At 50.2% G+C, this 122,600-nt stretch overlaps 3 protein-coding genes across 6 annotated transcripts; 2 read left to right on the top strand and 1 right to left on the bottom strand.

The window, feature by feature from the left end:
* The first annotated feature begins 1,204 nt into the window (after positions 1–1,204).
* On the top strand, positions 1,205–9,531 carry CD79A (CD79a molecule). Its single transcript, XM_060186054.1, has 5 exons — positions 1,205–1,409; positions 3,010–3,312; positions 6,267–6,385; positions 8,920–8,988; positions 9,111–9,531. Exons 1-5 carry the CDS (start codon positions 1,337–1,339, stop codon positions 9,222–9,224), a joined length of 678 nt encoding a protein of 225 aa, XP_060042037.1. The 5' UTR covers positions 1,205–1,336; the 3' UTR covers positions 9,225–9,531.
* Positions 9,532–10,691: 1,160 nt separating this feature from the next.
* ARHGEF1 (Rho guanine nucleotide exchange factor 1) lies at positions 10,692–41,400 on the top strand. Of its 4 annotated transcripts, none has more exons than XM_060186051.1 (30): positions 10,692–10,874; positions 15,470–15,512; positions 15,596–15,679; positions 16,019–16,132; positions 19,246–19,344; positions 19,488–19,530; positions 19,775–20,021; positions 21,438–21,467; positions 21,728–21,827; positions 21,979–22,078; positions 22,155–22,190; positions 22,401–22,535; positions 23,325–23,430; positions 24,782–24,880; positions 25,164–25,306; positions 31,420–31,566; positions 31,970–32,052; positions 32,283–32,408; positions 32,519–32,633; positions 32,726–32,826; positions 33,443–33,520; positions 33,670–33,745; positions 34,368–34,535; positions 36,083–36,170; positions 36,272–36,358; positions 36,632–36,705; positions 36,842–36,928; positions 38,347–38,504; positions 38,593–38,693; positions 41,002–41,400. In XM_060186051.1, the coding sequence occupies exons 2-29, from the start codon at positions 15,483–15,485 to the stop codon at positions 38,674–38,676; spliced, it is 2,838 nt and encodes a 945-aa protein (XP_060042034.1). In that variant the 5' UTR covers positions 10,692–10,874; positions 15,470–15,482; the 3' UTR covers positions 38,677–38,693; positions 41,002–41,400. The 4 variants fall into 4 exon arrangements, with proteins under 4 accessions (XP_060042034.1, XP_060042032.1, XP_060042033.1 ...); XM_060186049.1 differs by having other exon boundaries at positions 24,713–24,880; XM_060186050.1 differs by having other exon boundaries at positions 24,713–24,880; positions 40,972–41,109.
* A 331-nt stretch (positions 41,401–41,731) lies between these two features.
* ERFL (ETS repressor factor like) lies at positions 41,732–48,779 on the bottom strand. The gene is made up of 5 exons (XM_060186418.1): positions 48,713–48,779; positions 43,498–43,732; positions 42,971–43,166; positions 42,744–42,861; positions 41,732–42,522 (listed from the first exon to the last, which is right to left on the bottom strand). Exons 1-5 carry the CDS (start codon positions 48,777–48,779, stop codon positions 42,080–42,082), a joined length of 1,059 nt encoding a protein of 352 aa, XP_060042401.1. The 3' UTR covers positions 41,732–42,079.
* Between the last annotated feature and the right edge of the window lie 73,821 nt (positions 48,780–122,600).

The following is a 122,600-nucleotide window of genomic DNA, read 5'->3' as shown; positions in this document are numbered from 1 at the left end:
ATTATTGGAAAGAGACAGAGAAATTGAGAGGGGAGGAGGAGTTAGAAAGGGAAAGAGAGGGAGTTGGGTGGTAGCGCAATGGGTTAAGTGCAGGTGGCACAAAGCGCAAGGACCGGCATAACGATCCCAGTTCCAGCCCCTGGCTCCCCACCTGCAGGGGAGTCACTTCACAAGCGGTGAAACAGATCTGCAGGTGTCTCTCTTTCTCTCCCCCTCTCTGTCTTTTCCTCTCTCTCCATTTCTCTCTGTCCTATCCAACAACAATGACAACAATAACAACAATAATAACTACAACAGTAAAACATCAAGGAAATATATAAATAAATAAATAATTTTTAAAAAAGAATAAAGAAAAATTTTTTTAATTCTGGGCCAGGAAGATAGCATAGTATTTTACTCAACAGTCTTTCATGCCTGAAAAGATTCTAGGTTCAATCCCCATCACCACCATAAACTACACCTGAACAGTGCTCTGGTAAATATATAAATTAATTAATTAATTAATTAATTAATGGCCAGGCAGTGGCACACCCAGTGTGAATGACCTGGGTTCAAGTCCATAGTTCCCATTTTCAGGAGGGAAGCTTCACAAGTAGTGAAGGAGTGCTACAGGTCTCTGTCTCTTCCTTCCCTTCCCTCTCAATATCTGTCTATCCTAAATATACATATATATATATATTATATAATAAGTTAAAATGAGACTCAGAAAGGGAAGCCAGTACCCAATCAATTGGGCACCCAATTAACTTGCCTCACCAATTCCTCTTGAGGATTTAAGTCCCTAGCGTTTCCTGCACACCTGTAAGAGTGGGGCCCTGCTTCCGGGGCTGGGAAAGCATACCCTCTCTTTAAGCCCTAATTTCCAAACCTACCCCACACCCCAGAGGTGAGGAATCTAGGGCTCAGAAACTGGCCAGTCTCTCCAAGGTCAGTGAGGGCCAGCTATGGCTTCCTGCCTGCCCTGGCTCCCCGCCTTCCTGCCCAGGCCTGAGCCAGACCTGAGTGGCTATGACTGGCTTGGCCTCCCCCAACAGCCAGCCTCCCCTGGGGGAACTGTGGCCTTACAGGTGCAGAAGCTGTTTCTCTCATTGCAGAGCCTCAAGTGGCCGGCAGGGGCAAGGGCTGCCCCCTACACACACACAGCAGCACCCCAGCAACCCCTGCGCGCACAAGCACGCACAGATACACACGCAACCAAAGCCCAGCAGTGGGGCCAGTGGAGCCCATCTCCGGCAGGGCTGGGCAGGAAGCGGGGCGGGGTTAGGAGGGCCAAGCTGAAGTAGGTTCTGGTACCATAGGACAGCTGCAGCCCAGACCAGCCAGCCCACAGGGAAAGATGCCTGGGGGTCAGGGAGTCTTCCGAGCCCTTCCTGCCGCCATCTTCCTCCTCTTCTTGGTCTCAGGAATGGGTATGTGTATGGGTTCTTTTTCTTTCTTTCTTTCTTTTTTTTTTGGGGGGGGAGGCTGGGGAGGCTGGAGAGAGAACAGAGTAAAGAGCGCTGGGGTGGGGGGGATGGAGGAGTGAAGGGGAAAAGGCACCAGCAGGAGGGAAAGGCCCTGTAGAAATATCTGTCTTCTTGGCTTTCCCAAGTGTGGTGAGGGGATGCTGGAGGGAGCTTAGAGGAGTTGAAGGGGAGCCCACAGCCCCATGGAGGGAGACAGGAACAAAATGTCCCCGCCCTTTCATCCCTTCGTCCCTTGAGGGTCCAAATATGGAACTGAGGTCACCCTTGACTGAGTCCAGAGCTGGGACAGGAAAAGGACTTAGGGGTAGCACTCAGCTTGGTGGGTGGGGGCTATTTTCCTTCTCTGCTTTGAATATCAGTCACCCCAACCCACCCACCCCTTCTCCCCTGAGGAACAAACCCCTTCTCAGTGTGGAGGAGGGAGACTCATGGTACTCTGCCACCACTACCACCAAACCAGCTGGTTGGACTGTCACCCGCGTATTTGAGCTGGGACTCAGGAGAGGGTACTGGCCCAGAGTGACAGCCAAGGGACTCAGAACTTCTAGAGGGTAGGGGACTGAGTGCTGATGCTTTTCACTCACCAGCCACCCTCCTAAGACTGTTCCTGGGCTCCCAGCCAAGCCCTTAGTTCCCTGAGAACGAGGAGACAGGGTCATGAGGCGACGAAGAGGTTCAGCACAGGCTGCCACTCATGCTACGCTGGGCATGCTGGGGTTGGGGGCAGGCTTACTGGGCAAGGGGTCCAGGAAGGCCTTCAGGAGCAGAGGATACCCAGACACATCTGGAAGGGCACCAGGGAACCGAATAGCCAAATGGCAGGAGAGCTGGGTAGGCGGGGCCAGAGCAGAGTGGGTGTGGGAAGGGTGGCGAGAAACAGTGCTGGAGAGGTGAAAAGGGAGCCCCCAGCAGCATCAGGCCATGGTGGTGGAGGGGTCTACTCTCCTCCAGCATATCCTCACCCCCCTCCTCCAGGGTAGGTCCTCTCTCTTTCCTTCTAGAGCTCACTCTCTCTGTTACCTCACAGGAATATTTTCATATTCCCCATTCCTTTTTTGTTTTTTGTTAATTATCTATTATTTATTTGATACAGTCAGAAAGAGAAATGGGGAGAGAGAGGACAGAGAGACAGAGAGACACCTGCAGCCCTGCTTCACCACTCACAGAGCTTTCCCCCCTGCAGGTGGGGACCGGGGGCTTAACCTGGATCCTTACGCACTGTAACATGTGCACTCAACCAGGTGTGCCACCACCCAGCCCCCACGTTCCCCATTTTTCAAAGGTTCAGGAACCCCCTCCAGTACCCCCAATCTGGACCACCAGTGTATCTCCCCTCCTCCCCAGGGCCATCCTCCCCACCCTGCCCCTCCCCACCCTAAATGTGTATACACACATACACACACACACACACACACACATACACACTCTCTCTCTCTCTCTCTCTCAAAGGTGCTACAGCTCGGGACTGGGTTGGGACTGTGTCTTGAGTCTCAGTCCACAGTCCCTGACTCACCACCTCTACTCGTCACCCCACTCCCCAAAGGCCCTAGGTGCCAGGCCCTGCGGGTGGAGCCAGGTCTGCCCTCGGTGACGGTGAAAGTGGGGGACGAGGCCCGCCTCCAGTGTCTATACAAAGACAGCAAGCCCGGCAGTCAACCCAAGGTCACCTGGTGGCTCGCTCTCCAAAGCAATCAAACGTGGCCCCCCAAACGCCTGGACTATGACAACCCCAAGGGTGAGCTGGTCATCTCACAAGCAAACAAGAGCCATGGGGGCATGTACTTCTGCCGTGTGGAGGAGGATAACAAGACGCAGGAGTCCTGTGGCACCTACCTCCGAGTGCGAGGTGAGTGTGGGGGCCTGGATGTGCCACCCCACGGCTGTGACTTGGGAACAGTAGAGACTGCAGTGGCACCTGCTCCATGGGGTCAGATACATACTCAAGCACTGACACACTGAGTCTAGTTTTTTTACTTAATCAGATGACTAGTAATTGTGTTATATATAATGTAAATATATATAATAGTTACATATTTAGTCAATTTTGGATAGAGACAGATGAGAAGGAAGGTGGAGATAGAGAGGAAGAATGAAAGGGGCTGGGTGGTGGCACACCTGGTTGAGTGCACACGTTACAATATGTGAGGACCCGGGTTCAAGTCCCCGCTCCCCACATGCAGGGGGAAAGCTTCTCAAGTGGCGAAGCCAGTGCTGCAGTGTCTCTCTGTCTCTCTTCCTCTCTCCCTCCCCTTCCTCTCAATTTCTGGCTATCTCTATCCAATAAATAAATAATTTTTAAAAATTAAAAAAATAGTGGTCTGGGAGGTGGCGAAGTGGTAAAGCTTTGGACTCTCAAGATGAGGTCCCAAGTTCGATCCCCAGCAGCACATGTGCCAAAGTGATGTCTGCTTCTTTCTCTCTCCTCCTATCTTTCTCATAAATAAATATATCTTTAAAAAATATAAGAAGAAGAATTAAAAGAGGAAGGATGAGAGAAACATCCTCAGCACCGCTTCAGTGAAGCTGCAGCTGGGGACCCAGGGCTTGAACAATCCTCGTGTATTTTAACAAGTGTGCTCCACCAGGTGTGCTACTAACTGGCTGCAAGATTTTATTCATTAATATTTATTAATATGAGAAAGAGAGTAAAAATCAGAACATCACTCTAGCATATGTAATGCCAGCATTGAATTTGGGACACCCCATGCTTCAAACTTCAACACATTATCCATTGCTCCACCTCCAGGTCTCTTATTTTATTATTATTTTTTAAATATTTATTTATTTATTTATTCCCTTTTGTTGACCTTGTTGGTTTATTGTTGTTGTTATTGCTGTTGTCATTGTTGGATAGGACAGAGAGAAATGGAAAAAAGAGGGGAAGACAGAGATGGGGAGAGAAAGATAGACACCTGCAGACCTGCTTCACTGTGCTTTGTGCCCAACTCCCCCACTTATTTTTAATATTGGTTTATGGAGAGTCGGGCAGTAGTGCAGTGGGTTAAGTGCAAGTGGCACAAAGCTCAAGGACCGGCATAATGATCCTGGTTCCAGCCCCCAGCTCCCCACTGCAGGGGAGTCCTTCACAGGCAGTGAAGCAGGTCTGCAGGTGTCTATCTTTCTCCCCGCCACTCTGTCTTCCCCTCCTCTCTCCATTTCTCTCTGTCTTATCCAACAACAATGACATCAATAACAATAATAATAACTACAATAATAAAAACAAGAGCAAGAAAAGGGAATAAATAAATTAATTTAAAAAACTGGTTTATTTATGAGACACAAAGGAAGGGAAAGAGAATGAGAGCATCCCTCTGACACATCTTGATGCCTAGGATCAAACTCAGAATTTCATGCACATTAAGTGTTCACCACTTTGTCTGCCACATCAACTCGAGGGCTGTTGTCTTTAAATTGAATTTATTTTTTTATTTTTTGCCTCCAGGCTCATTGCTGGGGCTCAGTGCCTGTACCATGAATCCACTGCTCCTGGAAGCCTTCCCCCCACCCCCATTTTGTTGCTCTTGTTGTTGTAGCCTTGGTGTGGTTTTTATTGTTGTTGTTGATGTCTTTGTTGTTGGATAGGACAGAGAGAAATTGAGAGAGGAGGGGAAGATGGGGAGGGAAGACGGACACCTGCAGACCTGCTTCACCACCTGTGAAGCGACTCCCTTGCAGGTGAGTAGCCGGGGGCTCGAACTGGGATCCTTAAGCCAGTCCTTGCTCTTTGTGCCACGTGTGCTCAACCTGCTGCGCTACCGCCCGATCCCCTAAATTGAATTTATTTTTTAGTTTTATTTATTTATTTATTTTTGGTAAAGACAGGAGTAAATTGAGAGAAGAGATAGAGAGGGAGAGAGAGAGATACCTGCATCCCTGCTACACCTCTGGTAAAGTTTCCCCGCTGCAGGTGGGAACTAGTGACTTGAACCTGGGTCCTTGCACACTGTTAATACATGTGCTCAACAAGGTGTGCCACCACTCATTCCTTTCTCTTTTTATTTTTAAGTTTTATTTATTGGGTCAACAAAATAACTCACTTGGATAATGAACTGCTTTGTCATGAACACCTCCCAAGTTCAAGCCCAACCCCCACTGCATTAGAGGAAGTTTCAGTGCTGTGGTCTCTCTCTCCTTTTCTCTGCATCTCTATTCTTATGTGAAAAACTCATCTCAGAGTGACTGAGGGAGAGAGAGAGAAAGAAAGAGATCAGAGCACTTCTCAGCTCTGGCATAAGCATAAGGTGGCGTTGGTAATTGAAGCTGTAGACTCTGGGACCTCAGACCTATGAGTGGGTGCTCTAAAGGGTTGAGCCAGTATCCTGGCCCTTCTTCTTCTAGCGTTTGCCCTTCTTCTGTAGCCAGTCAACAGCGTCAGGTTGAGCCTGATGTAAAGTTTCGAGACCTCCTTTGAATCTGGAGAGGTGGCAGTCGTTGACTATGTGGGTCATAGTCTGTCTGGAGCCGCAGGGGCAGTTCGGGTCTTCTCTGGCTCCCCAGCGATGGAACATAGCAGCGCACAGGCCATGGCCTGTTCGATAGCGATTGAGGAGGGCCCAATCATAACGTGCTAGGTCAAAGCCGGGTTGACACTTGCAGGGGTCTGTGATGAGGTGTTTGTTCTTTACCTCAGCTGACTGCCAACTCTGTTTCCTGGCCCTGACTCACTGATTCTTTCACCTGCAGAGGGAGGGGTGGGGGAGCTTCAATGGAGGTCTCCTCCTCAGTAAGATGAGTAAGATGAGGGAGGAAGCAGGGAGGTCTAGAAGGGCCAGGGTTCTGAACAGACCCCCCTCCTCACAGAGCCACTCCCCAGACCCTTCCTGGACATGGGGGAGAGCACCAAGAACAACATCATCACAGCTGAGGGGATCATCCTGCTGTTCTGCGCCGTGGTGCCTGGGACACTGCTGCTGTTCAGGGTAAGTCACCCTGGGGACCACCGAGGCTGGGGCTCCCCACCTGTAATGGGGAGGTTGATGACACACACCTCATGGGAGCTGTGGGAACTAAAGGAATTAATCCAAAGAAAGGATTTTGTTTTATTATATATTTTTTTATGTTATTACCACCACACCAGGATTATTGCTGGGGCTTGGTGCCTGCATGACGAATCTATCCCTCCTGGTGGCCATTTCTCTCTCTCTCTTCAATTTGACAGGACAGAGAGACAAATTGAGAGGGAAGGGGAGCTAGAAAGGGAGAGGAATAGATACTTGCAGACCTGCTTCATTGCTCATGAAGCTTTTCCCCTTCAGGTGGAGAAACCTGGATCATTGCACATGGTAATTTGTGTGCTTAACCAAGTGTGTCCAGCCTCCTAGAATTTTTTATAATTCTGTTATTCTCTTTAAAATGTCTAAAGATGGTGGCCGGGCGGTAGTGCAGTGGATTAAGTACACATGGTGAGAAGCTCAAGGACCGGTGTAAAGATCCTGGTTTGAGCCCCCGGCTCCCCACCTGCAAGGGGGTCACTTCACAGGCGGTGAAGCAGGTCTGCAGATGTCTATATTTCTCTCTGTCCTATACAACAACAACAGCAATAACAAAAACAATAATAACAACAACGATGAACAACAAGGGCAACACAAGGGAAAAAATAGCCTCCAGGAGCAGTGGATTCATAGTGCAGGAACAGAGCCCCAGCAATAACCCTAGAGGCAAAAAAAAATGTCTAAAGATTAATTTTTTAAAATTTCTTTATTGGGGGATTAATGTTTTATATATGACAGTAAATATAATAGTTTAAACATGCATAATATTTCTCAGTTTTCCACATAACAATACAACCCCCACTGTGTCCTCTGTTATCCTTTTCCAGGACCTGTACTCTCCCCCTCACCCACACCAGAGTCTTTTACTTTGGTGCAATACACCATAAAGATTAATTTTAATATTTATTTATTCATTTATTTTACCAGAGCATGACTCAAATCTGGCTTATGGCAGTACTGGGGGTTGAACATGGGACCTGACAGCCTCAGACATGAGAGTCTTTTCAAATAACCACTGTACTATCTTCTCCACCTGATATATATTTTTATATGAGAAAGATAAGAGATATGGAACCAGAGAATCACCAGGGATCAAACTCTGGACCTCATGTTTCAGAGTTCAATGCTGTAGCCACTGTGCCATTTTCTGGGCAGCACCCTTTGCTATTACTATTATCCACAGAGAACAGGACAATGTAGGGCAAGGGCTAAGGCTCACTAAGACCTACCCTGTGGCTTTGGGTACTTCCCTCACTCTCCCTGATGAAACACTTCCTGGTGGTGGTGGTGGTGGTGGTGGTGGTGGTGGTGGTGGTGGTGGTGGTGGTGGTGGTGGTGGTGTGTGTGTGTGTGTGTGTGTGTGTGTGTGTCTGTCTGTCTGTCTGTCTTGAAAACACCTTCTCGTGGTCCAGGAGGTGGCACAGTGGTTAAGGAACTAGACTCAAGCATGAGGTCCTGAGTTCAATCCCCGGCAGCACATGTACCAGAGTGATGTCTGGCTCTTTCTCTTTCTCCTTCTATCTTTCTCATTAATACATAAAAAAAATCTTTAAAAAAAAAAAAAGAGGTTAATCGCAGTCACACATAGCACCAAGCTCAAGGACCAGCGTAAAGATCCCAGTTCAAGCCCCCGGCTCCCCACTTGCAGGGGTTCACTTCACAGGCGGTGAAGCAGGTCTGCAGGTGTCTATCTTTCTCTCCCCTCTCTGTCTTCCCTCCTCTCTCCATTTCTCTCTGTCCTATACAACAACAACAATATCAAGAACAACAGCAATAACTACAGTGAAACAACAAGGGCAAGAAAAGGGAATAAATAAATAAATATTTTAAAGAAAAAATACCTTCTCAGCAGCGGCTTAAGCGCATGTGGAGCAAAGTGCAAGGACCGGCATAAGGATCCCGGTTCGAGCCCCCAGCTCCCCACCTGCAAGGGAGTTGCTTCACAGGCGGTGAAGTAGATCTGCAGGTGTCTTTCTCTCCCCCTCTCTGTCCTTTCCTCCTCTCTCCATTTCTCTCTGTCCTATCCAACAACAACAACATCAATAACAACAGTAATAACTTACAACAATAAAACAACAAGGGCAACAAAAGGGAAAATAAATATATATTAAAAAATAAAAATGGAGTCGGGCAGTAGCACAGTGGGTTAAGTGCAGGTGGCGCAAAGTGGAAGGACCAGCATAAGGATCTGGGTTCGAGCCCCCGGCTCCCCACCTGTAGGGGAGTCACTTCACAAGTGGTGAAGCAGGTCTGCAGGTGTCTGTCTTTCTCTCCCCCTCTCTGTCTTCCCCTCCTCTCTCCATTTCTCTCTGTCCTATTCAACAACAACAACATCAATAACAACAATAACTATAACAATAAGAAACAAGGGCAACAAAAAGGAATAAATAAATATTTTAAAAAAAAAGAAAACGCCTTCCCTCACACCCCACGCCAATACCCCCTACACACCCACCCCACAGAAACGCTGGCAGAACATGAAGTTCGGGGCAGATGCCCAGGATGACTATGAAGATGAAAATCTTTATGAGGTGAGTGCAGAGTGTGTGTGTACATGGGGGGTGGGAGGTAGGGGCAGATATATTTGGGAGGGTGAGGTTTCCTGGGTTCCTCCCTGGGGTGGGTTGGACTCACAGTCATGTTTCCATTCCAGGGCCTGAACTTGGATGACTGCTCCATGTACGAGGACATCTCCAGGGGCCTCCAGGGCACCTACCAGGATGTGGGTAGCCTCCACGTTGGAGATGTCCAGCTGGAGAAGCCGTGACCAACAGGAGCCTGCTATGCTCCATCTGCAGTGGCACCCTGTGATCCTGGAACCTGCTCTTTCCTACAAGTGTCCTGAGTCACTTCCCTTTGGGTCCACTCTTCCCTTCAAACTGTCTTCTAACCCTGTACCAGCACCCTGACTCAATCCTTTCCTTCAACCCTCCCCCTCCTTCTTTCCCTGGCCCCCAGCTCTGCGCATAATGAGCCCTTAATTGCTGCCTCCAGGGGCACTGATGGCAGCAGCCTCGTTAGTGTCACCTCCCCTCTGCTCTGTCATGGCCACTTAGTGATAATAAATCCTTCCTCACTGCAGACCTCGGGAGTCATGGATCTCATGGGTACTGCCCTCCATACTTCCCTGGAACTCAGGGGTTCAGGTCCCCAGCCTCCATCTCCTTCAGTTCTCTGGGCCTCCAGCTCCAGCCTCATCCCCCCACTTAAGACTAGGTAGCCAGATTTGGCTGCCCCCTGAAAGAAATACGAAGTATCTTTAACAGTTTTTGTTATTTGAATATGTACTTATTTGTTTATGAGAGAAAGATAGGAAGAGAGAGAGAGAGAGAGAACCTGAGCATCACTCGAACACATATGATGCAGGGAGTGGATGGAACTCAGAACCCCATGCTTGAAAATCTCATACTTTATTCACTGTGCTACCTCTGGGGCTTGCAAGAAACAGGAAGTATCTTGGGGAAGGCCCCACACCAAGTCATGTCCCTGATGGCCAAGGCACAAGTAACAGGACCGTCTTGAGTTTTGTGTACTGAAATCCCTCACAGGCAGGGGAACATCTGAGGGAGGTGGTTGGTACTCAGTTCAGCCTCTGGCCAGGCCACACCTCCTCCCTGAGAATGGACTGTCTGGGGCAGCATTGAGGAGGGTGGTGGTGGTGGTGGTGGTGGTGGTGGTGGTGGTGGTGGTGGTGGTGGTACAGGAGACATCAGGAGGAAGTTCAGCCAGAGGCACAGAGAGATGGGGAGGAGAGAGAGACTGGCACACGGAGGGACAGTGAGATAGATGCAGTAAGTAAGGATAAGGACCACGAAGAGTAGGAGAGTCAAAGGCAAGGGAAGAAAGCCCCTCTCTCTCCAGGGCAGAGGAAGCAGGGCCACCACCCCACCACCACCCCCAGTAAAATGGACCTGGAGAAGCTGACGAACCCCCCCCTCCGCCCCATCCCTACCCCCGTCCTGAGGGACTGCAAGCAACAGTTGCGGGGGGGGGGGGGTAGGGAAGACAGATGGACATGCGATGACGGAGAAAGGGCTCCAAGGGAGAAAGGGCCAGACACACAGACGAGAAAAATGGAGCTGGACCCGGGCCCGCCGGGGCGCACGGGGGCGTCTGCAGCCCCGCGGGGAGGACAGCGCGCGCGGGGCTGACAGACAGACAGACACAGCCGGCGGGTGCAGCAGGGGCAGGAGGGGCGGGGCGGCGAGAAGGGGAAGGAAGCTGAGGTGCCGGGAGGACTCGGGGCGCGGGCAGGAAGCGGGGAGGGGCGGCGGGGCGGGGGCCTCCGGAAAAAAAAAAAAAAAAAAAAAAACAAGCCCCGACTTCCTGCCCCGCCAGAGCCAGGAAGCGGGAGCCGGGACGCAGGGCCCCGGATCGCCGAGTCCGACCTCGGGCCACCTCCCAGCGCGGACTGCAGGTACCGGGGCGCCCCCGCCCGGGACTCCCGCTCGGCCGCCGCCCGGGTCGGGGAGGAGAAAGGGGCTGCAGGGGCCTCGGCCCGCCCCGCTGAGCCGCCGCCGCCCCTCCCCCGACTCCGCTGGTCCAGCTGTCAAAGGGCAAACTGCGAGGAGACACCACCCGAACCCGTGGGTGAGGGGAACCAGGGTGCCAGGCCGGGCGATTGCCCCTCCCCCATTGTGCAGGTGGGAAGACTGAGACCCGGGGAGTCCAATCACTGACTGATCCCGGGATCACACCCCGGGAACCTGGGAGGTGAGCGGCCCAGGGGAGCTGGGATTTGAACTCGCAGCCACCTCCCCACTTAGTGCAGTCCTCCTGCCCCCGCAGGCTGCAAGGCCGCCTAAGAAAGAAAAATGACAATAGCAACAATAGCCGCCTCCGAGCAGCAAACTGTAGAGCACCTTTATTAGTAATATTATATATTTTATTTATTTACTTTTAATGAGAGGAGAAGCACCAGAGCACTGCTCAGCTCTGGCTTATGGTGGTGCAGCGGATTGAACTTGGGACCTCAGAGACTCAAGCCTGAAAATCATTTGGCAGAACAATTATACTGTCTTCCTATTATTATTATTATTATTATTATTTTAACCAGAACACTGCTCAGTTCTGGTTTATGGTTGTGCTGGGGATTGAACCTGGGACCTCAGAGCCTCAAGCTTGAAAGGCTTTTGCATAACCTTTATGCTGTCTCCCCAGCCCTATTATTATTTTAAAACATTAATCAACTCTGGTTTATGCAGGGGATTAAGCCTGTGTCCTTGGAACTTCAGGCAGGGAAGTAATTTTGCATAACCGTTATGCTATCTGCCAGGCCCCTCCGAACACTTTTTGAACGTGTTTATGGGAAACTTTTTGTTCTAGGCTTTTCATTCTAACATCCTGAGAGATGGATGATAGGGGATAAGGCTGGAGGGCTCTCCTCCCACCCATTCCCACCCCCCTAGCTGTACGGATTGGTAATCTGAAGCCTAGAAAGAAGTGATGTCTTGGTCTGGGTTACACTGCAGGTCAGGGGAGAGGTCTGCTCAAACCCAGGGTGTCTGCTCCTCTGCCCCAGATTCAAATGTGACCGGCGGGGTGGAAAGATTAATGGATGAGCAACTAGGCGATCGTTAGGGATTCAACTGGTCCCCGAATTAGGGAGGTCGGATAGGGCGAGAGCCCTGTCCCGGGGTGTCGAGGACCCCACGACTTGGAAACCTGAGATAGAGCCCCGACCTCTGGGGGCTGGAACCAGGTCTACCTTAGGCTGAGGGACAGGGGCGGGGACAGAGGGCGGAGCGGACGAGTGACGGAGGCAGTCAAGATACGGAAACACCAGCCCTCCAAGACAGGCCAGAGCGGCCCTTTCTGGCCAGCGTGGCGCAGTAGAGCGCTAGAGCGTCTGGCGGGAGCAGTAGAGTCGCCCGGGCTGGAGGTGGGCAGGCGTCGGGCTAGAGCGTCAGGAGAAGAGGGAGCAGTGGAGCTGTGCGCAAAGGTGCCCCCCCCCCAGGCGGCTAGAGCGTCTTGGGGGTTGGGGTGGGGGTGCTGGAGTGGAGAGCTCGGATCCGGCACTCGAAGGTTTCGGTCCTGGCTGCTGCAGTGGCTTCTCCAACTCGGAGCAGGTGAGGGACACGACCCCCATCCCCCGTGGGCATCAGACCCCGTCTCTGCATGCCCATCACAGCATCCCTGGCCGTGCACACAGCCACATCCCCCTTGGGATTTGGAACCTGGAGACCCGCCACGTCCAGGGTAGGAATTGGGGCTCAGGTGGACCCGCTGCGTTCTACAGAGATTACAACCCCCGCCCCCCAATTTCCTGCTAGTCCCTGATGGAGACCTGGCTCCTTATAGATATGGGATCACCGCAGATCAATAGTCCCAGCTCACACGCCCGTGTAGAAGCCTAGTTCCCTTTCAGTTCTCCAGGAGTCCCCTAGACAGGCCACGTTCCCTGTGGAATCATGACCCTTGCAATCCTTGCGATCCTTGCAGAGCCACCTTGCCTCAGATAGAATCTGGGGCCTAACACCCCCATAGAACCCTGAAGGATATTTGTATTTTACCCTGGAACTCCTCTCTATTTTAGGGCCCAGGGGTTCTTGGAGACTAGGGATATCATCCACTTGTAGACCTTGGCACCCTTGTCGTCTCACACATGTGCACACTTTGTTCTGGGGACAGCTACCCCTTAGGCCCTTCTAAGCTCGCCCAGACGACTCACAGCCCAGTGCACACAGCACCCCCTCTGCTGAACCCCAGACCTTGTCAGCTGCCTGGGAAACCATCTGACAGCTTCAACTCTTGTCTCCTATGCAGCCGTCCCTCCCCCTGCTTTAACCCCCCTGAGCTAAAGACCTTGGTGTTAGTAGCCAAATCTAACAGCATCCACAGAACCCTCTACTTTCCCAAGTACTAGAAGAAGACCCCATGCAACCCAGCTTTGGTTCGGATTTGGGTTTCTGAAGGTTGGGGTGGCAGTATTCCAGGCTCTGAAGCAGCACATTCTGGCAACTGAATGCATAAAACTCTGGATCTGGACAGTCTGGGTCTGAATCCTGGCTCTGTCCTTTATAAGCCTCAGTTCCCTCTTCTGTAAAATGGGGATCATAGTAATGCTGAGCTGATGACATCATGGGAAAGTGTGTTGGTACAGAACAGTGGTACTGTGCCTGGTACATATTTAACAGCACTCAGAACACATTAAGTGCTGGCTCTTATTTCCACATTATTGGGTTGAGGAATGAAGGCATAAGCAGTGTCACGTGCCTGGTCCAGGGCCTGCTTGACTCAAGCGTTTGCTCCAAGAATATATGCCCTCCCCATGCATACATTCATTATTCCCTTTCGGAACAATCTTCCTTTCAAATCTGCCTTCTGGGTGCATTTCCACTCCTGAGTGGGGTGGGCACAGTTCTTCTGTGACCATGATCATGCTTTCTAGCCCAGAAATTGAAGCTGCTAGCCTGATGAAGGTTTCCCATTTCTGATGGGGCCAGTCATTATGTGGGGTTGTGGCTGTGTGGGTTAAGTGGTTTTTAGGTGAGAAGCACTTGGAACAGCACCTAGCACACTATGAATGCTATGTAAGCTTAGCTATTATAATAAATACTCTTTTTTAAAATTTTTTTCCTACTTTGGCTTGAAAATTTATTTTTGTGAACATGTAACAGTCCTCAACTCTTAAACTACCCAAATGCATTTAATGGGGGGGGGATAAAAAAAAGTGCCTGTTCAGGTAAATCTATAGGATGACATCTGCACACTCCAGAAAGTTTCATTGTTTTATAATGATCCAATTCATGGTTCCATATAGCAAGTGCTAGGGAGGAGGCCTATGGAAGAGGGAGAAGGGTGGGTCTCAGACCACAGGGTTATAAATAGCTTTAGGCTGGGTGCCTTTTTAGCCCCCCCCTTCTGGTCCACTCCACCCATTTCCACTGCTTCTTCCCCCTGACACAGGCGCGTGTGGCATTAGTCAGACTACTGGAGGGCACAGAAGATGTTGGGAAGATGCAGGGAGAAGTGAGAGACTCCTAAGAAAGTCTGGGAGAGACAGCAAGAGGTGGGAGAGATGAGAGGCAGTACCTCCAAGAGGTAGAAGGATGGTGGCTGCAAACTAGAGGTAGGAAGACAGACAAGGAAAGATGGGAAAGTTGGAACAACAGATGCAGGGATGTGGTGCAGCCAATTATGGGGGAGAAGAGAGGGAGGGGAGGCAGAGCTTTGGGAGGAGGGGCAATGAAGCAGATTGACAGGAAGGAAAAAAGAAAAATGAGAAAAAGAGACAAAGTCATGAGCAGAATCAAGGGACAGATAGTCAGGGAAAGATGGCTGGAGGAGAAGAACATTGAAACAGAAGGATGGAGGAAGGTGAAGGACATAGACACACCTTGGGGATGAACTGCCCAACTTTCCTCCCTTGTTTTCTGGAACTGGAAGCCTTGGAGATACCAGGTCTCTGAGTGAGACAACCTCTGGGTGATGTGGCTCTTGGTCCTGGTCACAATAGGGTTGAGTTTTGTTTCTTGTGTGGAGAGAGTTGGGGGTTGGGGGACTTGCCATGGTGACTTCCTGTCACAGGAAGTGGAGCTGGTGGGTTCAGAGGCAACATCCTGCCCCAAGCCTGTCACAGATCAGAGGAGAGCCCCCCAACACCCCAATTGTCTCCTGCCTACTCCCGACTTACCTTCCCAACTCAGCCTGTAAGTCCTGCTTACCATGAGTTCTTCCTCAGGCTTAGAAATCCTGGCCCTCAGCTCCTCTGCTCTCATGAGGCTTCTGGGCTTCCAGCTCCACCCCTCACATCCCCCCCCCCCAAAAAAAAAAGGGCTCCCAGTCCTTGGGCTCCCGCCCTGACTGGCATCTGAAGGGCTCTTTGTGGCCACACAGAGGCCCCATTGAGTTGTGGAAGCTGGGGGGGTGGGGGTGAGGGGGTAAGAGGGAGGCTGTTTACTCACCTTCACACCTGGGCCAGGAATCTGTGAGTAACCATCCAACTCCTCCCACCCGCTAACCACTGCTCCTCCTCCCACCCTCTAACCAATAACCACTGCTCCTCCCCAGCCCTGCAGAGTCTATGGAGACAGAAGATGTCACCAGAGGGCTGGTAAGTGGAAGGGCTGAGGGGCCTGGGGGGAGCTGCAAGGGTGAGGGGCACCATGGTCTGAGGTCATCCCTCCCCTTCCACAGGCCCCAGGGCCCCCCCGGCCTGGCATGGTGCCCGTCAGCATCATTGGGGCTGAGGACGAGGATTTTGAGAATGAGCTGGAGACGGTGAGCCCCTATCCCAGGCTCCCTAAGGCCCTGGCCTCAAATTCCACCCCTTCCCCACGAATGTTGTCTCCTCTACCCCATCTTTCTACTTCTCTCTGTCTTCCAGATACTGCTTCTGCCCTCTTCTCACTACCCCAGCCTGGATGTACCCCAGTTATAGCTCAGATCTCCTATTCCATCTTTTCCCTCGCCAACCACCACTGTAGCATTTAATCTCATCCATTCCCCTACGTCACCCTTCCACCTACAGGCTCAGATCCATTTGGACATGACGGGAGAGGGAAAGCCAGACTGAGACTCCACCTCTGCTCCCCACTCTCACCCTATCTCTACCCCCAGAACACAGAGGAACAGAACAGCCAATTCCAGAGCCTGGAGCAGGTGAAGCGACGCCCAGCCCACCTCCTGGCCCTTCTGCAACATGTGGCCCTGCAGTTCGAGCCAGGACCCCTGGTAAGGGTGGGGCCAGCATAGGGGGTGGGGCTAGGTGGGCCTTCAGATTATTTATGTCCATGAAGGGTATGGAAAAACAGTTCAAGATCTAGAAGATAGCTCACTCAGCAAGAGTAATGCTCCTGCTTTGACACTGGCACACCCAGGTTCTAGCCTAGGCCCCACCTTACTGAAGGAAGCTTTGATGCTGTGGTGTCTTACTCTCTGGCTCTTTCTTTTTTAAAAATATTTATTTATTCCCTTTTGTTGCCCTTGTTGTTTTATTGTTGTAGTTATTATTGTTGTTGTTGTTGTTGTTGGATAGGACAGAGAGAAATGGAAAGAGGAGGGGAAGACAGAGGGGGAGAGAAAGACAGACACCTGCAGACCTGCTTCACCGCTTGTGAAGCGACTCCCCTGGAGGTGGGGAGCCGGGGGCTTGAACCTGAATCCTTATGCTGGTCCTTGCGCTTTATGCCATGTGCTCTTAACCCACTGCGCTACCGCCTGACTTCCTCTCTGGCTCTTTCTTTCTGAAAGAGAAAAGTGTGGACTGGTGAGACTCTGGTGACTGCCAAAAAGAAAAGTCTACAAGTAGTCCTGCAGATGAGCCAGAGAGCCCACCGCATGATCCAGACCTGATTTCAGGTGCCCCTGTGAATATGAGCAGTGAGGCCTGGGGGAGAGCTCGCAGGTGCGCATGTGCCTACACACACAAACAGGATTGTGTGGAAGGCAGCAGAGGATCCAGCCACCTGGTAGAAATCTGCCACTGTCCCCTCTCATGCCTGCAGCAGCAACACCCACTAAAAGGCACCCTTTCCCACTACCCGACTACTAGGTGAACTTCTTGACAGATGCCACCAGTCACTCAGGGTGGAGCCTGGGAGAAAGGTGTTAGATGTGCTGTGTTTAGGTGACATAACAGACCCTCATCCAGAAATAGAAAGCACCACAAGCAGCCCACAAGACAGAGAATGTAACTGGTGATCCAGAAACCTCTTATATCACACAGCAAATATCTGGGAGGTGGAACTGTTGTGCCATGCCTTCTGGAAATATCTGCAGAGGCGAGAGAGCCCAGAGGGGGATTCAAATGGGAGAAGGCACAGTGCTGGGTAGAAGGGGCTCTGTGAATAGGGTTGATTAGGAGGAAGGCCTAGCACAGTCCAGCTCAGGCAGGACACTGCACACTGTACCGGAAATCAAAGCAGATCCCTCCAGAAAACCAGGGGTCTGACAGAAGCACTAGGAAGGACATAGAAGGCTGCACAAGGAAGGACATGTGAATTGCCCTCACAGTTTCAAAAACTGGAGGAAATCAGATAATTGCCTTCTCTCCAGAAAAGTGGCTGTTCCTCCCTTGGCACGTGGAGGTTGTGGCCCTCTTGAGCAAGAGGGCCCCCCTTCTAAGCCTGGAGGCTTCTAGAACTCAGCCAGATACAGTACAGTGTCCTTTTACAAATGCAGAAACCAAGGCCTGCCTGACAGGGCAGGGTTTGGCTGAGGTCACCCAGATGACCTCTGGCGTTTTAAGACATACTCTCAGGCCATTCTCTCATTTCATTGGCTGTGGGAGCAGCAAGAGATGGCTGTGGTCCCCTGGGCTGCTTCTTGTTGACCTCTGATAGGTTTATCCAAAGCTGTTTCTTTTTCTTTCTTTCTTTCTTTTTTTTTTTTTTACTTATTCCTTTTGTTGCCCTTGTCTTTTTATTATTGTAGTTTTTATTATTATTGTTATTGATGTTGTTGTTGTTGGATAGGACAGAGAGAAATGGAGAGGGGAGGGGAAGACAGAAAAGGGGAGAGAAAGACAGACACCTGCAGACCTGCTTCACCACTTGTGAAGCGACTCCCCTGCTGGTGGGGAGCCAGGGGTTTGAACCGGTATCCTTTGGCCGGTCCTTGTGCTTTTCGACACCTGCGCTTAACCTGCTGCGCTACCACCCGACTCCCCATTTTTTCTTTTCCTTTATATTTTTTATTGAACAGAGATAGAAATCAACAGGGGTGGGGGAGGTAGAGAGAGAGAGAGAGAGAGACCTGCAGCACTGCTTTATTGCTTGCGAAGCTTTCCCCTTGCAGGTGGAAAGAGGAGACTTGAACCTTGGTCCTTGTACATTGTAACATGTGCACTCAATCAGATGCACCACTGCCTAGCCCCTCTCCAAAGCTGTTTATGAAGAAAAAAACAGTCTTACCTCACAGGCAATTGTCCTCAGTCTCAAATGTTCCTAGGCTTTAGACAGACTATGACGCACATAGTCAACGACTGCCACCTCTCCAGATTCAAAGGAGGTCTCGAAACTTTACATCAGGCTCAACCTGACGCTGTTGACTGGCTACGGAAGAAGGGCAAACGCTAAAAGAAGAAGTAGACTGAAATGGAAAGGCTGCCTAGATTCTGGTTCCATCTGTGTACTTATTAGCCATGTGACCTTGAACAAATTTGTTGAGTTCAGTTTTCTCATCTGTAAAACGGGACAGAGATGGTCTCTGTGATTTAGCAGATGTGAAAGTTTTGGTCCAGCATCTAGTGTGCATCTGCCTAGTCCTCGTAGTGCAGGTGCCAGTGGTGGGAGGGAAGAGACAGAAGTGTAGAAAGCTATTTCCCAAGATAGAAACTTTGCAACAAATACTCGTAGCCCCTGGGGTGGTGGGAAGAAGGTGAATGCCTGGGTATGGGGATGGTAGCAATTTTTTTATGTGGATATTAGAAATATATCTAGCAATTCTTTCTCACTTGCTTATTTACAAATTAATGGCTGGGCCCGGGGGGTGGGGGTGGGGACACCAGAGTATCACTTTAGTACATATAATACCAGGATCAAACTCAGGACCTCATGCTTAAGAGCCCAAAACTTCATCGCCTACACTACCTTCCAGGCTGTAAGACAAAGGCTTCCTAGAGGGGTTATGGGGCTGGCAAAATAGCTCACTTGGATCGTGCACTGCTTTGCTATGTGCAAGACCCAGGTTTGAGCCTGGCCCCCACCACATTGAGGGAAGCTTTGATGCAGTGGTCTCTTTCTCTCTCTGCTTCTCTGTCTCTGTCTAGTCATAATATTAATAATAATAAAGGGAATGTGGTTTGTGGGGGTAGGAGAGAGGACAGACAAGTCTGTGTCCCCTAGCTCTGCTGCCTGCACGCGGACATGCTGGGCTCCTTGGGTTCCAAAGAGGCCAAGAAGGCCTTCCTCGACTTCTACCACAGCTTTCTGGATAAGACTGCGGTAAGAGACACCTTCAGGTGACCCAGTGCCTGGCCCTCTGATTCTTGGAGAGCCAATCTGCTCTGGGTAGGGCACCAGGCTAACCCTCCCTCCCTGGGACCACCATGCCCACCTCCTCTCACTCCACTCTCTCTCCTGAGCAGGTTCTTCGGGTGACAGTCCCTTCCACTGTAGCCTTTGAACTTGGTAAGGAGAGGAGGAGGAGACTGAGGGATGTGGTGGGGGTATCCTTTGCAGGGAGGGGAGGGGCCAGCCTCCCAGGATGCCCAGAGAACAAGGCCACACTTCCAGACCCGGGTAGACTGTGGACTCTCATTCACCCTTTCCTGACTATCACAGCCCAAGGAAGTGTGACTGCTGGGAGTCTAAGGGCGGGTGTGGAGCAAGTCCCCCAGGGAACTGCCCACCAGCCCCTGCTATGTCCCTGCAGACCGCACGCGGCCCGACCTCATCTCCGAGGACATGCAGCGGCAATTTGTGCAAGAGGTGGTGCAGAGTCAGCAGGCGGCCGTGAGCCGGCAGCTGGAGGACTTCCGCTCCAAGCGACTGATGGGCATGACACCCTGGGAGCAGGAGCTGACCCAGCTGGAGGCCTGGGTGGTGCGGGACCGTGCCACTTTTGAGGCCCGGGAACGGCACGTGGCTGAGCGGCTGCTGGGCTCTCTGGAGGATATGCAGTGAGTGGGGTGACCCCAGGCTCCCAGTTCTGCCTCTAAGTTCCCTCTGCAGTTTCAGGGTTCATTTCACAGAATTTTGGGCTCTTCTCCTGACTTCTGGGTTGTCCCACCCTGCAGCTGAAGTCCATCTGGTTTTGTACTTCCCTTCCCAGCTCTGGGGTCCCCAGTCCTACTACCGAGGTTCTAGCTCTTCCTTGCAATAACTTTCACCCCAGTTGGCAGACTCCTCCTCCCTTCTGGCATGATTTTGCTTAACTGCTTTGACAGGTCCCTTCTCTGCCTTGCCTCTCTCCCTGTCACAATTTTTAAGAAATATTTTATTTATTTGATAGTGACAGAGAAATCGAGAGGGAAAGGGGAGAGAGAGAAAGAGGGAGAGAGACACCTGCAGACCTGCTTTACCACTTGTGTGAAGCTTTCCCCTGCAGGTGGGGAATGAGGCCTTGAACCTGGAACCTTAAGTATTGTAACTTGTGTGCTCTACCAGGTGTGCCACTGCCTGCCCCTTCCAACTTGTTTGTTTGTTTGTTCACATTTACTTTAAATTTAAAATTTTAATGTAATGTAATTACCACCAGGGTTATTTCTGGGGCTTAGGTCTTGCATGATTAATACACTCCCTTTTTTTATGCTTTAAATTAAACATTTGATGAGACAGAGAAATTGGGGGGGGGAAGGAAGGTAGAGTGGGACAAAGACAGATACCAGCGGCACTGCTTCACTGCTAGTGAAGCTTGGCCACTTGAGCCCAGCTCCTTGTACATGGTAATGTGTGTTCAACCAGGTGTACTGCCCGGGCCCTAATCTAACATTCTGGGCAGCATTTTTATGTTTTCCATTTCATTTTATTTTCCCCCTTATGTTGATAGAGACAGAGGAGTAGTTGGGGGTGGGGGGATAGAAAGAGAGAGAGAGAGATACCTGCAGCACTGCTTCACCACTTGTGAAACTTCCCTCCTACAGTTGGGGGGCAGGGACTTGAACCTGGGTCCTTGTGTATGGTAATGTTTATGTTATAGATCCCTGTTATTTCCTTCTTTGAAATTATTTTACTTACCAGTACAAGATAGGGAAAAGAACGAGAGCATCACTCTGGAATGTAGGGTGCTGGGGACCCATCTAAAGACCTCATGTTTCCAAGTTCAGCACCCTCCTCACTGGACCATCTCCCAGGCCCCTGTGTACTTATTTTGACAAGAGGAAGAAGCTCTGCTCAGCTTTGCTAATCGCAGTGCTAGGAATTGAAACTGAGACCTCCGGGGCCTTAGACATGCAAGTCTGGTGCTCTGCCACTTGGTGCTGTCTCCACGGTCGTATTTCAGCTTCTAAGAGGACAAAAACCCAGGCATTTGAGCTCGGTAAACAGGGACCTCAGGTTCAGCAACTCTGTCACAAATGCCTCTCTTCTCCTTACAGGCACACCATCTCTACCGATGAGGAGAAGAGGTGATGGAAGCAGAGATGACCACAGTGGCATTTAGTTCCCTGGGGTCAAGGTGGAGGGCTGGCATGCTGGGCTGGAGCGGCAGCTCCTTGATCCTGTCTTCTTCAACCCTCTCCCCTATCCAGACACTCAGCAGGAAGTGGTTTTGGGGTTGGGGTAGAAAGTGGCCTCAGTGGGTGGGGGTGTGGCTGAGGGCGGTGGGGCGGGCGAGGGCCATGGGTCTGTGGGTGTCAGGTGGGCCCACACCGACCCCTCCCCGCAGTGCTGCCGTGGTCAGTGCCATCACCCTATACATGCGCCACCTTGGGGTGCGGACCAAGAGCGGGGACAAGAAGTCAGGGAGGAACTTCTTTCGGAAAAAGGTGCCTTCCTGAGAGCCCAGGCCTGACCCTTTCCTCCCAGAGACCCCCTCACCTTCCCCCTGAGGAGCAACTCTGCCCTCCCCTGATTCCAAAGGCTTTGCTGGCATCAGAGAAATGCCTAACCTCCTCTCCCTTCCCCCACTGCCTGCAGGTGATAGGGAACCGGCGGTCAGACGAGCCAACCAAGACCAAGAAAGGATTGAGCAGCTTCCTGGACGCTGCTGCCCGCTGGAACCGAGGAGAGTCCCAGGGTGAGGTGCCTAGCCTCAGCCCCGCCTTGACTTCCCCACAGTGCCCCCTACCTCACCATCCCATCTTTCATTTCAGTCCCAGATTATCGACATCTCAAAGTTGAGGCTGATGGTATGGTCCTGAAGTCAGAGCAACTATCCTGGGGACCTGAGTAGGAAGGGAGGGGCGCTCCCTGGGCCTGAGGGAGGAGGAGCTGGGGGAGTCCTGGGTCTGAGGTAGGAGGGAGGTAGAGGTCTCTTGACTGGTTATGAGAAAGGGGCTGGAGCTCAGCATCTTGGCTAGCCCAGGTCATGTGGATCCCCTTACTTGCTGTCTCCATAGTTGAGAAGCCAGGCCTTGCAGATCGGAAGGGAAGCCTGGGCTTTTCTTCCCGGGACCGGAACTCTGGGACTTCTGGGCAGGATGCCCCCGGAGTTTCTCTGCACCCTTTGTCAGACAGCCCAGACCGGGAACCCGGTGAGTGCCTAGGCCAGGGCTCCATGAGGACCTGGGGCCCCAGAGCATTGCCAGCCCTGAGGCTGCCCCTTCTTTCTCTCCACTGGTCTCCTCTCCTTCCTTGTCACCAGTGTTAACAACCATCCTCTTCCCCAGTTTACCCTTCCCATGGCTTTCCACCTCTAATCTCTGTCCTCGTAACGATGTCTCCTACCTTCTTTGACTATATTTCCCATCAGCCTCTTGACTTCACTCCCCCAGAAACCTCTGCTCTTATTTCTATGCCAATCTTAGATGGGCAGCCAGCTTCTTGGCCAGGCCTGGGTTCAAACTCTGGTTCTGTGGCACCTGTGCTCTCTCACAGTCATTTCCCCCTCTCTGAGTCCTAGTCTCTTCCTCATCTTAATGGGGCAGGTCCTCTTCCCCCAAACCCCCTGGAGGGTGAGGAGAATGAACAGGTGTGGATGTCCTTACCATGCACAAGGACCTGGGTTCAAGCCCCTGCTCCCTACCCGTAGGGGGACTCTTCATGAGTGGTGAAGCAGGTCTGCAGGTGTCTCTCCCTCTCTACCTCCCCTTCTTCCTTCTCAATTTCTCTCTGTCTTATCAAACAACAACAACAAAAGGGGCGGCGGAATTGGCCACCAGGAACAGGGGATTTGTAGTGTTGGCACCCAGCCCCAGTGATACCTTGGTAAGAAAGAAAGAATGGATGGAAGGAGAAGAGAAGAGAGATGACACCGAGGCCCCCAAAGTGTAGTTCTGGCCTCGCAGAGGCCTCCTGCCAACCTTATCTCCCCCCTTCCTCAGGTGTGGATGCCCCTCTGGAGGCTGGAGACTTGCCCCTGCAAGGGCCCACAAACCTGGAGCCCCCAGCACCTCAGGAGAATGCTGAGGAGGGCGCTGATATAGAGAGGTACCAGGCCTGGGCCAGGGGAAGGGCCGGGTGCAGGACAGGATTTAGGGGGCTGGGGTGGGAGAAGGTGTGTTTTGGGGGTGGCGCTACCACTTGCACCCGCCTGTCCCCGAGCTGTCTCCTCTTTGCCCTGCCTGCCCTCTCTTCCTCTTTTCTTCTAGCCTTCCTTCCTCCGTCCTTTGTTTTTCCTTCTTCCCTTTTTTCTTTTCACATCTCCTCCTTTTTTCTTCACTGCTTCTTCTCCTTCCCTCACGACTGAATCTCTGCTTCTCCTCTCCCTTCCTTCTATCACTCCTCTCCTCCTCTCCCTCCTCTCCCTCCTCCTCCTCCTCCTCCTCTTTCTTCTCTTCACCCCTCCACTCCTGTGCCTCTCACCTTTTCAGCCCTCTCCCCTTCTCTTTGAAGCCTCCAGCCCCTGCAGCCTTGCTCCTGCTTCCTGATGCTGCTCCTCCAGCCCCCCTCCCCACCCCTCTGTGCTCCATGCCTGGGGGCCCTGTCCCCCTCACAGTTGGGGGGCAGGCTCTGTCCCCTGCCTGTCCTTGTGCTGCTGCTTTGGGGACCCTTTGGTGGGTGTGGGGAGGTGAGCGGGTTCCATTTGGGCCCACCTCTGACCCTGTGCCCCTCTCTCCCCAGAAGGTGGAAGAGGTGGGTGCCTGGGCCCTGGGTAGGGGGAGGGCCAGCCCCTCCCCCACTTTCCCAGCCCTTCCCCTCTCCCTATGGCCCAGTCCCTCCCCTTCACCCCTGTGAGGGGTGGGTGGGGACATCTCCCCCCCAGTCAAAGAGCTAAGTACTGAAATCCTCGTCTGTCTCCGCCCCAGCCCCCACCAGGGAAGGGAGGGATCAATCCTATGGTCCATACTGGGTTCCCTCCCCACCCACATCCCTACTGCCCCAGCACCCCTAAATCCCACTGCTCCTTCTGACCCTATTCTCTCTTCTGTTGCATGTTTGATCTCTGTCCTGGTCTCCCCTGTCCTGGGCCTGTCCCTGTCTGTCTGTCTGTCCTGGCTTGTCCCTGTCTGTCTGTCCTGGGCCTATCCCTGTCTGTCTATCCTGGACCTGTCTCTGTCTGTCTGTCCTGACCTATTCCTGTCCTGACCTGTTCCTATCTGTCTGTCCTGGCTTGTCCCTATCTGTCCCTGACCTGGCCTATTCCTGTCTGTTTGTCCTGGCCTGTCCCTGTCTGTCCCTGGCCTGGTCTGTCTCTTGTCTTTCCTTGTACTGGTCTCTCCTGTCCCTGTCTTTGTCTCTGCCTGACTCTGTCCTTGGCCTCGGGGTGCAGGCTGTCAGGGCGTCTGGGGCGCTCAGAGAGCCTGCGGGTGAGTGACCGCCGCCGGCCTTCCCGGGGCAGCCTCGGGGCTAAGGGCCGGGGTGGGGGCCGCTCCCGGAGCGACGTGGACATGGACCCCAGCTCTGCCACAGCTGTGCTTGGCCCCACCCGACGAGCCACGTATGTCTCTCCTACCCTGTCCTCCATGGCAGCTGAGAGAGTAAGGGAGGATGAGGTGGGGGGAGGACATTTCAAGAGTCTCAGAGAGCTGGGTGTTGGGTGCTGGTGTCAGTGGGAGTTAAGAGAGGGGCCAGAAACATCTCATCACAGACATAGGAGCCAGTCTGCAGCATGGGATACCCTGGGTCACAGCAGGAACAGGGGGATTGGAAGACCTTGGAGTTGAAGCTTGCTTTGTGGGCTGCCCTGACCTGGACCCCCTCACACGACTTATGTTCCACAGTCCTGAGCCTGGAGACGAGGGGGAGCCCAAGTCAGGCCTGGAGCTTGAGCCAGAGGAGCCCCCTGGCTGGCGGGAGCTGGTCCCCCCAGGCACCCTACACAGCCTGCCCAAGAGCCAGGTGAAGCGTCAGGAGGTCATCAGCGGTGAGTGCCAGCCCCACCGAGCCACTAAGGTTCAGGGCATGCGATCAGCTGGGCAGTCAGGGCAGTGCCCATCCCCTTGTCCTTAAAACAGACAGGGAACAAGTGGGAAGAACTTGAAGGGGGCCAGGTGGTAGCATACCTGATTGAGCACACAAGTTACCATGCAAGGGCCTGGATTCAAACCCCACAGGGCTGTAGGTGGCTGTGGCTCTCTTTCTCTCTTCTCCATCTCCCCCTCCCCTCTCAATTTCTCTCTGTCCTATCAAAATAATAATAATTAAAAAGAAAGGTCAACAATGAAATTTGCATCTATAAGGTATAGAGGTATGAATGTAGGTTATTACTGAATTAAAATTCTTGGGGCTGAGGAGATAGCATAATGGTTATGCAAATGACTTTTATGCCTGAGGCTCTGAGGCCCCAGGTTCAATCCCTAGCACCACCATAAGCCAGAGCTGAGCGGTGCTCTGGTTTAAAAAAAAAAGAAAAGAAAAAGGAAGAAAGAAAGAAAGGCTCTCAGTTTCTGGAAATTATAAATAATTCTATACTCATGAAGTGTGTGACCAGACTTAAAAGAGTATAGAAACATTCTCCTCATGCTAAAACAAAACAAAACAACAACAACAACAACAACAACAAAAAAGAACCTGAAGGCCTTTCTCCTTTCTAAGGCAGGACCTTTGTTACATAGACAGGAGAGAGGATGTGAAAGTGCCATTTCCAAGATATTCACGGTGCAGGACACAGCTGTTGTTTGGGAGTCAGAAACGAGCAGCCCATGAGGTGTTATAGTGGGTAGAGCGTCTGACCTGTGAGCGTGACGTCCTGAGTTTAATCCCCAGCATAGTGCCAGCGTGATGCTTCGGTTCTTTTTCTTCTCCCCTCTCTATCTGCCCCCCCACACACACACTTTAATAATAATTTTTTTTTCTTTTTTATTTAAGAAAGGATTAATTAACAAAACCATAGGGTAGGAGGGGTACAACCCCACACAATTCCCACCGCCCAATCTCCATATCCCACCCCCTCCCCCGATAGCTTTCCCATTCTCTATCCCTCTGGGAGCATGGACCCAGGGTCATTGTGGGTTGCAGAAGGTAGAAGGTCTGGCTTCTGTAATTGCTTCCCCGCTGAACATGGGCGTTGACTGGTCGGTCCATACTCCCAGTCTGCCTCTCTCTTTCCCTAGTAGGGTGGGTCTCTGGGGAAGCTGAGCTCCAGGACACATTGGTGGGGTCTTCAATTCAGGGAAGTCTGGCCGGCATCCTGATGACACCTGGAACCTGGTGACTGAAAAGAGAGTTAACATACAAAGCCAAACAAATTGTTGAGCAATCATGGACCCAAAGCTTGGAAAAGTGGAGAGGAAGTATTAGGGAGGTACTCACTGCAAACTCTAGTGTACTTCTGCTTTCTTACTTTGGTGCCATACTCTTTGGAGTCAATTTCTGCTTTGCGTTTCTACTTCTTTTTTTTTTTTTTTTACATGCATAACATTCCCCAGATTCCCATTTAGCAATACAACCCCCACTATTTCATTCATCATTTTTCATGGACCTGTATTCTCCCCACCCACCCACCCACCCACCCCAGAGTCTTTTACTTTGGTGTAATACTCCAATTCCATTTCAGGTTCGACTTGTGTTTTCTTTTCTAATCTTTAATAATAATTTTTTAAAAGTCCAGTGGGAGCCAGGCACTGACTCAACTGATAAAGCACAAAAATTACCCTGTGCGAAGACCTGTGTTCAGCCCCCCGCCCTGCCTGCAGGAGAGAGCCTTCATGGGCAACAGAGCAGGCTGCAGATGCCTCTCTGTCTCCCTCCGCCCTCTGTCATCTTCTTTCTCTGTCATAGTAGGGAAAAAATAAGTAAATGACAGTAGTAACCACAACAAAGGCAACAAGAATGGGAAAAAATGGCCTCCAGGAGCAGTGGATTTGTAGGATATCACATGGGGCCCCGGTGATAACCCCGGAAACAAAAAGGGAAAAAAAAAAAAAAACAACTTAAGGGAGTCAGCAGGTTAAGCATGGGGGGTACAGCCCAGCAGGTTAAGCACAGGGGGTACAAAGCGCAAGGATTGGCGTAAGGATGCTGGTTCGAGCCCCTGGCAGGGGAGTCTCTTCACAGGCGGTGAGGCAGGTCTGCAGGTGTCTCTCTCCCTCTCTGTCTGCCCCTCCTCTCTCAATTTCTCTCTGTCCTGTCCAATAACAATGACAGCAATAACAATAATGATAACAAGAGCAACAAAAAAGGAAAAAAAAAAAAAGGCCTCCAGGAGCAGTGGATTTGTAGTGCAGGCACCGAGCCCCAACAATAACCCTGGAGGCAAAAACAAACAAATAATAAATAAATGTCAGTATCCCAGGAGGTAGCACAGCAGATAAGAGTATTGGACTCGGGAGTCGGGTGGTAGCACAGAGGTTAAGCACACGTGGCGCAAAGCTGAAGGACCAGCGTAAGGATCCCAGATCGAGCCCCCAGCTCCCCACCTGCAGGGGAGTCACTTCACAGGCGGTGAAGCAGGTTTGCAGGTGTCTATCTTTCTCTCCCCCTCTCTGTCTTCCCCATTTCTTTCTGTCCTATCTAACGACAACGACATCAGTAACACCAACAATAACTATAAGAACAATAAAAAAAAAAAAAACAAGGGCAACAAAAGGGAAAATAAATAAATATAAAAAATAATTTAAAAAAAAGAGTATTGTCCAACAACGACAACAACAATAATAACTACAACAATAAAACAACAAGGGCAACAAAAGGGAATAAATAAATAAAATAAATATAAAAAAATAATTAAAAAAAAAAAGTATTGGAGTCAAGGGAGCCGGGCAGTGGCACAGCAGGTTAAGTGCATGTGGAAAGCGCACGGACCGGCATAAGGATCCCAGTTCAAGCCCCCGGCTCCCCACCTGCAGGGGAGTCACTTCACAGGCAGTGAAGCAGGTTTGCAGGTGTCTGTCTTTCTCTCCCCCTCTCTGTCTTCCCCTCCTCTGTCCATTTCTCTCTGTCCTATCCAACAACAATGACAGCAATAACAACAACAATGATGATAAAGAACAAAGGCAACAAAAGGGAAAATATTTTAAAAAATAAAAATAAATAAGAGTATTGGACTCTGAGATTCTGAGTTTGATGCCCAGCCATGTGCCAGAGTGATGTGCTGATTCTCTTTCTTTTTTTCTCTTATTTCTTCTTTCCTTTTTCTTTTACCTTCAGGGTTATCACTGGGGCTTGGTGCCAGTACTATAAATCCACTGCTCCTGGCGGACATTTTTTCCATTTTTTGGATAGGACAATGAGAAATTGAGAGAGGAGAGGGAGAGAGAGAGAGAAAGACACCTCCAGACCTGCTTCACTGCTTGTGACTCAACCTCCCCTTGCAGGTGGTGCACCAGAGCCTCAAACCAGGATCTTTGCACTAGTCTTTGTTCTTTGTATTATGTGCACTTAACCTGGTGTACCACTACACACACACACACACACACACACACACACACACACACACACACACACTGATTCTCTCTTTCCTTCTCTTATTAACTCATGAATTGATTTTTTTAAGTTAGTAACGGTACATAACATTCTATGTATATCATAAGCCTGTGTTTATTTATGAAACATGGACAGTGACAGTTTTCACTTCAGAAGACTGTCTTGAAAATGAGACATTTGTGTGAAGGGTTTGGCACCATACTGGTACTCTTGAGTAGGTGCACTAGACTGCTGGTCTGGGAAGAGAAGCTCCCACAAGAAAAGTTTGGGAAGATGATCTGTATGTTACTGCGCTTGCTTCTGGGTTAGAAAGATGATGGGACTATCTTTTTTTTTTTTTTTGCCTCCAGGTTTATTGCTGGGGCTTGGTGCATGCACTACGAATGCACTGCATCTGGAGGCTATTTTTACCCTTTGTTGCCCTTGCTATTTATCATTGTTGTTGTTATTGTTGTTTGATAGGACAGAGAGAAATCAAGAGAGGAGGGGAAGAGAGAGGGGGAGAGAAAGACAGACGCCTGCAGACCTTCTTCACCGCTTGTGAGGCGACCCTCCTGCAGGTGGGGACCTGGGGGCTCGAACCGGGATCCATGAGCTGGTCCTTGCACTTTGCACCATGTGCACTTAACCCACTGCACTACCGCCCGGCCCCAGGACTATCATTTTTGTCTCGATTCTTTTCTTTGATTTCAATTTGTGTGTATGTAGGGAGTTTGGCAAAGTCAGAACACTTTAATTTTGGAAGCTTGCTTGGAAATTTATTTCAATATCACTTATTAGTCAGAAGGGTGTATTCATTCAGTTATGTGTTGCCAAGACCTTACACATATGTAGTTCCACCATTTCTGGGCCAACTTTCTCATTTATTCTATTTCATTTCATTTCATTTCATTTCATTTTTTTTATTTTTACCAGAGTATTGTGAACAGCTCTGGCTTACAGTGCTGCTGAACCTGGGAGTTTAGAACCTCAGGCATGAAAATCATTTGCAGAACCATTATGCTATCTTCCCAGCTTGTCTTTTATTTCAGATAGAGAAAGAGAGAGCAGGGGGTTGGGCAGTGGCACACTCTTAAGTGCTCCACTCCTCATCTGCAGGGGAAAAGCTTCACGAGTGGCCATGCAGATCTGCAAATGTCTCTCTGTCTCTCTCCCTCTCTCTCCCTCCTCCCCTCTGAGTTTCTCTTTGCCTATCAAACAAAACAGAAAGACAGACAGGGAGAGAGGTAGAAAGAGAGTCACCAAAGCACAGCTCCAACATGCTCCTGTGTTGTATCATTGTCCAGCAAGGGAATCAGGCCTCACTCACAGCAAGAAGCTATCTCCCAGCCCTCACTCAGAACCTTTAAGGAAGTAGGTTGTAGTGACAGATCCTTCAAAGGATCTGATCAAAACATGAGCTAACCTGACAGGACTTTCTGGAATGATAGAAATGAGCAATCGCTACACTGTCCCGTGCAGTAAATACCTGTCACATAAATACCTGTTGAGCACCTGGAATGTGGCCAGCAAAACTTGAGAACCGCATTCTGCCCTTCATTCTTTTTTTTTTAATGTTTTATTTTATTTACTTACTCCCTTTTGTTGCCCTTGTTGTTTCATTGTTGTCATTATTATTGATGTCATTGTTGTTGGATAGGACAGAGAGAAATGGAGAGAGGAGGGGAAGACAGAGAGGGGGAGAGAAATATAAGACACCTGCAGACCTGCATCACTACTTGTGAAGTGACTCCCCTGCAGGTGAGGAGCCGGGGGCTCAAACCGGGATCCTTACGCCGGTCCTTGAGCTTTGCGCCATGTGTGCTTAGTCTGCTGCGCTACCATCCAACTCCCTCTGCCCTTCAGTCTAACCGAATCTGAAGAGCTGTGTATGTGGCTAGTGGCTGCCCCACTGGACAGACAGCATGGTGCTCTTTCTCACCAGAAATAAAGGAGTAACACAAAATCATGCCTTTCATGAAAGGGATCTTTTATTTATTTTTTTTATTAATATTTATTTATTTATGTATTCCTTTTTGTTGCCCTTGTTGTTTTATTGTTATAGTTATTATTGTGGTTGTTACTGATGTCATTGTTGGACAGGACAGAGAGAAATGGAGAGAAGAGGGGAAGACAGAGAGAGGAGAGAAAGACAAGACACCTGCAGACCTGCTTCACTGCCCGTGAAGCGACTCCCCTGCTGGTGGGGACCTGGGGGCTCGAACCAGGATCCTTATGCTGGTCCTTGCGCTTTGTGCCACGTGCGTTTAACCCGCTGCGCTACCTCCCGACTCCCATGAAAGGGGTCGTCTGAGACTCCTGGGGCTCAGGTAGACACCCTGGGTGTGGGGGCACGTGGCTGGATCTGACACTGTCCACCTGTGCATAGTGGGAATCATGGTACAGGCAGCCAGGGCTGAGAAGTTTGCTGAGCACCTCAGCTCCTCTCCACCATTCAAGAAACTTCCTCTGGTTCCATGCATGGTGCTCCCTTGTCCTGGCTGGGGGCTCGAGCCCAGGTCCTTGTGCATGGTAAAGTGTGCCCTCTAGTTCCCAACCCCAGTGAGAGCCTCCTCATATTCAGAGCCCAGTGTCCATCCCCACCCCACCCCTAACCGTGCTTGCTGCCCGCAGAGCTGCTGGTGACAGAGGCGGCCCACGTGCGCATGCTCCGGGTGCTGCATGACCTCTTCTACCAGCCCATGGCGGAGGGTGGCTTCTTCCCCCTGGAAGAGCTGCAGAACATCTTCCCCAGCCTGGACGAGCTCATCGAGGTGCATTGTGAGTGCAGAGCTCCCTTCCCTCCACATGCCTGGCAGCCCCGAAACCTAGAACCCAGCATATTTTCTGGGGTGCTTACTGTGGGCAGTACCCCTCTCCTGTTCTAATTATGGAGACACACACAATCCCCCTCCCCTTCCAAAAGCTCACACTCAGAGGGCACATCAAGAAGCACATACCTGGTTGGGGAATATGCCCCTGGAGAATGAGACAGTCGTATCTGCCTAGGTCATGCACAGTTTGGTCACTTAGAGCCACTTTTTCATTTAGATAGGGAAACAGAAAGAGAGGAGAAAATAACCCAGCTCCAGAGCTTCTCCTGTTGCCATAGCACCTCCCATGAGGTGCTAGGGCTCAAACTGTGAGCCTTGACTGCACCACCATTCCTCACCATCACCCACAGCCCTGTTTCTCGATCGGCTGATGAAGCGGAGGCAGGACAGTGGCTACCTCATTGAGGAGATCGGAGATGTCCTGCTGGCCCGGGTGAGGGTGCCTAGCTGCTGGCCTGGGTGAGGGTGAGGGTGAGGGTCCCCATCCCATCCTCCCCATGGGGACCCTGGAACCCCAGCCCCAGAAGGCTAGGTCTTCAACCTGCCACCCCCGAAGATCCAGGGATCCGGACCCCTGGCCCTGTCTTCCTGTCCAGGCCCCATAAGACCCTGCTATTCCCAATCCCACCTGAGACACCCTCCCTGGCCTGAATCTTGCTATAGTTTGATGGTACCGAGGGCTCCTGGTTCCAGAAAATCTCCTCCCGCTTCTGCAGCCGCCAGTCCTTTGCCTTAGAGCAGCTCAAAGCCAAACAGCGCAAGGAGCCTCGCTTCTGCGCCTTCGTGCAGGTGAGAGGCTGGAGCCCAAGGTCACGAGGACCCAGGGGAGGAGGGGGCTGGCTTCCTGGCCACTGAGGCGAGCCCCGACCTGGGCCACCTCAGCAACACTGTACTGTCAGGAGGCTGAGAGCCGCCCGAGGTGCCGCCGCCTGCAGCTGAAGGACATGATCCCCACGGAGATGCAGCGCCTGACCAAGTACCCCTTGCTCCTGCAGAGCATTGGGCAAAACACAGGTAGGCAGGCCCACCCACTGCTAAGCTTAGCCTCCACTCCTGGGGCCTCTGGGGCTGGGGTTCACCCAGGCTGCTCTATCCCTCGCCCGCAGAAGAGCACAAGGAGCGGGTGAAAGTGGAGCGGGCAGCCGAGTGCTGCCGGGAAATCCTGCACCATGTCAACCAAGCCGTGCGTGACATGGAGGACCTGCTGGTGAGCAGGGGAGAGAGGGAGAGAGAAAATGAGAGTGAATATGTGTGTGTGTGTTCTCTCGAATGTGTGCCTGCATGCCTTCCTCCTTTGGGGGTCACTTCCTATCCCAGGGGTTGGCCTGGCCTTCCATGCCTCCCTGTCAGGGTCATCGGCTATACTTGGTCACACTTTCTTTTACTATTTCTTTGATTTCTGTTGTTGTTGTTTGTTTCTTTATTGGGTAGAGATGGTAAGAAATTGATAAGGAAGAGGGAGATAAGGAGGAAGAGATACCTGTGGCCCTGTTTCACCACTGTTGAAGTTTCCCCCTGTAGGTAGGGGCTGGGGACTTGAACCTAGGTCCTTGTGCATGGTAACATGTGCGCTCAACCTGGTGCACCACCACCCAGCCCCTAAAGATATATGTATTGTGACCTCATAGATAGCACAGTGGGTAGAGTGTTGGTCACGAGTTCCATCCCCAGCATCAAATGTGCCAGATATGATGTTCTGGTTCTCTCTCTCTCATTGATAAAGATTTGTTTATTATGGGGGCTGGGTGGGTTATTTACTATGGAGGGGGGTGGTCAGGCTTGGCCCTGGGCTTGTTCCCATGACACTCCTTTCCCTGCCCCAGCGGCTCAAGGACTACCAGCGGCGCCTGGACTTGTCCCACATACGGCAGAGCAGTGACCCCATGCTGAGCGAGTTCAAGGTGGCTGCCCCCACCTTCCCCTCCCCTCCCCTCTCTCCCCCTTCCCCGCCCTACCTGCCACCTGTTGGAGTTGGGAGCAGACCTGTCCTGAACCCAAGGCCACCTGCCTTCCTCCCTCACCTGTGACAACCTGTGAAATATCCACCTAGAACCTGGACATCACCAAGAAGAAGCTGATCCACGAGGGCCCGCTGACATGGCGGGTGACAAAGGACAAGGCTGTGGGTGAGCTCTCATGGGGGTGGCATGCTTCCGTAGGAGTTGGGGTGCTCCCATGGGCATGTGTCCTTAGGGATGAGGAGTGCTCCCATGGAGGTGGAAGTACTCCCATAAGGGTAGGGTGCTTTCGTGGGAATGCTCCCATAGGCGTGGGGTTGGTCCCTTGTGGGGGACGGAGGTGTTCCCATAGGGGTAGAGTGCTTCATAGGGTTAGGGTACTTCTGGGGGTGTGTGTGTGTCCCCATGGGGATGCTCTCCTGTGGGTGGAGTTGTTCCCATGGGGTAGAGTGCTATCATAGGGTTAGGGTATCCTGGGGAGGGGTATGTCCCCATGGGGATGCTCTCCTGTGGGTGGAGTTGTTCCCATGGGGTAGAGTGATGTCATAGGGCTAGGGTATCCTGGGGAGGGGTATGTCCCCATGGGGATGCTCTCCTGTGGGTGGAGTTGTTCCCATAGGGGTAAAGTGCTGTCATAGGGTTAGGGTATGGGGGGGCGTATGTTCCTATGGGGATGCTCTCCTGCAGGTGGGGGTGCCCCCATAGGAGTAAGGCTTCTCTCAGGGTGCTCCCATGGGGATGGGATTGCTTCATGGGGGTGCTAAGCAGGGCTTCCTCTTCACACCCTCAGAGGTCCATGTGCTGCTGCTGGACGACCTCTTGCTGCTGCTCCAGCGCCAGGATGAGCGGCTGCTACTCAAGTCGCACAGCCGGACGCTGACGCCCACACCCGACGGCAAGACCATGCTGCGGCCGGTGCTGCGGCTCACGTCCGCCATGACCCGAGACGTGGCCACTGGTGAGATGAGAGGCCCTGGACCCCACTGCCCACAGAGAGTGGGGAGGGTGTAGGGGGCCCTGCAAGGACCCTTTAGAGAAGGTCTGTGTCATATGTTCAGGCAGAGGGGTGATGGAGGATGGGGGGCCTGGCAGGGCTGTAGATTTTATTTGTATTCGTTGTATTTTATTACTAGAGGACTGCTCAGTTCTGGCTTATGGTGGTGCCAGAGATTGAACCTGGAACCCCCAGGACTCAGGCATGAAAGTCTTTTGCATAAACATTGTGCTATCTCCCAGGCCTGTTTTATTGTACTTTCTTTTTTTTAAATATTTATTTATTTTCCCTTTTGTTGCCCTTGTTTTTTATTGTTGTTGTTATTGATGTTGTCATTGTTAGATAGGACAGAGAGAAATGTAGAGAAGAGGGGAAGACAGAGGGGGAGAGAAAGATAGACACCTGCAGACCTACTTCACCGCTTTTGAAGCAACCCCCCACCCCCATAGGTGGGGAGCTGGGGGATGGAATTGGGATCCTTGTGCCAGTCCTTGCACTTCATGCCACATGCACTTAACCCACTGCGCTACCGCCTGACTCCCATTTCTTTTATTTTTGTATTATTATTATTATTACTATTATTGCCTCCAGGGTTGTCACTGGGGCTTGATGCCATCACTACAAATACTACAAATCCACTGCTTCTGGCAGCCTTTTTTTTTTCCCATTTTATTAGATAAGACAGAGAGAAATTGAAAGAGAAGGGGAAATAAAGAGGGAGAGAGACAGAGAGACACCTTCAGACCTATTTCACCGCTTGTGAAGCTTTCTCCCTGCAAATGGGGAGCGAGAGCTTGAACCCTGATCCTCCCAGGGGTCCTTGCGCTATATACTATGTGCACTTAACCCAATGCACCATCACCCACCCCCTTATTTTATGTTTTAATTTAATTTGTTATTAATAGTTTGTTCATCTTTTATTTTTAAGATTGATTATCAGAGAGAATAAACGTGAAAGAGGAGAGAGACACCAAAGCACAGCTGAGCTCTGGCATCAGGTGGTGTCAGGAATTGAACTTTGGGCCCCAGGGGTTTCAGGCCTGCAAATTGGTGCTCTAACAGGCCAAGCTCTCTTCTTGGCCCCCAGTGGTAGATTTCTTTTTGGGAAACTGTTCCCAGGACTTTGCACAGAAAGGCAGTCAGCTCTGACTTGTATTTTGAAAAGACACCTTGGCTGCCACTTGGGGGCCTGAGGGGGAACACGGCAGAGGGGATCAGAGGGAAGCCTGCTAGGAGCCCACTGGGAAAGGATTTGCAGATATGCTGCCAAGGAGCTTCCAGGGCCTTGGTGGTGAGAATGGCTCCAGGGTGCTGTCAGGAGAGCTGGTCTGGGGGCTTGTTGCCTGATTAGATCCAGGGCTGGGAAGGAAGGTACTGGGAGGAGGGTGGACTGGGAGCTGCCTGCCCCCCCCCGAGGGTGCCACTAAATATGGGGGCTTGCCCACCCTGCATCACAAGCTGGGGAGACACCACTGGGAGTGACGCTGGCCCTGGCTTCTCTCCCCTTGCAGATCACAAAGCCTTCTATGTCCTCTTCACCTGGGACCAGGAAGCCCAGATATATGAGCTGGTGGCCCAGACTGTGTCAGAGCGGAAGAAGTGAGGGGGGCTGGCTTCCTGGGACAGGGTGGGTATGGCAGGCCCTGTTTGGGGGCTCTGGGGTGGAGCTGACTGGCCTGGGGTATGGCCTGTCTTTGCAGCTGGTGTGCCCTCATCACCGAGACTGCTGGGTCCCTGAAGGTCCCTGCCCCTGCCTCCCGCCCCAAACCCCGGCCAAGTCCAAGCAGGTGAGAGGACACAGGAGGGTAAGGGTGCAGCTTCCTGTGCATCCCCAGAATTCCAGTTCCAGCCCTGTCACCTTGCATGTGTGCTCTTATATAATGTACACTCGAATACCAATCCCAGCACAGCCTGCTAGATTTCAGTTCAGGCCTGCCTACCTTCCGCGTCTCTTGGTCTCCCAGCCTCTGTCTCTGTCTCTTGTTTCTGGACCTCCCTGTCTCCCTACCCTACCCCCACTCCATCCAGGGTGTGGAGTCACCTGCCATTTCTCCTCCCAGCACGCGAGAGCCCCTGCTCAGCAGCTCAGAGAACAGTAACGGTAATGGAAGCCGAGAGATGCCCCTGGCTGATGGTAAGCCTGTGGGCAAGTGGGAAGAGGTGGGTGGTGGGGGCACCGCATGGCTGGGCTGGTGTGTCTGCAGGAAGCCCGGACAAGGTCTGAGCAAACCCTCCTCCCTCCCTTTGCTCCCGTCCACCTCATCGCCTAGGCCGGATGGAGAAGATCCTTAGCTCCCTTCTGCCCTTCTGCAGACCCGGCCCTGAGGGCCTGCTCTCTGCCAAGGCCCTTCAAAAAGGTAACCCAGCCCTGCCCCAGCCGAACAGTGCTTTCCATATGCCTCATGACTCCCTTCCCACCCCCAGAAAACAAGGCACCAAGCCTCCCATCCTAGCCTGTGTCTTCTCAGTGGCCTCCAGTTCCTTCTGTAGCCTCTGTTTCTTCCTTGACTGAACTTCTTTCTTTCTTCCTTTCTTCCTTCCTCCCTTTCTTTCTTCCCTTCTTTCTTCCATTTTGTTGCCCTTGTTGTTTTCTTGTTGTAGTTATTATTGTTGTTGTTGTTGGATAGGACAGAGAGAAATGGAGAGAGGAGGGGAAGACAGAGAGGGGGAGAGAAAGACAGACACCTGCAGACCTGCTTCACCGCCTGTGAAGCGACTCCCCTGCAGGTGGGGAGCTGGGGGCTTGAACCGGGATCCTTACACTGGTCCTTGCGCTTTGTGCTACGGGTGCTTTATCCGCTGTGCTACCGCCCGACTCCCCTTGACTGGATTTCTTTCTTTCTTTCTTTCTTTCTTTCTTTCTTTCTTTCTTTCTTTCTTCCTTTCTCTCTCTCTCTCTCTCTCTCTCTCTCTCTCTTTCTTTCTTTCTTTCTTTCTTCCTTTTTGCCTCCAGGGTTATTGCTGGGGCTGGGTGCCTGCACTATGAATCCACTGCTCCTGGAGACCATTTTTTCCCCTTTTGTTGCCCTTGTTGTTTTATCATTGTTGTGGTTATTATTATTGTTATTGTTGTTGCTGTCGTTGGATAGGACAGAGAGAAATAGAGAGAGGGGGATAAACACCTGCAGACCTGCCTTATCGCCTGTGAAGCAACTCCCCTGCAGGTGGGGAGCCGGGGCCTCGAACCGGGATCCTTACGCCGGTCTTTGTGCTTCGTGCCACATGTGCTACCGCCTGACTCCCTGAATTTCTTTCTTTCTTTTTTTTCTGCTACCAGGGTTATTGCCAGGGCTCAGTGCCGTCACTATGAATCCACCACTCCTGGTGGCTACTTTATTATTTATCTTCTTTCTATCTTATTTGGTAGAATAGAGAGAAATTGAGAATGGAGAGGAAGGTAGAGAGAAAGAGAGAGGCACCTGCCTGCAGAAGCTTCCCCCCCCTGCAGGTGGAAAGCAGGGGTTCAAACCCAGATCCCTGCACATGGTAATTGTGTGCTCAACCAGGTGCACCGCCACCTGGCCCCCTTCCTTAAATTTCAGGTCAGCCTCTCCCTGGACTCACCTCCATTCTCAATGTCCTCCTGCTCCAACTGTGACCCCAATCTTCTTCCTGTGTTCTCTTTTAGACACCCTCGGCCCCCACAGGCCCAGCTAACCTTCCTTGCCCACCAGCAGGCCCTGGTCTCCCTCCTATACACTCTGCCCCCACCCTGTCCCTGTCAGTTCCCCCACCCAGCTTCTGACTGACCACCCTCTTACTGCACCCTCCCCAGTGCTGTCCCTGAAACTACATATGATTGAGGAAGACAACGGAGCAGGGCCTCCCCAAGAAGGGGATGGGGTCCCTGGGGGCGGCCCCCCTAGCTCCACCCGGATGCAGGAGATGCAGGAGGACCTGCTGGACCTGGAGGAGACCGTTAAACAGATGGAGGTGGGAGCTGGGTGGGGGCAGGAAGGCAGGAGGGAAGGGGCCCCTCAGTGGAGGGGACCCCTCTCATTCATGATCCTGCTCCAACCAGGAGATGGAGGAGGAGTTCTGTCGCCTGCGACTCGTCCTGTCTCAGCTCAGGGAGTTCATTGTCCCCCAGCCTGGCTGCACTTGAGGCTTCTGTCCCAAGCGGTGAGTGTTTGCATGGCAGGGGACATGCCTCCATCTATCTATCTATCTATCTATCTATCTATCTATCTATCTATCTCTGGCTTATTTTATTGCCACCACTGTTATCACTAGGGCTCTGCATGATTTTTCCACTCCTCTGATAGACTTTCCTTTCTTTCTTTCTTTCTTTTTCTTTCTTTCTTTCTTTCTTTCTCTCTTTCTTTTAAATTTTATTTATTTTCCCTTTTGTTCCCCTTGTTGTCTTTTTATTGTTGTTGTTATTATTGTTGTTATTGATGATGTCGTTGTTGGATAGGACAGAGAGAAATGGAGAGAGGAGGGGAAGACAGAGAAGGTGAGAGAAAGATAAGACACCTGCAGACCTGCTTCACCGCCTGTGGAGCGACTCCCCTGTAGGTGGGGAGCAGGGAGCTCGAACCGGGATCCTTACGCAGGTCTGTGCGCTTTGTACCACATACACTTAACCCACTGCGCTGTCACCCGATTCCCTTCTTTCTTTTTTTCTTTTTTTTGCCTCCAGGGTTATTGCTGGGGCTCAGTGCCTGCACCATGAATCTACTGCTCCTGGAGGCCTTCCCCCACCCTTTGTTGCCCTTGTTGTTGTAGCCTTGTTGTGGTTATTATTGTTGTTGTTGATGTCATTGTTGTTGGATAGGACAGAGAGAAATGGAGAAAGGAAGAGAAGACAGAGATGGGGAGAGAAAGATAGCCACCTGCAGACCTGCTTCACCGCCTGTGAAGCGACTCCCCTGCAGGTGGGGAGCCAGGGGCTCGAACCAGGATCCTTAAAGCCGATCCTTGCGCTTTGCGCCATGTGTGCTTAACCTGCTATGCTACCGCCCGACCCCCCCCTTCTTTCTTTCTTTAGCTAGAGATTGAGAGATATAGTGGAAGAGAGAAACAGAAAGGGGCCAGGTGATGACACCTGGTTAAGCGCATATATTACAATGCATAAGGACCCAATTTTGAGCCCCCAGCCCCCATCTGTAGGGGGAAAGCTTTGTGAGTGGTGAAGCAGTGTTCCAGGTATCTCTCTGTCTTTCTCCCTCTCTATCTCCCCCTTCTCTCTCGATTTCTAGCTGTCTCGAGTCTCTATCCAGTAAATAAGTAAAGATAATACCAAAAAAAAAAAAGAGAGAGACCCCACCTACAGGGGGAAAGCTTTCTGAGTGGTAAAGCAGGTCTGCAGGTATCTCTCTGTCTCTTTCCCTCTCTGTTTTCCCCTCCCCTCTCAATTTCTGTCTCTATCTAATAAGTAAATAAAATTTTTTTAAAAAGAGAAAGGAGACACGGGCCAGGTGGTGGCACACATTATAGTGCGCAAGGACCTGGGTTCAAGCCCCTTGGTCCCTGCCTGCAGGGGAAAAGCTTCCTGAGTGGTGAAACAGGGCTACAGGACTCTCTCTCTGTCTCCCTCTCTCTCTCTCTCTCTAACTCTTCCTTCTCTGTTTCTTTCTGTCTCTAATAATAAATAAAATAATCCAATAGGGAGTCGGGCGGTAGCGAAGTGGGTTAAGCACATGTGGAGCAAAGTTCAAGGACTGACAAGGATCCTGGCTCGAGCCCCCGGCTCCCCACCTGCAGGGGAGTCGCTTCACGGGCAGTGAAGCAGGTCTGCAGGTGTCTATCTTTCTCTCCCCCTTTGTCTTCCCCTCCTCTCTCCATTTCTCTCCATCCTATCCAACAACGACATCAGTAACAACAACAATAATAGACAACAAGGGCAGTAAAAGGGAAAATAAATAAATATAAACTTAAAAAATAATAATCCAATAATAAGTGAAATTTTTTTTAAAAAGGAGGAAGGAAGAGAGAGGAGAGAGACCTCACAGGGCTAGCCATGGTGCACCTAGTTAAACACACACATTGCCATGACCAGGGGCCTGGATTAGGGCCCTCTCCCCATCTGCTGGGAGGAAGCTCATGAGCAGTGATACAGATCTACAAAATGTTTCTCCTCTGTCTCTCTCGCCTGCTCTCTCAAATTCTCTGTCCTATCAAATAAAATAAAATGAAATGAAAAAGAAGAACAAGGTGGGGTGGTGGTGGTGGGAAATTGCCACCAAGATTCTCCATGCAGGTGTTCCCATGTGGTGGCCGGGGACTTGAACCCAGGTCCTCACACACAGCATAGTGTACACTGTACTGAATGAGCCCGCTCCTGGCCCCCTCAGTGTGTCTCCTGAATCACCCATCCTCATCTCTCTGTTCTTTCTGTTTCTCTGGCTCTCCCTGCTCTCCCTTTCTCTCCTCCTCCCTCCCCATTTCTCTTTTCCAGCTCCATCACTCTCTCTTCTCCACCCCCCAGACCTTCCACAAACAGAGGAATGGAGGAGAGGCCACCCCACCGCACAGCTGCCTGCGTCTCCAGCCCCAAGGGCTACGTCTGTCTTCAGCCCCAAGGGCTACTCCAGAGAAAGCCGGGCTCCCGCCTCACCTGCCCAGGGCCAGCCCAGACCACTGCCCTCCCCACCTCCCATGGCCTCTGCCTTCTCTCCCTCCTGCCATCCACTTGGGGGACTCAGGGCTTCATTCGGGGGAGGGGCACCAAAGTGACACACACCCCACCCCACCCCCCGTGTCCCGGGCCATCTCAGTATTGCCTGGGGTGGGGGCCACCCCTCTCCCTCCCCCACCCCCAAGTGCCTTTGCTCTGTTTTTATATCCTGGATTGGAGGTTTATTTTTTAATATATATTATCTAAGGAGAGGTCTTTATTTTTTTAGGGTGAGGCCCTGATGTGGTGTCTGGAGCCCCCCCCCCCCCACCTCTATGATTGTCTGGCCCCGTGTCACCTCTGCCTCCTGCCTTTCTCTGTGGCATGTGTCCCCCCTTCATCGCCAGCCTTCCAATCTCCCACACACTGGGCACCCCACGTCTCTCACTTCAATTATTTTATTTTTGTAGTAAACTCTCTGGAGGTGACTGTTTGGGGGGCTGGGGGAGCTGGTAGGGGGCCCTCCTGGGTGGGAGCTGGGGGCGGGGTTATTGCTCTGAGCTCCCTGTCCCCAGGGGGCCTATAGAGGGAAAGGGGAGGAAGGGTTGGGGGACATCAGGGAGACAGCACAAAACGCAGGTCACAGCACGGGGGTGGGCAGGGAGGCTGGCGCCATATTGCACTTCAGGAGTGGGGCCAGGCAGGGACCCCCTCAAACTGGAGCCTGGGGAGGAGACTAGAAGCCATCACACTCCCTCCACCCTCTTGGGGGGGAAGCTGAGACCCCCCATTCTGGGGTGGGGAAGCAGGAGACAGGGACACTGTATCTGGCCCTGGGAGCGTGCCAAGGGCTGGTCCCTGTCCTGGGGCGGGATGTGGGGAACAGACCAGATGATGAGAGAGGCTGCCCGGGTCCCTGCCTTGGCAGAACCTGTCACCCCACACCAGCTCAGCTGCCCGCCCCACCTTTGCCCACCTTGACCTTGGGAGGCACAGGGAGACCCTCGTCACCCTCACTGTCAGAGCTGCAGCCACTGACGTCTGTGATCTCCAGCTCCGAGTCGCTGTCCTCCTTCCCACCCAGCGCAGCCTCTGCTCCCCCAGTCCCTGGCAGCGCCAGGCGGGGGGTGGCTTCCAGGCCCAAGGGGCGCTCAGGGCCCAGGCCCTCGCCCCCAGCAGCCAGGAGAGGGGCGGCAGTGGGCCCTGCTCCTGCCGAGGGCAGGTGGCCCAGGGTGCTGGCCAGCGGGTTGGGGTAAAAGTGGGGGGGATAGAGGGAAGTAGGCAGCTTGGGGAAAGGGCCAGTGAGGTACGGGTTAAAGTTCCAGGGGTACTCAGGGAAGGTGCGGCCATAAGGACCCAGCAGGCCAGGGGGCTTCGAATAGCCAGTGGCACCTGTATGGAGGAGGGGGTACAAGGTGGGTCAAGCTGGGTCTGCTTGCCCGGAGAGGCATATCCCACCCCATCATGCCCCCCAATCCCTTTAACACTTCCTGAAATCCCTCCTAATCTTGTTTCCCTCCTCCCTGTTTCACCTCACATCTTCCTGTGGCTTTTTAAACACATCACGCCCCCCGCTCCCCCCCACACACACACACACACCCTCAAGCCCTTACCGGAGCCTAGGAATGGGAAAGGGCTGTCCAGCCTCAGTTTGTCAGTGTCAGGGGTGAACAGGGGTGCCCGGGCCCCTGTCTCTCCCAGGCGTGGGGTTGAGAACAGGGTCTGCAGGGTCTTTGGGAGGAGGGAGGTGGGGAGGGTTGTTGTTTAGGCCAGCTTCATCCCACCAAAGGCTTCACAAATGTTCAAACCACCCGCCCCCCTCCCAGGAATCTTAACTCACCTCAGGAGTGAGGGGAGGGGCATCTGGCCCAGGGCCCCCCCCAAAGGGGCCAGGGGTCAGCAAGAGCGGGGAGCCAGTGGTGGCAGCTGCCATGTCCAGCAGTGGGTAGTTGACCAGCACTACTTTGCTGAAGTTGAACTTGTAGGTGAACCTCTTCCCTTTGGTCTTATGGAGAATCCGCTTGTTGTAGTAATAGCTGTGGGGAGATGGAGGGAGGGTGAGTGAGCAGACGGGGGGTGGGGGTTGCCAGCCAGGAGAGACAGAGCCCCAACATAGGCTCTGAGCCTGGCACAGACCATGGCACAATGGCTTGGGGGACAGACACATAAGCTCACAGAAGCCCCCTGATGAAAGGCGCACGGAGTGCAGGGACGAGTGGGAGGGACCAGGATCCTGGCCAGCATGGCCCCAAATTCTGGGGCTCCTGTCCTTCCTTCCTCCCTGCCTTTTTGCTCATAACAGCAGCAGGTCCTAGGTCCCCGTCATCCCCCTCCCCACACACAACAGGGACAGATAGACACGCTCACCGCAGCGCCCGGCTCAGCTTGTCATAATTCATGTGAGGCTTGCACTTGCGGATGCCCCAGAGCCGAGCCACCTCGTCAGGGTCCTTGATGACAAACTCCCCGTAGTCCCCCTGCCAGGCAATGACGCCCTGGTACTCCTCCTTCTGCAGCAGCTCCAGGATGAAGTGCCACAGCTGGATCTGCCTCGAGCCGGGGGACGACTCTGGCTTGTAGGCCCAGTCCGGGAAGGCGAACCCTGGGGAACGGAAGCAGGGGAGTGGCCTTAAGTCTGGGTTGGGGACTGAGGGGCTCTGGCTTTGGATCCTGCCCAACTGTACTTCTGGTCCCTGATGAGCAACTTCGCAGCTTCAGGTCCCTTTGACTCCCCAGGCAAACACTAGAAGAAGGGACTCCCCAAGTGCCCAGTGTCAAAATAGTGGGTAAGATCTGGGGACACTGAATTGGTACTTCCACTGTTCTTACTGTTACTGTTTAGAGAGTGAAGAGGGGGCATAATGATTATGCAAATAAGACTGTTGGGGGGGGGCTATGGCATGCCCAGTTAAGTGCACATGGTACTATATGAAAAGACCTGTGCAAGGACCCAGGTTTAAGCCCCCGATTCCCACCTGTAGCAAGGATGCTTCATAAACAGTGAAGCAGGTCTGCAGGTGTCTTTATCTTTCTCCCTCTCTCCTTCCCTCTCAATTTGTGTCTGTCCTATCAAATAAAATGGGGGAGGGGAAAATGGCCACCGGGAGCAGAGGATTCGTAGTGCCGGCACCAAGCCCCAGCAATAACCCTGGAGACAAAAAAATAAAAGAAGCATCCCTGTAGCTTCAAAATCTCAGGCTCAATCCTCTACATCATTAATAAGCCAGAGATGAGTGGTGCTCTTAGAGGAAGAAGGGCCAGGTGGTGGCACACCTGGTTGAGCTCACACATTACAATGCATAAGGACTGGGTTCAAGCCCCTGGTCCCCACCTGCAGGGGGAAAGCTTTGCAAGTGGTGAAGCAGGGCTGCAGGTATCTTGTCTCCCTCTCTTTTTTTATTTTTTTATTTTTTTTTGTTATTTTTTACATTTATTTTATTTATTTCCTTTTGTTGCCCTTGTTGTTTTATTGTTGTAGTTATTATTGTTGTTGTCATTGTTGATGGATAGGACAGAGAGAAATGGAGAGAGGAGGGGAAGACAGGAGGAGAGAAAGATAGACACCTGCAGACCTCCTTCACCGCCTGTGAAGCGACTCCCCTGCAGGTGGGGAGCCGGGGTTCGAACCGGGATCCTTATGCCGGTCCTTATGCTTTGCGCCACGTGCGCTTAACCCGCTGCGCTACAGCCCGACTCCCCTTGTCTCCCTCTCTATCACCTCCCCTCTCAATTTCTCTGTCTCTGTTCAATAATAAGTAGATTAAGAAGAGAGAGAGGGGTCAGGCAGTAGTGCAGTGGGTTAAGCACACATGGCGTGAAGCGCAAGGACCAGCATAAGGTTCCCGGTTCGAGCCCCCAGCTCCCCACCTGCAGGGGAGTCACAGGCGGTGAAACAGGTCTTCAGGTGTCTGTCTTTCTCTCCCCCTCTGTCTTCCCTCTCTCCATTTCTCTCTGTCCTATCAAACAATTACGACATCAATAACAACAACAATAATAACTAAAACAACAAAGGCAATAAAAGGGGAAAACAAAATTAAAAAAAAAAAAAGAGAGAAAGACAACAGCACCAAAGCTTTCTTCAATGTGCTACTGATACTGGGCTCAAACCTGGGTTATGACACACAGCAGAGCAGCGCACTAGCCAAGTCAGCTATTTCTCCAGACCCAGCAGCTCCAACTGTATCCCAGCTTTAACACGACTCTGAGTCTGTGTCCCAGGGTGGAGGGTGGTATTGCCCTTCCACAGTGCTAGCCTGCCACTGCCCCCAACATCCACTCCTAAGGTCTGGTCTCTGAAAGGCCCTAGCACTTGCTCCCCTCCTTCCTGTCCCCTGCTCCATCTCACTGTCCTCCCCTCCCCTTAATCTCCTGGAGGCTGGGTCATCCACATGCTGCCTTGTGCACATGTGTCCCAGAACCTGTGTCTGGGTAACTCAAGTTCATGTCCTCTGCCCTCATCCACACTGTCCGTCATAGCACAAGGTGCCCACACCGTCACAGGCATGCAGCTTCATAGTGCCATGCAGCACACCACACACCAGCCTACCAAGGACCCAGCAACCAACTACACCTTGCCTCAGGGCCCCCCAGGCAGGGCTCTCCCAACAACCACTATACTGAGAGGCAACACACAGCAGCCTCACAAACACACAGGCGTCCAGTCATGCCTGGAGCGCATGCAGCTCACACACACACCAGCACAATTCACACAGGAGCAGGCATCCTGCTCCACTGCATAGATATGCCGTGAAGATGGATGCCTACTGCAGGGTCTTGCCCACCCCAAATCACTCCTCCCCCAGGCTTGGCACCCAGTTTCTGTGTTCAGTCCTGTGCTGTACGCTTTGTCCCCTCAGGAGAGAAACCTCAGACCCCAGGCATGAACACAGAAGGCAGAATTGCCTTGTGACCTTGGTGCTTTGCTGAAAGAAAGGAAGGGAGGAAGGCAGGCAGGCAGGCAAGCCTACAGGGGAGGGCACACGCTGAGCTGAGCAGGGGGGACTAGCCAGTGCCCGATTACTGTGTGACTCCAGGGAAGTTCCTTGTCCTCTCTGGATCATCAGAATATGTAGGGGTAAACCCAGGAGGTGGTGCAGTAGGTGCAGTAGGGTGCAGAACCTGGAAGCATGCGATCCCAAATTCAATCTCTGGCTTCTCATATGCCAGAGTGATACTCTGGATCTCTCATTATCTTGTGTTAGTAAGTCAGGAAAATCTTTTAAAAAAGAATAGATGGGCCAGGTGAGCACACATGTTACAATGCTCAAGGATCTGAGTTCAAGCCCCCAGTCCCCACCTACAAGGAAAAAAGCTTCATAAGCAGTGCTGCAGGTATCTCTGTGTCTCCCTTTCTCCTTTCCATACTTTATTTCAATTTCTCTCTGTCTCTATCCAATAAGTAAATACAAAAAAAAAAAAAAAAAGTATGGGGCAGTGTTGCCTTGGAGGTAGTGCAGTGGCTAAAATTCCAGGCTGAAAAGCATGCAGTCCTGAGTTCGAGCCCTGGCTTTCCATATGCCAGAGTGATGTTCTCGCTTATTCCCTCTCTGCCCTACCCCCCCTTATAAATCAATAAACCCAGGGCAGGAAAGAGCATAACAGCTCTGCAAAAAGACTCTCAGGCCTCAGGTCTCAGGTTCAATTTCCAGCACCACCAGCAGTGCTCTGATAAAGTATTAATAAAAATATTTTTTAAATTTATTATTGGACAGAGACAGAGAAATTGAGAAAGAAGGGAAGGGAAGGGAAGGGAAGAAACTGAGAGAGACACCTGCAGCTCTACCACTTGTGAACCTTTCGCCCTGCAGGTGGGGACTCGGGGCTTAAACCTGTGTCCTTACACACTGTAGTGTGTGCGCTTATCCAGGTGAGCCACCGCCTGGCCCCTTAAAAATAAATTTTTTTAAAAAAATTTTAGGATCACAGCAAGGGTGCTGCCTAACAGTGGGTGCTAATGACCCCCCACCCAAAGGCAACGGAAGGCCAGCCACCTCCTCCCAGAAGGCACAGTTCTCTCAGCTCTCATCTTCTTTCTCACTCCAGATGACAGGGCTCAGTCAGCACCCAGGCCTGGCCCCTTCCACACCCACAACACTCCTCTACCAGGAAGGCTCACAGACACATACACATCCCCAAAGGTGACAAAACATCCAGGCCAGGCTCAGGCAGATACACAACCCAACCAGAAACACCAGCTGCCCTCAAACACATGGCCTCACAGGCATCTATGGAGAGAGAAGACACACTTAACTCAGCACACAGACCTGCTGACAGCACTTCAAACGCAGCCACACTTGGTGACATACACATGTGAGAAGTACACACACATCCCAACCCAGAGGTGTGTGCAGTGGGAGAACCAGGGCATCCATGCTGACACCACACACAGACGGAGCCCTAAAGGGCAAAGGCTCTTCACCCCAGTCAGGAAGGTACACACTCAGGGATGTGACAGGCAACACCCCCCACTTAAAATGTGGACACGCTTCATGCCTGAGGCTCTAAAGTCCCAAGTTCAATCCCAAGCACCACCATTAGCCAGAGCTGAGCAGTGCTCTAGTTAAAAATAATAATAAAGTGAATTAAGTGTAGACAGGTCTCGCCCTTCCAAAGAAACACAACCAGAAACACCCAGCCCAGAGATACTGAGGCAGCCTCAGAGAGGCAGGCACACCAGCCACACAGACAGACAAGACAGGAGGCCTGGGGGGTAACACAGTGATAGAGCATAGGACTTGTATGCGTGAGGTCCCAAGTTTGATCCTCAGCACGGCATATGCCAGAGTGATACTCTAGTTCTCCTCTCATGCTAATAAATACATGTTTTTGCTTTTGTTATTTTATTTATTTATTTATTTATTTTACAGAGCCCTGCTCAGCTCTGGCTAATGGTGGTGCTGGGGATTGAACCTGAGACTTTGGAGTTTCAGCCATAAGAGTCTCTTTGCAGAATCATTATGCTATCTACTCCAAGCTGTTTTTAAGATAGATGTTGTGCAGACACACATGTCCCCATTGTTACTCCTGCTTCCCAAAACACTGATGTGTGATGCAGGGACACACACACAAACACACCATCTGTGGGGCGAGTGACAGGCTCAAATGCCTGTCCGGGCTAGTTTTACTGTCCATTTCCAGCAAACCTTCCTCTCCCAGATGCCCAGCTGCCTGGCTGTGTTTGCATCCCCCTGCATGGCTTGTCCCCTCCGCATGCTGGCTTGTCACAACGCTGGCCTCCTGTTCCTGCATCCAGCCCACTAGCACATGTCCATTCAGTCTCCCTGCTTCCCTTGGTCAGAGTCCCAGGGGGTAGCAGGCTGAAACCCCAAGACCTCAAGGGCCCTGGCTCCCTGTCCCTCACCGGCTGTGTCTCTGCACCTCACCCACCCTCTAAGAGATCCCACATCCCTGCAGGCAGGCAGGGACAGCAGACTATGAAGTTTTTAGCCAAGTTTTCCATTAAGGGGTTGTATTCAGGGGAGGGAGGGAGGACAGTGACATACACAGAGATGAGATGCAGAGAGGGAGAGGGATGGCTGGCTGGATAGGCCAGAGAGCAGGGGAGGGGGTGCAGGCCAGTTACCGGGGGTCCAGAGAGCCGGCAGGGCGGGCGGGGCGAAGAGAAGGTCGGAGACACAGCTACAATCCATGGTGGAGCCAGCCCTGTGAAGAGGCCGGGACAGACACACGGACAGGACAAGCAGGAGAGATGGCAGTCAGCTGGGAGTCCCTCACTCCCAGACCCCACCCTCTCTCCCCGCCTCCCACCTCCTGCCTCCTCCCGCCAGCGCCCTGTCTTCACTGGTTTCCCTCTGTCCAGTCTTTCATATCCCTCTGTCCCTTTCCTGGCCCCTGTGGCTCCCTTCTCTGGCCCTGACACCCCTCCGGGAGAAGAAGGATAAGTCTAGCCTCCATTCCTCCCTCCTGCTGGCTCACTCACTCACTCACTCACTCATTCAATCACTCACTCACACCCTTGGCTCTCAGACCTCCCTCAGTCCCTCCTCACTCAGAACCCCAGTCATTTACCCTGCCTCTCTCACCCCCTGCACCCCATTTCACTGCTGCCCAGATCAGTCCTGCTCCCCACCCAGCCTCTCTCCCTCCACCTGCCAGGTGACTCCCCAGCCCACTTCACCAGAGCCCCGGAGGTCCTCCCCAACTCTCATCCCTGTGGCCACCAGACCAGAGTGGCCAGAACCCACACCAGAGAGGCCTTGCCCTACACCCCCCTGTACCCCCTCAGAGAAGCCCCCACCACCCAGCATGATACCCCGCTTCAAGGCTCTCACCCTTCAGACACCCTGCACTTCCACCTGCCTTCCCCTCAGTCACCTCTCCTCCTCAGACCTCCTGTCCCCTTTCTGTGGATGGGGGGGAGGGCTCTCTCTCAGCCCCCCCCACTCCCTCACTGCGCACCTTTCACCCCCAAGACACCCGACCTCTCCTCACCTGCCTGCTGGAACCATTTCCCTTTCTGACAGCCCAGCCCCCTCAGGTACACCACCACCCAATTGCCCACACTTTTCTCAGACACAAACCCAGCCACTCCATCCCTCAGACACCTCCCCTCCTTCCTGAAGCCCCTCCAGACCCCACCTCCCCACTCAAGCACTTTCCTCATTCTCCTTCCCCAACACCCTTTCATTACCCCACCCTTCCAGACTCTCCACTCCTCCCCAGAGATCCCACAGGTACCCCATTCTTGTAAAACCCCCGGCTCCCCTTGGACACCAGGACAAGACCTGTGGAATGTCATTGCCCCCCACCTAGTCCAGTCACCCCCAACCCAAAGGGGTCTCCCCCACACTCCCCCCAACACTCCCATATCCATTCTGCCTCCCCAAGTCTCCTAACTTTCTCTGGGAGTCTCCCTGGATCTCTCAGTTTGACCTCTTCTGCTCCCTCCTTTCTGCTCCTCCCATCCACTCTTTCCCAAGTGTCTGTCTCTTTCTTCCCGTCTCTAATAAAACAAGGGGGGTTTACATAAAAATAAAAATGGTGAAGGGTATCTTTGTACCCCACCTCCAGCCCACCACACTCTTCTTTATGTCTGACCGTCCCCATCTCATCTCTCTTTATCCCCTGGTTTCTCTATCTTCTGTCTGTAACTCCCATACCCTCCACCCTATCTCTCTCTCTCCCCCCACCCCTTCGGTCTTTCTCAGCCTATATCCCCAGTTCTGCCATCTGTCTCTTTCTCTGCATCTCTTTAACTCTCCTGTCCCTGCTTCTCTATGCACCCACCTCCCTGACCGCCCATCTCTCAGTCTCTTTCCCTACTCCCTCCTGTGTATGTCTCTCTCTATCTCTCTCTGTCAGCTATCTCCGTGCACCTCTCCAGTCCACTCTCTCCCGCCTTCTCTCTCTCTGCCTCTCTGGGCTCCACCACCCCCCTCCTTCCCCTCTCCCCGCCCCACCCCCCATGGCCCCTCTCATTTCCGTGTTGGTTTTGATTTCTCTTCCCAACGCTTTCAACTCCCCGCCGCCTCCTCCGGACACGTTATAACGAGGAGCCGTGGGATCGGCGCTCCGGGCCCTGCTCCCACGCTCCCCCCGCCGCGTCTCTCTGCCTGTCTCTACCATCTCCAGGTCTCTGCTGACACCCTCCGTCTCTGTCCCTCTCCTTGGCCCCCATTGGGCCCCACAGGGACCAACCCCTGGCCCCTCCCTCACTGTTCCCACCCCTGCTCAGTCTCCCTCCAACTGTGTGGTTCCCTGCACTTGAACCCCCACATCTCTGCATCTCCACTCGGCTGGCTGTTTATGTCTCTATGTCTCCCTGTCCGCACATCTCTCTGCCCCGCACCCCTCTCTGTGTGTCTCTCTGTCTCTGTTTCCGTCCCAGTGTCATCTCTGGGGGCCCCTTTGATCTTGCCCTGCCCCTGGCGCCCCCCTGGCCCCATTGATCACTGATCGACCAGTGGAGGGAGCCTGGGCTGAGATGCTGGGCAGGGGCCTGGTAGGATGGCCAGACAGACAGAGGGATGGATAGGCTGCCCCAGCTGCAGAGGGGGAGCTGCCTCCACAACCCCCACACCTCCCTACAGCCGGCCTGCGGTACGGATGGGGACTCCGGGCAAGCTTAAATTTTTAATTTTATTTTGCTTCCTCCACCCCCCTTGCCCCCCATCTTAACTGCCTGCAGCCACACAGCACCAAGTGTGTGTGTGTGTGTACGCACAGCAGTGTACACAGGGCCGAGCCAGCAGAAGGCTGCCTCCTCCTCACCTCACTAAGCACTTACAGACCCACACACCAGGCCAGTAACACACTACACCGCACTGTCACACCAACACAGTATAACCACACTGTCACATCACAGAGACACAAGCCAGCAAAACACACGCTCCACACCACACACAGGCCAGTAACGCACACACACACCACATATAATACACATCACAGAGACAGACCAACAATACACATACTACATTGTCACACACACTCCACACACAGGTCAGCAAGCCACAAATACCACACTGTCACATATAATATACACCACAGAGACATAGGACAATAATATATACACACACTGCCACACACAATACATACCACACACAGACTGACAGAACATCCCACACTGTCACACACAATAAACACCACACAGGCACAGGCCAACAAAAATCATAGTCACCGAGACTGTGAAAACCAATATACATCGCACAGACCCACACAGCAGCCCCAGCACAACTACCGCCATGCCACATAACACAGAGACACAGACATCAACACAGCCACACATCTGCAACAATCACATAGGCACACCAGTCACAGATACACAGAAGCAGAGACACACTGTGCTGATTACAGATGCACAGGCAAGACAAACACCACCTCAGTCCCACACAGACACCAAAACACACAGTCACAAGCCATCAGTGGGCAAAGAGCCACACACCACGGCTCTCTGCCCAGCACAGACATGCAGACCCAGAATCTCACACCAACACAATGCCACACAGAGATAGACACATACCCAGGCACATATGCCAGCCCAGCCCAGCTGAGCACATACAAGTGAAATGCAAGCACATGAAGACACAGACAAGTGTCAGAGATTGTGGGTGTCTAGGCTGTGCAGATGTGGGATGCATACACACACACACACTGCCCCTGTCCCCAGTGCCCTCATGATTCTCTAAGGCAGCGTTCAGAACCTCTGGTCAGTGAGGTGAGAAGCTGGCCCTGGGTGAGGATGGGCGCGCTCAGAGGAAACTTCAATGCTCCTGCTGCAATCTGTCTAGTTGTCTGACTGTCCATCTGCCCAGATGTAAATTCCCCAGTCGCTTGTGTTTGTGTGTACGCCTGAGTGGGTTGTGCCTGGTCCAGTGCCTGTGGTCTCTCCAGAGACAGGTCTCCAGCTCTCCAAGGGTCTTTGTTACTCTGTCTCTCTGCCTCTGTTTCCAGTTGTCTTCATTTCCTGTCTCTGGGAATCTCTGTCTCACTCTGTCTCTCTGCTTCTGTCTCCTTCCCCCACCCTAATCACCCGGGGGGCCCCTGGGCTGGGGTTTAACCAGTTGTTTTGATTTCTCTAAGCTGTGCTGGCCGCCTCAGGAGCTGCCTCAGGCCTCACAACCCACCCCCAGCCCCTTCATCCCTCACCGGCACCCCCACCTCCCCTTAACACAATCTGCACAAGTGGAATGAAAATTGATTTTTTTTTTAAATTTCATATCTTCTCCGGGGCTCTGTCTAAAGAGGAGAGAGACACGGCCCAAGACCCTTCTCCCAGTGACAGTGCCTGTGCACACGTACACACGCACACGCACACGCACACACACACACACATACACATGCTTTCAGACCCAGAGACATGACCCTTCCTGCACCACACACACAGGGGCAGGACCCATCTGTGAGCCCGAGTAGATAGTGGGTCCTGTCCTCCAGTGCACTGGACACCCACCAGGAAACACACTCACATCCTCATACACCTGTCCCACCTGAGTCTCACACTCCAGGAGCCAGTGCCCACACACAACTTTGTCCACACAGGTCATACCACAATCATATGTCATACGCCAGTCCCACAGTGGCCACCAAGCAGACCCCATGGCTATGGCAGGCCAGCAAGTCAACAAGGGTTTTCTTTCCTTTTCCTCCTCCTTCTCCTTCTTTTATTTCTTGCCACCAGGGCTATCACTGGGGCCCAGTGCCTGCACAACAAATTCACTGTTCCTAGCGACCAGTTTCTTTTTCTTTTTTCTCCTTTCTTTCTTGATAGACATGGAGAGAAATATGGGGCTGGGTGGTGGTACACCCAGTTGAGTGCACCTGCTACTATGTATAAGGACTTAGGTTTGAGCCCCCAGTCCCCACCTGCAGGGGGAAACTTCATAAGTGGGGAACCAGTGCTGTAGGTGTGTGTGTCTCTCTCTCATCCTCTCTCTGCTCCCCCCTTCCCTCTCAGTTTCTGTCTCTATATAACAAATAATAAGTAATAAACAAAAAAGCAAGATAAATACAAAAGAGGACAAAGAAGGAGAGGGGAAAAAGAGAGACACCTGCAGCCCTGTTCCACCATTCAGGAGTCTTCCCCACCTGCAGGTAAGGACAAGAGCTTGAACCCAGGTCCTCATGCATGGAAATGTGTGGATTCTACCAGGTGCAGAATCTTTTCTTCTTTCTTTCTTTCTGTCCTTACTTCTCTTTCTTTCTGATAGAAAGATCAAGACAGAGCTGGGGAGACAGCATATTGGTTCTGCAGAAGACTTCCATGCCTGAGGCTCTAAGACCCCAAGTTCAATTCCCAACACCACCATAAGGCCTCTCTCATTAAAATAATATTAGTGAAACACTTAAAATTTAGAGAGAGAGAGAGAGAGAGAAAGAAGGATAAAGACATAGAGGTGGGGTGGAGGGAAGGTGAAGAGACCACAGCACCGAAACTTCCTTCAATGTAGTGGGGGCCTGGTTTTAACCTGGGTCGCACAGATGGCAAAGCAGCGCACTAAGCAAGTGAGCTATTCTGCTGACCCAACAGGGATTTCCCTGCCTAGTGATGTTCCCCAGCCCCCAAGTCATCCCAACTCTTACCCCTGCCTGCATCTACCAAATGCTATGGCCTGACCCGGGGCAGAGATGTCACACAAGCCTCACTCCTTTCCCCAGAGTCACACACTGCCATCCCTATAACATGGTGACATCACCCATCACACATGAACCCAGGAGAACACACAGCAACACACACACACACACACACACACACACACACACACACACACACACACACACACCAGAGACTTGATCCCATACCCTGCTGGGCACCAGCTCACACTAGTAGAGCACACACCATCCAATAGCCTCATGGGAACACCCTCCACATACAACCTTCCACACTCTCTAGAGCTGTTCACACAATATCAGTGTCAGTCCCTTCACTGCACAGTGGTCACACAGAAGACCTTTCGCTGAAGTCCCAGGTTCAGTTTCTGCCATCACCACAAGCCAGAGCTGAGCAGTGCTTTGGCAAAATAAAATTTAAAAAGAGTAAATAAGTAAATAAAATTGTTACTAACCAACAATGATCTTCACCCAGCTTGTGATGCACTCAGCTTCCCCAAATGACAATACACACACACACACACACACACACACACACACACACACACACACACACACACACACACACACACAGACTCCTAGGTCCCGACACAGCCCACAGGCTCAGGGACACCACAGCAAACACACAGCCATGACATGAGGACAGACATGAGGAGGTTTTTGTGACCAGGGTCCACAGTTGCTCCTTCACCATGTTCACACTCATCCTCACCAGCCTGGCTTATGGGGTCTCTCCCAGACTAAGCATCTTTGTCTCACCCTCAGAGATGCCGTCCATGGTCACTCAGATGTTGCTGTGTCTTCACTCATCGTGGAGACCCCTGGACAGCACTCCAGACTTCCAGGCAGACACACACTGCACTCCCCACTGAGTGTCACACCCCAGTCACACATGACATGCTCATACATGGGGCATGAGGGGCTCCACTCGGTCCTGTGGCTTCCCTCATCCACACCTGTCACCATGTCCAGCAACACTCACATGGACAAGTCACAGAGACAGGGACTGCCACACACAGAGTCACACACAACCACCACCACCACAACAACACACACACACACACACACACACACACACCTCTATTGAGGCTGCACAGTGAAGGACAGACAGAAGGGGCATGGGCTTCCCTGTCCAGAGGTGTGTGTATGACCTCGGGTTTGGGGAATGTCAGAGGCACCAAACTAGGGAGGAGATCTCATCTTGCCCTCTGCCTCTCCCTCTTGCTGGCATCTCTGTCTAGGGTTGGCATATCTCTGGATCTCTTCCTTCTCCCTCCCAGAGTCCCAGGCTCAGCACAGATGTCCCCGGGGCTGCAGGGCTGCGGTCAGCATGCGGAACAGTGTCAGTAGGGAGTGGGGGTGGAAAGGGAGAGTCCCTGGGGAGGTGGGAGCCGCAGAGCCACGCACCCAGCCTACCAAACAGCACTGGGGGAGGGAAGCAGGCAGGCAGCTGCAGGAGCACCACCAGCAGTGAGATTACCGTGCTCCAGCTCCCCACCCTCACTCACCCAGGGCCTGCCCCTCCCCTCAGAGACCCGGAGAGATGGAGGAAGAAGCCCAGGGGCTGCAGAGAGAGATAGAGAGAGGGAGAGAGGCAAAAAGAGGGAAAGAAATGAGCAGAGTGAGCTAGATGGAAGGCAAAGATGGAAAGAAACGGGCCCGAACAGAGAGGGAGGAGAGACAAAGATGGAGAGAGACATGAGGAGTCCTGCAGAGACTGGGAGAGATCAAGACAAAGAGATAGTGGGCAGATCCAAATTGGGGACACAAAGAAAAGGGGAGTGAATGGGAGAGGTTTGAGGGAAGTAAAGGATAGTGCTGGAGGTCTCTGGGAGAGAGAGGCTCCTGGGAGGAGATGGGGTCAGCCAGGCAGGGGAGGAGGGGACAGACATGCAGAAAATTGAGGGAGTAGGGCAGAGGCAAAGCAAAGAAGGAGGACAACCCTCTGCAGGGTGGAGGCAGAGCAAGGGAAAGCCATGAGTGGGAGGCAGACCTCCAAGTGGGGGTTCATCGCTATGGGCACCCAGGCTCAGTGTCTCCAGGGACTGGCTAGCTCCCCATGGCTACTTAAACTCTCAAACCTACTCCTCCTCCTGTTCCTCCTGACCTCCTCCTGCTCCTCATCCTCACCTCCTGCCTCCTTCAGAACCCCACCTCCTTGCCATACCTAGTGAGCCTTCATTCCATCACCCTCCCCTGTGCCAACCCAGACCCTGCCAGCTTCCCTGGATGCACTTACTGGGTCCAACCCTTCTACCAGAGACAGTGCCACCATTAGGGGAAATGACAGCTACCAGATGGCACAGGAGGGACTGGAAGCTGAAGACAAACCTGGACACCTGGGCTGGGGGGGGGGGGACTGGAGGGAGAGAACTCCTCTAAATCACACTCACCACAGAGGAGCCAGACTCCGTATCCTGCTTCTGGGTTCAGCACCAAGTATGTGCTCAGGAAATGTTGCTCAAAGGAAATTTAGGTAAAATAAAGCAAGGCAGAGAGACTGAGAGACAAGAGGCTATAAGTGGAAGGGACAGACAGAGGTGGAGGGACAAAAAAGAGGCAGGGGCGGGGGCAGTGGGTTCTGGGGTGACAGGAGACAGAGGGACCATCAAAGGCTAGGGAGACAGGGACACAACAGAGAACTAGAGAGGCAGTGGACGGGGCTGAGACACAGGAGACAGGGAAATAAAAAGGGCAAGGAATGGAGTCTAAAATGAGGAAGGGGTGTGTGTGTGTGTGTCTGTCTGTCTGTCTGTCTGTCTGAGAGTCAAAGAATAAGAGGAACAGGGACATGGGATCAAAGACCCAGAAAACCAGCAAGCAAGAGTGTCAAGAGGGACAGAGACAGAAGAACCAGGACATGGGACACAGGAGGCAGAGGGCTGGTCTGGCCTGGTGTGGGGCCTGAGCCAGATGAAGCTGGGTGCCTGGACTGGGTGCATCCACAAGGGTCCAGGAAAGGCCGGGGTCCAGCGGGGGGGGGGGGGGAGCATCGGGGCTCCAGGGGCATCAGGCGCGGTGCTAATTCAGCGCCATCGATCAGACGGGATGAGAGCAATAAATTATTGTGACAAGATGCAATCCTGGTCCGCGCACTGCCGCCGAGGCAGATCGATCCCTGTCCCCAGCCCCACACCGGGTCTCATGCCCAGGCTTTGGATGGGACACCGCTGCCCAACTCTCTTGTCTAACCCCCTACCCCCATCCACAGCCAGCTGGGGAAGAAAGAGGTAGGGACAGACACGCCCCCACAGAGGAAAGATCAGCTCCCACCTGTCCTGTTTGGGGCCTTCTGCTCTCCCTCACCACCCCACTGTCCCCTCAGCTGGGGAGGGGGGGCAATTACCACTGTGCTGCCCATTTCACAGATGTCAAAACTAAGGCTCCAACAGGGAAAAGGACTCAGGCTGAAGTTCCACAGGGGTGAGTAGTGATAACTAGGTTCAGTTGTGAGTCAGTGCACTTCCAGCCTCCCCCTTCCCCAAATATCTGCACTGTCAAGAGGAGAGAGAAGCAACAGAGAAAACAGAGGGATGAGACAGAGATAAAGACTTAGAAGGAAGGGGCCGGGTGATGGTGCACCGAGTTGAGTGCACATGTTATAATGCACAAGGACCCAGGTTCGAGCCCCCGGTCCCCACTTGCAGGGAGAAAGTTTCATGAGTGGTGAAGCAGGACTGCAGGTGTTTCTCTCTCTCTCTCTCTCTCTCTTCCCCTCTGTCGCCTCGCCCCCTTCCCTCTCCATTTCTGCCTGTCTCTATCTAATAAATAAAGATTAAAATTTTTTTAAAAAATTTTTATTATTTATTTTCCCTTTTGTTGCCCTTGTTGTTTTGTAGTTATAGTTATTGTTGTTGTTGATGTCGTCATTGTTGGATAGGACAGAGAGAAATGGAGAGAAGAGAGGAAGACAGAGAGGGGGAGAGAAAGACAGACAGCTGCAGACCTGCTTCACCGCCTGTGAAGCAACTTCCCCTACAGGTGGGGACCCAGGAGCTTGAACCAGGATCCTTTTGCTGGTCCCTGAGCTTTGCGCCACCTGTGCTTAACCTGCTGTGCTACCGCCTGACTCTAATTTTTTTTTAAGTCTTTAATTAAAAAAAAAAAAAAGACTTAGAAAGAGGGATGGGCAGTGGTGCACCTTGTTGAGTGCACATGTTACAATACACAAGAGTCTGAGTTCAAGCCCCCAGCCCTGAACTGTGGGGATAAAACTTCAGAAATGGTGAAGCAGTACTGCAGGTCTCTCTTTCACTCTAATTATCTATCTCTCCTTTCTATTTCAATTCCTCTCTGTCTCTATAAAATAAAATAAATAAATAAATAAATAAATTAGAAAGGGTGGTCCAGGAAGTGGCATAGTACATAAAGCCACTCTCAAACATGAGGTCCTGAGTTCAATCCCTGACAGCACATGTACCAGAGTGATGTGTAGTTCTTTCTCTCTCCTCCTACTTTCTAATAAATAAATTTAGGGAGTTGGGCAGTAGCCCAGCAGGTTAAGTGCATGTGACACAAACCACAAGAACTGGTGTAAGGATTCTGGTTCTAGCCCCCGGCTCCCCACCTGCAGGGGAGTCGCTTCACAGGCGGTGAAGCAGGTCTGCAGGTGTCTGTCTGTCTCTCCCCCTCTCTGTCTTCCCCTCCTCTCTCCATTTCTCTCTGTCCTATCTAACAACAACATCAATAACAACAATAATAATAACTACAACAACAATAAAAAAACCAAGGGCAACAAAAGGGAAAATAAATAATAAAAAATTTTTAAAAATAAATAAATTTAAAATCTTTATAAAAAAAGAGTTAGAAAGAGCACAGGACACAGAGAAATAGACAAGAAGAGAATCAGAAAAAGCTATGGAGAGGTATGCAGACACCAAGACAGAAATGGAAAAGCACAAAGAACAAAGAGATAGGGAGTGAGAAGAGACAGAGAAATAGAGACACAAAAATGCAAAAACAAAGAGAATCAGATGTAAAGTTAGGAACGGGATAGGAGAAGGTGGGGGTGGGCAGAGATAGCAGATGGAAGCAGAAAGGTCAAGTGAGGGCTGGATTGTGGAGCACCTGGTTAAGTGCACAAATTACCGTGTACAAGGACTCAAGTTCAAGCCCCCAGTTCCTACCTGCAGAGGGAAAGCTTCACAAGTGGTGAAGCAAGTCTGCAGGTAGCCCTGTCTCTCATCCTCTCTACCTCTGCATTCCCTTTCAATATCTGACTGTCTCTATCAAACAAAGAGAAGAGGAGGAGGAGGAGGAGGAGGAGGAGGAGGAGGAGGAGGAGGAAGAAGGCGAGGAAAACAAACATGTACAAAAAGGAAAGAAAAGGAAAGGTCAGGCAAACAGACAAAGCACATGACCCAGGAAAGAGCCTGTAGAACCGGGGAGTCCTGAGACTAAGGAGTGTGTAGGAGACAGGTGTCTGCTGTCAGGAGTGAGAATAAAGGTGAATAAGGGTGACCGTCAGATATTGGTGGGAGCCAGGTGTGTGAGCAGAGGGGCGAGGTGTGTCTGAGGGCAGGTGTGGACTGGGGGAAGTGAGATCACATTGCAGGAGAGATGATGGAGAAGTAACGGTCAGCTCTCCAGTGATGTGAGACGGGTGGGTGTGTCTGTGGGGCAAGTGTGGGGCAAGTCTGTGGGTGTGTCTGAGAGGCAGGTGTGGCAGGCAAGGACACCTGGGTGACTAGAAGGGCAGTGCCTGAGGTCAGATGGCCTTGGTTTGACTGAGACCTGTTCCAGAGACCTCAATGAAATGCCTCCACTTGTCTAGGCTCAGTTTCCTTCTCTGCAGAATGGGAATGAGACTATGGAGGTGCTTCCTCTCGGTCTCCTGTGGGGATGGAAGGAGACATCAATAGAGATAGAGGGTCTGGGCCACTGACCGTCACCAAGACATGCTCAACAAGCAAAACTGTCACTGTCACAGTGGTAGTCATCAGGGTAAGGGGGAAGGGCAGGTGTCTATGGCAAAAGGGGTAGTGAGTCATACCAGGTGCCAGGTGTGACTCAAAGAGTGTTCCACAGACCTGCAGCACTCCACTCGTAGCTTGTTAGAAATGCAGTCTCAGACTCCACCCACAGGTGCTGCCCTGGAATCTCTGGGGCAAGGTCTTCACAACCCCTCTGTGTGTTTCTGAAATCAAAAACCTCTCATTTGGGGCCTTCTGCACCATGCCACAGGCAGATGTGAATGGCTGGGGGGAGCATTGGTCTAACAGGTGCTACAAATGTTTCTTATGGTATGTGTTCCCTCCCCCTCCCAGAAGATGGAAGTTTAAGGACTCTTACCATGAAGGGGGTGCAAGCCATCTGTACAGTTGGCTCCAGGGTTGTGAGCTTGGCAGGTTGCACGAGCAGGTAGTGAAAATAAGAGCAGAGCTGAGACAGAGTGGCTGAGCCTTGGGGATGAGGTATGTGTGTAGGGGGACCAGAGACCAGAAATTGGTGTTCATGGTCAGGTGCATTCTATGGGACAGGAGTGTCAAGGAGTGGGTGGTCCCATTGGGGACAGGCTTGGGATGAAGAAGGAGTGTGCTGAGGCTGGGAATACAGCATAGTGGTTCTGTTAAAGACTTTCATGCCTGAGGCTCTATAGTCCAAGGTTCAATCCCCAGCAGCATCATAAGCCAGAACTCAGCAGTGCTCTGGTTACTGGTGTCTTTCTCTCTGTATCACTCTCATTAAAATAAATAAATAAATAAATAAATAAATAAATAAAGGTGTCAGGCAGTGGCCCACTGGGATAAGTGCACATAGTATGAAAAGCAAGGACCCGCACAAAGATCCCGGTTCAAGCTCCCGGCTCCCCACCTGCAGGGGGTTGTTTCAAAAATGGTGAAGCAGGTGTATAGGTGTCTGTCTCTCTCCCTTTCTACCTCCCCCTCCTCTATCAACTTCTCCCTGTCCTGTCCAATAAAATGGGAAAAAATATCCACCAGGAGCAGTGGATTCATAGTGCAAGCACTGAGCCCCAGGGGTAACCCTGGAGGAGTAAATACATAATATATATAAAAGGGTGTGTGTGTGTAAGTCTCAGTACCTGTTTGCTGAAGGAATGCATGGGATGGAATCACCAGAAGAGGTGGTATTTGAGCTAAGCAGGTGAAGAAGAGACAGATGTGTGGAGATGTTCGTGTGACTATCCAACAAGGGAATAGAAACCAAGAAGCATGGGACACTCTGCATGTGGAGAGTAAAAACAACAGGCTAGGTGGTGCCGGGGAGACAGGTATGGGCCAACAGGTATACAGGTGAGGCAGATACTGTGCCCAAAACCAGATTCCTTACCCAAAGGTGTGTTTGGGAGAAGTGATGTTGTGTGGTGTAGGAGACAAAAAGACAGAGAGAAGGAGTCACACACAGCAGTGACCAGCAGCTGCAGATGGGATAGAAGGAAGAAGGTCACGCTGCAACTCTCAGAACCAGGGCATCTGTCTGTCAGCAGTCAGATGCCACTGGGGCCAGGAGTTGAGGGTACACAAATGATGTCAGGGAAGAGCTACCTGAAATAACAGTTGAGAAAGACAAAAATTAAGAGGGAAGTGAGTGCATTTGTGTAAAACCATGGCCAAAGAAGACTGTAAGATAGAGACAGGTGAGATAATTAGATCCTGATACACACACACACACACACACACAGGGAGGGAGAGAGGGAGAGAGAGAGAGAGAGAGGAGAAAGGAGAGGAGAGAGAAAGAGGAGAGAGAGAAGAGACAGAGAGACGAGAGAGGGGAGAGAGAGGAGAGAAGTGAGAGAAGAGAGGAGAAAGAAAAAGGAGAGAGAGAGAAGAAAGAGAGGAGAGAGAGAGAGAAGAGAGGAGAGAGAGAGAGAGAAAGGTGTTCACAGGTGCTATCTGTGTGGGAAGCAATTCTGGAAGGTGGGAGCCCAGGCATTATGGTTTTTATTTTTTAGTTAGAGGTAGTGGTAGAGAGTGGAAAAGAGAACACAGTGCTGAAGCTTCCTTCAATGCTGTGAGGTCTGGGTTTAAACCTTGGTCATGGGCATGGCAATGCAATGCACTATCCAGGTGAGCTATTTCACCGACCAGCAGCACACTATAAAGGAGGAGTTCAAGTAAGAGCTCGGAGGCTGGGAAGGAGAAAAGTGCTACCTGAGGGCAGAATTGGAACCTGCTGACATGAGGTGCAGAGGAGGGTAGGTGCATGCCTGCGTGCCTATGTGGTGTTTATAGAGCCTTGGGGGAGGGCAAGATGCAGCCAAGAAGGCAACAATGTGGCATAAAATGAATTAGATGCAGGGATCTGGGTGGGAAGGAGAAATCTGGGAGCAGGTAGGGAAGGGCGTGTATTATCTGGGAGACCAGAGGCGTCTCCCAGGGTTGGTTTTCAGGGCCACACATTATCTGAAGGAACAGGTGACTGGGCAAGGTCTGGTGTGTGAGGCCTTCCGGGGACAGAAAGAAGGTAAGTGCTACCTGGAAGCCCAGATGTGTATATGTGTGTGTGGGTGCTGTAAGAAATACACCTGATATGACAGGCTTGTTAACAGACCCGTGCAGGTGTGACCCGCGAGGTCACAGGTGCGTGCAGGTGGGCTCTTGGGAGTGGTTTGCCGGCTCAGCTGCACTCCTGTCCCTCCCCTCGAGTCAGCTTGGACTCTGGGACCCTCCGCGGCGGGTGGGCACTGGCCCGCCCCCGAGTTCGGAGCCCGGTTGCGGGGCAGTGGCTCTGAGGCTGCTTGGCGATGCGGAGCGCGTCGGGGCCTCGGCGGGCCCGCCGGGCGGGGGGAGTGGGCGGGGGGGGGCCGTTTAGCCGTGATAGATCCGCGCGCCGCTTGTCTCTTAATCTCCGGAGCGACCGATCGATTCGCTATTTCCCTTTGTTGCCAGAAAATTCGATCCTGGGCCTGGAATTAGGTCCCCGGCTTAATCTGAGCGGAAACCAGCGAGGGGCAGACAGAGACAAGAGATGGGGAGAGACAGAGACACAGAGAGACAGAGATATCCAAAAAGAAGTGGGCGGAGGGGGGAGAGTGGCACGGAGATTCTGAAAGATGGTCTAAGAGTTGAACCCCAAGAGATGCTGGAGAGACAGAGATAAAGAGAGAGACAGATTCTGGGAGAGTTAGAGGTTAACAGAGTTGTATGAAGAGACAGAGAGACGGTAAAAAGAGACCCAGCTAGAGAAGCGATGGCTGGGAAGTCGGTGCCCCTGCGTGTACCCCTGAGGCCTCTAGGGCTGCCCCCTCCGTAAGGACACACCCCTCAAAGGTCAGGGCCAGATCCCAACCCCAAAGTGTGCGGACCCCAGAACTGGCCCAAAATGTCCTTCCCACAGCCACCACCCCTGCCCCTGCCCCACACTATGCAGACCCCCAAATACCCAGCTGCAAATCTGAACTCCAAAGTCCTGAACTCCAGCTTGGACCTGCCAGTCTCCCAAGTCCAAATCTGCTAATCACCACCCCCCACCCCAGCCCAAAATAACCACACCCCATGTCCTGCCTCTCAGTTCCTGAAGGTCAGCTCACCAAATGTCCTAAGCCTTGGTTCTCAGTCTCCAACCCCCACATTTTAAGCTTCTAAGGCTCACCAGGACTATCGCCCCAAATGTCCACACCCACCCTCAGGCCAGCTAGTCTGCCCCCAACTCCCATATGGCCAGTGCCTCTGCCACCCCCCCACCCCTCACCAAGCACTCCCGCGCCCCCAGACCCCGAGGCCTGCAGCCCCATCCCACCTCCCAGAGTTGGGCGCAGCCCCACCCGGCTCCCTCCACTGGTCTCGCTACCCCACCGCTACCTCCCCCCCCCCACAGCCTCGGGCTAGGAGGAAGATCTGGGGGAACAACCCTCACTCCAGCACCCCTGGTCGGAGTCCCGCCCCCTCCGCGCCCCGCGCTGGCCAGTGCCGCGCACTCACTTTCCGGGGTTTGCGCCTCCGCACCGGTCCGGGGAGAAGTGCTTAAAGTTGGGGTCTCGCAGCCATGGCCCCCCGCGGTGTCCTGGGGAGGGGGCGCGGGGCGGGGCCCGGGGTGAGATGAGGGGGATGTCCCGGGGAAGGGGGGTATACGGAAACAGGGACCGAGCAGGGAGCGCGGGTCCCCGAGAAATGGTGACAGAGACCCACACGCGAAGAGACGGCCAGAGACGCAGAGACCGGGAGCCGCGGAGGGGCGCGGGGGCCGGAGCCGGGGGCGCAGGGCGCGGGGCCGGGTGGGCGCGCCTCCTCCCGGGGCTCCTGCTCCTCCCGCTCCGCCCGCCGCCGCCCCGCCCGCCCGGCTCCGCGCAGATATATGGAGGCGGCGGCGGCGGGCGCGGGGGAGGGGGCGGGGGCGCGATCGATGGAATATAATTTTCCTCAAACTCGGAAAATAAAGTTCAGAGCTGATCAAATTTGAAAACAGATGTCGAATCGCGACTCTAAATAAGGTTCGATCCCGGGACTGAGGGAATAGGGGGTGGGGGGTTGGGGGGACAAGGGTGGTAGGAGGTGGAGAAGACCCCCACACACACACTCCAGCATACACACACACTCCTCTCCTCTCCTCTCCGCTCCCCGCGGACACACCGACTGACAGGCGCGGGGTGGAGGCCGCAGGGCTGGATCCCGTGCACACAGGGCCTGCAGAGCAGACAGACATGTGGACTTGGGTACCCACGGACAAGGAGCGACAGCTCCTGTAGACACACACCCGCAGGACCGCAGGACGTGGAGCCTAGTGACTGAAGGCTCACACAGCCACAGACAGGGACTCAAGGACACACACACACACATGCCCCTTGTGTGCACACGTGACTGTGGGGACATCAAAGTGCCAACACACAACCTAAACATGGTGACATACGGACAGACACACAGACAGGCTGATCTACTCTCACCCCAAACTCTCCCTGAGCTACTTGTCCCCACTAGGACACACAGATACACAGATCCAGGGTGACATTCCACTACACCCTCACCCCCTGATACCCCTAGGGGGCCTCACTGACAGAGACAATCAGACAGACAGAATCCACTGGGGAGGAGAAACACTACCATGCCCCTCCACTCACCCACTTTGTCACAGAACACACACACCTGCAGTGACAGAGAAGTGTCTGTGCCCAGGAGATCTGCCCAGTGAAAAGACAAATAGCCACCTCAGGGTACAGCCTCCCGTGAATTTGGACCCCCTGACCCAGCTGGACTCTCACCTTCTCTATCCCCACTCTCATTCCCTCCTTTCAGTCTTCTCTTCACCCCATTCCACTCCCCCCACTTGCCACTCCCCTCCCCCACCTTTTCTCTCCCACTGGTCAAGCCTCACCACTCCCAAACCCCCAGCTACATTCAAGGCCACACAGTTCTCTTCTGGCACCCCCAGAACCAGCTGCTTCCCCAGGGGAAAGCAGCTCAGGCCAAGACAGCAGGCCTCATATGGATATGACCCCCCTCCCAGCTCTCACTGTCACTGGAACACCCAGTTGTGGAGTCTAAGCCCCAGCTCCCTGCCCCCACTCTAAGTTCTCCCACATTACCACTCACTGGAGTCTCTCAGCAGCCCACACAGCTCAGCACCCACACGTGAAAAACAAAAGGGGTGGGGGTAATAATGACAGACACTGGCTAGGGTTGTGCGAAGGTTAAACAGCAGGGCAGGTGACAACACCTGGCCATGTACCAAGCACCAGAGACATTTGGCATCATTGCTTCAAGTCAAGAGTTAAATATGAAAATCTGCCATTAAAGAATGTGGATTCTCTCAACTCTCTCAGTCTTCTCCTCTCCCAACCCTCAGGGATTCCCCCTCCAAGGAGCTAGCAGGACCCCTGCATTAGGCATCTCCTCCTCCTCGCTAGGCGAGTCTGACTGAGACCCAACCTGGGACAAACCCTCATACTCCAGTTCTGAAACAACTTTGGGTGGCATCCCTGAAGAGGAAGCCTGGCTGGTTGGTCTCTGAGAATGCTTGTCCTTGGGTGTCTGTGACTCAAGCCCACCCCCCTCCACCCGAGACTGTGGGACGCATCTTCTCAACACCTTCCCAGTGCGAGGTTCTGGGTGTGCCAGGAGGAGCCCGCTCTGTAGAAGAGAGGCAACAACCTGCAGGTGGACACCATATCCTTCAAAAGAGCTAGAGCACCCTCCCAGGGCACGGTTGACACAAAGGATGGGCGTTCTGACTGGAGGTCATTGAGAAGAGGACGAACACCTGAGCAAAAAGACGTCACTGGACTCAGACACCCCTGATGGTGCTTGTTATACTGGACATGGCACCCTTCATGGGAACTGGACACCCTTGGGAGGTTAGTGACACTCACAAAGTGAGTGAGTCAGTCAAGGGGACTCCTGTCCTCTATATAGCTAAGAGAGAAGGGAGCATCCCCAGAGGGGTCACACACATTAGACTGGAGGTGACATTTGAGGGGCTTTAGAGTGCTCTGAGGGGCATGAAGGACCCCCAAGGGGCAGCCCCCAACTCTCCTGTACATCATGCCAATAGACAAGCAGAAAACACCCATCTCAAATGGCTGCTCAGAGCCCGCCCCACTGCCTCCCTTGGACTGTGCATCTTTGAGAACTTGAAGTTGCCTCCCTGAGCCCCAAGTGGAAGCACTCTTGGGCAGGCGGACTCTGGTCGGCTCTGTCCTGTGAGTACGTAGCAGCTGCTCAATAAAAGCAAGAAGCATGGATGGGGGGTGGCACACCCACAGAGGCAGTACACAGGAGTTCTCTCTTGTTAGCAATCCTGCCAACACACACTTGACTGAAGGAAGCTTCTCGCAGGAGGGGGACCATTAAGCTGTAATTAACATCCCTAGGGAGGCTGCAAAAGCTGAGGACGGTAGTTAACACCCCACCGGGCGAGAACACACTCTGGGTGTTTAATGCCCCCTAGAAGTGACTGGAGGGTGGGAAAGGGGGGCAGAGAAACATACCCCCATTCTCTAACACCCAATGGACCACAATTACTGCCCACTGAGGACAGTGGATGCCTCCTCCAGCTGGGTACCATCCATTACAGTTTTTAAACCCTCAGAGAGGAAAAGGACCTCCGATCCATGGTTGTTCATAGCACCCTAGAAAGAGGCCTGGGGGGGGGGGGCAGAGGTAGATAGCATAATGTTTATACAGACTCTCATGCCTGAGGCTCCGTCAAGTCCCAGGATCAATCCCTTGCACCACCATAAAACAGAGCTGAGCTGTGCTCTGAAAAAAAAGGGAGGCCCAGTGGTGGCACGCCAGGTTGAGTGCACATGTTACAATGCACAAGGACCCAGGTTTAAGCCCCCCCCAGTCCCCATCTGCAGGGGGAAAGCTTCACAAGTGGTGAAGCAGTGCTGCCGGTGTCTCTCTGTATCTCACCCTCTCTGTCCCTCGACATCTCGATTTCTGGCTGTCTCTAGCCAATAAATAAATAAAGATAATAAATTTTTTTTTTTAAAAAAAGGAGGTTAAGCGCACATGGCGTGAAGTGCAAGGCATAAGGATCCTGGTTAGAGCCCCCGGCTCCCCACTGGGGGGGGTCCGCTTCACAGGCAGTGAAGCAGAAATGCAGGTGTCTATCTTTCCCCCTCTCTGTCTACCCCTCCTCTCTCCATTTCTCTTTGTCCTATCCAACAACGACAACAATAATAACTACAACAATAAAAATAACAAGGGCAACAAAAGGGAATAAATAAATAAATTTTTTAAAGGCCTGGGGTGCAGAGAACCCCTCTAAAGGAAGGCAGGGCATGAAGCCTGGATGGGGGCAAGTTGACCCTTGACCCCAGGTCTCCTAGCCCCCCCCAACCTCCCTACCCACCGTGGCTTTCTCTGAACCCGGAAAGTTGGGAAGAGCAGAGTGGGCCTGGCTGTGATTGCTTTGGTGGCCTTGGCTCTGGGGCAGGCTCTGACCCAAACCCTATGGGCCCATTAGCCTGGTAATCCTCACAATTACTCTGTGAGGTGAGTCTGTTTGTGTCATCCCTACTTTATCAATGAGGAAACTGAGGCAGATGCCACTCTCCTGCATTAACACAGGAAGCAGGACCTGAGCCAAAAGGGGGGGGAACCCTAAGCACCAGGCTATACTGCCCCAGGTATACACCACCACCACCACCACCTCACTGCACCCTCACTGTGAAACTAGGGGGGTGCTTGGCTAAGCGCTGGTCTCCAACTTTGACTGACCACCCCCTTTATGCTGTATCCACCCTGCCACCAGTCTCTCTGCACCCCCTCAGGCACACCCTTGTCTTGGGAGTGGTTCCTGCTGGTTCAAGGCACCCTGAGGGCAGGGCCTGTGCCCTTTTCCTGTCCACCTCCCCTCCCACAACACACACTGAAGGCAGAACCCTTAAAACCCAAGAGGGAAGGGAGAGGAAGAAGGGCAGAAAGGAAAGAGAAGAGAACTGAAGACAGCAGGGAGGGAAGAAGCAGGAAAAAAAAGGGTTCAGGGAAATGGGGCGGGTTCCTCGGAAGGGGGCTGAGAAGGAACTGGACTAGGCCACACAGAGGGAGTGTTGGGACAACTGAGGGAGTGGAGGGGGGGGTCACGTGTGCAGGTGGAGGGGAGCAGCCTGTAGTCCCCTCCCCACCAACCCCTGGAGGGTGCCTGGGTGGCCGAGCTGGTAGAACCTGAAGGAAGCAGGACAGACATAAACTGCACAGACAGACAGGAGTGCAGAGGGAGGCAGCCTGTCCAGAGAAGCTTCCTGGGGTTAGGGTAAAGGGGGCAGGAGGTGGGGGGGGGCATGGGTGAGGGTTGTTGAAAAGGCCAGTGGTCAGATGGGGGAGGGGTGGGTCCAGAGAAGGGACAGACAGACTCTGGGTGATAGAGACAGACAGATGGCCCGGGAGAGCTGCCGCACATGAGGGGAGGAGGACGGACAGAGGACATCCAGGGCAGTGGTGGACAGATGGACGTGGGGGGGGGGGGCTCAGTCTGTGTGGAGAGTGAGGCCAGGGCCAGGCCGAGGGCGCACGGCGCGGCCAGAGCGGGAGGCGGCGGCGGCCGGCGAGCGGCGGTGTTTGTGGAGCTGTCGGCTGCGGTGGAATTATGAAAAATAGCAGGCATCGGAGCCGGCCTTCAGCTTCGATTAGGGGAGATGGGACATGACAGGTGCGATCAATACGCAGCCGTTCTATAAAGTGTCAAGTAATGAATCAATTTCGACTAAATTTTCCATTTTTCAGAGGCCGTTCTCCGAGAGAAGAATATCCTCTTTTGTAAAGATATTATTATCGATTTCGGCGGCAATTTGACATCAGGGGTAGTTAATTCCACTCAGAATAAAATTGAAAACACTTGAGAGAGAAAAGAGAGAGGCGAAGAGTGAGACAGAGAGGGAGAGAGGGGGAGGAAGGGAGGGGCAGGGAGGAGAGCGATGGATAGACAGAGAGACAGAGACAGAGACACAGAGATAGAGAGGGACGGACAGCAAGGAGGCCTGGGGATGTGGGGTGGGTGGAGGACAGAGACAAAGCAGAGACACAGAGAAACTTAGGGGGCTGAGAACTAAGAGACAGAGGGAGACAGAGACTGAGAGATATTCTGAGAGAGACCCAGAGATAGAGAGGTAGTGAGGGAGGGAGGCTAAGCTTGTGTGACAAAGACACGTTGAAAGGTCTCAGAGAAAACCCACATTAGAGAGCGGGCCACGGAGGTGCGGTGAAATAGACAAAGACAAATTCAGAGAATGAGAGAGAGAGATGGAGAAAGGGGCAGGAGAAACTGACCAGCTACAGAGATGCAGAAAGTGAGAGATGAGAAGGAGAAACTTAGGGAGTGGGGGAGAGATGCTGGGGGCAGCCAGGGCTTGGGACTGAGGGAGGGAGAAGGGAGAGAGATTGCTGAGGGTAGGGTGGGGGCAGAGACTGAGGGGGTTCAGGCTGAGAACACATTCAGAAGTAGAGTTTGGGGAGACCCTGCTATCTTTTATTATTATTATTATTATTATATGACAAACAGAGACAGAGAGGAATTGAGAGGGAAGGCGTGAGGGAGATGGGAAGAGACAGAGAGACACCTGCAGCCCTACTGCAACATTTGTGAAGCTTTCCCCCTGCAAGCCTGCAAGTGGGGACCAGGGGCTTGAACCTGGGACCTTGTGCACTGCAGCATGTGCACTTAACCAGGTGCACCACCACCTGGCCCCAAGAGACCCTGCTGTCTTGTTGGCACTGCAACCCCCACCCCCTGCCAGCCACTCCGGGTTAGGGAGGAGTGGGGGTCACTGTGCTGATCTCAGGGCTGGTTGAGGTCAAGAGGAATGTGTGTTCTGAGCCCCACTGGAGAGGGGGGTAGGAGGCCGCCAACCCAGGGATCCTGGGTTGTGTCCAGGCTGGGCTGGGTTCTGGGCAGGTTGTTTGCCCTTGTGTGTTGTGTGTGGCTGAATCCCACTGCTGCATGTTTCCTGGAATCCATCACTGTGTGTCCCTGCTTCTGTGCCCACACGCACATATGCTGTGGGTCCCTGGCCTTACAGCCCCATGGGTCTCGCAGCAGGCAGTGGTAACAGCATTTCTGGTTAGTGCCTGTCAGTTCCCTGGCTGAAATCTCCATTTATCCCCAGCAGGTCACTGCAGCACAGAGTTGGGGGGGGGATGACCCTGGGTCTGAGGGGAGAGAGGCTGGGATACTCTGAGGGCCAGAGAGAGAAGGGGTTTGAAGCCTGGACACATGGATGTGAGGGAAGAGCTGGGGGGCTTGAGGAAAGAGGGGCCGAGGGACCCCTGGGTGTGAGGGAGGAGAGACTGGGGGACTCCTGGTTGTGACAGAGGATGAATTGGGGTATCTCTGGGTCTGAGAGAGGGAGGGCTGGGAGGTTTCTAGGTTTGAAGGAAGAGGGACTGGGGGATCCCTGAGTCTGAGGGAAGAGGGACTGGGGGATCCCTGAGTCTGAGGGAAGAGGGCCTGGGGGACCCCTGGGTCTGAAGGAAGGTGGTTCTGTTTGGCAGAACTCTCAGGAAGGGGTGGTCTGCCAGGAGGCAGTGGGGCTAGCCCAGGAGCTCCTCAGCTGTCCAGTCTGCATCCCCACCAGAAAAGCCTGTGCCTGCTGCCCCCTAGTGGACATGGAGGTGGGTCCAGTGGAGGGACTGGGAGCTGTCAGATCAAGGAACCTGGGGAGGAAAGATGAAGAGACAGAGAGACAGCAATGGACAGAGAGGCATAAACAGAGATGAAGATAAAGGGGGGAAGGGTTTGTTAAAAGCAGTTAGATAGAGATGTTGCGATGGCCAGGAAAACAGGGACTGAGACTGAGATACTGGGGGTGGGGAGGTCATGGCTACCTGATGGAATTAGAGGGATGGGCTAAGACAGGGTTGGGGTGGGGTGGGGGTGTGGGGGTGGAATAGAAGTGAGTGGGCCAAGAGTCATAGTGACAGAGGTGGCTTTGGAAAGGCTGGTGAGATGATAGTGAGACAGAGTAAAAAGTCCTATGGGTTGGGGAGACAGCATAATGTTTATGCAAACAACTCTTATGCCTGAAGCAGTAAAGGTTCCAGGTTCAATGCCAAGTACCACCATAAGCCAGAGCTGAGCAGAGCTCTGGGAAAATAATAATAAAAACAGTAATTTTAAATTAATTTTAAAAGTCAGGGGCCAAGGGGCCAGGTGGTGGCACACCTGGTTGAGCACACATGTTACAGTGAGCAAGGACCCAGGTTTGAGCCCCTGGCCCCCACCTGCAGGAGGAAAGCTTCACAAGTGGTGAAGCAGGGCTGCAGGTGTCTCTCTGTCTCTCTCCCTCTCTATCACTCCCTTCCCTCTCAATTTCTGACAGTCTCTATCCAGCAAATAAATATTAAAAAGATAAATAAAGATTAAAAAAAATTTTTTTAAAGTCAGGGGCTGGCTGGTGGTGCACCTGATTGAGTGCACATATTACAATGCTCAAAGACCTGGGTTTGAGGCCCCAGTCCGCACCTGCAGGGGGAAATCTTCACAAGTGGTGAAGTAGTGCTGCAGGTATCTCTCCCTCTCTATCACCTCCTTCCCTCTTGATTTCTGGCTCTCTCTCTCTATCCAATAAATAAATAAAGATTGTAAAAAACTTTGAAAAATTTAATTTTAAAAGTCATGTGGACAGAGGGACACAAGATAGATATAAAGACACAGCAAGGGGAGGCTGCTCAGCAGGTAGGGTAGAGCTGATTTGCCTGCTTGAGACCCTGGGCTCCATCCCAGTCACAGCTCCTGTCAGATCAATGCTCTGCTCACTCTCTTTCTCACAGGAAATAAATGTGGCACACCTGGTTAAACATACAAGTTACCATGCACAAGGACCCAGGTTCAAGTTCCCACTTCCTGCCTGCAAGGGGGACACTTCAGGAGCCCTGAAGCAAGTTTGCAAATGTTTCTCTTTCTCCCTCTGTCTCTCACTCCCCTCTCAATTTGTATCTGTCCTATCTAATAAAAATAGAAGGGAAAAAAAAAAAAGGAAGAAATGGCTGCCTGTAGTGGTGGATTCAACCGAGCCCCAGCTATAAGCCTGGTAGCAATAAAAAAATAAATAAATAAAATCAAATTTTAAAACAGGAGGAGGTTTGGAGAGACAGCATAGTGGTTCTGTAGATGACTTATGCCTGAGGTTCTGAGCTCCCAAGTTCAGTTCCCCAGCACCACCATAAGCTAGAGCTGAGCAGTGCTCTGGTAAATAAGCAAATAAAAATAAAGGGAGAAAAAGGAAGATGTAGATCTGAAGATAAAACCCAGAGAGCAGAGAGAAGTCACGGACAGACAGAGATGGAATGGAGAGGGTGGAGAGACACATGGACAGAGAGAAGGAGACACACCTAGAAAGACCCCCCCAAAAAAGGGTGGAGGGGTGGATAGAGAAACACAGAGTGAAACAAATGAAGCCAGGCTCCCCAAAGCTAAGTGGACACCCTGAGATGGAGCAGAAAGAGGTAGTGGGGTGAGGATGGGTCCAGGACTGGGGTATTTTATGTCCCCCAGTGGTACAGTTAAAGCAGTGGAGCTGGGGACCACGGCTCCCCCAGGCCCGGGGGGTCTCTGCCTGACACCCCCTCCTACTCCCTCCCCCCCACCCGGCGGGCTGCCCGGCGGAGGCGACAGATTGAGCGATGAGACGCATTACGCACTTAATCCGCCTGATTGAATGTTTTGCTTTCGCCCAAATTGAAACATTAAACAACACGGGACGAGAAGAGGCGGCCGCAAATCACTCATGAAAGATTCATCTTCTCCCCGGCAGCCGCCACCACCCGCCTCAGCCGCCCGCCGGGAAGTCGAGGGGTGGGGGTAGGGAGGGGCAGCGCCCCTGGCCACCCCAAGGTACCCTTCCCCCAGCCTCCCGACCTGCAAAGTTCTTCCCTGGGTCTGGCCTCCATCCCACAGGTGGTCTCAAGACTCCTGGGCCAGCCTGATTGCATGACATTGGCCCTGTCCCTGCTCCTCTCCCGCTTTGAGTCCCTTAGTCTCCTGGAGGGTCCATCTCTTTGGCTTCTTGAATCAGTTCGTGACCTTGGGGCACAGAGAAAAAGGGTGCTGCTCAGCACTGGGGTGCAGAGGGGGAGGGCCTGCTCAGCACTGGGGTGCAGAGGTGGAGGGGCTGCTCAGCACTGGGGTGCAGAGGGGGAGGGCCTACTCAGCACTGGGGTGCAGAGGGGGAGGGCCTCCTCAGCACTGGGGCACAGGGGGGAGGGGGCTGCTCATCAAGGTTTGGGGGTGGTCAGTGAGGTCTGAGAACCTGCTCCCAGCACTGGAGAACTTTTGGGGTGTAGAAATGGTGGGTGTCATGTGGGAGGGTGAGTCAGGAGGGAGAGTGCCCTTTCCCGTCTGAGGGAGTGTATCTGCAGATCCCCAGCTCATTGTGTCTGTGTGTCCATCTGCCTGATGACTGCTCTGTGGCTCCTTCTGTGTTGTGACTTGCTTTGTGACCCTTGCTGGTGTCACTGATCCCACCCCCCCACCTATGTGATCCTCTGTGTGGCTGCCCCCCAGGCTGTCTTTCCACTTGTCTGTCTGAGCATAACTTTCTTTCAGTGCTTCCTGGATGTCAGCTTTTTGTGTGGATGGCGGTGTCTGTATGACTTTGGGGGTTGGTAGGAGTGGCTTTCACGCTAATCTCTGGCTATTTATTGTATGCCTGTGTCTGTCTGTCTATCTATCTGTCCGCTTGGGTCTGTGCCTGGATACTGTTTGCTCTGGATTTGTGTGTGTGTGGGGGGATGTGGTCTGTGTGGCCGGGTCCTACTTCTCTCCATCTCTGTGGGTCTCTCTGCCTCTGGCTGAGAGGATGCCAGCCAGGGCCTCAGAGGAGCCATCAGAAGTGGGCCAGGCTGGGGAGCAGCAGGGGAGAGAGAGAAGGCCAGGAAGCCAGCAAGAGAGCCAGGGCAGCGGTGGTGCCTGGGAGCAGGGAGCAAGCGCAAGGAGCTGGGGAGGGGGGTGGTGTCGTGGGCGCCACGGCCAGAGCGGGTGATCAATATTCGATTTAGGTTTTAATTCCGGGGCTTTCGGAGCCTGTCAGCCCTGATGTATGAGCTCACATCGGGGCCGCCCAGCCAGCCACCCCACAGATGCCCATGGCCTGGTGGCCTGTCCGGGTCCCAGCTCCCTAGCCCTGCGGCTGGCTGGCTGGCTGCTGCCAGCTGGCTCAGGAATGGGGGTGGGGGGTGGGAGGAGGAAGACTGGCCCTGAGCATCAGGGGGGTCAGGGAGCTGGGAGGGGAGGGGGTGGAGGGAGAGGTTGCTCACTGCAGGTGTACAAAAGTTCACCTGAGCTCACAGTTGAGTTCACACAGCCTGGGCACTCACTCCACCTTCTTGCTCCGTGTGTGTGTGTGTGTGTGTGTGTGTGTGTGTGTGTGTGTGCATCCCTAGGGGCCCCAGACAGGTCTAAGGCATGTCCTGCTAAAGTCCCACAGGCCTGTGGTCACACACCTGTCCCACAGCCTAGAGGACACACACACACTGTCTGTCATACACACACACACACACACACACACAAACTTAAGACACCCAAGTCCACACTTCTCTCCTTACTCATCCACACACAAGCCCAAGCACACACGGAGAGATAACAGGTCCACATTAATGAGACACCCAAGCAGCTAGGGAGAGAGCATTCTGGCCAGAGATAATGAGAGACAGAGAAAGCAAGGCAGAAACTCAGAGATGGGGTGACATCACAGCTCACACCATTGAATGGAAGGGGCAGATAAGGAGAGCAGCAGAAAACTCAGCAGAGACAGACGCAAGGAGTGACCCCAGAGGTTGGGGGGGAGGGGGCACCCTGTGCCAGGCTCTGTGTAGCGGGGGGGGGGGGGGGGGGGGGATGGGGATGGGGAGCTCCCTCTTCTTCTCCAGATGCCCCCCCCATCCTGTCTCTCTCTCAGGAAGATGGATCCACCGCCCTCCCTGATGACAATGCTGTCTGCGCAAACTTTAATTAACACTTTGAGTTAATTAGTTCGAGATCATTTAGGAGTAAAATGTTTTTATTAGGGAGGCTGCGAGCCTGTTGATGGATGGGGCGCGATTCGCTCTTCCGCCTGCAGGGACAGCCGGTAAACAGAAATCAATCAGGGGCCTCCCAACCCAGCCCCCCCCTCCCCACCCCCCAATGTCAACCTCCCAGCCTGGAGCCCAGAAGTCCGGGTTCCCAGAGCTCTACTCACCAGGACCCAGGAGTTCATCCCCCAGCTCCTTTACGACCTAGCGGGCTCAACCCCTCTCCCTCCCACTCAAGCTCAGGACTCTAGGTCCCCCCTCCTTCAGACCGAGAGGTCCCCCAGACCCTCCCGCCTCGGACCCAGAGTTCCTTAACTCTTCCTCCTTCACACCCAGTGGGGATGTCCCCTAGGTCTTCTTCCTCAGACTCAGAGGTCCCCCGACTCTCCTCCCCAGACCCTCCTCCCTCACACACAGGGGTTCCCCAGGCCTTCTTCCTCAGACCCAGAAGTCCCCCAGTCTCTCCTCCCTCACACTCAGGGGTCCCCCAGTTTCTATTCCCCCCCCCCCCACAGGGTCCCGCTTTCCCTGGGACCTAGTCCGCCTCCCTCTCAGACGCGGGCTCGGGACTCCCCCAGCCTGGGCTGCAGCCCCTGCAGAACTCAAGGCGTCTTCACTGTGGGGGCTGGGGGGGGGGGTCCCTTCTCTCTGGCCGGGCTGAGCCTGGGACTTGCTCCAGGCATCTCGGGCGAGCTGTCTGGGTCTCGGCCCCCGGGTGCGAGGACGTCCGGGGTGGGGCACGGCCCCTCCCGCCCACTGACGGCTTCATCAGGTGTCTGCACTGGCGGGGGGCGCCGGGGGGCGGGGCGGGGGTGGCGGGGGCGCCGGGAGGCGGGGGCTTGGGGGCCGATAAATCTTCATCAGGCGGCGGCGGGGGGGCCATTAGGCGCTAATGGGAAGATGGAGGGGCCTGTCGGCCGCGCGGGCCGGGCCTCATTTGTCCTGCTTCCCGCTCCATTGGCGACGCCCCCGCCCCGCCCCCGCGCCCCGCTTCCGCTCCCAACCTTAAGGGGGGTGGGGGGTCCTCAATACATGAGGGGGGCAGAAAACCTAGACTGGGGGCGAACTGGACCAAGGAGGGAGCGAGGAGGGGGTGTGCAGGCCTGATGAAGGAAGGAGGGGAGGGGGCTTCGGACCTGTGCGGGCAGGGGTGAGGGGCGAGGGGGTGGCGGGGAGCAAGTAGATACGACTCCCAGGAGCAAAGAGGAGCCCGGGGTGCAGGTGCCTGGAGCTGGCATAGGGGGAGGTGGAGGGGGCGCGGGGACTTGAGGTGGGGTGAGGGCATGTCTGGCATTGGAATTAGGGGAAGAGATGGACCCGACACCCCAGTTTTGGGGACGGAATTGGAATTGGGAGGCTGGTGTGAAGGTTTGGTACTGGCATTGGAATTAGGGGTAGGGGTGGGCCTGACACCCCAGTTTCATGCTGGGAGTAGGACTGACATGGGAGTTAGGGGAGGGGGTGGGTCTAGACCCAGTTTTGGGGGTCAGGATTGCAATTGGCATTGGAATTAGGGGAGGGGGTGGATCTGATACTTCAGTTTTGGGGACGAAATTGGAGTTGGAATTGGGGGGTGGGCCAGGCGCCTCGGTTTGGGGTGAAGGGGTGGGATTGGAACTAGGAAAGGAGGTGGGCCGGGCACCCCATCTATCTGCGGGGCGGGGGGCGGGATTGGAATTGGAATTGGAGGGGCGGGGGCACAGGCGGCGTCCCCCGAGGCAGAGGCGCTGCCCCCGCCCGCCGCCGCCACAGCCCGCTCCCGGACTCGCGCCCCCAGCGCGTCCACTCTGATTTCTCGGCCCATTTTTCTTCCTCTCCTGTCACTCTGGCGCTCGCCCTCCCGCCGCCGGCCGCCCCGCCGCGCTCGGCTTCCCGCGGGAACCCCCGCCGCCATCAGCCCGGGGGCGCAGCTCCGCCGTGGCGCCCACTCCCAGCCCGCCGGCCCCCTCGGGCCCCAGGCAAACCCCGCATTCTAGGGGCCTGAGCCCCCGACGGGCACCCCCTCCATGGGCTATCCACCCCTTCCCCCAAACTCCCAGTAGGGGCCTTACCTTACAGAAATGAGGCTGGGGTTCCCAGGTCCTGAGGACCGGATCTTTAGCACTTCTGGACCCTAGTCTCAGTGCCCCCACCCCAAAGGAGGCCTCTTCTGGATACACACAGACCAGGCAGGTGAACCCCTATCACCCCCCCCCCCCCCCCCGCAAAGCAGATTGAAGATCCCTGGATTCAAATCTGTATTTGGAGCTGGGTCAGTGTGCTCAAGGCTGTACCCCCAGTCCAGCTCCAGACATCCCAGAATGAGGGTGGTGGACCCCAGTTTATTCCCAGACATCCAATCCAAGACATTGACAGGGTAAGGGAGATGGGCCTTAGCTAAGTCACCCCAAAGTTAGCAGAGTATCTCCATAAGCCACCCCTAGAGGAGGCATTTATCCTTCCAGACTCAGTCACCTCAAAATGAGGCCTCAGGGGTAACTGTTCACACATCAGAGCCAGACCTTCCTCTCTGAACCTTAAGCAAACATCAGAATTCCCAAGATCTATCATCTAGGCAAATACACCCTCAGCTGCTGTCACCACACTAAACATGTGACCCCCCTTCCCCGTTCCCAGTACTGTAGTTCAGTCACCCCTCAATTGAGCAATTTCTATCTTTTAAAAATATCTGATTATTTAAATAAATACTTATTTAAAATAGTTTACTTATTTGCTTATTTGAAAGTAAAATATTTATTAGATAAGAGGAGCAAGAGAAAGAGAACCAGAGCATCACTCTGGTACATGTGCTGCCAGGGATTGAACTCAGGACCTCATACTTGTAAATCCTTTGCTTTATCTATATAGCACTACTTCCCAGACCACAAGCAACTTCTATCCAGTCAATCTGGACTTGGGACTTGGGCCCCACTCAATTTGAGACTCCCCCAAAAGCAGACAATATGATTTCCCAGACTCAGTTTGCACTAAATGAGAACTCCTCAACAATACATGCACCTGACATTAGTTAAGTCTCTAGCATTACCCCTAGATCTTGCATCAGGACCCTGATTATTAGTGACCCCATCTAGGCATTTGGATAACCATCTGGAGTTCCAGGTGCTCCCCAACTTGGCAACCGTAATTGTAGCACCAGCTGCTTGTAAAATATGTATCTGCACTTGCATCTTCAGTCAGCCCTACTCTGAAGAGCTAGAACCTGGGAAGAGGTCCAGTGGTTAAAATGCTGGACTCTCAAGGATGAGGTCCCAAGTTCAATCCCTGACATTGCATGTGTCAGCATGGTTCTCTCTGTTCTCTTTCATTAATAGATAACTAATCCTTTTTTTTTCATTGTTTTTTTACTTTTCACTTTTTTTTTTTTTTTTTAAAGCAAAGCACTGTTCAGCTCTGGCTTATGGTGGTGCAGGGGATTGAACCTGGGACTTTGAAGCCTCAGGCATGAGAGTCTGTCTGCATAACCATTATGTTATCTACCCTCCACCCAATAGATAACTAATTCTTAAAAAAAAAAAAAGGTAGGACCTTACTTAGGCTGGGGAGAAAAAAAAATGGGGCCAGATGATGGTGCACCCAGTTGAATGCTTGTTACCTGGGTTGGAGCCTCCACTTCCTACCTGCAGGGGGATACTTCAAGAACATTGGAGCAGGTCTGCAGGTGTCTGTCTTTCTCTTGTCCTCTTTATCTCCCCCATCTCATTTTTTAAAAAATAAATTTATTTATTTATTTTTAAGTATTTATTTATTCCATTTTGTTGCCCTTGTTTTATTATTGTAGTTATTATTGTTATTATTGATGTTGTTGTTGGATAGGACAGAAACGGAGAGAGGAGGGGAAGACAGAGGGGGAGAGAAAGATAGACACCTGCAGACCTGCTTCACCGCCTGTGAAGCGACTCCCCTGCAGGTGGGGAGCCGGGGGCTTGAACCGGGATTCCCCACGCTGGTCCTTGAACTTTGTGCCACCTGCGCTTAACTCGCTGCACTACCGCCTTCATCTTCATCTTCATCTTTTATTATTATTTTTTAATTATCTTTATTTGTTGGATAGAGAGAGCCAGAAATCAAGGGAGACGGAGTCATAGAGAAAGAGAGAGAGACACCTGCAGCACTGCTTCACCACTTGCAAAGCTTTTCCCCTACAGGTGGGGACTGGGCACTCGAACCCGGGTCCTTGAGCATCGTAACATGTGCACTTAACCAGGTGTGTCACCACCCGCTCCCCCCCCCTTTTTTTTTTTCTTTTTTCTTCCAGGGATGTCTGGTTGGCATCATGCTAGCATCTGGAACCTGGAAGAAGAGTTAACATACAAAGCCAAACAAATTGTTGACCAATCATGGACCTAAAGGCTGGAATAATGCAGATGAAGAGTTGGGGGGTCCTCCATTTTGTAGATAGCTAGTAGGCATATTTTAGTTATATTCCAAAGGGCCTGTGGCTATACTAGTTTTTTTTTCTTTTTTTCCCCTGAGCCTGAAATCTGATATGCAGGTGGATCCAAGTTATTGTCTGGGGAGATGATGTCATGGCTAGAAAAAGGACCAGAAGGCTGGATCAGGGAAGAGAGTAGCTCCCTAACATGGAACAGGTGTATAGATATTGTTGACTGCAAACCCCATCAATTTGATATGATTTGGGGCCCATATTTAGCTTAGGAGCCTATGTAACCTCTGCATCCCTCTAGATCTGAGCTCACATTCTATGGTCATGAGTAGCAACATTCTTTTATTTATTTTTATTTTTTAATTTCTTTATTGGGGAATTAATGTTTTACATTTGACAGAGTAGGAACATTCTAAGCTGCTCCAATATCGACCCATCTTCCTCAGGTGTAGCATAGAGTATGTTGTCCATCTTCCCTTCAGAAGATGGAACATTCTCCACCATTGTTGATCAAGTTGAGGGCAAGGTCCTATGGGGGCCTACAAAGGGTTCTGTTGTGTTGTTCCTGATAGGAATGACTGTTAACAATGGAGAGAGGGATTTATTTGAGGTCTAGGCCTATCATGTCTGTTTGGGAATCTCAGGACTCCCTGACTAGGGCCCCAGCTGATGGGGTGGCCTGATAGTGACTAAAGAGTCATCATTAAAGTATGCCAGCCTCTTGCCCTTATTCAGCTTTTGCAGTCATTGCTTTGCTAAGGTTAGCTTTGGAGTGAGTGAGAGAACTGTAATAAGAAGTAGGTAAGGAGGGTATCTAAGTCTAAGTAGACACTATTTCATTATGAACTTTATACTGACTCACTGCAGACTATTGTGTATTTTTGCTTTCAGGTATATATTTTGCCCTAATTTATGGATATATGTGAACATATGCTCTATTTCACGGGACCTGGTCTATATTTCTGTTTTGGGACTTTGTTTTTTTTTTTTTTTTTTCTTTTTTATTTAAGAAAGGATTAATTAACAAAACCATAGGGTAGGAGGGGTACAACCCCACACAATTCCCACCGCCCAATCTCCATATCCTACCCCCTCCCCCTGATTATTAGTGACCCCATCTAGGCATTTGGATAACCATCTGGAGTTCCAGGTGCTCCCCAACTTGGCAACCGTAATTGTAGCACCAGCTGCTTGTAAAATATGTATCTGCACTTGCATCTTCAGTCAGCCCTACTCTGAAGAGCTAGAACCTGGGAAGAGGTCCAGTGGTTAAAATGCTGGACTCTCAAGGATGAGGTCCCAAGTTCAATCCCTGACATTGCATGTGTCAGCATGGTTCTCTCTGTTCTCTTTCATTAATAGATAACTAATCCTTTTTTTTTCATTGTTTTTTTACTTTTCACTTTTTTTTTTTTTTTAAAGCAAAGCACTGTTCAGCTCTGGCTTATGGTGGTGCAGGGGATTGAACCTGGGACTTTGAAGCCTCAGGCATGAGAGTCTGTCTGCATAACCATTATGTTATATACCCTCCACCCAATAGATAACTAATTCTTAAAAAAAAAAAAAAGGTAGGACCTTACTTAGGCTGGGGAGAAAAAAAAAATGGGGCCAGATGATGGTGCACCCAGTTGAATGCTTGTTACCTGGGTTGGAGCCTCCACTTCCTACCTGCAGGGGGATACTTCAAGAACATTGGAGCAGGTCTGCAGGTGTCTGTCTTTCTCTTGTCCTCTTTATCTCCCCCATCTCATTTTTTAAAAAATAAATTTATTTATTTATTTTTAAGTATTTATTTATTCCATTTTGTTGCCCTTGTTTTATTATTGTAGTTATTATTGTTATTATTGATGTTGTTGTTGGATAGGACAGAAACAGAGAGAGGAGGGGAAGACAGAGGGGGAGAGAAAGATAGACACCTGCAGACCTGCTTCACCGCCTGTGAAGCGACTCCCCTGCAGGTGGGGAGCCGGGGGCTTGAACCGGGATTCCCCACGCTGGTCCTTGAACTTTGTGCCACCTGCGCTTAACTCGCTGCACTACCGCCTTCATCTTCATCTTCATCTTTTATTATTATTTTTTAATTATCTTTATTTGTTGGATAGAGAGAGCCAGAAATCAAGGGAGACGGAGTCATAGAGAAAGAGAGAGAGACACCTGCAGCACTGCTTCACCACTTGCAAAGCTTTTCCCCTACAGGTGGGGACTGGGCACTCGAACCCGGGTCCTTGAGCATCGTAACATGTGCACTTAACCAGGTGTGTCACCACCCGCTCCCCCCCCCTTTTTTTTTTTTTTTTTTTTACCAGAGGACTGCTCAGCTCTGGCTTATGGCAGTGTGGGGGATTGAACCTGGGACTTGAGAGCCTCAGGCATGAAAGTCTCTTTGCATAACCATTATGCTATACACCCACCCTCCCCTTCATTTTTTTTAAGTATTGACTTTCTTTTTTTATTTTTTAATCTTATTTATTTATTATCGGATAAAGACAGAGAAATTGAAAGGCAAGGAGGAGGTAGAGAGGGGGAGAGACAGAGAGACATCTGCAGGTCTACTTCACCACTTGTGAAGCTTTCTTCCTGCAGGTGGAGACTGGGTGCTTGAACCAGGGTCCTTGCTCACTGTGCTGTACTGTACTGTACTGTGTGTGCTTAACCAACTGTGACACTGCCTGGCCCTTCCCCTGCTATTAATCTCTCTGTGTCGGGAGCGGGGCAGTAGTGCAGCAGGTTAAGTGCAGGTGGCACAAAACGCGAGGACCAACGTAAGGATCCCAGTTGGAGCCCCTGGCTCCCCACCTGCAGGGGAGTCGCTTCACAGGCGGTGAAGCAGGTCTGCAGGTGTCTGTCTTTCTCTCCCCCTCTCTGCCTTCCCCTCCTCTCTCCATTTCTCTCTGTCCTATGCAATAATGACCACATCAATAACAATAATAACTACAACAATAAAACAAAAAGGGCAACAAAAGAGAATAAATAAATATTTAAAAAAATCTCTGTCCTATCAAATGAAAGAGAGAAGGAAAGAAAGGAAAAGGGAGTCGGGCAGTGGTGCAGCGGGTTAAGCGCATGTGTCGCAAAGCGCAAGGACTGGCCTAAGAATCCTGGTTCGAGCCCCAGGGTCCCCACCTGCAGGGGAGTCACTTCACAAGTGGTGAAGCAGGTCTGCAGGTGTCTTATCTTTCTCTCCCCCTCTCTGTCTTCCCCTCCTCTCTCCATTTCTCTCTGTCCTATCCAACAATAACGACATCAATAACCACAACAATGTTAAACAAAAGGAGCAACAAAAGGGAAAATAAATAAATAAATATTAAAAATAAATAAATAAAGGGAAAATAGAGGGCTGGGTGGATGTGCAGCGGCTCAAAGTGCAAGGATGGCTCAAAGTGCAAGGATGCATAAGGATCCTGGTTGGTTGGAGCCCCTGACTCACCACCTGCAAGGGAATCGTTTCACAAGCGGTGAAGCAGGTCTGCTCTGCGCGTGTCTTTCTCTACCCCTTTCTGTCTTCCCCTCCTCTCTATATTTCTCTTTGCCTTATCTAACAATGACAGCAATAACAAAAACAATAATAATGATAACAACAATGATAAACAAGGGCAACAAAGGGAAAAGATAGCCTCCAGGAGTAGTGGATTCATGGTGCAGGCACCAAGCTCTAGTGATAACCCTGGAGGCAAAAACAAAAAAGAAAGAAAGAAAGATAAGAAAAGAAAAATAATGCTTATACAAAGGACTTCCATGGGGGACCGGGCGGTAGCACATCCAGTTAAGCACACATAGTACTAAGTGCAAGAACTTATACAAGGATCCAGGTTTGAGTCCCCGGCTCCCCACCTACAGCAAGAAGCTTCATGAGCATGAAGCAGGTCTGCAGGTGTCTCTCTTTCTCTCTCCCACTATATCTCCCCCTCCCCTCTCAATTTCTCTCTGTCCTATCCAACAACAACAACCAAAAGGAAATAATGGATACTAGGAGTGGTGCATTCATAGTGCAGGCACTGAGTCCCAGTAATAATCATGGAGGCAACAACAACAGAAGACTTGCATGCCTGAGATTCTGAGGTCCCAGGTTCAATCCCCAGCACCACCATAAGCCAGACCTGAGCAGTGTCCCAGTAAAAACAAACTCTTAGCCCACAACCTAAGCAATCAGACACCCCTCTAGAGAGGACACTGACACTGAAACTTTATGATTCCCCAACTACACCACTGGACACTACTGGCCCTCAAACTGTTACCCCAACATTGACCATTAGGACCTCATAAGCTCTTACTCCCCCACCTGAAATGTGCAAATCTAGTAAAAAACCCTCAAATCCGGTGTCTAAAGCTGAGCCTCAAGATTAGCGATCCTGTACCAAGCTCTGGAAAACCCACTATCAATGACTCAAACTCAGGATTTAGGGTATCTATCTGCCTCACGCACCCCTGTATCAGGCTGATGGTGGCATTCCAAGGACATGACTGTGTCCTGTCCCCCAAAACTACAAATGTGACCTTATCAAGAATTTATTTTATTTTTTTATTATTTTATTTATTTTTATTCCTTTTTGTTGCCCTTGTTGTTTTATTGTTGTAGTTATTATTGTTGTTGTTATTGATGTCATCCTTGTTGGATAGGACAGAAAGAAATGGAGAGAGGAGGGGAAGACAGAGAGGGGGAGAGAAAGATAGATACTTGTAGACTTGCTTCCCTGCCGGTGAAGCAACTCTCCTGCAGGTGGGGAGCCGGGGTCTCGAACTGGGATCCTTACACTGGTCCTTGCCCTTTGTGCCACCTGCGCTTAACCCACTGCATTACTGCCTGACTATTTATTTATTTATTTATTTATTTATTTAGTTAGTTTTTACCAGAGCACTGCTCACCTCTGGCTCTGGCTTATGGGATTGCTAGGACCTCAGAGCCTCAGGCATGAAAGGCTTTTGTGTAACCATTATGCTGTCTCCCCAGCCCCTCTGGCAGCTATATTAATGTGGATTTATTGTGTAGGCTCTGAGCTCCAGTCATAACCCTGGTGACAATAATAAGGAAGAAAGGAAGGGAGGAGGGGCCAGGTAGTAGCACACTAGGTTGTGTGTACACAGGCTTGAACCCCTGATCCCAAACTACATGGGGAACACTTCATGAGCAGTGAGGCAGTGCTGCAGGTCTCTCTCTCTCTCTCTCTGTTTCTCTCTCTCTCTCTCTCTCTCGCCTTAAGGGTTATCTCTGGGGCTCAGTGCCTGCACTATAAGTCCACTGCTCCTGGTGGTCATTTTTTTCTACTTTATTGGATAGGACAGAGAAAAATTGAGAGACAAGGGGGTGATACAGTGGAAGAGAGAAAGACAGACACCTACAAATCTGTTTCACCACTCGTGAAGCATCTCCACTGCAGGTAGGGAGTGGGGGATCAAACCTAGATCCTTGCGTGGGTCCTTGCACTATGTGCACTTACCTGGGTGTGCCACCACCCAGCTCACTCTGGCTCCCCCTCCCCTCGAAATTTCTCTTTGTCTATCAAATAAAATAGAAAGAAATTTTTTAAAACAAAGGAAAACATGGCCTCCAGGAGCAGTGCATTCATAGTGCTGGTACCAAGCCCCATCAGTAACCCTGGAGGCAGTTAAAACAAAAGGTGGGGAGTTGGGCAGTAGTGCAATGGGTTAAGCTCAGGTGGCACAAAGCGCAAGGACCAGCGTAAGGATCCTGATTGGAGCCCCTGGCTCCCCACCTGCAGGGGAGTGGCTTCACAGGCAGGGAAGCAGGTCTGCAAGTATCTATCTTTCTCTCCCCCTCTCTGTCTTCCCCTCCTCTCTCTATTTCTCTCTGTCCTATCTAACAATGATGACATGAATAGCAATAATAATAATAACTACAACAATAAAACAACAAGGGCAACAAAAGGGAATAAATAAATAAATAAATAAATATTTTTTTTAAAGGTGGAGGGGAGGAAAACCATTACAGCCCTCCCCCCCAAAACAGGACTCGGTGATCCCCACAATCAGGTGCTCCAAACTAGCCTATGTACTCCCCAGATCAGGTTTCTTCTGGGTGTCAGCCTCACTGCTATCATCATCCATCATCATAGCAGGGACCCACACTCACCCCCACAGCATTTCCCTCTCCCCGATTAGTAACCACAGCCTCAGCAAACTCCTGAGACTTCATGCTGAAGACCAACTCACATATTAATCAACCCCTAATTCAGGCATCTAGGCTCCCCAAAGTGTGAGCCTTCATTTAGTCACCCCTAGCCACTAGGAACCTGGGAGACCAGCCTAAGGTGCCTACATATTAGTCAACAGTCCCCATCATCCCAGGTAACAAGGAACCCTAGTGAGGCACCTCAGACCTTGGCAACTAGGCCTTCTTCTTCTTCTAGTGTTTGCCCTTCTTCCGTAGCCAGTCAACAGCGTCAGGTTGAGCCTGATGTAAAGTTTCGAGACCTCCTTTGAATCTGGAGAGGTGGCAGTCGTTGACTATGTGGGTCATAGTCTGTCTGTAGCCGCAGGGGCAGTTCGGGTCGTCTCTGGCTCCCCAGCGATGGAACATAGTGGCGCACCGGCCATGGCCTGTTCGATAGCTATTGAGGAGGACCCAATCATAACGTGCTAGGTCAAAGCCGGGTTGACGCTTACAGGGGTCTGTGATGAGGTGTTTGTTCTTTACCTCAGCTGACTGCCAGCTCTGTTTCCAAGAGTCTGGAACAGAGAAGTTCAGTGTAGGCATAGGGGACCAGATTGGGTGACGAGACGTCAAGTGTTGGACAGGGTGGGCGAAGATATCTGCGTATATTGGCAGGTCCGGTCGAGCGTAGACGTGGGAAATGAACTTAGATGATGCCGCATCCCGACGAATATCTGGCGGGGCGATGTTGCTAAGAACTGGCAGCCATGGAACCGGGGTGGAACGGATGGTTCCAGAAATTATCCTCATGGAGGAATATAATTTGGAATCGACCAAGTGGACATGGGGGCTACGGAACCATACTGGGGCACAGTATTCTGCAGTGGAATAGCATAATGCCAGAGATGATGATCGTAGTGTGGAAGCGCTCGCGCCCCATGAGGAGCTGGCCAGTCTTGCAATGATGTTATTCCTCGCGCCCACCTTTGCTGCAGTTTTTATGAGATGTTCGTGAAATGACAGAGTGCGATCGAGAGTAAGGCCAAGATAGACTGGCTGGGCTTCATGCCAGATTCTCGTATCGCCAAGCTGCACATTAAGCTCACGCGAGGCCGAGGCATGGTGTAGATGGAAAACAGATGATACTGTTTTTGCAGTGCTAGGGATTAGTCACCATTTTTTACAGTAATCAGATATCAGAGACATGTCTTTCGTGAGTGTTTCCTCGAGGATGTCGAACTTGGATGCCTGAGTTGCACAGCAGATGTCATCGGCGTAGATGAACTTCCTTGAAGAAGTTTCTGGGAGGTCATTGATGTAAATATTAAATAGCGTAGGAGCCAGAACAGAGCCCTGGGGGAGGCCATTTGAGACAAGTCTCCATCTGCTAGACTTGTCACCCAGATGCACCCGGAATCTTCTGTTTTGGAGAAGAAACGATATAGTGTTGGCCACCCATGGAGGCAGGCATCTTGAGATCTTGACTAGGAGACCACGGTGCCAGACCATGTCATAGGCTGCTGTGAGATCAACAAAGACAGCACCCGTCTTTAAATTCTTCTGGAATCCATTTTCAATGTAAGTTGAGAGGGCCAGGGCTTGTTCGCAGGTGGATCTTCCTGGGCGGAAACCAGCTTGGGCGGGTGATAGGAATTTCTCTGTAAGATGAGAAATACGTGACAGAAGCAGCCTCTCAAGGAGTTTGTAACACACGGAGAGGAGAGAAATTGGTCTATAGCTGGCGGCCAGTGTTGGGTCTTTCTTTGGTTTCAAAACCGCTATAATCTTCGCACGACGCCAAACTTTGGGCATAGACTCAGATTCCAAGATGTGGGACAGGAATGAAGCGAGCAACTTCTTTGCCGCGGGACCCAGGTTAAGAATGAGTTCTGGGGTGATGTTATCATAGCCAGCAGCTGTTCCCGGTTTAACCCTCTTCAAAGCGTCTTCCAGTTCAGACAGTGTAAAGGGAGAGAGTTTTGGAGATGGACAAGATAACCGGAAGTGGGATGACCACTCATGGGAAATTTCTCTTTTCCAGACTGGGTCGATCTTAGCACGTCCAACTTGAGTTAGGTGACTGGCCACTGAGTTTGGAGATACAGGAGGATGGGAGACGGGAGGGCGTTGGCTACCGGCACCCAGACTGTGAAGAAGCTTCCAGGCCTTCCTACTTGAGTGGGTGAAGTTCAGACTTTCCGTGAGTTGTTGCCAGCGGGCTTGACATGCTGCATCCAGGGAGGCAATGAGATGGTCAGCCACATCTGGGTCGCCCGAATCATCATACTGCTTTAGTAGTTGCTCGCATCAAGACAAGGCGTATAGTTAGCACATCTCCCAGGAGGAATGGCTTGGGAAGCTGCTTTGAAGATGGCTTGGCGGAAGCGCCTGTAGGAATCTTCAGAGGGGATAGAGTTAATTGGAATTGCAGGAATAGATTTGTTGGTAAGATCACTGAACAGACGCCAGTTTGCTTTCCGAAAGTTCCATCTTAGTTTCTCCGAGCACAGAATCAGTGGGAGCTGGAGACCAATGTGGATGATAGCTGGGCGGTGATGACTGTGCGGGAAGATCTTGAGAACTTGTCTCGTAGCGGGAAAGGCTTGGCTGTTGACTGTGCTAATACAGCACAGGTCGGGTGACGAGTCTTTATTTCATCTAGCACTGTGAAAAGAGCCTGGCTGTTTGGGATCGTATAATAGGGAGAGGTCATTCGCTGAAGCCCAGTCGGCTAAGATAGAGCCGTCAGCACGAGTGGAGGAATATCCCCAGTCTTGGTGATGACTATTAAAGTCTCCAACGTAAACGGCTGGGTGATTCAGGCTAGGCAGGACCTCATTATCCCATGAGGCACTGGGAGGCTTATATACGTTGACGAGCTGAATAGTTCCAATAGTAATGGAGTTGTAGAAGGTCTAAGAGACTGTATGGTAAACATCCGCAAGACACGATTTGGCATAGATGGCTCGGCCGTGTTTAGGATGGAGATTATAGCATATTAAATCGAATCCACTGATGGTGAATCGAGCAGCTTCATCGACTGCTATATGTGTTTCTTGTAGGCAGATAACATCTGCCTGATGCTGTATCGCCAATTGACCAATAAGAACGCGTTTGGCAAAGGACAGCCCCTCAACATTAAGCTGGAGGACTCGAAAAGCAGGACCAACAGCTTGAAAGCTGTCAGGAGCTGCTTGTTGCTGGCTTTGAAAGTGACTGGGATCCATGTGGATTCAGTCGGCTAGGAAGGATCGTCAGTTTCCCCAATGAATGGGTACTCACGGGATGCACCATGGGAAGGTCGATCCAATGCATCCCTAGTTCCAATTAGGCCTTGAAACCTCGTGAATCTCAAATTGTATGTGTTAGGCCCTCTAAATCAGCAACCCCTAAATTAGGTATCTAGTTTCCTTTTAATATACCTCTTCCCCAAAAAACTAGGGGGGCCAGGTGGTAGCTCAGTGGGTTAAGTGCACATAGCATGAAGTGCAAGGACCGGCCTAAGGATCCCGGTTCCAGCCCCCTGCTCCCCACCTGTAGGGGAGTCACTTCACAAGCAGTGAAGCAAGTCTGCAGGTATCTCTTTCTCTCCCACTCTCTGTCTCCCTTCCTCTCTTGATTTCTCTCTGTCCTATCCAACAATAATGATAGCAATAACAATAATGACAACAATGATAAAACAACAAAGGCAAAAAAAAAGGGAAAAAATGGCCTCCAGGAGCAATGGGTTCATGGTGCAGTTATCGAACCCCAGTGATAAACCTGGAGGCAAAAAAATAAAAAATTAACAAAAAAACTAGGCTTCTGATATACAGAAAGGGTACCCCACCTGAAGGTATCAGATACAATCAACTGACTGTAGGTGACCAAGTGTGGGGGGGGTCATTGCCAAACTGATATCTGGGTTCCTACTGTTACCCAAACTGACATTGGGACCCCTGGTTAGTCAAACATATTATCTGAGCAGCCTATAATAGGTACAAGACATCTGAGTGGCTTGCCTCTGCTGCCCCCAGATTAGGTAGAGTTCTGAGCCCCCCCCCCCACCAGGCCCCAGCTTCAGAAGCCCTATCTGGATAGCAGGGTGAATCACCTCTATTTTAGTATTCAGCGCTCTAGCCTTAGTCCTCCTCAGAATACAAACCACAGACTCAGGACTCTAAATTAGCCTGCAGGGTCCTGCAGTCTAAAACCACAGCTCATTATTACTCTCAAGACAGACATCTGAACCTCACAGCGAGAGAATCAGCATCTGGCTTCCCTATTCTTACCCCCAAAGCAGGATGTTGGACACCCAGGCTCCATGAGCTAGCCCTGGGGATTTCAAACTGACAGCATCCCAAAGTAATCAGTAGGATTCCCCAAAATTAAAGCATGATGGACGGCCAAATCCAGTCACCACAACCCCTGCCCCCTGAAACCAGCCACTGTCAGCTGCACAGTTGAGTCTCCAGGTTGATTCACCTCAAATTTTACAGGCTTTCCATTCTGTTTATTTATGTTATTTTATTTCTTTATTATTGGATAGCGAAAGAGAGAAATTGAGAGGGGAGAGGGAAATAGAGAGGGAAAGAGACAGAGAGACATATACAACCACTTGTGAAGTTTTCTTCCTGAAGGTGGGGACCCAGAGTTTGAATCCAGTCCTTGCACACTGTAGTGTGTGTGCTTTACCAGGTGTGCCACCAGCTGGCGCCAGGCTCCCTTCTTTTTTTTTTTTTTTTTCCTCCAGGGTTAGTTATTGCTGGGGCTCAGTGCCTGCACCATGAATCCACTGTTCCTGGAGACCATCTTTTCCTCCTTTTGTTGCCCTTGTTGTTGTAGCCTTGTTGTGGTTATGATTGTTGTTGATGTTGATAGTTGTTGGATAGGACAGATTTTTTAAAAAATTAGGGGCCAGGGGTAGGGCGGTGGTGCAGTGGGTTAAGTGCATGTGGTACAAAGCACAAAGACTGGCGTAAGGATCCCGGGGGGGGGGGGTCGCTTCACAGGTGGTGAAGCAGGTCTGCAGGTGTCTTTCTCTCCCCCTCTCTGTTTTCCCCTCCTCTCTCCATTTCTCTCTGTCCTTTCCAACAACGAACAACAACAATGGCAATAATAATAACCACAACGAGGCTACAACAACAAGGGCAATAAAAGGGGGGGGGGATGGCCTCCAGGAGTGGTGGATTCATGGTGCAGGCATTGAGCCCAGCAATAACCCTGGAGGGAAAAAAAAAATTAGGGGCCATGATCCAGTAGGTGGCTCAGTGGGTAAAGCATTGGCCTATTTAAAAAAAATTTTGTCTTCCTCCAGGGTTATTGCTGGGGCTCGGTGCCTGCACTACAAATCTTCTGCTGCTGGGGCCTTTTTTTTTTTTTCATATTGTTGCCCTTGTGATTGTTGTTGTTTGTTGTTGCTGTTGATAGGACAGAAAGAAATCAAGAGAGAGAGAGGGGGGAGGGAGAGAAAGACAGACACCTGCAGACCTGCTTCATCAGTTGTCAAGTGACCCTCCTGTAGGTGGGGAGTTGGGGGTTTGAGCTGGGATCCTTACACTGGTCCTTGCGCTTAGTGCCATGTGCCCTTAACCCGCCGCGATACTTCCTGGCCCCCAGCATTGAATTCTGCATTAGGCATTACGTCTCGAGTTCAATCCCCAGAAGCACATGTGCCAGACTGATGTCTGGTTCTTTCTCTCTCTCCTCCTATCTTTCTCATTAATAAATTAAAAATAATCTTTAAAATAAAAAAAAAAATGAGAGCCCAGTGGTGGCACACCCAGTAGAGAGCACATGTTACAGAGCACAAGGACCCCGGTTCAAACCTCCAGTCCCCATCTGCTTCAAGTGTGATAAAATAGTGCTGCAAGTCTCTCTCTCTTTGTTGATTTCTTTATTGGGGAATTAATGTTTTACATTCAACAGTAATACAATAGTTTGTACATGCATAACATTCCCCAGTTTCCCATTTAACAATACAACCCCCACTATGTCATTTATCATCCTTCGTAGACCTGTATTTTCCCCACCCACCCCAGAGTCTTTTACTTTGGTGCAATACACCAATTCCAGTTCAGGTTCTACTTGTTTTTTTTTTTTTTTTTTTTTTCCGATCTTGTTTTTCAACTTCTGCCTGAGAGTGAGATCATCCCATATTCATCCTTCTGTTTCTGACTTATTTCACTTAGCATGAATTTTTCAAGGTCTAGCCAAGATCGGCTGAAAACGGTGAAGTCACCATTTTTTATAGCTGAGTAGTATTCCATTGTGTATATATAGCACAACTTGCTCAGCCACTCATCTGTTGTTGGACACCTGGGTTGCTACCAGGTTTTGGCTATTACAAATTGTGCTGCCAAGAACATATGTGTACACAGATCTTTTTGGATGGATGTGTTGGGTTCCTTAGGATATATCCCCAGGAGAGGAATTGCAGGATCATAGGGTAAGTCCATTTCTAGCCTTCTGAGAGTTCTCCAGACTGTTCTCCACAGAGGTTGGACCAATTGACATTCCCACCAGTAGTGCAGAAGGGTTCCTTTGACCCCACACCCTCTCCAGCATTTGCTACTGTGACCTTTTCTGATGTATGACATTCTCACAGGAGTGAAGTGGTATCTCATTGTTGTCTTTATTTGCATTTCTCTGACAATCAGAGACTTGGAGCATTTTTTCATGTGTTTCTCGGCCTTTTGGATCTCTTCTGTGGTGAATATTCTGTCCATGTCCTCCCCCCATTTTTGGATGGGGTTATTTGTTGTCTTGTTGTTGAGTTTGGCAAGCTCTTTATATATGTTGGTTATTAAACTCTTGTCTGATGTATGGCATGTAAATATCTTCTCCCATTCTGTGAGGGGTCTCTTGGTTTGGGTAGTGGTTTCTTTTGCTGTGAAGAAGCTCTTTAATTTAATGTAGTCCCATAGGTTTATACTTGCCTTAGTCTTCTTTGTAATTGGATTCGTTTCATTGAAGATGTCTTTAAAATGTATGTGGAAAAGAGTTCTGCCAATATTTTCCTCTAAGTATCTGATAGTTTGTGGTCTAACATTCAAATCCTTGATCCACATGGAATTTACTTTTGTATTTGGTGAAATACAGTGGTTCAGTTTCATTCTTCTGCATGTTTCAACCCATTTTTTCCAACACCATTTGTTGAAGAGACTGCTTTCCCCGTTTAATAGTCTGGGCCACTTTGTCAAAGATTAGATGTCCATAGGTGTGGGGGCTTACTTCTGGGCTCTCAATTCTATTCCACTGGTCAATGTGTCTATTCATGTTCCAGTACCAAGCAGTTTTGATGTGAACGGCCCTATAATATAATTTGAGATTTGGGAGTGTGATGCCTCTGGTTCTGTTCTTTCTTCTCCAGATTGTTTTGGCAATTCTAGGTCTTTTCTGGTTCCAGATAAACATTTGTAGCATTTGTTCGATTCTCCTAAAAATGTGGTTGGGATCTTGATGGGGATAGCATTAAATTTGCATATGGCTCTGGGTAGTATATTCATTTTGATGATTTTAGTTCTGCCAACCCATGAACATGGAATATCTTTCCACTTCTTTGTGTCTTTTTCAATTTCCTTGAGCAGTGACTCATAATTTTCAGTATACAAGTCTTTCACTTCTTTGGTTAGGTTTATTCCTAGATATTTTATTGTTTTTGTTGCTATAGTAAAAGGAATTGATCTGGATTCCAATTTCTTCTAAGTGTTTGCATAGAGGAATGCCAATTCCTCTATGAATGTTAATTTTGAATGTTAATTTGAATGCATGTTAATCTTGTAGCCTGACACCTTACGGTATTTCCTGATGATTTCCAAAAGCTTCTTGCTGGATTCCTTAGGTTTTTCTGTGTATTCTATCATGTCATCTGCAAATAGGGAGAGTTTGACTTCTTCTATTCCAATCTGTATCTCTTTAATTCCTTGCTCCTGCCTGATTGCTATGGCAAGAACTTCCTATACTATGTTGAATAGTAATTGTGATAGTGGGCATCCCTGTCTAGTACCTGGTCTGAGGGAAAATGTTTCCAGTTTTTCACCATTGAGTATGATGTTGGCTGTAGGTTTGCTATATATAGACTCCACTATCTTCAGGAATTTTCCATCTATTCCCATTTTTTGTAGTGTTTTGATCATAAAGGGATGTTGTATTTTGTCAAAGGCTTTCTCTGCATCTATTGATATGACCATGTGGTTTTTGGTCTTGCTTTTGTTGGTGTGGTGGATCATGCTGATTGATTTACATATATTATACCCACTTGGCCACGATGAACTATCTTTTGAATATACTGCTGTATCCGGTTGGCCAGAATTTTGTTCAGTATTTTAGCATCTATGTTCATCAGAGATATTGGTCTGTAGTTTTCTTTTTTGGTTGTTCTTTGTCTCTCTATTTCTACCCCTTCTATCTTAATTTCTCTCTGTCTCTATTAAAATAAAGAAATGGTAGCAAAATAAATAAATAATCATGAGAACTCCAATTGTTTTCCTAAACTAGGTTCCTAAACAACCTTTGTTAAAATGAATTACTCCTCAGCCCAGACATATGCAATCTCTGTTCCCTAGGAATAATCCCTGGAACTTTATCACTTGAAGATAGAAAACAAGGCCACTGGTTTCTGTCTCCCCAAATAAAAGATAAAGTCTGTCATATCAAACCAGACACCCCAAACTTGAACTGTGTCCACAGATCACCAAGCTGAGCCCCCAACCCAGGTCACACCACTAAACCTCCAGACCTTCCCCCTCTCTATTTAACAATTTACCAGTGAGAGAGACAGAGCATCATTCAGGTACATGCAATGCTGAGTATAGAACTTTGGACCTTGTGTTTCAGAGTCCAACACCTTACCCACTATACCACCTCCTGGGCAGCTCTTTTTCTTTTCCCGATAGAGAGAAAAAATAAAGAGGGGAAAAGAGAGGCAGAGAGAAAGAGAAATACCTGCAGTTGGGCCTCACCATTTGTGATACTGTCCCCCTGCAGGTATGGGCCAGGGGCTTGACCGCTTTCTCATGCATAGTAATGTGTGTGCTCTACTGGGTTGTTACCACAGAGCTCCAGCCTTAGTCCCCCACCCCCAAAATGCCTTAAGATGTTGGCTTCAAAACAGAACCAGAGCCCTGGTTCTGTTACTCTGAGATCCAAGTCACTATCCTAGCCAACAGACTTCCCCAGACTGTCTCATCAAATATACCCTGAGACCCTAGTCTCTGTCCTCCAGAACTAGACCTCCCAGCTCTGTCATCCCAAATATACCAGGGGACATACTCTCTTTGCCCCCAGTGCTCCGCAGGACAAGCAGACACCATACAGTACCTCTAAATAAAGCCAAGAGCCCCTGATCTCTGCCCAACACAGCTAGACAGCCAGATTGCAGAGTCTGTCAGTCTGAATGGTCCCTGGGACCTGTTTCCTCCCCATAAACAGTTCCCCACCTCAGTCTCCATCACCTCAGTTGTGCCCTGGGACCTTAGTTTCTGCCCCATTGTATTAGACAAATTAGGGTTGGGGAGAACGCTCAGCCTGTCAGAGTAGTGATTTGCATACCAGAAAGTCCTATTGTTTCCAATTATTAAGCATTCATTCAGTCTGGCACCCCAGGTCTCAGGTTTCTATTTCAGCCCAGCAACTAGAGTGCTACTCTGCCACCCCAGACAAGAGTCGATTCCAATTCTGATATCCCTAAGGATACTCCAGGACCCCAGTCTTGGTCATTCAAAACTACAGATTCATACCCTAGGTCTTAGAACCCCAGTCCATACACCCCAACTTTGACAAGAACCCTGAGATGTAACAACTTGAATGAGTCTAGTATCTTGTCACTTTCAACCAGACCTCCCTAATCTGGCCTGGGAACAGTAGACTTACATAAGGCTCAACCTGACGCTGTTGACTGGCTATGGAAGAAGGGCAAACGCTAGAAAAAGAAGAAGTGCAACCTCCCCTACCCCCTGCACATGCACATGCACATGTGCACACACATACCACACACATATATATTTGATTATTGCCACCATGGTTATTGCTGGGGCTCAGGGACAGCATTGTGAATCCACTACTGGCAGACATATTTTTTCATTCTATTTTTTAAAACATTTTTTAAAAATATTAATGTATTCCCTTTTGTTGTTCTTGTTTTATTGTTGTAGTTGTTGTTGTTACTGATGTCATCATTGTTGGATAGGACAGAGAGAAATGGAGAGAGGAGGGGAAGACAGAGGGGGAGAGAAAGACAGACGCCTTCAGACCTGCTTCATCACCTGTGAAGCGACTTCCCTGCAGGTGGTGAGCCGGGGACTCGAACCCAGATTCTAATGTCTTGCGCCACGTGTGCTTAACCCACTGCGCCACCGCATGACTCCCAAAGATTTTTTTTTTTTTAATTTATTAGAAAGATAGGAGGCGAGAGAGAAAGAACCAGACATCACTCTGGTACATGTGCTGCCGGGGATTGAACTCAGGACTTCATGCTTGAGAGTCCAATGCCCTGTCCACTGCACCACTTCCTGGACCACTCCTTTCTATTTTTAATTTGATAGGACAGAAATTGAAAGGGAAGAGAAAGACAAGGAGAAAGATAGACACCTGCAGACCTGCTTCACTGCTTGTAAAGCATTTCCCCTGTAGGTGAGGACCAGGGGCTTGAACCCGGGTCCTTGTACACTGTAACATGTACCCTCAACTGTATGCACTACCAACCTGCCCCGAACTTAAAAAAAAAAATTATTTATTCCCTTTTGTTGCCCTTGTCATTTTATTGTTGTATTTATTTATTTATTTTCCCTTTTATTGCCCCCTTTTTTTTTTGGTTGTTGTAGTAGTTATTATTTGTTGTTATTGATGTCATTGTTGTTAGATAGGACAGAGAGAAATGGAGAGAGGAGGGGAAGACAGAAAGGGGGAGAGAAAGATAGACACCTGCAGACCTGCTTCACCGCCTGTGAGGTAACTCCCCTGCAGGTGGGCAGCCGGGGCTCGAACCTCAACCTTTTTTTAATACTAGCGGAGACATTGAGAAGGAAGGGAGAGATAGAGAGACACCCGCAGCACTGCTTCCCCATTCATGAAGCTTCCTCCCTGAAGGTGGGGACTGGGGTGTCGTGACGCAGTGCGCAGGCCGACCACAGGAAGCCGGACACAGCGCTCGGCTGACGTCAGCACTGGTGACAGCAGAAGGTGATCTGCGCAATCGCACCACGAGCGGTGGGTGGATCCGGTCTGCGCAAATGCACAAAGCATTGTGGGTGGGCTGAATAGACTTAAAAACACAGCCCGTCGGAAGTCTGGTCTCTTTGGTTGCTGCTGCTTCTCCTGGTCAGGTAGATTTCCTCTGAGGTGCTCCAGGTGTCTGTCATGGCTGCCACTCCTGGGAACTGAACACGTTATGACTCAGCTAGCCGGTAAACTCTTAAGACTTCCCTATAGCCATGAGTAACGTATACCTCTGCTGATAGTTGTTTATCTTATGGGACTGAACTTTTAATAACTACTCATGAACTTTATGGACCTAGCGTATTCTTACCCCCTGATGACAACTGCTTATTTTGCAGTACCGAAAGTAACGTTCCATACCTTTGTACTGCCTTAATAAAACCTTGGTTCCGGGAGTTGGGCGGTAGCGCAGTGGGTTAAGCGCAAGTGGTGCAAAGCGCTAGGACCGGCGTAAGGATCCCGGTTCGAGCCCCCAGCTCCCCACCTGCAGGGAGGTGGATTCACAGGCAATGAAGCAGATTTGCAGGTGTCTATATTTCTCTCCCCCTCCTCTTTCCATTTCTCTCTGTCCTATCCAACAACAGCAACATCAACAACCACAACAATGAAAGACAACAAGGGCAGCAAAAGGGAAAATAAATAAATATAAAAAATAAAAAAGATAACTACAACAATAAAACAAGGGCAACAGAAGGGAATAAATAAATATTAAAATAATAATAAAAACCTTGGTTCCTTTAAACCTACTCCCAGCCATCCCTCAGCTGAATCCATCATGTCCCTCAGCCAAAGCCCCTTTTAATTTTTAGTTACAATTCTGGGAGCTTGAACCCAGGTCTTCATGCATGGTAGTGGTGTGCTCTACTGTGCTATGATTTTAAAAATTTTTTTATTTGTAAAATGGAAATTATGACAAGAATATAGGATAAGAGGGGTACATTTCCACACAATACCCACCCCCAGAGCTCCATATCCAATCGCCTCCCTTGAAAGCTTCCCTATTCTTTATCCCTCTGGAGTATGGACCCAGGATCATTGTGGAGTGCAGAAGGTGGGAGGTCTGGCTTCTGTAATAGCTTCTCCACTGGATATGGGCGTTGGCAGGCTGATCCATACTCCCAGTTTGCCTCTCTACCTGGTGGGGCAGAGCTCTGGGGAGGTGGAGCTCCAGGACACATGGTGGGGTCTCATCTGCCCAGGGATGTCAGGTTGGCATGGTAGCATCTGGAACCTGGTGGCTTAAAAAGAGAACAAATTGTTGATAAAGCAGAACAAATTGTTGACTAATCATGAACCTTAAGGCAGGAATAATGCAGATGAAGATTTGGGGTCTCCGTTTTAGTAAAAACTCATAAGTCTATTTTAGGTATTTTCCAAGGGGTTCATGACTTTACTAGTTATTGTCTAGGGAGATGGTATTATAGTTGGAAAAAGGACTAGAAAGCTGGATCAGGGAAGAGAGTAGACCCCATCAATTTGATCTGGAGCCCATATTCAGCGCAGGAGCCTATGTAATCTCTGCATAGGTCTGTGGTCACAGTAACTAACATTCCAGGTATGAAATTATTTTGAACCTCAAATTAGGCAAGCAGACATTCTTAGAGCTACAAGTACACATTCCCCCAGTTGCTGTCATCAGACTGTGACACCCCCCACCACACACACTTCCGATTGTGTCACATTACACCATATGCACCAGGCTGTCACCCCTAGATGAACTCCAGACCCCCCAGGCTCCTCTGTTGCAAACAAGCCAGTGTCAGCTGTCCCTGAAGCTTCAGTGCAACAACCAGCCCCCACCGAGATCATAGCCAGTCAAGGGGACATTCTACCTTAACACCCCAAACCTGTCACCCTAAGGCCACCCACCACCTAGCTGTCTTGGCCTCTGAAACTCCCCTTTGCTACCTCAAACTACATAATGGCACCATTAGTCTCAAGTGTCACCTCCACGTTGGTAGCAGACTCCAGGATTTTTCTTTCTTTTGACCAGGAGCCACTTTGAGCATGAAGAGTCCATTTTCCTGGGTCAGGACGGGGTCTGAGCAGACCCAGTGGCTGCACCTGGGCTCTTGGCACCTCTGCGGGGAGTCTCTTCCAGGCTAAGTCCATCTCTAGCTCCCTTCTCAGAGAAGGGAAAGTCCATCTCTAGCTCCCTTCTCAGAGAAGGGAAAGTCCATCTCTAGCTCCCTTCTCAGAGAAGGCCTGCAGGAAGCACTTCTCTGCCCTCTGGTGGCGGCGACTGGAAGTGCACCCTAATGACTGACCATTACCACTCCCCAGCTGGCAGGTCTGTGGGTCTGTCTGCCTGCTTCCTCCACCGCCAATTTACCCCACCCTCCGTGCTCAGCTTCCATGCACGTCAGTCACTAATATCCATCTTTCTCCTCCTGGGTCTTTATTTTATTGAAAGGACACAGAAGAGAGATACTGAGGCCACAGCACATCTCCACTGTGTGTGGAACTTCCCCAGTGTCTACATGATGCTCCCATGTGGTGCTAGGGTTGAATCCAGGACCTTTATCACATCCCTCCTCTCTGGTCCATGCCGTGCTTCATCTCTCCAGCACAACCCCACACATATGATACCAACAACTATTTTACTTAAAAAATATTTTTATTCATTTTAAAAGATACATTTATTTATGAGAGAGAAACAGAGCATGACTCTGGCACATGTAATGTTGGAGAGATCAAATCTGAGACCCTATGCTTTTTTTATTAAGTTTTTAAAAAATTTTCTCTTTTGTTGCCCTTGTTTTTCACTGTTGCTGTAGTTATTGTTGTTGTTATTGATGTCATTGTTAGATAGGACAGAGAGAAATGGAGAGAGGAGGGGAACACAGAATGGGGAGAGAAAGACAGACACTTGCAGACCTGCTTTACTGCTTGTGAAGCGACTCCCCTGCAGGTGGGGAGCCGGGGGCTTGAACCAGAATCCTTAATGCCGGTCCTTGCTTTGTGCCACGTATGTTTAACCACTGCGCTACCGCCCGACTCCTGTATTTTTAAAAAAAAAAATTTATTCCCTTTTGTTGCCCTTATTTTTTTATTGTAGTTATTGTTCTTATTGATGTCATTGTTGTTGAATAGGACAGAGAGGATGGGAAGACAGAGAGGGGGAGAGAAAGACAGACACCTGCAGACCTGCTTACTGCCTGTGAAGCGACTCCCCTGCAGGTGTGGAGCCAGGGGCTCAAACCAGGATCCTTACGCCAGTCCTTGCGCTTAACCCACTGCGCTATTGCCGGACTCCCGAGACTGTTTTTTAGTTCAATGCTTTGTCCCCTGTGTCACCTTCTGGGCTGCAAAAAAAAAAAAAAAAAAAAAAAAACTTTTTTATTTTCTGTATATGTGTATGAGACCAAGGGTGAGGCAAGAGAGAGAGAAAGAGACCAGAGCACCACTTGGTCGTATGTATCACCTGGGATTGAACCCAGGGTCCCACACATGCACAGTTTGCATTCTAAGGCCCTTCGTGGATGATCTTATTTACTTATTTATTTATTTTCCCTTTTGTTGCCTTTTTTTATTATTGTTGTAATTGATGTCATCATTAAGCGACTCCCCTGCAGGTAGGGAGCCAAGGGCCTGAACCGGGATCCTTAGTCGGGATCCTTAGTCGGTCTTTGCGCTTAGCGCCACCTGCGATTAACCCTTAACCTGCTGCGCTACTGCCCGACTCTCTCCGTCTCCCTCTCCGTCTCCCTCTCCCTCTCCCTCTCCCTCTCCCTCTCCCTCTCCCTCTCCCCTCCCCCTTCCTCTCTTTCAATTTCTTTCTGTCCTATCCAACAGCAACAACAACAATAACAACAAGGGCAACAAGATGAAAAAAAAAAAAGGCCTGACTCCTCCTGGATGATCTTTTTAAAATCTTATTTAAGGATAAAATTGGCACACCCAGGGACCAGGTGGTAGTACATGTTACCAGTTGTGAGAACATGATTTTGCGCTCCTAGTCTCCACCTGCAGGGGGGAAGTAGCGCCAGTGATAAAGTAGGGCTGCCGGTATCTTCGTCTTTTCCCCTCTATCTTTCCCTCTTTTTTCAATTTATTTTTTTTCTTGCCTCTAGGATTATTGCTGGGGCTCTACAAATCCACTGCTCCTGGAGGCATTTTCTCCATTTATTATTTGACAGGACAGAGAAATTAAAAGAGGAGGGGGAGACAGAGAGGGAGAGAGAAAGACACATGCAGACCTGCTTCACTGCTTGTGAAGCTTACCCCCTTGCAGTGGGGAGCCAAGGACTTGAACCTGGATCCTTGTGCTTAGTACTATTTGCACTTAAGTAGGTGCACCACCGCCTGGCCTTCCCTCTTGAATAGTATGCCAGCCCCCCCGCCCCCCCCTTAAACACCAGTATGTCTGTATGAGATTAATTTGATCCCATTCAAAGCTGCAGTCTATTTACATAAATCACTTTTACATTTACTTTATAAAGCACCACCTTCCCTCCAGGGCAGTGGTGGTTTAGTGGTAGAATTCTCACCTGCTCCGCCCCCTCTCCTTGTCACACCCTGATCTTCCACCAGTCACTTTTCGCTCCACCCTCTCTATGTCACATCCTGTTTCCACCCTACTTGGAGAGTATAAAAATAGCTGCTCTTCTGATTAAAGACACTTGGAAATTGCTAAATAAATTTTGACTTTTAATTAAAAAATATAAAATTGGGAGTCTGGCGGTAGAGCAGTGGGTTAAGTGCATGTGGTGCAAAGCGCAGGGACCAGTATAAGGATCCCGGTTCAAGACCCCCGCTCTCCACCTGCAGAACCTGGAAGAAATGGATGATTTCCTAGATACCTAAGAACTTCCAAAATTAAGTAAAGAGTAACTAGATAACATGAACAGGCCCATCACAACTAATGAAATTGAAACAGTTATCAAAAACCTTCCCAAAAATAAAAGTCCTGGATGAGATTTTTTTAAAAAGTTTATATATATATTTATTTATTTATTTTCCCTTTTGTTGCCCTTGTTTTTTTATGGTTGTTGTAGTTATTGTTGTTATTGATGTCGTCATTGTTGGATAGGACAGAGAGAAATGTAAGACATGGGGAGAGAAAGATAGACACCTGTAGACCTGCTTCATTGCCTGTGAAGTAGCTCCCCTGCAGGTGGGGAGCTGGGGGCTCGAACCCGAATCCTTCTGTCTGTCCTTGGGCTTTGCGCCACATGCGCTTAACCTGCTGTGCTACCGGATCAGATGGTTTTACAAATGAATTCTACAAAACCTCCAAAGAAGAACTAATACCTCTACTTTTAAAAGTCTTCCAGAAGATTGAAGACACTGGAATACCAGCTTCTATGAAGCCAACATCACTCTGATACCAAAAGCAGACAGGGACACAACCAAAAAAGAAAACTACAGACCAACATCTCTGATGAACATAGATGCTAAAATACTGAACAAAATTCTAGCCAACCAGATACAGCAGTATATTCAAAAGATTGTTCATCGTGGCCAAGTGGGTTTAATATATGTAAATCAATCAACGTGATCCACCGCACCAATAAAAGCAAGACCAAAAACCACATGGTCATATCAATAGACGCAGAGAAAGCCTTTGACAAAATACAACATCCCTTTATGATCAAAACACTACAAAAAATGGGAATAGATGGAAAATTCCTGAAGATAGTGGAGTCTATATATAGCAAACCTACAGCCAACATCATACTCAATGGTGAAAAACTGGAAGCATTTTCCCTCAGATCAGGTACTAGACAGGGATGCCCACTATCACCATTACTATTCAACATAGTATAGGAAGTTCTTGCCATAGCAATCAGGCAGGAGCAAGGAATTAAAGGGATACAGATTGGAAGAGAAGAAGTCAAACTCTCCCTATTTCCAGATAACATGATAGTATACACAGAAAAACCTAAGGAATCCAGCAAGAAGCTTTTGGAAATCATCGGGCAATACCGTAAGGTGTCAGGCTACAAAATCAACATTCAAAAGTCAATGGCATTCCTCTATGCAAACACTAAGTTAAAAGAAGCTGAAATCCAGAAATCAATTCCTTTTACTACAGCAACAAAAACAATAAAATATCTAGGAGTAAACCTAACCAAAGAAGTGAAAGACTTGTATACTGAAAATTATGAGTCACTGCTCAAGGAAATTGAAAAAGACACAAAGAAGTGGAAAGATATTCCATGTTCATGGGTTGGAAGAATTAACATCATCAAAATGAATATACTACCCAGAGCCATATACAAATTTATTGCTATCCCCATCAAGATCCCAACCACATTTTTTAGGAGAATCAAACAAATGCTACAAATGTTTATCTGGAACCAGAAAAGACCTAGAATTGCCAAAACAATCTGGAGAAGAAAGAACCAGAGGCATCACACTCCCAAATCTCAAATTATATTATAGGGCTGTTGTCATCAAAACTGCTTGGTACTGGAACATAAATAGACACACTGACCAGTGGAATAGAATTGAGAGCCCAGAAGTAAGCCCCCACACTTATGGACATCTAATCTTTGACAAAGGGGCCCAGACTATTAAATGGGGAAAGCAGAGTCTCTTCAACAAATGGTGTTGGAAAAAATGGCTTCAAACATGTAGAAGAATGAAACTGAACCACTATATTTCACCAAATACAAAAGTAAATTCCATGTGGATCAAGGACTTGGATGTTAGACCAGAAACTATCAGATACTTAGAGGAAAAAAATGGCAGCACTCTTTTCCGCATAAATTTTAAAGACATCTTCAATGAAACGAATCCAATTACAAAGAAGACTAAGGCAAGCATAACCCCATGGGACTACATCAAATTAAAAAGCTTCTTCACAGCAAAAGAAACCACTAGCCAAACCAAGAGACCCCCCTCACAGAATGGGAGAAGATCTTTACATGCCATACATCAAACAAGAGGCTAATAACCAAAATATATAAACAACTTGCCAAACTCAACAAGAAAAAAAACAAAACCACATCTAAATATGGGAGAGGACATGGACAGAATATTCACCACAGGGAGTCAGGTGGTAGCGCAGCGGGTTAAGCGCACGTGGTGTGAAGCACAAGCATAAGGATCCCAGTTCGAGCCCCTGTCTCCTCATCTGCAGGGGGTTCACTTCACAGGCAGTGAAGCAGGTCTGCAGGTGTCTGTCTTTCTCTCCCCCTCTCTGTCTTCCCCTCCTCTCTCCATTTCTCTCTGTCCTATCCAACAACGACAACAATAACAACAACAAGAATAACTACAACAGTAAAACAAGGGCAACAAAAGGGAATGAATAAATAAATAAATATTTTTTTAAAAAGAATATTCACGGGAGTCGGGCTGTAGCGCAGCGGGTTAAGCGCAGGTGGCTCAAAGCACAAGGACCGGCATAAGGATCCCGGTTCGAACCCCGGCTCCCCACCTGCAGGGGAGTCGCTTCACAGGCGGTGAAGCAGGTCTGCAGGTGTCTATCTTTCTCTCCTCCTCTCTGTCTTCCCCTCCTCTCTCCATTTCTTTCTGTCCTATCCAACAATGACAACAACAATAATAACTACAACAATAAAACAACAAGGGCAACAAAAGGGAATAAATAAATAAAATAAATATTAAAAAAAGAATATTCACCACAGAAGAGATTCAAAAGGCCAAGAAACACATAAAAAATGCTCCAAGTCTTTGATTGTCAGAGAAATACAAATAAAGACAACAATGAGATAACACTTCACTCCTGTGAGAATGTCATACATCAGAAAAGGTCACAGCAGCAAATGCTGGAGAGGTTGTGGGGTCAAAGGAACCCTCCTGCACTGCTGATGGGAATGTCAGTTGGTCCAGCCTCTGTGGAGAACAGTCTGGAGAACTCTCAGAAGGCTAGAAATGGACCTACCCTATGACCCTGCAATTCCTCTCGTGGGGATATATCCTAAGGAACCCAACACATCCATCCAAAAAGATCTGTGTACACATATGTTCTTAGCACAATTTGTCATAGCCAAATCCTGCAAGAAACTCATGTCCAACAACAGATGAGTGGCTGAGCAAGCTGTGGTCTATATACACAATGGAATACTACTCAGCTATTAAAAACAGTGACTTCACCGTTTTCAGCCGATCTTGGATGGACCTTGAAAAATTCATGTTGGGAGCCGGGCAGTAGCGCAACAGGTTAAGCGCAGGTGGCACGATGCACAAGGAGCGGTGGAAGGATTCCGTTTCGAGCCCCCGGCTCCCCACCTGCAGGGGAGTTGCTTCACAGTTGGTGCAGCAGGTCTGCAGGTGTCTGTCTTTCTCCCTCTGTGTCTTCCCCATCTCCATTTCTTTCTGTCCTATCCAACAATGATGACATCAGTAATAACTACAACAATAAAACAACAAGGGCAACAAAAGGGAAAAAATAAATATTTTTTTAAAAAGAAAAATTCATGTGAAGTGACGTAAGTCAGAAACAGAAGGATGAATATGGGATGATCTCACTCTCTGGGAGACGTTGAAAAACAAGATCAGAAGAGAAAACACAAGTAGAACTTGAACTGGAATTGGCATATTGCACCCAAATAAAAGACTCTGGGGTGGGTGGGGGGAGGGAGAGTACAGGTCCAAGAAGGATAACAGAGGACCTAGTGGGGGTTGTATGTTAGTTATATGGAAAACTGGTGAATGCTATGCATGTACAAACTATTGTATACTGTCGAATGTAAAACATTAATTCCCCAATAAAGAAATAAACACACACACACACAAAGCTAGGGGAGCCTGGGATAGAGTTAGAGCATGCCAGGCCCCAGGTTCACGCCTCAAAATTGACATATAGTAGAGCTGAGTCATATTCTTTCTCTCTCCCCCTCATACAATAAATAAATCTGCAAAACATTAAATTTGATTTTTAAAGTCACACAAGAGAAAAAACAGAGGTTCAGAAGCAAAGCTAAGCAAGACCCAGCCATAGAGAGCCCCCGTCTCACTCAGAGCCTGCCAGCTCAGTGCCACTGTCCCTTCCAGAGAGATGCTCCTTGTGGGCTTGGTGATAAATACGCCTGCTGCCAACAAGGATGCTAAGGTGCTGACCCTGCTCCCTCCCTTCTCAAAACCCTTCCAGGTGGGGGTAGATAGCATAATGCTTATTGCAAAGACACTCTCAAGCCTGAGAATTGGTGGCCCTAGGTTCAATCTGCTGCACCCCTATAAACCAGAGTTGGATAGTGCACTGGCAAACAACAGAAAAAAGGGGCCACATAGGACCAGAGAAGTAGCTCACTGGATAGGGTGCTGCTTTGGTGTGCGAATGACCCAAGTTTAATCCCAGCCCCTACTACATTGGAGGAAGCAACGGTGCTGTGGTCTGCTTCATTCTCCCGTTCCTTTTTTCTGCTGCTAGGGTTATTGCTGGGGCTCAGTGCCAGTACTATAAATCTATAGCTTCCGGTGGCCATTTTTTCCTTTTATTTTTTTTCTAAATCTTTATTTTTAAAAATATTTATTTATTCCCTTTTGTTGCCCTTGTTTTATTCTTGTAGTTATTCTTATTGTCATTGTTGTTGTAGAGAAACGCAGAGAGGAGGGGAAGACAGAGAGGGGAGAGAAAGATAGACACCTGCAGACCCGCTTCACCACTTGTGAAGTGACTCCCCTGCAGGTGGGGAGCCGGGGGCTCAAACCAGGATCTTTATTCTAGTCCTTGCGCTTTGCGCCACCTGCGCTTCACCCGCTGTGCTACCACTGGACTCCCTTCTTTCTAATGTTTATTATATAGGACAGAAAGAAACTGAGAGTGAAGGGGGAGATAGAGAGGGAGAAAGGAAGTGAGACACCCGTAGCACTGATTCACCACTTTTGAAGAGTCCCCCCTGCATGTGTGGGGTGGGGGCTTAATTTCCTGTCCTTGTGCTTAGTAATATGTACCACCACCCAGGGCCTCCCCCCCCCCCCGCCTCCCTCTTTGTCTCTATTTTTATCTGCAATTAAAAAAAAATAGTTACCCCAGAGCAGTGAAGCCTTGAGCGTCAGTAAAATAACAACACAGCAGGGGCTGAGCAGTGGAGCTGCTGGTTGAGTGCACACATTACAGTGCACAAGGATCCAGGATCAAGTCCCCACCTGATAGGGGGAAGCTGGGGGAATGGGGAGAGTCACAAGTGATGGACAGTGCTGCAGGCGTGTCTCTCTTTTTAAATTTATTTATTTATTGCCTCCAGGGTTATTGCTGAGGCTTGGTATGTGCACTATGAATCCACTGCTCCTGGAAGCCATTTTTCCCATTTTGTTGCCCTCGTTGTTGCTATTATTGTTGCTGTTGCCATTGCTTTTGTTGTTGTTGGATAGGACAGAGAGAAATGGAGAGAGGAGGGGAAGACAGGGGGAGAGAAAGATAGACATCTGCAGACCTGCTTCACCGCCTGTGATGCGACCCCTCTGCAGGTGAGGAGCCAGGGGCTCAAACTGGGATCTCTACTCTGGTCCTTGCACTTCGTGTCATGTGCACTTAACCTGCTGCGCTAGTGCCTGGGCCTCTAATTTACTCCTTCCCCCTTTATTAAGGGATTAATGTTTTACATTTGACAGTGAATACAATAGTTTGTACACGCCTAACATATCTTGGTTTTCCACAGAACAATACAATCCCCACTAGGTCCTCTGTCATCCTTTTCCAGGACCTGAACTCTTCCCCCCACCCCCACCCCAGAGACTTTTACCAATTCCAGCTCAGGTTCTACTTGTGTTTTCTCTTCTCATCTTTTTTTTTTCAACTTCTACCTGAGAGTGAGATCATCCCATATTCATCCTTCTGTTTCTGACTTATGTCACTCAAGATGATTTTTTCAAGGTCCATCCAAGATCGGCTGAAAACGGTGAAGTCACCATTTTTTACAGCTGAGTAGTATTCCATTGTGTATATATACCTCAACTTGCTCAGCCACTCATCTGTTGTTGGACACCTGGGTTGCTTCCAGGTTTTGGCTATTACAAATTGTGCTGCTAAGAACATATGTGTACACAGATCTTTTTGGATGGATGTGTTGGGTTCCTTAGGATATATTCCCAGGAGAGGAATTGCAGGATCATAGGGTAGGTCCATTTCTAGCCTTCTGAGAGTTCTTCAGACTGTTCTCCATAGAGGTTGGACCAACTGACATTCCCACTAGCAGTGCAGAAGGGTTCCTTTGACCCCACAACCTCTCCAGCATTTGCTGCTGTGACCTTTTCTGATGTATGACATTCTCACAGGAGTGAAGTGTTATCTCATTGTTGTCTTTATTTGTATTTCTCTGACAATCAAAGACTTGGAGCATTTTTTTTCTTTTTTTTCTTTTTTTTCCTCCTCCAGGGTTATTGCTGGGCTCCCTGCACCATGAATCCACCGCTCCTGGAGGCCATTTTTTCCCCCCTTTTGTTGCCCTTGTTGTAGCTTTGTTGTGGTTATTATTATTGCCCTTGTTGACACAATTCGTTGTTGGATAGGACAGAGAGAAATGGAGAGAGGAGGGGAAGACAGAGAGGAGGAGAGAAAGATAGACACCTGCAGACCTGCTTCACCGCCTGTGAAGCGACTCCCCTGCAGGTGGGGAGCCGGGGTTTGGAGCATTTTTTAATGTGTTTCTTGGCCTATTGGATCTCTTCTGTGATGAATATTCTGTCCATGTCCTCTCCCCATTTTTGGATGGGGTTACTTGTTTTCTTGTTGTTGAGATTGGCAAGCTGTTTATATATTTTGGTTATTAGCCTCTTGTCTGATGTATGGCATGCAAAGATCTTCTTCCATTCTGTGAGGTGTCTCTTGGTTTGGGTAGTGGTTTCTTTAGTTGTGCAGAAGCTATTTAATTTGATGTAGTCTCATAGGTTTATACTTGTCTTAGTCTTCTTTGTAATTGGATTAGTTTCATTGAAGATGTCTTTAAAATTTATGCGGAAAAGAGTGCTGCCATTTTTTCCTCTAAGTATCTGATAGTTTCTGGTCTAACATCCAAGTCCTTGGTCCATTTGGAATTTACTTTATATTTGGTGAAATAATAGTGGTTCAGTTTCATTCTTCTGCATGTTTCATTCAATTTTTTCCAACACCATTTGTTGAAAAGACTCACCTTTCCCCATATAATAGTCAGGGAACCTTTGCCAAAGATTAGATGTCTATAGGTGTGGGGAATCCTATTTTACTTTTACTTTTTTTTATTTTTTTAAGATTTTATTTACTTATGAGACGGATAGGAGGAGAGAGAAAGAACCAGACATCACTCTGGCACATGTGCTGCTGGGGATCAAACTGGGGACCTCATACTTGAGAGTCCAAAGCTTTACCACTGAGCCACCTCCCGGACCACCCTATTTTACTTTTTTTAATCTCATTTTTAACCTTAAATTTATTAAACCAAATATAATTTTCAATCTCATTTATTGGAGACATTCAGAAATTGAGGGGGGAGATAGAGAGGAAGAGAAACAGAGAGACGGCTGCAGCACTGCTTCACCACTTGTAGAGTTTTCCTCCCGCACTTGGGGACTAAGGGCTCAAACCCAGGTCCTTGTGCAATGTAACGTGTGTGTTCAACCAGGTGCACCACCACCAGCCTCCACGTCTCTCGTTATCTCTTCCTTTCTCTGTTTTGTTGTAAAGATTTTTTAAAAAATATTTATTTCATTTTTGTTGCCCTTGTTTTTATTGTTGTTGTGATTTTTGTTGTTGTTATTGATGTCGTTGTAGATAGGACAGAGAGAAATGGAGAGAGGAGGGGAAGACAGAGAGGGGGAGAGAAAGATAGACACCTGCACCACCTGTGAAGCGACTCCCCTGCAGATGGGGAGCTGGCTTACACCAGGCCTTGCACTTTGTGCCACATGCGCTTAGCCCACTGCGCTACCGCCGGCCTCCCCCTCTCTCTGTTTTATCAAGTCCAGTGCTAGACTGTTGTGCCACCTCCTGTACCACAATGGCCCATGGCAGCCATTTTCCTTCCTGCTTTTTTTTCCTTCACTTTATTCGCTAGGACAGAGAGAAATTAAGAGTCGAGGGGGAGACACTGCCTGTGCAGTGTCCTCACTGCAGGTGGGGAGCAGGGTCTCGACCTAGGTCCTTTCACGTAGTACTATGTGTGCTTAGCGGGCTGTGCCACTATCCAGCCCCCTTAAGGATTTATTTCTGAGGAAACGAGGGAGAGAGAATCATAGTATCTCTCAAGTATTTGCGTTGCCAGAGACTGAACTGGGGACCTCACTTTTGAGAGTCCAACGCTTGGGGCTGGGTGGTAGCACAGCTGGTTGAGCACACATATTACAATGCACAAGGACCTGGGTTCAAGCCCCTAGTTCCCACCTGAAGAGGGAAAACTTTGCGAGTGGTGAAGTAGGGCTGCAGGTGTCTGTATCTCTCCCTATAGGCCTCTCCCCTCTCAATTTCTGTCTCTATCCAATAAATAAATAAAGACAATAAGAGAGACACAGAGAGTGTGTGTGTCCATCGCTCTATCTACTGTGTTACTGCTCAGGTCATGGAAATCCCTTTTAAAAATAAAGAAAACTGAGTCAGGCGGTGGCACAGGGGGTTAAGCGCATATAGTGAAAAGCGCAAGGATTGGCATAAGGATCCTGGTTCCAGCTCCTGGCTCCTCACCTGCAGCGGGTGGTTTCACCAGCGATGAAGCAGGTCTGCAGGTGTCTGTCTTTGACTCCTCCTGTCTCCCCTCCTCTCTCAATTTCTTTCTGTCATATCCAACAACAGCAGCAGTGACAACAAGAAGGATAACAACAAGGGCAACAAAATGGGAAAAGTGGCCTCCAGGAGCAGTAGATTTGCAGTGCAGGCACCAAGCCCCAGCAATAGTCTTGGAGGCAAAAAAAAAAAGTAAAGAAAAATGCAGCCAGATAGTGGCATACCTGGTTGAGCTCACACATTACAGTGTACACGGACCTGGTTCAAGCCTCCGGTTCCCCATCTGCAGGAAGAAACGTCGAAAGTGGTGAAGCTGTTTTGTAGGTGTCTCTCTTTCTCTCATTTCAATCTCCTCTTCCCCATATATCTCTGTCCTACCAAGTAATAAATACATAACTTAAAAAATTCATTTATTATTTTTTTATATATATTTTCCCTTTTGTTGCCCTTGTAGTTTTTTTATTGTTGTTGTAGTTACTATTATTATTGTTGTTATTGATGTCATCATTGTTAGGACAGAGAGAAATGGAGAGCGGGGGAGGCAGAGAGAGGGACAGAGAGACCTGCTTCACTGCCTGTGAAGCTACTCCCCTGCAGGTGGGGAGCTGGGGGCTCCAACCAGGATCCTCACCCCGTCTTTGCGCTTTAAGCGACAGTGTGCTTAAACCCCTGCCTTACTGCCCAACTCCCATAAATAATTTTTAAAGTAAAGAAGAAAGTGAAAAATGTAAACCAGTATAATAAAAATACTGGGGCTGGGGATATAACTCAGTGCTTTGCATATATGAGGTCCTGGGTTTTATCTCCAGCATGCAACTGGTGTGTGAGCGCACATGCGTGCGCGCGCGCACACACACACACACACACACACTTCCAAAATATAAACAACATATTAATTAGGCTAGCAAAAATAGTTCACTTGGATAGTGTTCTGCTTGGCCATGTCTGAGTCTAGCACCACTAAACTGAATGAAGCTTTGGTAGGTACTGTGGATTTTTTTTTTTTTTTTCTGCCTCTAGGCTTATTGCTGGGGCTGGGTGCCAGCACTAGCAATCCACTAGTCCTGGATTTTTTTCCATTTTATTTGATAGGACAGAGAGAAACTGAGAAGGGAGGGGAAGATAGAAAGAGAAAGATAGACACTTGCAGACCTGCTTCACCAATTGGAAAGATTCCCCCCTGCAGGTGGGGGCTTGAACCTGGATCCTTGTGTGGTTTCTATGCTTATTTAGTACTATGTGCACTTAAGTGCCACCACCTGGCCCCCTGGGCTCTTCTCTCTCTCTCCTTTCTCTGTTTCTATCTAAAATTAAAAAATCTCCCCTCTTAGGTATTTCTGTTTACTTATTAATAATTTTTAAAAAATATTTTTAAAATATCTATTTATTCCTTTTTTCCCTTGTTGTTTTCTTATTGTAGTTATTGCTGTCATCGTTGTTGGATAGGACAGAGAGAAATGGAGAGAAGAGGGGAAGACAGAGGGGGAGAGAAAGACAGACACCTGCAGACCTGCTTCACTGCTTGTAAAGCGACTCCCCTGCAGGTGGGGAGCTGGGGGCTGGAACAGGGATCCTTATGCCGGTCCTTGCGCTTTGCACCACTTCTGCTTAACCCGCTGCGCAACTGCCCGACACCCTATTACTAATTTTTATTGTTACCAGTGTTTCTGGGACTTGGTACCCGCACAATGAATCTGCCATTCCTGGAAGACTTTTCCCTTTTTTTCTTCCTTTCTTCCTTCCTTCCTTTCTCTCTCTCACTTTCTCTTTCTGTCTGTCTGTCTGTCTGTCTGTCTCTAGGATTATTGTTGGGGCTCAGTGCCTGCAACGACGAATCTACTGCTCCTGGAGGCAATTTTTTCCCTTGTTGCTTATCTTTGTTGTTGTTGTTATTATTATTATTGCTGTCATTGTTGTTGAGTAGGACAGAGAAAAATCGAGAGAGGAGAGGAAGACAGAGGGGGGAGAGAAAGACAGACACCTGCAGACCAGCTTCACCACCTGTGAAGCGACTCCCCTGCAGGTGGGGAGCCGGGGCTGAAACCAGGATCCTTAGGCCGGTCCTTGTGCTTTGCGCCACGTGCCCGCCCAGAATCCGTCTTTCTTTCTGTCTTCTTCTCCTGCTCGCTCGCTCGCTTGCTTTCTCTTGCTGATAGAGACAGGGGACAATCCAGAGATAAGTAGAGAGGGAAAGAGAAAGATATCTGCAGTACTACTTCTCTGTACAAAGCTTCTTTCCTGTAGGTTGTGCCTGGGAGCTTGAACCTGGGTCTTTATTTTTAGAATTTTTTTTTTTTGCCTCCAGGGTTATCACTGGGGCCCAGTGCCTGCACTACGAATCCACTGCTCCTGAAGGATATTTTTTCCCTTTTGTTGCCCTTGTTTATCGATGTTGTTGTTATTCTTGTTATTGTTGCTGGATAGGACAGAGAGAAATGGAGAGAGGGGGAAAGATAGACACCTACAGACCTGCTTCACCGCCTGTGAAGTGACCCCCGTGCAGATGGGGAGCCGGGGGCTCGAAATGGGATCCTTACAATGGTCTTTGCTCTTTGCGCCACTTGCGCTTAACCTGCTGCGCTACCGCATGCCCCCCTAGAATTTTTTTCCCCCTCCAAAGTTATCACTGGGGCTTGGTGCCTGCACTACGAATCCACTGCAGGTATTTTTTGAATTTTTTTTTTTTTTTGATAAGACAGAGAAACTGAGAGGGATGGGGAAGATAGGGAGGAAGAGGGGAAGATAGATACCCACATACCTGCTTCACCACTTGTGAACAGGCTCCCCTGCAGGTAGGGAGCAGGGGCTTGAAATGGGATCCGTAGTGGGTCCTGCACTTTGTTCTATGAGTATTTAACCCTATACATTACCACCCTTGCCCAGGATCTGTGTCAGGAAAACAAAATGGAGACAATATTTGGAGAAATACAGGAACCTTTTGGCTGGGTCTAGTATCCAGTATTCTGCTCCCACAAGGCGGCGACATAACACAACAGAGCCTTTTCAGGGCGGGCCTTGCTCCCACTGCACTGCCCCTTGGCCTGGACTAGTTGTTGCTTTGGGCAGGGTATTTTAAGTCTGCTCACTGGATCTTTTCTTGGGAGCTTCCTTCCCAGGAGCTAGAGAGAAGCAGGAGACATGGTTCACTGTGATTGCGAGGCTGAGGCAGCAGGTTCCCTGGCCTGCTGAGGTGTCCACAGAGACAGAAGGGTCCTGGAGCTCTGCCTTTGCCCCCCCTGTGTCTGTGCCATGGGCCAGTCCCCTTCTGTCTCCTGCACTGCTCCAACCCCCTGCCAGGAAAAAAGTGATTTGAGCACCTGTGCTGGGCTGCTGGGTGGTGAGGAACCCGCTGGAGTTCCCGGACTTCAGTGCATAAGGACCAGGGCTGGAGACCTGTTGGATCACCCCCTGCAGAGGGAGGAGAGGTGAGGCAGGTCTGCGGGGATCTCTCTCTATCTCACCCTTTCCTTTCTATTTCTCAGTGTATTTTAAAATCAAAGAGGAAGAACAAATGGGAGGAGGTTGGGGGTGGGAGGGATTGCTACTGGCAACCCTGGCTTCCTAGTGCTGGCACAGAGCCTCAGCACCCCACTTAGTGGTATCCAAACTAGAAAAGGGACAGAGGAAGATACCAGAATGGAGATGCAAAGACACTCCCTGCCTGAGGCTCTGAAGTCCCAGGTTAATCCCCCACACCAGCATAATCACCCCCTGCAGAGGGAGGAGAGGTGAGGCAGGTCTGTCTAGGTCTCTCTCCACTTCTCTATCTCATCACCTGCTCTCAGTTTCTCAGTGTATTTTAAAATCAAAGAGGAAGAACAAATGGGAGGTGGTTGGGGGAGAGGGTCAGAGGGTGGGAATGCTGCCGGCAGCCCTGGCTTCCTAGTGCTGGCACAGAGCCTCAGCGATCAGCTTAGTGGCATCCAAACTAGAAAAGGGGGTAGGGGTAGGTACCATAATGGTGATGCAAGACAGTCTTCTGCCTGAGGCTCTGAAGTCCTAGGTTTAATCCTCAGCACCCGTACAAGCCAGAGCTGATCTGTTCACTGGTTAAAAAAAGAAAGTGGTCCGGGAGGTGGTGCAGTAACCAAGGCACTGGACTCTCAAGCATGAGGTCCTGAGTTCAATCCCCAGCAGCACAGGTACCAGAGTGATGGCTGGTTCTTTCTCTCCTCCTGTCTTTCTCATGATGGAACTGGGGCTCTCAGGTGTCAGCATCACTGTCCTACATTGAGCCATGTATCAGGCTGCTCCATTGTGGGCCTGAACCAATAGTCTGTGGGCTCCTGTTGAAAGAAATCCTTGGGGATCAAGCAGATAGTTTAATGGTTATGTCCAAAGCTTTAAATACCTGAGGATTCAAGGTTTCAGGTTGAATCTCCAGATCTCCAGCGTAAGCAGTGCTCTGCTGTCACTGTCTGATTTATTTATTTATTTATTTATTTATTTATTTATTTATTATTTTTACCAGAGCCTTGCTCAGCCCTGCATCATGGTGAGGCAAGAACCACAGAACACCAGGTAGGAGAGTCTCTTTGCATCATTGTTATGATATCTACCCCTGCCCATCTCACTCTCTCTGCATCTCTAGCTTTCATTACTAAACATAAGAATAAAATAAAATGAATAAAATAGTAAATAAAAAGGTGAGCTTGGGGAAAATGACTGCCTAGTAGTTATTGTCTTTCTTTATTTTTATTTTTTTAACTTTTGAACATATTCTTTTTTTTTTTTTTTTAATAATGAGAAAGGAGGAGAGGGAAAGAACCAGATATCACCCTGGTACATGTGCTGCTGGGGCTTGAACTCAGGACCTCATGCTTGAGAGTTCAGTGCTTTATCCACTGAGCCATCTCCCAGACTACCATATTCTTTTTTTAAAGGATTTTAAAAAATATTTATTTATTCCCTTTTGTTGCCCTTGTTTTATTGTTGTAGTTATTACTGATGTTGTCATTGTTGGATAGGAAGAGAGAAATTGAGAGAGGAGAAGATAGAGAGGGGGAGAGAAAGACAGACACCTGCAGACCTGCTTCACTGCCTGTGAAGCGACTCCCCTGCAGGTGGGGAGCCAGGGCTCACATCAGCATCCTCACACCGGTTCCTGCACTTTGCACCATGTGCGTTTAATCCGATGTGCTACCGCCCGGCTCCCATGGAGAAAGCTTCATAACTGGCACCCTTCTCTCTGTATCTCTCTCTCTGTGTCTCTCCATAGCTAAATATAATAATACAAGAAATTACAAATATTATAAATAAGAAGATCTTGGGCTTAAGAGCTATCTGAAGGAGTTCTGCCATGGACTTTCATGCCTGTGGCTTCAAGTACCCAGTTTCAGTCCCCCAAACCCCATTAGCTTGAGCTGACAGTGTTCTGGTGTTTCTCTTTGTATTTTTCTCCCTGGATCTATGTCAGAAAAAGAAAATGAAGAGAATATTCAGAGAAATACGGGAGCCCTTTGGTTGGCTCTAGTCTCCAGTTTGGTGCATTCTGCTCCGTGTCCACAAGGTGGCGACATAACACAGCAGGAACCCTGCTGGGCGGGCCTTGCTCCCACTGCACTGCGCCTTGGTCTGAACTAGGGCAGGGTGTTTGCAGTCTGCTCACAGGATCTGTTCTTGGGAGCTTCCTTCCCAGGAGCTAGAGAGAGGCAGGTTACAGGCTTCACTGGGCAGAGCAGCAGGCTTAGTAGGTGAGGCGCCAGGTTCCCTGTCCTGTTGGGGTGTCCACAGAGACAGAAGGGTCCTGAAGAGAGTCCGGAGGTAGCGCAGCAGGTTAAACGCACATGGTGCAAAGCACAAGGACTGGTGTGAGGATCCCTGTGCGAGCCCCCGGCTGCTCATCTGGAGGGAAGTCAATTCATAGCTGGTGAAGCAGGTCTGCAGGTGTCTATTTTTCTTTCCTCCTCTCTGTCTTCCCCTCCGCTCTCATTTCTCTGTCCTATCCAACAACGATGACATCAACAACAATAATAACTACAACAACAATAAAAACAACAAGGGCATCTAAAAGGAAATAAATAAATAAATAAATATTAAAAATCTTTTTTAAAAGTATTTAATAATAAAAAAAGAACGATCCTGGAGCTCTGCCTTTGCTCCCCCTGTCTCTGTGCTATGAGTCAGTCCCCTTTCATCTCCTGCACTGCTCCAATCCCCTTCCAGGAAAGAAACAACTTGAGCACCTATCTGTGCTTGGCTGTTGTGTGGTGAGGAACCTGTTGTTAAAATTTTCGGTGCTCTTGCCGGCCGGTCTTGCTTCACGGCGGGTAACAGAGACGCGGAGACAACGGCTGGGCAGGGAAGCTGTATTTCTTTATTCAGGAACAACGATTCATAAACTAAGACAAACTAATCACCAAACAGAACTCTGCTGTCTCTTTGCGGCGGCACAAACACTCTCTCTTACTCTGTAACCCTCAAACTCTCGAACTCAGGAACTCTGTCACTCTCAAACTCAGGAACCCTCTCCCGGGGTTCCTTTGGGCGGGGCCAAGCAGGCCCCCGAAATTAACAGGACTCATCCAATTCTCTTGGCGGGGGAGGGCTAGAACAAACCAATGTAAAGCATACGACAGGAACCTGCTGGATTTCCCAGAAAGAGAACCAGACATCACTGTGGTACATGTGCTGTGGGGACCAAACTCAGGACCTCTGGACTGAGAATCCAATTTTTTATCCACTGTGCCACCTCCCGGACCATGAGTTTCCATTGTCCTAGCAAAGACCAATCTTCAGACCAACATGATTTCTCCCTCTCTCTCTCTCTCTCTGACTTTCTTTCAAAATGGCATCAATTTAGGATGCAACATTTACAAGATGTTATTTATTACTTATCACACACCAACATGGAGAGGGAGAGAGATATAGAAACAGAACATTTCTTGCTCAGACTTCCGTGCACAAGGACCAGGGCTGGAGACCTGCTTCCCCCCCCCCCCCCCCCCGCAGAGGGAGGAGAGGTGAGGAAGGTCTGCGTAGGTCTCTCTCCACCCGCCTACCTCACCACCTGCTCTCAATTTCTCAGTGTATTTTAAAATCCAAGAGGAAGAACAAATGGGAGGTGGTTGGGGGAGAGGGTCAGAGGGTGGGAATGCTGCTGGCAGCCCTGGCTTCCTAGTGCTGGCACAGAGTCTCAGCAGTCAGCCTAGTGGCATCCAAACTAGAAAAGGGGGCAGAGGAAGATACCAGAATGGTGATGCAAGACAGTCTCCTGCCTGAGGCCCCGAAGTGCCAGGTTACACACACACACACACACACACACACACACACACACACACCAGTATAAGCCAGAGCTGATCAGTCCTCTGGTAAAAAGAAGTATAGAAGAAAGAACTTGAAGGGGGATTATAATACGAGTAAAGGAAGTCCTCAGGATCAGGTTCTGGAACATGATGGCAGAGCAGGACCGAAAAGTCGTTGAATTGCTGTGTGGAAAACTGAGAGGTGTACAAACTACTGTATTTCTACTCTTGACTCTAATCCATTAATCTCTCAATAAATAAATTAGAAAAATACTTGACCAAAAAGACAATAAAATTGCTATGGATAATAATTTTTGAAACAAGTTAAAAACAAGAAGAGATCAAAGAAAGAAAGAAAGGAATAGAAACAATGAACGGGGAAAGCACATATACAAATCCTTACAAATGGTGCTGGGGACTGAACTGAAATGAAAGACAGGGCTGGTGCTTGTCATTGGGCCAGCAAGCAGAAACTGCCTCAAAGTTTCCAAGCTGTGCACAGTGCCTGGGGTCAGCCTGGAGGTCACACCAGCCAGAATCCTTCAAGGGGATTCATTCCCTTGGGGTTGTTGACCCAGGAAGGCTCTGAGCTGCCCCTGTCATTGATATAAAGGTCTCTGGTGTCCCAGAAGGTGGGTCAGTGCACAGGGCCTTGGGTGATAATGTCTGAGTTCCTCTGACATTTGTCTGAGCAAGAAATGTTCTGTTTCTGTGTCTCCCTCCCTCTCCATGTTGGTGTGTGATAGGTAATAAATAACATCTTGAAAATGTTGCATCCTAAATTGATGCCATTTTGAAAGAAAGTCAGAGAGAGAGAGGGGGGGGGAGAAATCATGTTGGTTTGAAGATTGGTCTTTGCTAGGACAATGGAAACTCATGGTCCGGGAGGTGGCACAGTGGATAAAAAACTGGATTCTCAGTCCGGAGGTCCTGAGTTCAGTCTCCGCAGCACATGTACCACAGTGATGTCTGGTTCTCTCTCTCTCCTCCTATCTTTCTCATGAGAACATAAATAAAAATCTTTTAAAATGAGGGGGAGAAGAAAACGGAAACTCCATGTCCGGAGCGGAGTTTGGCCCCTGCAAGGGGTGGAAGGGGAGTGAGGCTCCTCTTTGCTGGCCAGGGATGTGGAGGGTTTGCATTTGCCATGCTGCACAGGAAGCCGCTCTACTCTTTTTTAAAAAAAAAAAATTAATATTTATTTATTCCCTTTTCTTGCCTGGGTTGTTTTATTGTTGTTGTTATTGATGTTGTCATTGTTGGATAGGACAGAGAGAAATGGAGAGAGGAGGGGAAGACAGAGAGGGGGAGAGAAAGATAGACACCTGCAGACCTGCTTCACCACCTGTGAAACGACTCCCCTGCAGGTGGGGAGCCGGGGGCTCGAACCAGTATCCTTACTCCGGTCCTTTGCTTTGTGCCACATGCGCTTAACCCGCTGCGCTACCGCCCAGCTCTGTATTCTTTATATATATTTTACTTATTTATTTTAGATAGACACAGAGAGAAATTGAGAGGGGAGGGGAGACAGAGAGGGAGACAGACACCTGCAGTCCTGCTGCACCACTCGTGAAACTTTCTCCTGGCAGTTGTGGACCACAGGCTCGAACCCAGGTTCTTGGGCACTATGGTGTGAGCACTTAAACAGGCATGCTATCTCCTGGCCCAGGAAGTCACTCTTTTCTGCAGGGGGAAAACAGGTTTGTATATTTAGCCAAGTCAGTCAAGACAGGGTGGCACAGCAGTTGGGCCTGGGAATGGAACTGGGACTCTCAGGTGTCAGCATCACTGTCCTACATTGAGCCATGTGTCAGGCTGCTCCATTCTGGGCCTGAACCAACAGTCTGTGGGCTCCTGTTGAAAGAAACCCTTGGGGACCAGGGAGATAGTTTACTGGTTAAGTAAAAAGCTTTCATGCCTGAGGTTCCAAGGCTTCACGTTGATCCCGAGCTCTCCTCCAACAGCCTGAGCTGAGCAGTGCTCTGCTCTCAGTCTTTGAGTTATACTTGTTTATTTCTTTCTTTACCAGAGCCTTGCTCAGCCCTGCATCATGGTGAGGCAGGAACCACAGAACTCCAGGTAGGAGAGTCTCTTTGCATCAGCATTATGATATCTACCCCTGCCCATACTTTTCATTAGTAAACATAAGAATAAAATCAAATATGAAAAAATAGTAAGTAAAAAGGAGAGCTTGAGTGAAAGTGACTTTTTAGTAATTATCTTTCTGTAAACCTGTCTCTCTACTCAAAATAACAGCAAAGTAAAGTACAAATATTTTAAAAGAAAGTCCTTGTAGGGGGTTAATGATAGTGCTGCTGCGGGTTAAAGGCACATGGCCTGAAGCGCAAGGACCAGCGCAAGGATACCTGTTCGAGCCCCCGGCTCCCCACTGTAGGGGAGTCGCTTCACTAACGGTGAAGCAGGTCTGCAGGTGTCTGTCTTTCTCTCCCCCTCTCTGTCTTCCCCTCCTCTCTCCATTTCTCTCTGTCCTATCCAACAACAATGACATCAATAACAACAATAATAATCACCACCACAACAATAAAAAACAAAGGCAACAAAAGGGGAAAAAAAGACCTTGGTTGTGAGATAGCTTCATAGCTAGCATCATTCTCTCTCTATGTCTCTCTTCCTTCTCTCTCTTTCTGTCTTCCATACCTAGTATAATAATACAAGAAGTTACAAAATTAAGAAGAAAGTTATAAAAAATAAGATCTTGGGCTTAAGAGCTATCTGAAGGAGTTCTGCCATGGACTTTCATGCCTGTGGCTTCAAGTACCCAATTTCAGTCCCCCAAACCCCATTAGCTTGAGCTGACAGTGTTCTGGTGTTTCTCTGTATGTTTTTCTCCCTGGATCTATGTCAGAAAAAGAAAATGTAGAGAATATTCAGAGAAATACGGGAGCCCTTTAGTTGGCTCTAGTCTCCCGTAAGGTGCATTCTGCTCCGTGTCCACAAGGCGGCGACATAACACAGCAGGGCCCCTGCTGGGCGGGCCTTGCTCCCACTGCACTGCGCCTTGGTCTGAACTAGTTGCTTTGGGCAGGGTGTTTGCAGTCTGCTCACAGGATCTTTTCTTGGGAGCTTCCTTCCCAGGAGCTAGAGAGAGGCAGGAGACAGGCTTCACTGGGCAGAGCAGCAGGCTTAGTAGGTGAGGCGCCAGGTTCCCTGTCCTGGTGGGGTGTCCACAGAGACAGAGGGTCCTGGAGCTCTGCCTTTGCTCCCCCCGTGTCTGTGCCATGGGTCAGTCCCCTTCTGTCTCCTGGCCTGCTCTAACTCCCTTCCAAGATAAAAGCAATGTGAGCACCTGTGCTGGGCTGCTGGGTGGTGGGGAACCCGCTGGAGTTCCCAGACTTCCATACACAAGGGCCAAGGCTGGAGCCCAGTCCATTTCCCACTTGCAGGAGGAGGAGAGGTGAGTTCATTCCCCACCTCTCTATCTCATCACCTGCTCTCAATTTCTCAGTGTATTTTAAAATCAAAGAGGAAAAAAAAATGGGAGGAGGTTGGGGGAGAGGGTCAGAGGGTGGGAATGCTGCCGGCAGCCCTGGCTTCCTAGTGCTGGCACAGAGCCTCAGCAGTCAGCCTAGTGGCATCCAAACTAGAAAAGGGGGTGGCAGTAGATACCAGAATGGTGATGCAAGACACTCTCCTGCCTGAGGCTTAAAGTCCTAGGTTTAATCCTCAGCACCAGCATAAGCCAGAGCTGATCTGTTCACTGGTTAAAAAAAAAAGAACGGAAAGTGGGAATGAAGTATATAAACAGTGTCATGTTGTAAGAAAGGAGAAGATTCCAGGGTGGGGTTCAGGGTCCAGGGTTCAGGTCCTGGAACATGATGGCAGAGGAGGACCTACAAGGTGTTGAACTGATATGTGGAAAACTGACAAATGTACAAAGTACTGTATTTTACTGTTGACTCTAAGCCATTCATCTCCCATTAAGAAAATAGAAAAACACTTGACACATAAAAGTGCTTGGATAAGAATTTTAAAAAAGGGGAGTTGGGCTGTAGTGCAGCGGGTTAAGCGCAGGTGGCGCAAAGCACAAGGACCGGCATAAGGATCCCGGTTCGAACCCCGGCTCCCCACCTGCAGGGGAGTCGCTTCACAGGCAGTGAAGCAGGTCTGCAGGTGTCTTATCTTTCTCTCCCCCTCTCTGTCTTCCCCTCCTCTCTCCATTTCTCTCTGTCCTATCCAACAACGACAACAACAATAATAACTACAACAATAAAAAACAACAAGGGTAACAAAAGGGAATAAATAAATAAAATAAATATATATAAAAAAAGAATTTTAAAAAGGTACAAACAAGAAGAGATGAAAGAAAGGAAGAAAGAAAGGAATAGAAAAAAGGGAGGGGCAAAACACATATGAGGAACCCTCAGAGCTGGTGCTGGGGATCGAACTGGTAGAATGAAGCACAGGGCCGGTGCTTGTCATTGGGCCAGCAAGCAGAAACTGCCTCAAA

This window comes from Erinaceus europaeus, chromosome 2 (assembly GCF_950295315.1).
Source record: "Erinaceus europaeus chromosome 2, mEriEur2.1, whole genome shotgun sequence".
NCBI classification, from domain to species: Eukaryota; Metazoa; Chordata; class Mammalia; order Eulipotyphla; family Erinaceidae; genus Erinaceus; species Erinaceus europaeus.
This window is presented reverse-complemented; position numbering and strand designations above follow the sequence as displayed.

Bases quoted from the DNA above. Each gene is read 5' to 3' on its own strand.
- CD79A (XM_060186054.1), top strand. From the start codon at position 1,337: ATGCCTGGGGGTCAGGGAGTCTTCCGAGCCCTTCCTGCCGCCATCTTC. The intron at 6,386-8,919 runs GTAAGTCACCCT...CCCACCCCACAG, and splicing joins GGACACTGCTGCTGTTCAGG to AAACGCTGGCAGAACATGAA. The intron at 8,989-9,110 runs GTGAGTGCAGAG...TTTCCATTCCAG, and splicing joins AAGATGAAAATCTTTATGAG to GGCCTGAACTTGGATGACTG.
- ARHGEF1 (XM_060186049.1), top strand. From the start codon at position 15,483: ATGGAGACAGAAGATGTCACCAGAGGGCTG. The intron at 19,531-19,774 runs GTAAGGAGAGGA...ATGTCCCTGCAG, and splicing joins CACTGTAGCCTTTGAACTTG to ACCGCACGCGGCCCGACCTC. The intron at 32,053-32,282 runs GTGAGGGTGCCT...ATCTTGCTATAG, and splicing joins GAGATGTCCTGCTGGCCCGG to TTTGATGGTACCGAGGGCTC.
- ERFL (XM_060186418.1), bottom strand. From the start codon at position 48,779: ATGGATTGTAGCTGTGTCTCCGACCTTCTCTTCGCCCCGCCCGCCCTG. The intron at 43,733-48,712 runs GTAACTGGCCTG...TCCGTTCCCCAG, and splicing joins GCCGGCTCTCTGGACCCCCG to GGTTCGCCTTCCCGGACTGG. The intron at 42,862-42,970 runs GTGAGTTAAGAT...CTCCTCCCAAAG, and splicing joins CCCCTCCCCTCACTCCTGAG to ACCCTGCAGACCCTGTTCTC.